The sequence below is a fragment of the Eurytemora carolleeae genome, unplaced genomic scaffold, assembly GCF_000591075.1.
Source record: "Eurytemora carolleeae unplaced genomic scaffold, Eaff_2.0 scaffold1, whole genome shotgun sequence".
NCBI classification, from domain to species: domain Eukaryota; kingdom Metazoa; phylum Arthropoda; class Copepoda; order Calanoida; family Temoridae; genus Eurytemora; species Eurytemora carolleeae.
Window position 1 is genome coordinate 903846 of NW_019396081.1, and position 123024 is coordinate 1026869.

The window sequence follows — 123024 nt, forward strand, 5'->3', positions numbered from 1 at the left end:
TGATAGTTTTCATGAAATCTAAACTTTCAGCAGTTTCATGATAGTTTTCATGAAATCTAAACTTTCAGCAGTTTCATGATAGTTTTCATGAAATCTAAACTTTCATCAGTTTCATGATAGTTTTCATGAAATCTAAACTTTCATCAGTTTCATGATAGTTTTCATGAAATCTAAACTTTCATCAGTTTCATGATAGTTTTCATGAAATCTAAAAATAAACTTTATGCAAGACGTTGTTATTGAAACTAAAGTCACTTTTATCGCTTAAAGCTAAGAAGCTTCTAAAAAAACATTTAACATCTGTATCCTCAGAAAAATGTTCAAAGATTAAAATTAATGCAGGGAAACGATAATAAAATAGATTAGCTAAAAATGAAAATTTAGACGGTAGAAAATCTTGTTTTGAGTTTATCAATCTACTGTAACCATCACACTGAAATAAGACCCCCCTGGTCCATCAAGGCGTGTTATCTAGGAATCCTTACTGATTTTTTGTTAAAGAAAGGAGTGGCTTGTATAATGTAAATGATAAAACGATTAATAAAATCTATAGATTACAAAAAGTATAAAGTGTAGTACTATATTGTACATATTGTACTCGGATGAGGAAAGATGGAAAGAGTAGAGAATTAATAGAGGGTTGTTGAAAAGAGGAGGTATAAGAAAAAAGAGAAAAAAACTAAAGAAAGAAAAGTAAAAGAATGGGAAAAATGGTAGAAGGGAAGGAGAACGGAAGAAAGAAGAAACATATGTAAAAGAAATTTTGATAGGATAGGAAGAAAAAGTAGAGGAAGGTAACGGTAAAATAGAAGAGGAAGGTAAACGGTAAAATAGAAGAGGAAGGTAAACGGTAAAATAATGCTGTAATTGGAAACTGTATTGAAGATGAAATGTGAAGACAGGAAGAAAATGAGTGAAAGGTTAAAAATAATATTTAAATAATGTTTACAGATATATGTTTATTTACAATAGACAATTTGAAAACCTGATAGTTTGAGTTTTTATTGATGTAGCTTGACTTGTGATTAAGTATGTGAGTGTATGATGACGAGTGCTAAGAAAAACAAATAAATGATAAGGCAAAAAATCTTATCAACACAAACCCGAGTGTTTTCATTAAATATTGGGTTTAGAGGTCTCTGGCAAAATGGACAACCCTCCCTCCCCCCCCCACACACACATCCTTTCAACTCCATTAAACTGTGAAGAATATTTTACTTAATTTTAACATAATCTGAGTTTCCCATGATAATTTAACTCATGCAAATAAAGTAAAATTAAAACTCTACCCAATAAAAAACACGTTATCTTTTTATTAGTAATTTTACCGTGCTACGGTTTGAATACTTTCACACGCTAAGTTTTTCCCTTTATCTTGAATTTAGTTTGATTGTGCGTGTCCTTCTAAAATGACAAAAAAATATTCTTAAAACGCAGTATGCGATTTTTTTTAATTCGCAAAAGCTCTGAAGCTATGTTAGCTGAGAGGCGGGGCACGTCGAGCCCTCCTTTTCTAGTATTCAATAAAACTGTACTTACGGTCCAATACCTCCATACTACTATTCATCAATTCAAATATTCAAAAAGTCAGACTTCAATAAAAGAGAGGTTTTAATGGGTTGGTAGAGAGAGGGGGGGGAGTGGAATTCGGCGAAAAAATTACATCCATATCTTTCCACAAAGGAATAATTTAAAATGTTTGAATTTAAATCAAATATTAAATACAAACCAACTCAGACAGCTGCAGATAGATAGATGGCAACATATGAAACACTTTAACTAATCTTAATTTTGATCTATTTCAAATATCCAATTTTCTTAGTTTTTATGAAAAAAAATAATAATACCTCGAAAGGGACAAAAGTGAAAGTAAAACGTCGAAACCTTCCAGTGCCCCAGTGCAGTTTTGATATTCCGACAATAAACTCGTTTTCGTGATTATAATTTANTCCCCCTGCACAACACTCTTCCATACCTTATATTTTATACCCCTCCGACCCCTCCACAACCCTACAAATAATCAATTCAGAAAATTGATTTTAGAATACCTCTAATTTTTAAACGCTAATGAAGTATATGGCTTATATCCCCCCCCCCTCTTGTTAAAAATACAAGGAATTTATCAATCAAACATATTGCTTTTCTTAATTTTCAATTCTAAATTAAAACTTGATTTTCAATCATACTATTTCTATTTGATTTAGTTTAAACTAGTTAGTTCTTTCCTTAAGTTTCGTTCACTCCCCTTAACTTGAAAATTTTCAAAAAACAAAGCAGGGTTTTTTTGCTATTCTAAATCTATTTATTATTCCATTAAATGCAAACTTAATTTAATCAAAACAGTTAAGGTTTTTTAGGTTTATTAATAATTCATAATTTAACATGGAGATGCATATTTTTTCAGGGCTATGATTATTATCGACCAGCCCTATTTGTGAGATAAAATATGCAAATATCTTGAAGTTTATTAATATAAAAATGTTGAAGATTTCGGATCCATAAGAAGATAAAGCTGTAGTGTGTTATGAAGACCCCTATTTAAAACCGCCAAGTATATCAGATTTCAGTCCGCCGTTCGACGTATTTATATACTTTTAATCTTAACATGTGAATTTTCGTCTAGACCTAGGACCAAGACCAATGCACACTGACACACAGAGTGATATTAAACCCGTCAAAGACATGATGTTTATGTCTGAAGCTGAAATCTAGGCAACACAGAGTTTTAAAAAGTTTTAAATCAAAACCTCGGACCAAGGGAATCAAGAGATATTTTTTTTCAAGTAGCTAGTTTCGGAATTTTTGACGTCATTAAAGTTTTTTATCCACATTAAATGTATCATATATATATCCATAGACACAGTGTTTCGTCAGTATGGCTCTATTCGTCAGATTTTGATTTTGCAGTTGAAAGGCTTGAACCATGAATCCTTAGATTATGAATCAAACACGCTAACTACTGCCCCATCAAATCATGATGATTTGGTAATGAAATAGGGACCAGATTATATTGCAGTATATATATATATATATATATATATATATATAGATAAATATACCTATATTTGTACGTCTAGAGGCGTAAGACCAGTATTTATCTGAATGTAGAATGAATAAGTTCCAAGATATACTCCACCATGGTTTCCGTTTACCAGTGGATTGAAATTAGCAGGGGGTAGGATTATATTGCATTATACCAATGCGAATACAGCTAAGGAGGTTGAGATAGGGATTGTTTAATGTTGAAATATTAATACGACGACTTAAGACATCTTAAAGGGATTGTAAAGGAAAAATGAAAGGGGGTATAGGATGAAACCTGAGAATGTCAGGAGTTGAACGATCCCTATAAGACATCTATCTGATGTTCCTGTCTCAAGAAATAGATATAAAACTGTGTGATAAACTATTCCACTGTTTATCTACATGTAATGACGTTGACCGGAAGATACAACCACAGGGTTGACCAGGAGATAAACTACAGTCCTGACCAGGATAAAAACCTCAACCGCTGGACCGGGAGATATACACAGGGTTGACCAGGATATTAACCACAGGGTTGACCGGGAAATAACTCCAGGGTTGACCAGGAGATAAACCGCAGGGTTGACCAGGAGATAAACCACAGGGTTGACCGGGAGATAACTCCAGGGTTGACCAGGAGATAAGCCAGAGGATTGACTGGGAGATAACTCCAGGGTTGACAGGGAGATAACCCATAGGGTGAACCGGGAGATAAATTACTGGGTGAACGGGAGATAAACCGCAGGGTTAACTGGGAGATAAACCTCAGGGTGTTGACTGGGAGATAAACCGGAGAGTTGACCGGGAGATAAACCACTGGGTTGACCGCGACATAAACCACAGGATTGACCGGGAGATAAACCGCAGGGTTGACCGGGATATAAACTGCAGGGTTGATCGGGAAATATATAAATTATGGTTTATTTTTGTTACATTTTAGTTAATTTGAGTTTTTGTTCTGTTTGAAATCATAATATTTATTTCAAACTTTATTATTGTCCTCTTGATGAAAATTCGCATTAATGACAAAAACATTTTATGTTCAGCGTATTTTCAAAATCCATGCTCGGACGTGAAGTCAGCTGTTCTGGTAAACATGATATTTATTACACAAAACACAAATATTTACTTTCCGTTTTTTTATTTTTAGATGTAACATATTCAATTGAAACCTATTTTAATCACTTTTACTATTGTCACTTTAAAAAATGAGAAGAAAATGAGTGCATTACACTGTAAATTTGTTCACTTGGATCTCCTTGTTGTACTGTGGAGTTCCACAGCGAACTGAGTTTTTCGGTTCATTTTATTAAATACCGGAGCTTCTAAGGTTCGCCACCAGGTGGCTTCAAATATACCGGTGTTTACATTCAACACTGTCATCTATCGGCAGAACTTACAATTTGGTGTTAAAAATAATAATTTGTTTACGTATAAAACTGATAATACTAATTTTACACAAAACTACTGTAGATGTATGTGATGTGAGTCACCCTGGACTATAACCAGGGCGAGATGTGTTCGGTCTTTTTCAATTTAAACTCAATCCTGTTTTGGTTTAGAACACAACAATTTTCAAACTTACAAGTAGTTTTTTATACTGGTTTATTATAAACGCATTCGCCGACAGTAAAAGGATTTTTTAAAGCAAAAAATTATGGTTAAGGAATGAGTCTTTGCCACAAACTCTACTTTTCTAAATCGTATATCTTTAGATTCCAATGTCGTAGACCTTAGATATTTCAAACAATGAATTCTTTTAGATCAAATGATATAAGTTTTGAAATATCAAAGATGTACGACATTGGGTTCCATTTCCAAAGACATAGGGATTATAAATTCAGAGTTTGTGACAAAGAGTCAATTCCTTTGTGAAATTTTGATTAAAAGTCTCAGCTTACTGAGACAAAAGCCGAAATCGTAATTTGATCCCGTTTTGAGATTTTTAGACTCATAAATAAAAATTAGAAAATAATCGCGTAATAAATAATTTTCAAGAACTTTTAGCGAAATTGAAAAAAGTTCCAAAACTGGATAGTGGATAACCCTGTTTTTACTAAGTTTAATACATGTTTTTTCTGGATGTTTTCATTTGTCACATCTGATACTCTTTTTCAGTTAAATTCTATTTCTGCATTTTCCTCTAGTTTAAAGTTTAAACCAACAAGAAATGATCACTAAATCTTTCTAAAGGAAACTGACTCTATTTATAGATATCTTAGAAACATGACTCTGATTAATACATACTGAATATTCAGATTATAGAATAGAACATTTTTATATTTTTTATTCTAATTCTTTACGTTTAATGCATCTTTAAATTTGGTCTTGATATTTCACAGAGAAAACAGACTAAACGTACCGTAATTAAGATCTATAATCCAATATTTTATAGCACTCATTATTGCCGAAAAGAATTGGTGGTTCTTCTAAAGTTTCTATAACACTGTGTAATTGTACTAATCCAAAAACGAAAAGGGCCTCCCCATGCCCTTTAAATGCAAGTAAAAACTGCAGTTGAAAAGAATATTTAACATAACATTAGTACATTGTTTAATACTTCACTTTAAATTGTAAAATTGACATTGTCCTTCCATTTTCCGATCTTAATCAGATTCCTCTGATATTTTAATTTTGGAAATTCAATAACATCATAATATATATATAAATATCTCATAATATATTTACTGTAACAGGGCATCTTGTTACAAATATATACATTCAATTACATAATAATATATATAAATATCTCATAATATATTTACTGTAACAGGGCATCTTGTTACAAATATATACATTCAATTACATAATAATATATATAAATATCTCAAAATATGTTTACTGTAACAGGGCATCTTGTTACAAATATATACATACATATGTATAACATTCTGCAAAGTATCTACATAGTACACATTTCCAAATATTGATAATGAATATTAGTTGATTTTTAAAGTATATCTGTACAAAAGATAAATGTTGTAAAAATAAATCTTTTTATGAAATGATATGATTTATTATTATATGCTAAATTTTTTTGTGATATGTTTGTGCGATTACATTCTTGTGATATGGTTTTATACATGTATATGTAATTAATAATTTTGTAAAATGTAAAATTGAATTGTTCATATGCTTATGTTTGTACAATTGCATTGTTAGATACTATTTTTTGATATGTATAATATTTCTTACGCAATATGCGTAAATTGCGTGTATATATGGTTATGCTATCATATTTACACAAATTTTGATTTGCTTACCTTGCAGATGTGAGATTTGTGCCTGAAAAGCTGCAAGATCTTCATCAACATAATCCTAAAATGATTATATCATTAAACTCATGCATAAATATTGTAGCAGGAAAATGATGTTTTGATCTTTCCTGCGACTGTAAATAGCATTTTGTTTATCATTATTTTTACCCTTCGTTCGCACTCAACCCCATTTTGCCTCCCCCCCCCCCCCACCGTTTACTGATATTTAACGGGTTTTCTTGTTTATGTTTGGTTTCTATATTTAACCCAAGCCACGCGGAGAAATCCGTTATCTCCGAACCCGGGAACTAGTGAGCTGGCCGGCCAGCTCACAGGGCGTGGGGTAGAATGCGAACTAAGGGTGGAGCGAAATAGAGGGAAAAAAGGCAGTTGTGATTCAGCTCCCTTGAATTAAGGTTCCCTTGAAGAATTCCCCTATTTGACGAAACTGATTGATTCATAATATTTAGTTTGTACTAGTATCGTTCGATTTAAAGTTTGTATTTTGCATCTTTTGTATATAAATATATTGTAAGAAAAACCGACTCGTTGAATATTTGAGAAACTCAGTGCATTGCTTTATTGATTTTTATTCATATACTATAATATATTTCAAAACGTCAAAAAAAAGTTTACTTTGGAAAATTAAAACGGAAATTTAATTATAAATAATCTTGATCATTAAACTTTTTACTCCCCCCACCCCCGGAAGAGCTATATACCTAATTTGACATTTAGTGCAAGTACGTTAATGCATTAAAAACTTTGGTAAAATTTATCTATACGTTAACTTGTTAAAGTTGATTGAGTAAAATTATCTGCGCGTAGCGCCAACATGTTTTTTTTACATTTTTCCTCCTATAATGGTAATCATGGACATGGAGAATGGAGATCAAGTTTCTAAACGGAGATGTTTGTGTCCCCAAGATTCTGGAAGGGGGGGGGGTAATTGCCCCCAAGATTCTAGGGGGGGTCCCCCAGGATTATAGGTGGGGGGGGGGTGAATAACCCCAATAACCCCCCTATATACGCCACTGCTAATTATACCTGTGACTGCTGAGCAATAAGATCTGCTGTAGCAGGAGCAACGGATGATGGTCCACCAGGGGGGCCACCTCCCCCTCCGGGTCCAGGGAAACCTGGAAACCCCCATTCAAACGATCTAGAATACATTATATTTCAATTTTTTCCCCAAATAGCTTTCTTTTCATAAAAAAAATGGCCTAAACCTTGAAGTGTATAGTCTAAAGTATCCAACAGACTTTTTACATCGGATATTTTTTCAATTGAAATTTAGTAAAAGGTTTCTTTTACAATCATCTTTTATTAAACTAAACATATATTATCATATTATTTCTAAAAGAACACACCCCCATTACTTAAACCTTTTTTATGCCTTCAGAACATTCGTTTTACTAATAAAAATGAATTTTATTGATGTGTAAGACGATAAGTCTAATTTTGCTTGTTTAGTTAAAAAATATCTAACCTAGCTGGGCTCCCATACCTTCCCATAGGTGATACAGGCCCTGGAGATGGTCCAAATCCTTCAATATGTTTTATATAAACGAATACTTGTTTTTTTTAGTTAAAGGCTCTTTTAACGATCAGTCAATAAAACATGAGAATATACTTTAAACCTGAAATTGTTTTTGATCAACTTTTTTATTCATCTAAACTTTATTCATGTCATACTTTAAATATAAACAAGATACTTACAACTAATAGAATTCATTGAATCCCAAAACATTATGTATGTAATTATATAAATTCGGTCACTGGTTTCTGAGAATAAGAAAAAGATTTGTAGATTTTGCAGAAAACATTTCTTTTTGAAGATTGGAAATAAATGCCGCTCATTTTTAAGACGACTTTCTATCAACGTTCTACTTCAGTTGGAAAAGAAAGATTAGTTTTATTTTGTTCGTTTTATTCCTTGTTGTGGATTATAAACTGGTCCGTATCCTAGATTCATGTTGTATCCTGGTCCTGAATTGTATCCCGGGGGAGGATTGTATCCAGGAGGAGGATTGTATCCGGGTGAAGGATTGAAACCAGGAGACTGATTGTATCCAGGTCTGGACACAGTGATGGGTGAGTAGGTTCCTCTTGGTCCAGGGGATACCAGATGCTGGAACAAAATATTTGGGAAAAAACTGAGTCTTTGCTGCAAATTAAAATTTTTTAATACCTATATCTTTGCAACCTGATGTTAAAATTCTTTGATAATTCAAACTCAGATTATTTGATCTAACAAAAATTGCAAAGATATTGGGATTAAAATCAGAGTTTGTGGCAAAAACTCAATTTCTTTTTTTCGAGAAAATGAGAAAATAAGGAGTATAAAAAAGAGGGGCAAAATAAAGATCCAGAAAACAGTGGAATTCTCGTCGTTTTTGTCCTTAAAATGTCGCAAAGGATTTTGTAATTTGTAAACTTTTCTAAAGATATTTAAACCAATTTTAAGAGTTATATTAGTTGCACCAATTTATTCTGGTTAAATCATAAGTTGTAGGAATACACGATGCAAAACTATGTTTATTTGAACAAGTTCAAGGATTTTGCACAAATAGTTGTTTACAATATAATTTTCAAAAATAGTTAGGATATTAAACTAAATATACAATTCGATGCAACAGAAACAAGAAAAACAAGAAATCAGGATATCATGACATTTATAGTGATTAACAAGATAATAGAAATAACAATTAACAGATGCATTAGACATACCAATTATTGAGGACAAATTTTGTAATTAAAATATTTTTACTTAAAACAAGAACCCAAGCTGAAAAGAAGAGAAAATAAAAACAACAAAACAACTAAATATTTAGAATTTTGAAAACTTTAGTTTTCAGCATATATATCGATAAGATGCAAAATTACTTATCATCACATATACAAATATTATAAAAGATATTGTAATGAAATCCGTTGTAAAATTGGTGACACACAAAGGATGAGACTTAAATGGCGACCAAAAACTTGTACATGAAAATCTATGGTTGATTTTTATTTGATAATGTAAACAATGAACAAATTGGTAGACAAAAAAACATGTATAAAGCTGCATGGAATTAATGGAAGAAATTTCCATTCAGACACAGAAAGATCACATTTTTATTAAACATATATTTAGTTTACTGCAATTGTATTACTTTTGTTTCTTAAATCATTTTATATACTATTCAAAAACTTATATAAAAAAAAAACAGAAAACAAAATTTAACCTTTAAATCTTTTATTTTTAGAGTTTTAGTTCGTTATTTAAGTTTAAACTTTGGGGCTAACCCTGTATTACGAGAGTCACATATGTCCTATTAATAACTATCTTCTCTGCTATTTCCCTTAAAGTAATGTAATCAACATTTTAAGTGTTTCAACAGTTTAAATTCTAAGAATGCCTAATTATCCGTTAAATAGGCTTGAATAGACTTGAATACCTGAGGTATTGGCCTGAATGTTTGGCTTGAAGGGTTTGTAGAACGGTTTGGTGTTCTACGGTCCTGGGTGTACGGGCCTGGGGACATACGGTTTGGTCCTGAAATTAATATACATACAGTGGTATCAAAAAGTAGTGGAATGATTGTCGTCTTTTTTTCTTTTCTTTTTATTGTAAAATGTTGTTCAGGATTTTATAATTGTAACTAACTTTTAAGAATGAGACCGGAACATTTTTAAACATTAATTGGTAATAACGATAAAAAATTACTAAATCCTCGGAGACATTTGATATGTAAACGGAAGACGACATTAATTGTTCAGTTTTCTGGCTACTAATATATTGAGAAAAAAGCGGATTCATTTTTACATAACCTTTCTAACAAAATATTACGAGCAACATAACATATACAATATCAAATTTGATAATTTTGCGAACTTTATAAGAGCAATAAAATAAAAAAACCATTAAAATGAGATTTACAAAATGAAGTCTACTTTTAGTAACTGATATTGCATTCAAGTAAAAGATAAAGATGGAAAATTGATTTTTGAACCTGCTTTACCAAGTTTATGACAAGGTTGACCGAAAAAGTTCGTCCTGATTTGTTAATAAATAAACTTTTTATCTTAAAAAGAAGGTTTTTTTTCGGTCGAGAAAAGTTTAAAGAAAGACGCCCTGATTTGCGACTTTCGGTCCTTGCTTGGCCCTGATTTAGTCGTCATCAGTAAGTATTTCCATTTACTGTTGTAGCGCCGATATAAGGATTTATCTCTTATTGGATAATAAGCTAGATAGAAATTGATAGATGTTACCGCCATGCAATTTCTATTGGTTCAGAATAGACACCAAACACATGGCTGAACCCTAATTGGATCAGGCGCTAATGGACTCGGCATACTAGAGTGGATCGTGTACCTAAACCGGTTGGGAACAGCATTTGGCCGGACCCGGACATTCTTCTTGTTCTCTCCACCCTCTCTCCATACCTTCAGGCAAATAGGTATCAAAATGAAGATAAGCAATTTGGTCATGTTTAATGAATCAAGAGATTGTGATCAAGTGCTTATTAAAAAATCACTTATTTTAATCTAACCTTAAATTTTAAAAATTTAATATTTGGAGAATTTTAGAAATATTGGTTCGAATATTTAGAAAATTAAGTTTAGAACTAAAATAAACTGATTAAAATTTAACAAAAGAATAATCTCTCTCAAAAAAAATTTTGTTTGGAAATGTTGAGATAAACTGAATAAACTACAATGAATAAGAAGATGTGTCCATGGAATGAATAAATAAACAAAAATAATTAAAAAGATTAAAGTTCATTTTCGAGTTTTCGTCTTTTTTTCTAAGTAAATATCATATAATTGAAAAAAAGGAAAAAGATCCTACCCTACAGGGGATTCTGTTCCTTGTCGATGAAACCCTGGTCTCTGCCCCCCTCCAGCACTGTATTTCCTGGTGGGGGTCGCTGTAAAAATATCAATTTATCAGATTTTGTTCTCACTATATCATTCTCTAAAGTTTTCTTGATACAGGGTTACCCGCAAAGAATCAGAATTTAATGACGACCTGAAACTCTTTTAATAAAACCATTTTAGCGCATTCTTAACTAAACCCCACTTTATTTTCGGTCAGTGTACTGCAGATCACTGTAATTTATATGCACCGAAAGCTTATTTTAGGGTGAGAGTTGCATTTGGTTTCTGTCTGAAATACGGTCTTTTAGTGGATCATATCAGAAAATCGGAAAAAGAAAAAATCATGTTTTTGCAGCGGGGAACCATGAATGAAAAAAAAGCGGAAAAAATCCAGGCAGTCGTCTTTTCAGTCTCATCTTTTTTAGGTAACGCTGTTTATACTTACAAGACATGTTTGTGAAGTTGCTTTCACTTCGCCAGAGAATGTCGTCTTTATTTTAGCAGCATTTTGGAGTGTTTGTTTTCTTAACTAATTTGTTTAGAAAATATATCTGTAAGAATAGGGTCGAAATATAAACAGTTTCAGTAGCGCAACCTAATTATTCACTCAACGATGAGTTAAAAGGTTTCATGAAAAACAAAAAAATAATCTAATGTTTGCGAGTTTATTTGGTATTTTTTCTCTTTTCTTTGAAAGTTTAATGTTTTTAGAATAGAATTTTACATATTACATTAAAAATGTTATCAAAAACATTTCAACTATTACATATCACTGAAAATGCTTTTCACAATAGTTTTGTCAATTTAAAGCGAAAACAGGAAAACATTTTTTTATTCTTTCTTGTTTAAAATTGTAGCATTACTCTCCAGGAATATTTCATAATATCATTTCATTCTCATCTCCCAAATACTGAAAAATAATATATTTTATTTCTAAAAATTCTGTTTCTGAAACTAAATCTTATTTATTCCCCTTTATAACCCCTCCCAGGCTCCCATACGAAGAAAGTATATTTGTCAAAACAAGGTAAAACGTCTTAACCCATTAAGTCCCGCACCTGTTACCCCCCTCCCCCCTTTAAACATATTTACACACGTTATTTACCCTCCCCCCCCTTTATTTTTTGAATCGACACGTATTAAATAACTCCCCCCTCTCACTAACATATTCGTTTCTAACATTACTTCATGTCGTACAAACTCTTCTTTTTCTTCTTAGATTTTAACCCTACTTTTCTAATCTTACTTCCGTTCCCTCCATTGTTATATATATTTTTATACTTCTTTTATTAATCTGTAAGTATTTTATCAGAATTTATGATTGGGTATAATTTTCTTTCATCTAAATACTTTCCAGCTGTTAATTTAACAACATTAAAAAACAATTTCCAAAGAAACTGAGTTTTTGCCACAAACTAAAATTTTCCAATTCCTAAACATTTGCACTCCACCCAGTTGGTGTATATTTTTTGATATTTCAAATCTTATTTGATCTAACAGAATTCAAAGTTTGAATTATCAAAGGTCTACAACATTGGGTTGTAAAGAAATGGGGATTAACAAATTTGAGTTTGTGGCAAAAACTCAGTTCCTTTGACTTATTTTCTAATATTTTTTTTTCAAAGCTAAATATCAGAATATTAAATGATTAAAACTCTTGAAATGATCAAAAAGGTATACGCTAAACAATTATGACAACTATGTTGTTACTTTTTTTAAATGTCATATTTATCGATGATTTAAAAAAAAATTTAGTTTTAAATTGTACTGTCATAAATCCACCTTGTACTGTCATGAATACACCCTGTACGGTCATGAATACACCCTGTATGGTCATGAATACACCCTGTACTGTAATAAATCCACCTTTTACTGTCATGAATACACCCTGTACGGTCATGAATACACCCTGTACGGTAATGAATACACCCTGTATGGTAATGAATACACCCTGTACGGTCATTAATACACCCTATTCCGTCATAAATACACCCTGTACGGTCATGAATACACCCTGCACCGTCATGAATACACCCTGTACGGGCATGAATACACACTGTACGGTCATGAATGCACCATGTACGGTCATTAATACACCCTATTTCGTCATAAATACACCCTGTACGGTCATGAATACACCCTGTACGGTCATGAATACACCCTGTACCGTCATGAATACACCCGATCATGAATACACCCTGTACGGTCATGAATACACCCTGTACCGTCATGAATACACCCTGTACCGTCATGTGTACACCCTATACCGTCATGAATATACACTATAAGGTCATGAATACACCCTGTACGTCATGAAAAATCTAGAATACTTTTTCTGCAGACATATTTTCACTTCTCAACCCTCGACATGTGGACAAGCAATAGAAGACTGCTTTCTCACAAACCTTGATATATATTTTCAGAGATGAACCCCCCATTTCCACCCCTCCATTCAAATCTTTTAAAACTTTTCTTTTTTCACGAATTATCGCTTTTTAGGAAATTATTTTTTTTCATTTTGTTTAAAAAAATCGAAGGTAAAAAATATGTGCAAGAATTCAAAAATAGAGCGTGAAATTTTTTTTTTTTCTTTGACACAAGAGAAAGAACTATCCCTGTTTTCTGCTAGTCCCCCCCGGAAGTCCTATACAGCTGACCCAAAGCTATGCATTCACCTTTCTATCTATCTTGCAACCTAATTCTTAATCTTATCTATCTATATCTATCTATCTATCTTTCTATCAATCTATCGTTAAGCTTTCTTTTTTCATAATAACTATATTATATTTTTAGACACGTATGTCCATACTCCATAGCAGACAATTGTTCAAATCAACAAAATACATATATATGTTGTCGGGAGAACCAATTTTTCAGCAATGTGGTCGTCAAGCTAAAATAAATTGCACGTCAAAATCTTATTTATGCTTTCTTTCATAACTCCATTTAAAAGAACAAAAATGTTTTGTATTTCTAAGATGAAAAAAATAATTTGCTTTAGTCATGCTTAATTGTGGTGCGTTGAATCAAAACTAGTGGAGCTACGCGGCACAAGCTCGTACCAGTCGCAAATATTATTAGTAATAATTTTGGAAATATTAAAAGGATAAATATCATGGGAATATCATAATGAGTAAATATTATGGGAATATTATTTGTAATAATTTTATGGGAATATTATTACGAGTAATATTATGGAAATATTATTAGTAATAATTTTATGGGAATATTATTACGAGTAATATTATGGAAATATTATTTGTAATAATTTTATGGGAATATTATTACGAGTAATATTATGAAAATATTATTAGTAATAATTTTATGGGAATATTATTACGAATAATATGGGAATATTATTAGGAGCAATATTATGGAAATATTACCGGGAAAAATAGCATGGGAATATTATTAAGAACTATTATTATTAATAATATTATGGGAATATTATAGGAAGTAATGTTAAGGATTAATATAAGAAGACACAAACTGGGAATTATCAGGCTCGAGTAATAATATTGGAATGTATAACAGGTATTTATGATTTCCGGTTGACACTCCACCCCCAACCCCCTAACCCCTAACGCACACACCTCAACTCGATGACCCCATTTTTTTATTTTGGGGCAAGAAACATCTATAGAGGCGCCTGTGGCTTGTAAGTTGGGTGGGGGGGATGGGGAGAAGGATAAGGACAAATTTAGAAGCTTTTCTCAAATGTAAGTTAAACACACCCAAACAAGTTTTAATGTACCGTTAGATTTAACATTATTATTATGCAGAAGTGATACATAATAAGATAGGATTGAGAAGGTAGCAAGTATTTACAGCTAGAATGAATGGATGAAGATGACATAAGATAAAAAGACAGAGGACTAGAGATGATAGAGAGGGTTCTAGAATTATTTATCTCCGAGTTAATTTGTTTTCAGAATTTCAATATCAAGAAAACTGTGGACAATTACAACAGAGGGGTTTTTTACCTTCGTGTATTATAATAATTTAAGATTTTGTAGATTTTACTGTAATCGAACATTTTTGTAAACGAATTAACCGAAAAAATTTAGAGGCAGTATTTATTCAAACCGTTCGTTAACCTTCTCCGTAGGGAATGTTGTTGTAATTTGAAGTGATATCTTCCATTTAAAGAGAACATGCACGATTTACAACGGTAACCATATAACCTTTATCGTTTTCTAAATTAAAGAGACTGTAAGCATCATTTTCAGTGACCTTCCATTTAAATAGGGGCATCCCGGTTCACAACGGTACCCTTTAAACCTTTTACTGAGCATCAAGAACTTCGTGGTTATATCTCATTAATTTTGTGTAAAAAGCCGTAGATCTGGACTGTTCGCTAGCGTGCTGTGTGAGCTTTTCGCGGCCTTAAATATAATACAGCTTGCAAACAAAGTGTTCAGCAATTACAACCGCTTCAGTTAATAAATAAGGAAAAGTCTGCCGGCCGCCACCCTTGACCATTTAAAGATGTGAATCAGGTACACCCCTCTTTAAATTGCAGTTTAATTGAAATTACTCTTACAGTATCTTTAAAAAAGTTAGTTTCAAGTAAAACAATTTTTTAACAACCCTTTACCCATTATTGATGCACATCCTCTAAACAGTTAGCAACTGTAAAGTTGAAAAATGGCTGCCAAGAACAGGCTAGATTATTAGATACCATTCTTACAACTCCTTAAATCAACTTTAAATATACTCAATTCTACCATTGTCATTGTCTTGAGCATATATTTCAAATATCTCAAAACAGAACAATAAAAAACCCATGACGTATCCAGTTGTATAGATTTAAATTAATTGTTGAATATATTTTAAACTTGTAGAGAGAGTGTGGTTTAACACAGATCGATAATATACGTTGATGTTTGAAAAGTAAAAACTAGAACTGATTACTCGCGTCAGACTTAATAATTTCCTAACCATTTTATTTCCAACGTCGAATGTCGTTGATTCTGGAGTTCTGTTTGATTAAATGTTTAAATTATATAAAAGACTAGCTGAAGGGCCCGGCATTGTCCGCGAAAAAAAATTGAAAAAAAAATATTGAAAAAAATATTTTGAACAAATAAATTTCGAATTTTTTTAGCCTTTAACACTCACTGGCCACCCATGAGTGTCCACAAAAAAAATCAGTCCAATCGGTCCAGCCGTTGGGCCGGCTATAGATAACATATATATATATATATATATATATATATATATATATATATATATACAAATGTCTTGTTTTATTATGTAGATTAACACACTCATGTTGCAAAGAAATATATGAGATTCAAAAGTTAGAGTTTGAAGCGAATAATCAGTTCCTTCTGTCAAATTTGGTAATTATTTCTGATGTAAACTGATTAATTTAAAGGATTAAAATGGGATATGTATAAATATATTATCTAACCCCTCACGAAAACTGAATACCTGTTTGTTGACAAGAGAGCTTGGTTAAGTTGCATGTTATTAACTGGAGCATATTTTCAAGTTATACTCCCACCCCGAACTAACCAGATAGAGAAGCATTCGGTTTCTTATATTTGAAATCAAACGTGTTTTGGTCTATAATTCAACACTCTTTAAACTTACAGATTTATATATTTTATACTTTTTTATTCAAAATGTATACGCCACCAAAAATTATTTCAGAAAAATAGGCAATAAAATTATGTATAAGGGGTCAATTTGTGATCAAAAGTCACAGCTTTCTGAAATATTGCCAGAACCGTTGAATCCACGTGCTCCGGTAAGTCTGATTCCCAGTGGTACCCTTATTTAACTTTTTTAAATCAAAAATGGATAAAATATCCTAGTTTTCTATCTTGATGTGAGTTCTGATAATTGTATACTTAACATTTTGAAGAGTAACCAAGATTCAATTTCAAAATAATCAAAATTTACTCTGAAAAAAAGGATTTATCATTCATCATAATCCGAAAAAGATATTTAGGGTAGTGTTGTTAATTGTAAATGTAACTCCATAGTAGAAGAGTTACTTTAGAATACGCTTTCAGTCCCTTTCAGATGCAAACAATTTCAGTTTAAAGTACACTTATATTATTTAAAAATAAAAAGAGCTCAATCACTCTTTGACATGTCTTCAAAAATACAACCCTATTGAGCCTCAAAGGTTAATATATGCCGAAAAGAATTGTTCATCTTGCGTCAAAATTTAATTGTCAAATCACTTTCTACATTCAACATTGTGATTGCAAAAATATACGCATAGAGTATAGAGTTTGGTCTAGAAAAATGACTATTTGATGAGTAAATAGATAGATAGATAGAAAGATGGATAGATGGGAACATCTGCACTAGATACTGCAAAAGTGTTAGATCATAAACCCCTCACCCAGCATTAAACAATGCATTTCTTGGGTTGAGTTTTTACTGCAGTTAACGGTGTATCCAACCTAACGGAATCAACGGTATATATAGCGTGTCCTTGTAAGCCATGCCAACCAAAATAAACTGATCCTCTTAGATTAGAGATTCTTGTTCGGTAAAGTCCCTTGAGCTCTACGGGGTCATCATTAGACACTAAAAAAGAATAAAAATTTAGAAAAAGTTAAAATGATTTTTGACAGCCAAGTTACAGTGCACAATGCACATTGCGTATGCTTCTGGACCAGGACAAAGGATAAATGTAGTAAATACCTCTGTGGCTAAAATAATTCTAAACTATGCACGTTAACGAGGGAGGCCTAAACTAGCAAATCTCCCCGCTAACAAGAGAGGGAGGCCTAAACTAGCAAATCTCCCCGCTAACAAGAGAGGGAGGCCTAAACTAGCAAATCTCCCCGCAAACAAGGGAGGGAGGCCTAAACTAGCAAATCTCTCTGCTAACAAGGGAGGGAGGCCTAACCTAGCAAATCTCCCCGCTAACAAGTAAGGGAGACCTTACTAGCAAATCAATCTCCCCGCTAAGAAGGGAGGGGGGAAGGCCTAAACTAGCAAATCTCCCCGCTAACGAGGAAGGAATGCCTTAACTAGCTAATCTCCCCGCTAACGAGGGAGGGAGGTCCAAACTAGAAAATCTCCCCGGTAACAAGGAGACCTAAACTAGCTAATCTTCCCGCTAACGAGGGGGAGGCATAAACTAGCATATCTCCTCGCTAACGAGGGAGGGAGGCCTAAACTAGCAAATCTTCCCGCTAACGAGGGGGGAGGCCTAAACTAGCTAATATTCCCGCTAACAAGGGAGGGAGGCCTAAACTAGCTAATCTTCCCGCTAACGAAGGGGGAGGCCTCAACTAGCTAATCTTCCCGCTAACGAGGGAGGGAGGCCTAAACTAGCAAATATCCCTGCTGTTTAATTAATCATCAATTAGTCCCACTGCGATTTAATGGTCTCACGCTCTCAAGCAAAAATCGTTGAGAATTTTGCCAATAACTTCTTAAAAAACCACATCTAACAACAAGTGCTTTACAGTGCTAAAATGTACATGTAAAGGGCTACAGAAAAGCATAAGTGAGTTAGAGCGGTAAAATTTAAGCTTAGGGCGTTGCGACACTTCAAAGTCAGCCCTGTCTTAAAAATTGATGAGACTGTTTATAAGGAGGCTGAATCTGTGTTGTGGAAAACTTCTTTCGGATTCATTTGAGACATATTAAACTTTTTAAAGAGCTGTAAATCCTGAGTTTGAGCGCAAATTCGACGTTCAAAACTATTTTGGGGGTGGATACGTTTTCAGAATTATTTTTTTAAGTTATTGAATAACGACGACATAAAGTGTAAAAAAGTTCTACAATAAACTACAGACGTCATGTATGTTGAGGAAATAAAATTAATCATATCATCGAAAATAAGTAATCCTGTTCAATTATTAGTTTCTATTTTCTCATTATTCTGGTTTCTCATTATTCACAAAGATTTTTTTGCAGATTTTCTAGAATTATTATTGAAAAGACGACATTTGAAGAATTTCAAGAAATCTACGAATAAATTCTAAGAAAATAAGAAATTTAATATAATAATGAAAACTAAATAATCGATTTTAGCCTTGATTTATTGACAAATTTCTTTTGAAAAATGTGTACCTAACCATCAAATTAGATTACTGTATAATTTTTACTTTATTTTTCGTTGTCGTTATTTAATAATTTAAAAAAACTAATTCTGAAACGTATCCACCCACAAAGTAGGAGTTTTGAACGTCGAATTTGCGCTCAAACTTTAATATGTCTCAAATAAATCCGAAAGAAAGAAGTTTTCCACAACACTGCATACTCATACACTTACATAGCCGGTCACTCCCTTTAACATGTTTTCTTTGATTGTTAATATAAATATTCTAGGAAATCCAAGAATGTTTACAATTATCCAGGATTTACAGAGAAATGGATAGAAAAAGTGCCGGATATATCAGTGCCGGATATATCAGTGCCGGATATATCAGTGTCGGATATATCAGTGTCGGATATATCAGTGGCGGATATATCAGTGGCGGATATATCAGTGGCGGATATATCAGTGCCGGATATATCAGGGCTGGATATATCAGTGCCGGATATATCAGTGCCGGATATATCAGTGTCGGAAATATCAGTGCCGGATATATCAGTGCCGGATATATCAGTGGCGGATATATCAGTGCCGGATATATCAGTGGCGGATATATCAGTGCCGGATATATCAGTGCCGGATATATCAGTGGCGGATATATCAGTGGCGGATATATCAGTGCCGGATATATCAGTGCCGGATATATCAGTGCCGGATATATCAGTGCCGGATATATCAGTGTTCCTTGAAATCTTGTTCAACCTGCCTTGCATACATTCTGCAATCTAATGTCGTTAAAAAAACATGAAATCGAGAAACTTAGTCATTGTGAGAACGAAAAGTAATTTACAAAATTCAAGTTAAAGTTCAGAAAACAAAAATTTTTTGCTGCGCTTACAAGTTACGCATGCCATGCAAAGGGTGCGTTTCACATTCGTTTATTTGAACCTTTTTGTTGTTGCATATTGAAAAAATTAATTCGGTTTAATTTTCATATTTTCAGGTGATTTTTTTACTCCAACTTTAAAACGTAAAATATATGCTGTGAATGTGATTCCCCGGAATAGAGCAACATTTGTGGGCACTAGGACGTTATTTTTAGGGCGCGTACTTCATTTTGCATCCTAACTTGTTTTTATTGAAGGTTGGTCACCTTTTTCCAGATATCACCAGTTAACAATAAGCTTAGGGAGGGTATGACTAGTTCTAAGAATAAAAACACTTAAAAGTTTGAAAGGAACGTTATACCTAATTTCAAGTAACCATCCATTGATAGCGTGGTGTTTTCGATTCACAACATTATCTTTTCAGCAAGTAAAGACACCCGGCTATATGTATGTAAAACGAGTGGATTCCACTTATAGTAAAAAAGGACCTATGGAGCAAATTATGTAAAAAAAGAATATGGCGATACATTAAATAGTTAAATCAAACAGAGGTTCTTTTTCCCCCAGATAAACTGCTAGTCTATAATTATAGGGTTGGGCGTGTTCTTACTTTTTTGAAATCGTTCGCTCCGTTCCGTTTGTTCCGTGAATAAACGATCGGTCCCCGGAACGACGCCCAGGCCTAGTCTATTATTAACTTGTTGTAATTAAACACTCCTCTTTAATTAAAATATTTCCAAAGAAGAACCTTCTAAAAAAAGTTTACAAATGATAATTTATTTTTGAAATGTTTATTTATTTTAATTTTTATGATATTTTTACTAACCTTGAAGATACGCTGTACAATGTGCATTGCCGCATTTAGGGGAAAAGTAAACATACAATGATAACCAGAAAAGTGTAAAATAGAAATTGACGACATTCTAGTGTTTGATGTTCTTACTAAGCAAATGATTTAGTAAGTCATTAAATCCCTCATTAAGTGAAATGGGTCTGTTAACATACATAGCACAATTACTTTGCAGAGGCGCGAAGTGGAGGTTTAGCCAAGGGGGGTGAACTTTTTTCGCGCGTAAGCGCTGCGAAATTTTTTTTGTGCATTCCCCTAATGGTTGATGTGCACCCCCCTAAAAAACCGGTAGTAAGAGAAAAATAAAGTTTAAAATCTATATTATCTGAAGGCATGACTGTTAGTCATCTGACCATAATTACCAATCATACCATGATAAAATCTAGTAGTAAAAGAGCAAAAACCTCTAGGGGGGCCTAGGGAGGTGCATGTCAAGGGGGGGGCACAGGGGTACCGGCCCCCCACTACGCGCCTGGGCCTGTGCTTTATGTTCATTTAATTATTTAAAGTAATTACGTGCCAGGATATCTCTCCTCTCTAAGCTGAAGTATGTTGGGATGAAAATGGAAGACCTATTAACAATCTAAAAAACCTTTATTAGATGTAATGTCGAGTACTGTTGTGTTGTATAGCACTCTTCTCTCACAGTTCACCAAAACAATGCCCTTGAACGGGTACAGAGAGTTTGCCTAAAAATTGTTCTGGGCAAAGATTATGTTGGATATATAAGTGCACTGGAGTCCTGTGAACTGGAGATCCTGGAGTCAAGAAGGGACAAGCTATCCCTCTCTTTGGCAAAGAAATGTATTAAATCTTCTTAACATTGTCATCTCTTCCCTGCTGCAGTTCATCAACATGAACACCAACAACTACGCCACCAGGAGCATGTATTAAACCTTCTTAACATTGTCATCTCTTCCCTGCTGCAGTTCACCAACATGAACACTAATTCTACGCCACCAGGAGCAGTATCATTCCAGGACGGAAAAATATAGAAAATCTGCCATTCCATATATTCAGAGACTGCTGAACTAATAATTTATTTATATTTTTATTATTTTTTAATGATAATTATTTTTTATTTATTTATTTATTTATTTTTAACTTGAGTCTAAAAGTCGACTTACTATTCCAGAATTTTCTGGTTATTTCTGTAATTTTTGGAAGTGACTCTAGAATTGAATTCCTCGCGTATTCCTCCTGAAGTCTTAAACCTCTGCTCCTCTTCTCATATTTAAACACGTGGGTTCATCCGTTTAGGACTGTGTTAAGGGCAAGGAATCTATTCACTGATGCTACATATATAAATCAAAGACTGAATATAGACCACAGCACAATTTTAAATTTTGCACTGTTTAAAGAGGCTAGAAGATGGACCTGTTGGGGGATAGAAGTAGAAATTAAGTAACGATGAATAAATTATCTTTGATCTATTTTCTTTATGTTTTTTTGAAGTAATCCAATCAAAGTCAAAACAGATGATATTATAAAAAAATAAACTGTCTAAATATCTATAAAAACCTCATTTAATTTTATAGATAAAAATAATAAATAAATAAACCTATAGGATGCACTACTTAAAAAAAGTATTTACAGATAATTAATAATGAGAACTTTGAAATAACATTTATTGTTTACTGGGATACACAATTCAGATTTCTTCACATTTACACATACTAAACTCTACCTAAATGTGTTAACACTAAACTCTACCTAAATGTGTACACGTAGGACTAGGTCGCGTGTCTAATCTCGAGACTTGGGTGTACTGGTCTTTCAGGATTTGAAATGAACTAGCATGCATATTGTATAATTAATGTTTATGCAGTAAATGCAGTTAGTAACACTTTAGAACTTCTTGACTAAGGATCGATGATTACCGGTGAATAGCAAAGAATAATTTTGTAAGTGACTAAATGGCATAATTTCCAGCGGAAGGACGAATATATGACGAATATAGGACGAATAGTTTTTCTACCGAACTGTGTTTATCTCTGATCCTGGTTACTCTTTAAAAGTGACTGTTCGTGTTATGCAGCGGAAAAAATGAAAAAAGTTGTCAGAAATTAACAGTTTTCAAGAAAAAAATTTACGATTTTTTCTCAGGTTGATAAACAAAAAGATCAAGATGCATGCTTTTTTTAAGTGGGTCTAACTTTTCATCTAGGAAAAAATGCGTAAATATAAATCCTTATAAATCAATGATTGGACAAAAGTAACATCATCCGTTAGTTAGAAAGAAAGAGAATACGCAAATCTGCGTCACGGTACTTCACAGGAAATCCTTCAGTTGAAAGATAGTCATTGAACAGTGTAGACGCATAAACACTAGGTCAGTTAATATAAGATGGAAAAATAAGACCTCTCAATTTTTTTTCTAATGTCGAATTTTACAGCCATGACCTTTTTTCCAGCCCAAATCGCTTAGCAATATATTAAAATACTTTATTTCTCCTTGGGATGATAAACACTCATTTTGAATAAATCATTCAATCTTTAACATATCAATCGAATATTCTTTATCTTTTTTTCAAATTCTAATTCGATCATAGGGTCAATATTATGGTCAAAAATGTTTTTAAAAATCTTCAAATCTTTCAAACTTCGTGTTACATAGTTTGAATTCTTTTTATAATCTAATAATAATATGCTAATCTTCTAATTTTAATCCTTAATTTAACTTAATGTTTTTTATCGAATTTTAACTAAAAATCAGGTTTTGGTTAAGGATGAGGAGGGGAGGGGGGAAAGTAAACAACTTTGAAAAGTGTGAATCTAATTTAAATCGGCCAAAATCTCATTTTTCATTGTTGTGAAGAGTTAAACTAAGGGTAGATGAGAGAGTCTAGTTTATCTAAACAGAATCAAATGTTAGTCTCAAGAACCAACTGATTAGCTTATTCAAAATTTCGTTATATTTCTTTGTTAAAAGAAAAGGAGTTTTGCTCAAATGTTTGTTTTTCAAAATCAACCATAAAAAATGTAAAATTTCTAGAAAGGAATTTAGTCTTCGCCACTAACTCAAATTTCTAAACCTTATATATATATATCTTTGCGACCATGCACCCTTGATATTTCTTCTTATGCCTATACATCTTTGTCCCCTGATGGTGAAAACCTTGGACATTTAAAGCTTATATTATTTGACATAACAGAAATCATAGTTTGAAATGTCTTAGGGATTAAAAAATCAAAATTTGCGGCAAAGACTCAATTCATATCTCATTATTAAACTAGTTGACTATAAAAATCCAGTTATTTGTAGTTGAAATATATGTAAAACCGTTGTTATTTTTTAATAACTATTTATTAGTCAAAACAAATATTGAACATGATCTAAATTCATATACGACAGGTCTTTACTTTAAAGGGATTGACCGGCTATGTAAGGTAGTTGAACTGAGTATGCAGTGTTGTGGAAAACTTCTTTCTGATTCATTTGAGACATATTGAACATTTTAAAGATCTGTAAATCCTGAGAGCGCAAATTCAAATTCAAAACTCCTACTTTGGGGGTGGATACGTTTTCAGAATTAGTTTTTTTTAATTATTAAATAACGACAACGAAAAATAAAGTAAAAATTATACAGTAATCTAATTAGATGGTTAGGAACATATTTCTCAAAAGAAATTTGCCAATAAATCAATGCTAAAATCGATTATTTCGTTTTCATTATTATATTGAATTTCTTATCTTCTTTGAATTTATTCGCAAATTTCTTGAAATTCTTCAAATGTCGTCTTTGCAATAATAATTCAATAATAATTCTAGAACATCTGAAAAAAATCTTTGTGAAAAATGGGAAACCAGAATAATGAGAAAATTGTAGAACTTTTTTTACATTTTATGTCGTCTTTATTTAATAATTTTAAAAAACTTTCTGAAAACGTATCCACCCCCAAAGTAGGAGTTTTGAACGTCGAATTTGCGCTCAAACTCAGGATTTACAGATCTTTTAAAAGTTTAATATGTCTCAAATGAATCCAAAAGAAGTTTTCCACAACACTGCATACTCTGTTCATCAACCTCACATTACCGGTCACTCCCTTTAAACATATCAAGGACAGAACTAAATATTTGATATATCTAAACAATTTTTGGAAATGAAACGCAAATTTTGCATTTCTCATGTAAGGTGACCTCCATCGGTAAGCTGTTTCATGTGTTAGTCATGCTTTGATTTGTAAGCAGGCAAATACACAATCTAGCTTATTGTAATCCAGTTTTTCAACACTACCAAAAATAAAGATATTTTCAAAATAGATTTCGATTCAACTTAAAATTCAATACCTTTGTTTTTTTTAGATTTAAAGAAGGTTGATCTTAATTTGGAAGACTTGATATTCATAAATTCTTATTTAATAACATTTTGCCATTAAATAGCTTTCAAGGACCAAAAAATATAATCTTTAGTTGGATATTTATACTGGAATGTATCTCGCGTTACATCAAACAATAAAGTAACTAACTAGCCTAGGGCTACAAAAAATATAATTAAGTTTGTGAGGTAAAACTAAAGGCCCAGACACTCTAAAGCTAAGACTGTCTAAAAATTTGATGACTAACTTTCAGAGTTGTCTTTAGCTCTTACAGTGTCAGGGATACAACATCAGAGTTGAACTGTGTCTTTAAGTGTCAGGGATACAACATCAGAGTTGAACTGTGTCTTTATCTCTTACAGTGTCAGGGATACAACATCAGAGTTGAACTGTGTCTTTATCTCTTACAGTGTCAGCGATACAACATCAGAGTTGAACTGTGTCTTTATCTCTTACAGTGTCAGGTATCCAACATCAGAGTTGAACTGTGTCTTTATCTCTTACAGTGTCAGGGATACAACATCAGAGTTGAACTGTGTCTTTAGCTCTTACAGTGTCAGGGATACAACATCTGAGTTGAACCGTGTCTTTATCTCTTACAGTGTCAGGTATCCAACATCTGAATTGAACTGTGTCGAGATGGAAATTAATCGTTTGAGCGCTGAAGACACAAGTTCAACAAATAAAATAAACCTTTTTATATGTTCATTAAATGTTCATATAATTTCGAAGTTGAACATGGAACCAAAAGGTCGTCCTTCCACTTAAAAATATCGAATCCTGGCGTTGGTATTTAAAAACTCAGATTCTAAGCCAATTATTGGTTATGATTTTGTATCTATTTTGACCAATGCATGGCGGTTGCGACATTGTCAGAAGAAAAACTACCATTTGAGCGTGTAATATCTACCTTGGTTATATCGAACTACCGAAAGAATCTCTATTCAACATTTGGTTTGAATTATCATAATTCAACAGAAAACTACTGATATCTAAAAAATGTTTTGAACGTATTTTTCAGGATTTTGAAATACTTTGGGTCCGGGTCTATATTACAAAAATCAATGTTAGGGATTCCTCTGGTGACCTGGCTCTACCAGATTGTGAATAGTTTTTACATCTGTTTGGTTTCAGAAAATATCTGATTTTTAAAAATCTATGATGAATTTTTATTTAGTTAGTTAAATCTTCTAACAAAAACAGCACTATTTCACGCGCTTTACCCGCTATACCCGCTAAATATGTATGCGCAGAATTTATGCGGCATCCCCTGCTTCCTTTACGAAGACGCTGAACTCCAATCTTCGAGTGTGCGAGGTGGGGAAGACTTCACTGCCGTGCTTAATTAAAAGCATGATTAAGGGGGGATGATATTTGTACATCGAGATTGAATCCTAGCCGTAGCGCTCGGCCCAGAAAGTGTCATAACTTAACCTAACCCATGGCCGCAGCGCTCGGCCCCCTAGCCTGTCCTAGCCGCAGCGCTCGGCCCAGAAAGTGTCTTAACCAAACCTAACCCAAAATAAATACTAATTTAATTGAAAATTGTTGAAAAAGTGATCATGTACAAAAGTAAAATCTGCAGTGAAGTCTTCCCCACCTCGCACACTCGAAGGTTGGAGTTCAGCGTCTGCCTTCCTTTACGTAACTCACCCTGCTCCCTCCACAGAACTTACTCTGGTCCCTCTTCAGAACTCACCCTGCTCCCTCTACGAAACTCCCTCTCGTACCTTTACAGAAATCACACTGCTCCCTCTACAGAACTCACCCTTCTCCCTCTACCAAACATACTCTGGTCCCTCTACAGAACTCACCCTGCTCCCTCTACCGAACTTACTCTGGTCCCTCTACAGAACTCACCCTGCTCCCTCTACCAAACTTACTCTGGTCCCTCTACAGAACTCACCCTGCTCCCTCTACCAAACTCCCTCTCGTACCTTTACAGAACTCACCCTGCTCTCTCTGCCGAACTCCCTCTAGTCCCTCCTCTACTGATCTCCCTCTACAGAACTCACCCTGCTCCCTCTACCAAACTTACTCTGGTCCCTCTACAGAACTCATCCTGCTCCCTCTACAGAACTCCCTCTGGTCCCTCTACAGAACTCACCCTGCTCCCGCTACCGAACTCCCTCTAGTTCCTCTACCGAACGCATCCTGTTCCCTCTACCGAACTCCCTCTAGTCCCTCTACAGAAGTCACCCTGCTTCCTCTACCGAACTCTCTCTACAGAAATGACCCTGCTCCCTCTACCGAACTCACCATGCTTCCTCTACCGAACTCCTTCTGGTCCCTCGACAGAAATCACCCTGCTCCCTCTACCGAAATCACCTTGCTCCCTCTACCGAACTCCCTCGACAGAACTCACCCAGCTCCCTCTACCAAACTTACTCTGCTACCTTTATCTAACTACCTGTGCTCCATCTATCGAACTTCCTCTACTCCCTATACCGAACTAATCCTGCTCTCTGTACCGAACTCACCCTGCTACCTTTATCTAACTCCCTCTTCTCTCGAACTCACCTTATCCCTCTACCAAACTCACCCTGCTCCCCCTTCCGAACTCAACCTGCTCCCTTTAACAAGTTTACCCTGCTCCCTCTATCATCCTGCTCCCTGTACCAAACTTACTCTGCTACAGGGTGTCCCACGAAACATGACAGTATGCAGGACGACTTGAATGTCGTCTTGATTTTTGATATAATTTGCTGCGTTTATTTAAAAGTAGATAGAAGACTAAATGTCACAAATAAATTCAAATACCAAAGACGACTTCCAAGTCGTCTTGCTATTGTCATGTTTCGTGGGACACCCTGTACCTTAATCTAACTCCCTCTGTTCCCTCTTCCGACCTTTCCCTCTGCTCCCTTTATCTAAGAAATTTAAAACTGGCAAACATTCTTGATTTTACTTCAAAGTTCACAATTGCTTTCAGGCGAGGTTAAACCATTGATATATATTAAGCGAACTCTGTTGACCAAAGGTAAACAGTAAATATTTTCAAGATAATTGTTTACAAGGTTCTGAAATCGAAAACAAACATTTACAAAATTCCAGATTCAACTTGTGGAAAACAGAATAAACCTATTCCATTATTTTCTTGTTTCTCTCACCTTTATTCCCTTTTCTCTTCCTAGCTATATGTATATGGTTATTTCAATTCCTGAAAACATTTCATAAAAGGTTTAATTCTTTAATTCTAACAAGATTGAGACTAAATTATCAGAACTATAGACTCCCTGATTTAAGAATACTCTTGCAGTAAATGAATTTGCACAGGAAGAATGAATTATTGTACTTGGGTGGGGTGATTGCATAAGTACGATAAAGAATAGAAGTTTGTAGGTGGAAAGGGGGGGGGGAGGAATAAAAACTTATTAAAGAAGGGTATTTAGAAAGAAGAAAAAGGGAGGGGGGAGGGGAAGGAGAACAAAAAATAATGAAAGGAGAGATAGAGAGAAGTAAAGTTAGTGTAGGGTAAACAATTCGTTAGAGATAGGTACAGTGGCCCAAAAAGGGAGAAAGAATAAAACGGATAAAAAGAGTGCTTTAGATTGGTAAAGGGGAGAAGGGGGTGGAAAAATATTAAAGTCAATTAAGGATAGATAGAAGGGGAGACGCAGGATGGATAAAAAAATAAAATAAAGAAAGGAGAGTTTGAAAGAAAAAAGAAGTGTTTGAAGTGTTTAAAGTTAGCTCGTTCACTATTCACCAGCAGGAGTTGGAGATGAGGGTAGTTGGAGTAGGAGACGGTTTCCAGGATTTAGACCTTTTAAAGGTTCTCTTCCAATCATTTAAATCCAATGTTCTTGAAACAAGGTGAAGGAAATCATGAAGTTAATCTAGCAATCAGGGCAACTACAAAGATATAGACGATACATGCATTAACTACAAGGATATAGATAATACATACATTAACTACAAGGATATAGACGATACAGACATTAACTACAATGATATAGACGATACATACATTAACTATAAGGATATAATCGATACATACATTAACTACAAGGATATAGTCGATACATACATTAACTACAAGGATATAGACGATGCATACATTAACTACAAGGATATAGACGATACATACTTTAACTACAAGGATATAGTCAATATATATATTAACTACAATTAATATTTTTTGCAGATTCAAAAAATCCTCTGGCCAAAAATAATAATAGTTTCTTAATGTAAGAATATATATATATATAGAAAATTGACATAATATACAGAAACAATGAATACTTTTTGGACATTCAAAAAAAATCTTCTAGCCAAAAATAATATAAGATTCTTATCTACAGAAAAATAAGAAATACACCCCCGTGCTCAACCTCTGTGTTCGCTTAATAAATTAAAGGATAAGGAACTCGTAAAGGATTACCAAATTGTAAAAACATCTATCGGTAATTCAAAACAAAATGAAATCATAAATATATATGCCATAAATTTGGCCCAAATATTCTATATGCAAAATATATAAATAAAAATTCAAAGCTAATTATATTCATGCAGGAACTGTACTGCAGAGTGGTATAGATGTAAACAAACCATCAACTGTGAAGAGGAGACAGACAGGAGACTAGTAAGGTACAGTACAAAGTAAAGAGTAAGAACATATTACACATATTTAAAAATCAATGTCAGGCTCGTTGCTCTAAAGATATGGGACAAAGTCTGTTCATAACGTAAAACATTTTACATTTTAGGTTTGTATTTCAGTTGTTTTTGCACATTAAGCTACAGATTAAACAAAAAATAAACTCCTTAATACTTACTTTTTCCTGAAGACGTAATTTTAGGTTAACCTCAATTGAGAAATGGGCTTTTCCTCTTTAAATAGAGGGTGACTTAACTTCTAACTAACTTTGTGAGAAGCAAAAAATATACTTGATATTTGCATAATATTCTCAAATAGCAATCTAACTAATCAGACTATCTATAATTATGCATATCTGTTCCAAAAGAACGTGTCCCATCTACCCCCCCTCTCTGTCTCCATCGTCTACCCCCCCCCCTCCTCTTCGTCATTGCAACCCCTCCCTACTTCCGTATTTCTGTATACAAACTGCCACCGATTAACCAGCCGTGACATAATACAACGACCTGGAACAGTCATGAGAATTATGCAATCTGTAGATCAGGTCGACTTGATGTGTCGTTAGGCAGTTCACTACAAAGAACAATAGTTAACTTGTAGCTTTTTATTAGTTTATTTTTGCGCCAAAATCATTCAACTTATTCTTACATTTACTTTTTACTAGCTTGTAAAATCAGCTTTACTTGGTAACTAGACTTTCTTTATTCAAGTAAACACATTCAACTTAGAATTTTTAAACCAAGTTAAACCCATCGGTAAATTATCATGAGTTAAGATCTGAACAGATGTTTCGCAAATGTATAGTTTTTAAGAAGTACTTTAACTTTTATAAAAAAACCTGTAGATAACATTTCAAATATTTACGAAGTTTTCCATTCAAAACTGAGATTTATTAAATACATCAAATGTTTTTTCATTCTTGGTCACGCTAAAGGTTAGCGTGTTGGCAGATCATTTTTAAAAACTTATATTTGTTTCGAAAAAAGGCCTAATATCATAAAGTTTGATCATTAATCATTGATCCTGCAAATAAAGGTTGGGTGGATAGAATTTAGGTATCCATACAGTTGAACCTGTCCTGTAAAGTCAGGTTGGGTGGATAAGATTTAGGTATCAATACAGTTGAACCTGTCCTGTAAATACAGGTTGGGTGGATAAGATTTAGGTATTGATACAGTTGAACCTGTCCTGTAAATACAGGTTGGGTGGATAGAATTTAGGTATCAATACAGTTGAACCTGTCCTGTAAATACAGGTTGGGTGGATAGAATTTAGGTATCAATACAGTCGAACCTGTCCTGTAAAGTCAGGTTGGGTGGATAAGATTTAGGTATCAATACAGTTGAACCTGTCCTGTAAAGTCAGGTTGGGTGGATAAGATTTAGGTATCAATACAGTTGAACCTGTCCTGTAAAGTCAGGTTGGGTGGATAAGATTTAGGTTTCAATACAGTTGAACCTGTCCTGTCAATACAGGTTGGGTGGATAGAATTCAGGTATCAATACAGTTGAACCTGTCCTGTCAATACAGGTTGGGTGGATAGAATTTAGGTATCAATACAGTTGAACCTGTCCTGTCAATACAGGTTGGGTGGATAGAATTTAGGTATCAATACAGTTGAACCTGTCCTGTAAATACAGTTTGGGTGGATAGAATTTAGGTATCAATACAGTTGAACCTGTCCTGTAAAGTAAGGTTGGGTGGATAGAATTTAGGTATCAATAAAGAAGAACCTGTCCTGTAAAGTCAGGTTGGGTGGATAAGATTTAGGTATCAATACAGTAGAACATGTCCTGTCAATATAGGTTGAGTGGATAGAATTTAGGTATTGATACATCGAACCTGTCCTTCAAAGACAGGTTGGGCGGATAAGATTTAGGTATCAATAGATTCAGTCAACTTTAGTGTGAAGTTTATGGGGAAGAATTTATAGCATATGGGCGTTGTTAATTTGAAATATTTTATACCACTGCACTATATGATGCACACAGAATCCCAAAGTTGTGCTGGTTTTTCCAACTTCAATTCCGCCAGTATAACGCTAAAAATTAGCTAAATATCTAGGGAAATTTCAATCCAGAACAACAAAATATATTAAATGTTGGAAAGAATAAGTGGGCCCTTACAAAGCCAAATACAAATGTTTTAAATAAGCCTTCACGGGCATTAGGAGAACCGTAATGAAATGATGATTCCAGTAATATAACTGAAAACGAATTGTACCCAGATTCGACAGAGGTGCACTAAACACTCCTAAAAACGGTCAGTTTAAAACGTATCTATAAGAGAGTTTATATTTAACGTGTGTACGCATATGTATTTCTGATTATAAAAGACGATAAACAGGAATATTCTACTTACAACCTCAGAAGTTAATCGAACTAAATATTTCTGACAAATCTTACAATCTGCAATTCTATTCAAGTATGTGGGATGATTCAATTAAATATCGAATGTTACGAAAATTAGCTGTTTGCCAGGATAGTGCATTAACAGAGATATTGAAATTTAAGCAAAGATAAGGCAAATGTGCTGGCAATATATTGTATGCATATAAGGAGGTACTCATATTATATCAGAAAAACGGGTGTTTTTTAAATAAAAATTTAGAACACATTAACACTAACAGATTTAATGTACCAAGTGTGATAATATTCTAGGTATTGTTTAGTATGAGCCAGGAGAGTCCTCTATAAATCCTTAATCTGGATTTACAATGAGTAAACAGAAAACCTCGGTCCAATCAGACAGAAAAGACAGGAGGTAGTATTTAAAGTTATTAAATATATTTAGTTTAAAAAATTTAGTTTAAGATTTATATACAGTGAAACCCTTAATAACGAATACATCAAAAGAATTCATCAAATGTCGTATTCTTCACTTTCTGATAATGGAATGTTGCAGATATTTGGTTTTTTAATTAAATGATTATATGGAACTCTTTAAAACTGTTCCCGCATATTCATGGCTATTTACTTATTTTCGCAAATACTGAAATTTACGCAATATAGTATAAAACTCATTGAAAAATTATCAAGACGACATTTGATAAATTCTTCCGATGTATTCGTTATTAAGGGTTTCACTGTAGCTAGCTATATAAGCTTAATACTTACCACTAAAAACAAAAGTCAACCAAAAGCCTGTTTTTGACTCGTGTTGAGGAATAAATTTATCTTCATTTCTTTTATTTCAAAGGTTTCAGATGTCTGGAATGTTTTCCAAACGTTTTTTATTAAAACATTCTTTAGATGCAAAAAGTTCCCTTTTTATAAATCCCACTAAAGACTTTATTTTAGTCGTGAGACATAAATATAAAACATAGTCGTCAGACATAAACATAAAACATAGTCGTCAGACATAAACATAATACTGACTAATAGACTAAATGACTAACAGACTGACAGACTAGCAGACTGACAGACTGACAGACTGACAGACTGACAGACTAATTGACTGACAGACTGAAAGACTGACAGGCTGACAGACTGACAGACTGACAGACTGACAGACTAATTGACTGACAGACTAACAGACTGACAGACTAATAGACGAACAGACTGACAGACTTAAAGGGACTGTACACGAAAAATGAAAGGGGGTATAGGAGGAAACCTGAGAATCTCAGGCATTGATCGATACCTATAAGACCTCTATCTGATGTTCCTGTCACGAGAAATTAATATAAAACTGCGTCAAACTTATACAAAAATTCATATATATATATATGCAATTTTGTATAAAAGTAGTATGTTTAAACAGATCATATTCAGCAAACACGCAACCAATCTGAAAATAATTATATCCAACATCAGCCTAAGAATACTGGTCACGTGATTCAGACGGAAATCACGTAACCAGTATACTGCACTGCAATTGGCTGAAGTTCTGGTGACGTAATACGTACTATACGGACTATATGAAATAATATTATCAATTATATCTATTAAAATTGCAAAATAAAAAATTAAAAAATTATAAAAAGACCAAATCTGAGATTCTCAAGCTTCTGTGGGATGTAATTGTTTTTAAATTTTTTTACTGTCCCTTTAAAGACTAAAAATACTGACAGAGATACGGGCTGACAAACCGACAAACTGACAGACTAATGGAACGTCAGACAAAAAAGTTGGTAAATCAGTTGACAGACTTAAAAAGTGACAGACAGGCTATCAGAAAGCGCATGTATTTATAGTTATGAATTTTGTTGTGGTGGCCCAACTTCTATGCTTTGTATTAGACGGACACACAGACTTCTTCCCAAACAGTCCAGGTCTATTTATTTACAATTTTAATGCAGAATTATCAGGTTGAAACCAGCCATTTAAATCATATATTCAAAATTACTATAAAAATGATAGTATTTGAATTGAATTAAACAATGAAAGAAACTTTTTTTGCATGTTTCGATATTGCAAAAACATAACAATTTGTTTACGTGCACACAGGTCATGCATGCATTAAATGTTTCTGAGTAAAATTATTTGCAAGATTTGGCATTTTGCAAATAATTTCATTTTATTGAGTTAAAATCAAAGAGTATGTAAATGTTTTTCAATCATAAAAGAAAGTCACGGAAATTAATGTAAAAAGGGCCGTTCTTATTTTAATCGTTCTTAGAGACTGTATTGATTCAAAAATTTATATTTAAAAAAGATTATTCGTCGTAAGATCACGTTTTTATGAGAAACAAATCAAAATATGCATTGAGAAAAAGTTTAAAAGTTATTAATTGAAAATGAGCATTGAATCATTGAATGGTGTAATAAAACTGATTACTCGCCACAAACTTTAATTTTCTAATCCTTATATAATTTCAATGTGTAAATTTTTTTTTAACATGACTGTTTGAGCTAGCAAAATGCATATACGGTTTGAAACCATAGAGAATAGAATATATAGAGAGGAATTAAAAGAATCTCTCGGTATGAATTTCGTCAGTCCCTTTCAGCCTGAAAGGGAGTTCAAAGTGTACAAATCATGTAAATGTTCACAAATTATATGCAGTAGAGTACATTAATACAGTATGTTCCCTAGACTATAATGAATTAGGTGAATAAAAACATCATTTGATTTATAGTTATAACGGAAAATAATCGTTTGTAAAGTGGAAGGTATAGAGTCTATGTGAAATGATCATTGGTCAATTATGAAACCAGCCTATTTCATAATTTGGTTTTCTTTTAACAATAATTTTAGATTTTCTATAAAATTATATTCCAGGGCCCAACAGGTTATATAGCATAAGTATGTGAAGTACACCAGAGCCCGAAATTTAAAAGAGTATCGTTAAACAAAACTCGGGAGTTTCCTTTTTGGGGTCTTAACATTCATGTAGATTTTGATTTAAGAAATTCGAAAAAAATGGAAAATATAATCAAACTGAAAAAAATTATATTTCATAACAAAAATATTGATATTCACAAAACTGTGTAACCCCATTCGTGAAACCCGGGTTTTAAAACTGGTTTTCTTAACGATACCCTGTCTTAAGTTTTGGGCTCTGCAGTATGGAAACAGTACAACAAAATGGCCGTTTTACACTTTTTTTCTAGTAAATTCCTCTTTATATATTCTATGCTCTATGTTTGAAACATTAAAGATCCACGATTTAGGGTAGAAATATAAACATTAAAGATCCACGATTTAGGCTAGAAATATATTGAAATTAGATTGTGTGGCAAGTGATCAGTTTCTTTATATTCAAGACGTTATCAAGTGCTTCTAGTCTCGCGATTGTATAAATGTTATATCTTTCGTTTTGTGTTTAATTGGCGTTAAATTTCAAGTTCATATAAAAATTCAAAACAAAAGGCGTGACATTTTTATTTAAAACATGTTTACTAATTCTAAAGTTTATAGTAGTTTTTATGTTTTTTCTCAAGCCATTTTCGCCTGGGAAAACTGCCCAAATCTCATAAGACTAATTTCCAAATGGCATTTTCCCAAATGTGAACTTCTCCAAGTGAACCTTCCTAAAAATGTCATTCTATGGCATTATCACCCAAAGCTAAACTTTCTGTGCGTACTGCAGTGATCTCCGTAAATTATGAAAGAAAAGTGGGTTTTAGCGGAGAGTGTTACAATCTTAGTCAGATCACGGAAAGGTCATTTACTTGGGAAATATTTATCATTTGGGAATTTTCCTTTTAGAACTCCTTAAACTATAATTCTAGTTTGTCCATCTGGGCTTCCTAAACCATTCTGTCCGGAACAACCCATGTGTAACAAACTAAATTTACCAACAAGGTATTTATAATTCACTTTATGAACATCTGACAAATGGTCAGAAGCTTCTTTCCGTATTTTTGAAGAAAACGATTTTTGGGAATTTTTTATTTTCATATATTTTAAAAATCACAATATTAACTAGTAGTTCAAACATGTATTAAATGCAGACTATAATTTGTTCCAATATTATTCTTTTCTGTCCACCATCAAACAATGTATAAATGAAAACAGTGTGCGCACAGTGACCCAAAGGTTGCAAGCTCGCATGTGATAATCGTTGAGAACTTTCCCAATAACTTATTAAATACTAAAGCTAAAATCAAGTGCTTTTTAGTTTTCGAATGCACATGTCTATAAGGTTATAAAAATGAATGAGTGAAGTTTTAAAGTTGATAAAAGTTGTTTTGCAAAGGAATTAATTAAGTCTTTGCAACAAACCTAAATTTTCTAATTCTTATGTTTTTGCAACCTGATGGTGTAAACCTTTGCTATTTCAAACTTTGGTTATTTGATCTAACAGAATTTAAAGTTTGACATTTCTAAGGTCTGGTACATTTGGTTGCAAAAATACAGGGATTAGAAAATCTAAGTTTGTGGCAAAAATTCATTTTTTTATAAACAGTCATATTGTATTTAACTCATTATTCATTCCTCACTTTAGTTTCCTAATTTCATTATTTCGGATTCTGTTTTTATCTTTATTTTATAGGGGAAAAGGCAGGAGACGGGAAAGAAAACATACAAAATAAGAAAAATCTAAATTGGGGCGTTTTGTTGAAATTTGTCTTATCTTAAGCTCAGTTTGCTTGCCTAGAAGCAGAAACGATACTATGCAGTTTTGTAAAAGCCGACAGAAGCTGAAAAGCCTATCCGACTATACCTATGCTTATAAAAATTAATCTATATATAAATTTGGCTTGTTTGTCTGTCTGTTTGTTTGTCTGTTTGTTTGTTTGTATCCAATAAACGTCAAAACGGCTGAACCGATCGGGCCCAAATTTTTTGTGGGACATCTAGGGAGCCCAGGGAAGGTTTATGAATCATCAAAATTTCAAATATTTGTCTCTATCAAAATTCGATCGTCATTAAATTTTTTAAAATTTTGAAAATCCGCAAAATTTTTTGTAAAAATCCGCGAATTATTTTTGTTTAGTTTTACGATGTACACAAAGAGAACATGTTTACAATTAATTTAGAAGATGGGCGCGAAGCGCCCTCTAAGGCTAGAAAGAAGGGCGCGAAGCGCCTTGAATTTCTAGTTAAAGTAAAAATCTTTACTTATTAAGAAATCTACAGTTAAGTTTTATCTTTCCCTTTTTTTCATTACATTTTTGGATAATTTATTTATCTATTCATTACAGAGTATCCCACTAAAAATGAAAGTTCAGAAACGACCTTAATATTATTTTTGATCTTGACAGCTATCCTATGTATCAAAAACGACTTAACAGCTTTATGTAGTTTACCTCCTGTTCCGTGTAACTCTTGTCCCGTTATAAAAGATAAAGACAAACTGTCTCAGCTGTCATGTTTATGGGACACAACGTCCATGATAATCATCTATTGCATATCTATTCAATTTATGAATCTATTTATTTCTTCATCTGGAATTTAGTTGTATTAATCTTTTTTTAAATTGCTAATTTAATTTTTTATTCATATGTTGATATATTTATCTATACTATATGTTAGGAATACACCTGATGATTATTATGAAAGACTACGGTATCGACCCCCCTTGATACCCTTGGTAACCAGCCAACAGAACCTGTATACAATCAGGTTCTTCAATTAATAGATAATTCTCACAGGAAGGAGGAATAACTAGTGTTGGGCAACATCCGTTAACTTACGAAAATGTCCGTTAATGAACGAAAAAAACGTTTATGAAAAAAAATTAACAACAAATTGACAGAAACGCCCAGCAAAATTCAATAATCTTTATGGTTTGAGTCGCATGAAAGACATGACCAAAGGAATTGAGTCTTTGCCACAAACTCGGATTTTTAAATCCCAATTTCTTTAAAACCAAATGTCGTAGACCGTAGATATTTCAAACTATGAATTCTGGTGGATCAAACAATGTAAGTTTGAAATATGAAAGGTATGCATCATCTGGTTGTTGAGAATTAGGTATTATAAAATTGGCATTTGTGGCAAAAACTCAATTCCTTTGTTTTGAGAGTCGACTTTTGTTTTTTGTTAGAATTAAACCCAAAACCATATATTATAGTCGAGAATTGAAACTGTACCTTACGAAATCACCAACCTTTTTACTGTAAAAATAGTCAACGAATGTTTGGTGTATTCATTATGAACGTCGCTAAAACGTCGAGACCGATATCTTAATTACGGACGAAAAAAACCGGTTTACTTAACTGAAAATTCAGTTCTATAGTTAAAAATGAACGGCTACATGATAAGCCTGACCGTTTCGTTACTTATTCGAACCATTGACTTACGGATTGAAAAAATGTTCGAACATGCCCTGCCCTAATGACTTCAGCATCCATTTTGATCAGTTTTTTTCTGACAGAAGATTTAGGCAAGGTTCAGCAAAATGCAAAAAAAAAATTTTGAAATACTTTTACGGGATTCTATAATAAAACCAAATAAAGTTTTAATTTCTAAGAATTAGAAACTACTCCTGAAATATTTATTTTTCCAAAGGTAACAGACAAAAAATATACACATAAGAAAAAAAACATGTTTTGGAATACAATAAACAAAAAAATGATCCACCGTACGTTTCAGTCCTATTTTTCTACTCTTCATATTTTTTAAACATCATCGAGTTGCAAATAGAAAAGCATTTGAAAATTAGAGTTCGAGGCAAGTAATCAGTTTATTTTTAAATAAGGAAACAACATCCAGGATCCTCTGCTGGTTATCCATCCTGGAGAAGAAACCATATTTCTCAACCTGGATTCAAAACCAAACCAAACCCATTCATTCTGCATAGATTTCATATAGACTCTACTGAAATAAAGTATTAATTTATGTATTATATTGTGGAAAGGCAAATAGATAATCATCAATAGTTACACAGTGATAACCAGAAAACAATGGAATAGGAAGACGACATTATAGCAATTCTTAAGTGTATTTGATGTTGTTACAAAGTAAATAGTTTACTAGACACTAAAATCACTTATGAAGTCAAAACGGTCTGTTTACACTGCACAATTGCTGTGTCTCATGCTCATTATACTTTTAAAGTTATAAATTGATTCTAAAAGTCGTCTTCCTAATTTAAAGTTTTCTGTTTATCACTGTAGTTCTAGAAGAGCTGTGATAATGGAATAATCAATGCTATTTTTAAATAAACTTTATTTATCATCTTGCTTCTATCTCTGGGAGATAAGAAACTAGCTGATAGGAGATCAGTTTTATGTAAAATAGATACAAACTGTACATTTACTGACAAATACATATATTTCTTATTCTAAATCCATCGTAGTTTTATGATTCATTTATCATTAATTTTCTGTATTTTGTTCATATCTTTTATCTAAATTCATCCCAGTTTTTATTTATTGATTTAATATTATAATTTGGTGATTTCATTCATATTTTTATTGAACTACAAAGCACGAGATAATACAAATAAGAAATCACAATTTACTATGTAGCTTGGACCTGCCTAACCAGAGTTGGTTGTTTTGATTGGTTGGCCCATTATAAGCGAATAAGAATTGTAAGTAAATAGATTATTATTATAAGAATAATCTTTAAAAAATGGACATTTTTATCGCAATATTTCTGGTGGTTTGCAGTACACTGCTCACACTAGCGGTACAGAGTAGAGGAAAAAACGTTGCGAGAAAAAACAAGGATGTGAAAACAAAGTTTTCGAAAAAGGTAAAAAATATTCTATTGAGGGACCATATATATTACAAACAGAAATCTATGAAAAGTATGACTGGGCTTTTTATTTCAAGATAGATTTGTTTTCAAAACCTATAAATTGATGTTAATGTTAGCTTGGGAAATCAGCTGTGCATGAATATTTTAACCAGTTATCAAACCAAGATAAAAAATAAAAACTTTTCTATGGTTCTAGCGAGTTCCCAAATCAAAATCTAAGGCAAATTGATCAAGGGTTTAATGAGTTATGATCAGACACACAACTGAAAAATGAAAATGCGTTAAGCTAAGGTAGTACGTTCCCAAGGTTTCCATACGGACTTTGCGGATAAACAGTTCAAGAAGCTATAGGATAATAAAAGAGATGAATACATATATTATATGAACAGTAGCCTTATAAATATGCTAGCTTGGGAACCCAGCTTTGCCTTCAAAGTTGTCCTTATGGAAGTCTAACTACTCAACTTGAATCTTTTAAACCCAGCTAAAAACATTCTACCGAGTTCCCGATCCAAATTTGAGGGAAAATAGTCAAGAGGTTTATGATTTTATTCGGACTGAAACTAAACAGAGTTGACTGCTTTTTATATTTAGCTAACTATTTTGATAGGCAAGTGGCATTTGATACAGTTTGTACCCGATACGGCAGGGAGACAAAAAACATATTATTTATTTTATTAGCCAACCTAATACAAGGAAGCCAAACTTAACGGAAATACAATTCTTATTTGCGGCAAGCTTTTTCACTTTAAACTTTGATGACGTCACTATATGTGCATTGAAGGCAAAAAACGCTTTAATTACCATGAAGTTTGAAGCGAAACCAACTAGATGGTTAAGAAGATTTTGACACTAAGTAAAGTAGGAAGATCCAGGCAAGGTTGAAGGTTCTGATATTGATCGATGTGCATCCAAAGTATTATTATGCGATGAGGATATTACCGTCACGCTAATCTAATCAGAGATAAACTCATTCGAGATTATAATTAGTATTGTAAAGAAACGAGGGTTGTGAATCGGGCATGACCCTCTTTAAATGGAAGAGCACTTAAAAGTACGGGTTAAGTTCCTTTTAGTTTAGTACTGGCACCGATTTTACTACAGTCGCATTTATCAATACAAAGAAGACGAATTTCGATTTTAATTTTGATTTATATTAAGCTTTTAAACTGCAAGGACACACCTAAACATAGAGGTCAAGAGAAGCTATGGATTAAAAAAAGTTTTATTTTGATTACTTGTAAGCTTGTAATTCCAAAAAAGCTTGTTAACAATCAAAACTTTTAAAAAAAACTTCGTCTTCATTGTATAGATATAATCGCGTACCTCTGTAGGAAATAAGGTGCAGTATAGGGGAAAAATACAAGGGAATATCAGAAAATAATTTTTTAATGTTTTTTTTTTCAGGTTTTAAAGTCTAGTTCTCTTCTTTCCAAACACTCTCAGGAGTTTAATAAAAAAGAAATCTTAAAGATTTCTGGAAACATCTACGTTGCTATTGGTTATGGATTAGCAAACTGTATAATGATCGGTAAGAAATAGAACTCTAAATGTCACACATTTCAGCTGGCAACCTTTAACAGTATTCTCTGTTGTGACCCAGCACTTTTGAGGACAGACCTCTAATTGATATCCATCGATCGTAACTGCTACGCAGGTTTTTAAATGCCCAACCATGACAAGTAGACGTTGTATCTTAGAGAGCGTTTTTTACACCCTGTGCAGTGTAAATGCTGCATAACTATTTATAACACTGTTATTTTGGATCGCAGTGATATACAGTTTTTGGAAAGAAATTTTCTCCTTATCGTGTACAAACACTTCATAGCTTGTCGTGCTAAAATAATAGTGTTACAGGTAATTTTATGAAACAGTGTGTACTTGTCTTATTTCAATGGATAAAATAAGCTTTGGAACAAAGCAAAAGTCAAAATACAAAGATGATTTCAATTTTATTTACATTTCAATGGAAAAAAATATTGTAGAAATATCCTACATTTTTTTGAGAAAATCCAGGAATCAATCAAAACTTTATAGCCCTCGTCCTATAATGTACAGCTAATTTAACATCATTATAGCACGATAATTACTTTATGGTTTGGTGCTATATAGCAAGTTATTATGAAATTCACGATGAAGTGAGTAAGAATGATAAAGTCATAGAGAATAGAATATATAGAGAGGAATTAAAAGAATCTCTCGGTATGAATTTTTTCAGTCCCTTTTAGCCTGAAAGGGAGTTCAAAGTGTACAAATCATGTAAATGTTCACAAATTATTTGCAGTAGATTACATTAATACAGTATGTTCCCTAGACTATCCATTTCAATTTCGAATTTTTTAAACTGTTAAATAAACTTTATAATGAATTAGGTGAATAAAAACATCATTTGATTTATAGTTATAACGGAAAATAATCGTTTGTAAAGTGGAAGGTATAGAGTCTATGTGAAATGATCATTGGTCAATTATGAAACCAGCCTATTTCATAATTTGGTTTTCTTTTAACAATAATTTTAGATTTTCTATAAAATTATATTCCAGGGCCCAACAGGTTATATAGCATAAATATGTGAAGTACACATGCAGTATGGAAACAGTTGAACAAAATGGCCGTTTTACACTTTTTTCTAGTAAATTCCTCTCTATGTATTCTATGGATAAAGTACACAATAGTTTCATAAATGAATATCACATTGTTGTTACCTACTGTCTTTAAGGATATAAAAACTAAGAAAAGTATTCTAAACTAAAGAACTTAAATCACAATGACTCTAAACTTCTACTTCTTATTTCTTCTCTGCAACCTCAAGTAAATGTAAAATTCTTCTAAAAGTCAGAACTTTCGATTTGTGATTCTTGGGATCCTTGATCCTTCCATCCATCTTATGAAGACCTACGGACTAAGTTAATTCTTCTTTGATATCTCGTGATGGTTATACCCTACAAGGATAACTTTAGCTGACGAATCAAATATTTATCTCAAATTTAAAGTGCCTAAATGGATTGGATATCGAGATCATGTGTTCAAGATTAACAATGCTCCACACACAAATTTCGACCTTAGATCAAATAGTCAAGGTTTAAGATATCAAATATTTCGAGTTTGAGACGATTAATCAATAACTTTGAATCTAAAACGATATAAATATATTTGTGTAGAGGGAACAGATGGAGTTATCATAATCGACACCTTAGAGAGTTGCGAAGTTGCTAGGTATGTGCTGTTAAATTTTATACTTTTTTAAATGTCTAATTTTTCAAAGATTTAATAAACTGTTGCCGTTTTCTATATATTGATAGTTAAAAGATTGCTTTCAAAAATGTTCTAAAAATGGAAAACTTTTCTGATGATAATGTTCTGCATTACTTGATTAAAGAAAAAAAACAGACAATTCAGTACATTATTTCTAAACTATTTCAATATTATCATTTCAGAGAGGTAAAAGCTGAATTTGAGAAGATAACTACAAAACCTGTTGGTAAAACAAATTATGTTAGATAGATAAACAAAAAATATTTTTTTCTTGCAAGTATACAACAAGAAGTATACTTTTCTAACAAAAAGATGAAGCTAATATAAAGTAAAATTTAAAAGTCCAGGCAAAGAAATGGGCGTAAGCTGTACTTGGTTTAAAGGGAGTGACTGACGAGGAAGGGTTGTTGAGATGAGAGATCATAGAATAAAAAATTGGAATTTATATAATGATCAATGATATGTTTTTTCCGTTGAACATTGCTGTGGAAGAGCGTAAAACATTTACCAGCTCTTTATCAAACAGATTCACCGAATGAAGTTCGTCCTGTTGAGCGCATTTTTAAAATAGTTTAATGATCCTAACGAAAATAAATTCTGCCGTATATGTCTTAAAAGATAATTGTTGACCTTTAAAAAAGGTCAGAAAATATACAAATAAAGAAATCAGAAAAAAACCCAAATAGTCTATAACATTTATTTAAGAAAAATAATATTGTTTTGAAATATTTGCACAAATGGCGAAGTTAAAATTGGTTGATTGAAATTGAACAAAGGATTATAAATTGACAAACATCAGTAGCAACTTCATATTGGTAGTGTATAACTTCATATTGGTGGTGCAGATCAACTAGAACTGGAACAACAGGTTTCTGCTCTCTCCAGGTTATTAAACTCATTAGAGTTGAGATTATCCTCTGGTGGAGGAGAGTTAGAACCCTTGGAACAGGGTGAGTATCCTCTTGTAGAGGAGAGTTAGAACCCTTGGAACAGGGTGAGTATCCTCTTGTAGAGGAGAATTAGAACCCTTGGAACAGGGTGAGAGATCGCTGTTTTATTAGTTTCGAATATGAGGGAATGCATCTCAATGTTCGCCTGATAATTTTGGAACTCTTGGAACAATGTTGAGCTGAATGTAAGCATCGTCTGTTGGTAGATAGGTATCTGCATCATCACTATGAAGGAGCCAGGATTGCTCCCTGAGACGGAGTTGTTATCATCTCCAGTGTTCTTCGCTGACTGAATACCGGGAGGTGTAGAGAGGCTGGGGAAGCCGGGAAAACGAGGGTGACATGTGGAGTACTGCATGTAGGAAACGGATTTATGGGTTTATAGACAGTACGGCTGCATATATATACAACACAGAATGTCGTCTTCCTTTTATTTCGAATTTGGGTTAACAATAATATCCTATTCTATTAAACTCTCAGCTCAACCACTCCTCCGTTTTGTTCTCTCCCTTTAGGTTAAAATCAATCTGATTGGTTGAGATGTAAATTAAAAAATTTGGTAAAAACTGTCATTTTTTTATATCTTTATATTAAATAGTGTCAAATTTTTTAAACGATATTTTTCCAAGTTTAAAAATTGTCTAAATTTGCGAATTCAAATGATGATTTCTTTTAGTGTGACAATAAATAGGAAATATTCTGAGTTTCCCCTTTTGACGAATTTACACTATTGTAGCTGGTATTATCCTGAAGCATTTTTACTATTGTATTGTTTTCATGCTGACGCATTTTCAATTGTTGTAGTTGGTATTATCTTGACGTAATTTTTCTATTGTAGCAGGTATTATCCTGACGCATTTTCCAATATTGTATTTGGAATTATCTTGACGCATTTTCCACTATAGTAGTTTGAATCATCCTGACGCATTTTCAACTATTGTATTTGGAATTATCCTGACGCATTTTCTACTATTGTATTTGGAAATATCCTGACGCATTTTCCACCATTGTAGTTGGAATTATCCTGACACATTTTCATGCTGACCATGCATCTGGTACAGAGGTGTTTACTGAAGGAGTAGAAGAAGTTCCCATCTACGCACATGATTCATTTCCAAAATATTTTAGTCAGGTAAAGAAAAATAACCTCCAAGGTCAATTAAAAGTACAGACTAATGTTTCATGCACAGTGCACAGTGCACACCTTCTAAATTCTTCCAAAATTTTAGGTAATGGATGTCCGGAGCCAAATAACGTTTAAAAGAGCTGTGAGGCAATTTGGGACAGGTCAGCTTTAATTATTCAAAGAGAGCTTCAACGTCAAGAAAATAAGGTCGTTGTTATGCCGTTATACGTTTTTACACGGTCAATTTTAATTCGAGCCGGACCGACCCCTTGTACCGCCCTTAGTGACGTGCGACCCTGTCTAATGCCGGCTCGGGTTTAACTTTGATGGCACGGTCAGACTTTACAGTACCCGGCCTATCATAGGTCAATTTGACCTTCCCCAGCTTAGTTTAATGTAATTTATCTGTGTATTTTTTCAGGAGATTGACCGATTGTAAATATTAAAACTATATTAAATTGACCATATGATAAAGCAAGTTTTTGTCTAAAGATTATTTAAAACCTTGTTTGCTGTGTCCTTAAAAGCATCGTATTATGATATTGTATATTTAAACATCTTTTATAATATACTCAGCGTGTATATTCGGGCGGTAAGTATAGTTGAAAAAAAATGTGTTTAGAAATACCTGAAGAAGTAAAAGAAAATGCTGGGATAGGAATCAGCTTAAGGTATGCAGGACGTGGTGTCCCAATAAACATGGGAATTGAATGACGATTTTGATGTCGTCTTTGAAAATTATTTATTGATTTAGTATGGTAATAATTACTAGAACTTCTGTGATTCGTCTTCTAGAGTTAGAATGCTTTGATACAACCCCGTAAACAAATACGGGCTTGGTCCTCTTCTGGTAGAATGGCTACAGAATATCAACCAACGTTTTGTAGAAAAACAAAACAATCTTATACTGTTTTTTATAAAATATTCTCTAGCAGATGAAACTTTATTTTTATCATAAACATTAGGTAGTACAACGCTAATTCGTAACAGAGACGATTTCGAATTCTTCTCTTTATTCCCAGGGACATGACAGCTAGGAAACCTTGTTATGTCAAAGTGTGAAACTTAATCAGATATCAATACAACTTGTTTGTCAGTTCTATCTTTAAGTGAAATATTGTTAGATGTTCAAAATCAAAGTTTTGTATGAATAACAAATTGAATACCATTATAACTTGCAGTTTTTTGTATATTTAGTTTAACATTTGACATGTATATTGTATAATGTTTTTCTTTTAAATTCATTTAAGCAAACCTGTAAAAAAGGGGACTCTATTCTCAGCAATACTGTAACTCGTTTTAACTTCATAGTCCAAAATACTTGAAAAAGGATTTTTTCTCCAATGAAACAAATTTTAATGTAACTGTTTGAAAAAAATGTATCCGCAAATTAAAGGATTTTCTAAACTAAAATACAAAGAATGTAAATGTACTATCACGCTATCATCGTACAACCTTTGTTGTAAAAATAATATAAACAATTTTGTATATTTAAAATAATCTCGATACGGAGATAATAACTATGTAGATTAAAAAAAGTTTAAAATTTTTTGTTAAAGTTGAGAATAAAGTACTCATGGTGCATTGGTCATTTTTAGATGGATTTGATAAATGATAAAATTATATCCGGGGTAGCGAGCCCGGTATGCTTTGCTCTAATCGTTGTTGTGTGTATCCATTATATTTTGAATTTAGATTGGACGGATCGACAACAACATCATACATTTTCCCAACAAAAACATTCTCAGACAAACTTATTGTTGAGCTAGGTAATATTTTATTCTAGTTTTTAATATAGCCGTCGTTGCATATATCAATACAATCAAGACGACTTTCGATTTGAATTTGAATTGATATCAAGCTTTTAAACAGAATGCTGTCAATTTAAAAAGCTTATGTTTGATTAAAAAATGTATTTAGAAAAAATCTTGTAAACTGAAATAAAAAATTCGTCGTGATGGTATTGATAAAATCTCCGACAACTGTAGTTAAGTTTGTCTGTGAGACTTTGATATCATCGTTGCTATCGTAATCACACTGTATTTAAAGGGATTGCAGTTCAAGAGATAGAAAAATGTTTTAAGAGATTCGTCGCGAATCGGACATCCCACTTTATAAATGATAAAGTGGGATGTCTGACTCGCAATGTACCCTGAACTAACGAGAGAGAGAAGCATTTGGTTTCTTTTATTTGAAATCAAACGTGTTTTCGTCTATAACTCAGCATTCTTTAGACTTAGAGATTTGTTTATTTTATACTTTTGCATTCAAAATGTATATGCCAACAAAAAAGTATTTAAAATAACAGGCTATAAAATTATGTAAAAGGGGTCAAATTGTGATCGAAAGTCACAGTTTTCTGAAATATTTTCAAAACCGTTAAATCCACGTGAATGGTACCCGTTAAATATTTTTATCCGAACATTTATTATTTTCAATTATAATAAAAGCTATAAAAGCTATAAAAGCTATAAAAGCTATAAAAGTGACTTGTAGATTTATGCAAAAGCAGAAAATTAAGAGAATTTGAATTTGTTCCGGACAGAAAACGAGGATATTTTTCTTATTGTTAATTCGATCAAGGGCTAAGGGTATTGTTGTAAACCAGGCGTGTAAAGCTCTTCAAATATGGGTCATACTTAAAATTACGATTAAAATGTAGTTTCGATTTAAGTAAACAATTCCATTATAGTCGTTTATACCGCTAATTTACATATGGATCTTTGATTGGATTATAAGATTAAATAGACTGATAGATAGATAGATCTTGCCGTCTTTGCAATTCAATTGGTCCTGAGTACTCAACAAGCACGTGAGTGAACCTTAATTGGATCAGACGCTAATGGACGTGTGAAACTAAATTTATATTCTAATTGATTTTGTTATCAGCTGGTATTGAACTGGAGTTGATACACGCTCCTGGGGAAACAAATGATCAGATTATTGGTAAACATTTGTTTTAATACATGTTTAACACATTATTGAAAATTCATGATGTTTTTAATATTTTACATTAATATTTGAAATAACAAAAAAATTAGTTTGGTATAAGACAGAGAAGATTTTATTTCCCGCGGATAATATATACAAAGGTGAGCACTGACCTTATACAGTGAAACCCTTAATATCAAATGTCGTCTTGACAATTTTTCAATGAGTTTTTTACTATATTACGTAAATTTCAGTATTTGCAAAAATAAATAAATGACATGAATATGCAGGAACAGTTTTAAAGATTTCCATATAATCATTTAATTAAAAAACTAAATATCTGCAACATTTCATTATCAGAAAGTGAAGAATACGACATTTGATGAATTCTTTCGATGTATTCGTTATTAAGGGTTTCACTGTATATAAATTAATTCAAAACAAATAAGATAATCCTGATTTTTCTTCTTGCCAAATCCAAACATTGAAGAAAATACTCAAAAAGGAGCAGTTTGTAATGTCGTCTTAGAACATCAGAGCAGTTTGTAATGTCGTCTTAGAACATCAACATTTTTGTTTAAAGATAGGAATATAAAACTTGTTAAACTTAGGCAATTTGATATAACATAATTCATAGTATAGATCAAAACTCTACGATATCAGATTGCAAAGGTATAGGGATTAGAAAATTCGAGTAAGTACTTGTTCTTTTGTCCACCAATTCTTTAAAATTATATTTATAGAACTTTTCACAGATCTTACCAAACACGATTCCCATGAAACGATCAATCAAAAATTCGAAATGAAAATATTGTCAACTTGTTAAATGACATAAAATCAAAAATGTATGCATGGGAAGATTTATTGAAGAACAAAAATTAACATTGATTTTTTTAAAGCGTTTCCGAACCTTTACGCGATACGAGGAACTATGCATAGAGATACACTTCAGGTACCTTTACAAGAACCTTGGTTTATAGAGAAAAATTGTAAAAGCTTAACAAACATTTTATGAATACACACAGTTAAATAGTAAATGATTTTAAAAAATTCCTTATCATTCAAACTTTACTTTTATAGTAAATATATTCAGTTTAAGAAACGGAGGTACCCGAAAAGGATGAAACTGAATTGACATCATAATTTGATTTAGTCTTCTTACTTAAATTCTTAGTTTGCTTTACACTTCATTTTCTTAATTAAATCTTAATAATTTGGGTCGTCATTGTAGTCTCGTTCTGTATGGTTAACTTGGGACAAGATTTAATTAATGCGAGACATGGTTGAACCAAGAAGACAGGGTTGAGCCACTTATCTTTAGCTAAAACTGGCACACAAAAGAATTGGTTGAACTATACGTCGGCACAGTTCATCTGCTTCTCGCTATTTATTAAATCTGGTTCCTTGAACTAGAATTATAAGTTTAATAATATTTTCTAGTGGGTTGAAGCACTGGACTTGATGATCCAACTAGAACCAGACATTTTAGTTCCACAGCATACAAGGTTTATACAGTTTTATTCTGGATATTTTTAACGTGACTATCGGCGTAACTTCAAGTCACCAATCATTTTTATAGTTAATATGTAGGTTCAAAACGATGCGATTTGAAACTCTGTTTCTACAAAGAATACATCGTCGTTTACCTCTCTTGAAATTACGTCGACAGTCCCTTTAATCAAGAAATTTTTAAAAATCCAAAATTGAAATTAATCTAAATCTAGGCCCTTGCATGGACGGTCTGAAGTACTTCAAACCATCACAGCTTATAGAGATGCAATACAGTTCGTTCATGATCAAACAGTTAGGTTAGATTACAGTTTATGATCAAACAGTTAGGTTAGAATATATTTCATGATCAAACAGTTAGGTTAGATTATAGTTCATGACCAGACACAGTTAGGTTAGATTATAGTTCATGACCAGACATAGTTAGGATAGATTATAGTTCATGATCAGACAGTTAGGTTAGATTATAGTTCATGACCAGACACAGTTAGGATAGATTATAGTTCATGATCAGACAGTTAGGTTAGATTATAGTTCATGACCAGACACAGTTAGGTTAGATTTAGTTCATGATCAGACACAGTTAGGTTAGATTATAGTTCATGGCCAGACATAGTTAGGTTATATTATGATTATAGTTTACGATCAGATATAGTTAGGTAAGAATATAGTTATAGTTTATGACAAGACATAAGACAATATGTAAATGTCTACATGATTATGATTATAGTTTACGACCAGATATAGTTAGGTAAGAATATAATTACAGTTTATGACCAGACATAAGACAATATGTAAATGTATGTTTGAATTTTTAGATTTATGAATAAGGGTTTCAACGGAAACGAAATTGCACAGATTGTAAAACTACCACCTCACCTAATCAATCATCCATATCTTATAGGTAAACCCCACCAAGCTCTTTGTATTAGAAACAAACTATATGAGACAACTGATAAAATATATAACAGACGCGTGGGTAGATTAACTTCCTATTAAACATTGTGTGGATTTCAATCTATTTATCAAAATACATCTATTAAAGATCTACGATTTCTACTCTCTCTATTCGTTTAAGAGATCTATGTATCAAAATACATCTATTAAAGATCTACGATTTCTACTCGCTCTATTCGTGTAAGACATCGAACTATAAAAAAGTAAAAAAACGGACGGAAAGGTCAAACCAATTAAATGTGCCAAGGAAAGACTCTAAGGCCGGGGATGACTCAATAGATGGTGAATTTCTGTTTGTGCCTAATCTAAACTGTAAGGAGTAATATCTATCTAATAACACCTATATATGTATATTTTAGAATATTACGGAACCGTAGAATGGTCTGTAAAAGCGGTGTACCATGGGTATATGGGATGGTTTTCAGGTTATAAACAAATATTTTTAAATTAGAATCATTACTGAAAATTAAAAATAAACTTTCAGGGAGGCCAGCTGACCTGCATCCTCTACCCAGGATAGAGGAGGCATCTCTATACCTAGACCTTGCAGGTGGAGTATACAGGTAGATGGGTGTATACAGCTAGGGGGGGGGGGGTCGGGGGGAGGTCCTTGGAAACATTCCTGTATAAACCCCTACACATGTGACACTACACAAGTACGCGTCACATACAGCCAGGTGAACTCTTTGTACATCTCTTAGCGTCTTTTTGTCGTTCTCTATGTTTATATGACTCAATCTCTCCAAATTTCTTTCTGTATACTTTTCTACAACATCTGTATTGATCTACCTTTCTACATCTTGATCTTTATACCTCTCTACATCTATATCGCTTGACCTCTATATCTTTATCTCTTTACCTTTATTTCTATCTATCTACCTTTCTACATCGACTAAATCTTTAATTTTGATCTTTCTACCTCTTTACACCTGTATTTCTTAATCTCTCAACAAATATCGTTTGTCTCAATTTCTCTGTCTTGTTTTGAAGTAAACTTGATTTAACCAGACGTAAAAACTTCATATATTGGTTAGAGTGTTGGAAGCTGGAGAAAAGGCTTTGAAAGATGATAACGCTCAGTGGGCTCTACAACTAGCTGATCTTGTTCTAGATGCTGGACAAGCAGAACCAGAGGTACAAAAACAGTGGACACCAGTAAACTTTAGAATAGGAAGACGATTGTTGGTTCCAAGTTATTATTTTGAACAGATTCATGAACATTTGATACGACTGGGAAAAACCTTGTTCCCTAACCTCGTTTTTTGATTTTGCAAGCAAAAATATTTTTTATCATATCATAAAACCCCATCTACCCCATAACGTGTTTTTCAAAGAAATAAATTAAAATTATTAGTGATTAGTTTTGCAGATTTAAATTCATGCTCTGTCACTATATAAATCATTAATAGCTACAAGCTCTGTTTCATCCAATATTTAAACATGTTTTTTTATCAAGGATATCAAGAGTGCCAAAAAAATTCGGAGTCGTGCACTATTAATACTTTCAACCAGGGAGATATCAGCTCCAGGTAGTTAGATAGATAGATATTATAACTTTTAAAGATGATTTATCTCTACAAAATGTTAATGTAATTCAGGAAAGTTTGGGCTTAAGACAAATTTTTTCTTATTGTTGAGATTTTTGAAAATGTGTATGTATTCAAAAAAAAACCTTTAAACGTTATTTTTAAGGTATGAACTGGTACCTAACTGAAGATATGGTGATGCAGGGACTCGATATTATTCCATCTAAAAAGTAAATTATTTGGATACATTTCATTTTTTTTTCATTTTTTTCAGCTATGCTGCACAATAACAGTTCAAAAATATATCGGATTTTTTTCCTTCTTTCAATTATTTATTGCGGCCCCGGCCCCTGTTAACAAGATAATTGGTACAAACCTTATTTAGATCTAAAGCACAGAGAATTAAACGCGGCAGTGTTCTAAGTTTATTCCAAATGTTGACCTGCATGTTGGATAGTTCAGCTACTGAACAGGTCAACTTAAACACCGGCTTTAACTTCACAGGAGAATATGCTCATATAACACAATATCATCAATAATTTATTGCTTTGAATATCTTTTGCAATAATTTAACCTTTTATGGTAATTTTTCTTGCGTAAATTCTACGCCGAACCTAATTTGTGGTAACTCACATGATCACTTTAAAACTTAAAAATAATTTGTTCTATAAATATAAATTTTGTTTTTAAATTAATCAAAAAAAAACAGAAAGGCCGCTAAATTTTAGTTTTATGATGTAGGAAAAAACAATCCCGGCTTGAAGACAAGATTTCAAAACTAGAATTGTGACTAGAAAAAGAGCGTCCTTCTAGCCTAGTAAATATCTACGCATAACGTAAATATATACATAGATCTTGTAAAGAGCATATATAAATAAATTAGATAGTGGAAAGAGAATATATGTTTGTATTCGACGTGGAATAGCCTTGGTGAAAGAGGGAAGCATTACTGATGGAGAGGAAAATGTTGATATTAAAGTAACAACTACAGAAAACACGTGGAAAGAGATTATGGCCAAGGTTGGAATTAATTATATAAAAATCGTAGGCCAGTGATTTGATAAAGATTTACATCGTAACATTTTAGTGAAGTTCAACTGTGGTCCAAAATTCAAATATTTTTCAAATCTCTATATCTTGGTTTAAACCTTTGATATTTAATCTAGCGTCTCATAGTTTAAAATATCAAATTCTTTAAAATTAAGTTGAAACGGTAACAGGAATAGGAAATTATTACTTATGAGAGAAATCTGAATTACTCTTTTTGATTTTTCTAAATCTTAATTGGTTATGTGTGATAAATCAAAATAAGTATGTTTTGTTTAGGAGAAAAGTGCAGTATCTGCTGCAATGACGGGACTAATTAAGGAAATCCAACTTTTTTAAATCTGAAAAATCTACAACCTTTTTTTTACGCAACCACTATCAAAAAAGACCACAATTACAGTGAGAACCATAAAACTTTTACAAGGAAAATGACTTTTAGACCAACGTTTTGACTTTAACTAGTTGTGCAGTGTAAACATACACATTCACTTAATAAGTGATTTAATGAGGTACTAGTTTAACTGTTTACTTTGTAACACATAATTATGGTTTTAATGGCGTCTTCTAATTCCACAATTTCATAGTTCTCACCATATTGCACTTATTATCATTTTGTCTGTCTCGAATTATTTAGATTAACAAACTTTTTGATCTTGATCTTATTTTCCAATCTTTAGTACACTGCCAATGTATAGAAAGATAAAAGAATTGAGTCTTTGCCACAAACTCAAATTTTCTAATCCCTATATCTATGGAACCTGATGTTGTTGACTTTTGATATTTTAAACTAAGATAATTTGAGGTAACAGAATTCATAGTTTCAAATATCTAAGGTCTACGACATTGTGTTGCAGAGAGATAGGAATTAGAAAATCAGAGTTTGTGTCAAAGACTCAATTCCTTTCTTTATATTCTTCTTTCAAAATCATCAAAGGAGCTGTGTATTTCTCACAAACTCAAATTTTAAAGTCCCTGCATTTCCAATCGAGCTGAAAACCTTAGAATGAGATATCCTTAATCCCGATTATTTAATCTTTGTATCCAATGGACAAACTTTTGATTTTCTTCTTAAACAGTTCTTTTTTGGATATAGTGGAGAAAAATCAAAAACCGATTTTTCTAAATTTGAGAGTTCCTCCCACTTCTGTATATAATCTTAGATGGCGGGCAAGATTTAAAATTTATCGGCTTCATATAAGCGACTCTGATTGTTTGAATTTTATACACTTTTCCGGATACAAGAACATGATTAGATTAGTCTCGATATTAAGAGAAAGAGAGGATCACGCATTAATCTCGATATCCACCATTCTAAAGTTTTCAGCTCTGGTAGTGTAAACCTTTGATATTTAAAACTTAGATTATTTGATCTAAAATAATTCATTCATTCCTTTATGCCACCTTTAGGCAAGTTTTTTGATAAATAGGGGGGAAATTATACAAATCATTGCGTTGTATTTAAAAAAAATCTTTCTTTAGATAATCCGTTATAGATATGACAAATCATAAATCCTTCCTTGCATATTTATAAATGATCCATAAATGCAGGCCGTGAAATAAATGCATAGATTTTTGAAAACTCTTAGAATTCCTTTCTGCAGAAACCCTTTTCCTATTTCTATAAGAATATATAAGAAAAGACTGCTCAAAAGTTAAATGGGGTCAAATTACTACTAATAAAAATACTTTAAATAAAATGGCGTTCTTTTAAAGCAAAAAAGTGTTAAAAAAAAATTTATTAAATAATGAAAAATGAGCTCTAGCAAAAATGACCATAGCGCCATAAATACATAAGTAAAAAACTGTACATTTATATTTTTAGAATTTAAATAAAGTTGGGTTTCCTTCAGGTTGAGCCTGGAATACAACAATTAGGAGTTTTCTTCTCTTACTTCGATATCAATGGTTAAGCCACCATGATTTACTAGCTTGAATACAAGTTTACAGTGCTAACTTTTGTTAAAAATGTTATCTTTAATCAATGGTTTCTTTGTTAACGTAAATATTTTTTTACTGTTTTTAAAATAAAATAAAGGGTGCAGTTTCTAAAAAAAACCACACAAGATGGGAAATCTCAAAGTTAACTAACAAAATCAGATAGAAGATGGCAAAAACCCAATATATGTTAATAACAATTAACATCTTAAGCTTTATTTGTCAAAGGAATTGAGAATTGAGTCTTTGTAACAAATCCCAATATTGGGTTGTTAAGATATAAGGATTTAAAAATCAGAGTTTGTGGCAAAGACTCAATTCCTTTAATACAAAAAAATGAAAATCGCATGGAAAGTTTTTTATTTTGACGATCTGAAGGGTAATAAAAACCAATAACTTCAAAAAGAAAGATTAGTTGTGTGGAAAATTTGAAAATCAATAGTTCAAGGCGCATGAGTATGAAGGCTGTGAGTATATATTTTCAATTAAATTGTGGCATACATTTAACAAAATCTTAAATAAAGAAACAATTTAAGTAATGGACACAAAAAAATACAGGTGAAAAATCTGAGATTGAAATAGTACCCTAGGATGATGGAGCAGCTGTTTTAAGGAGCTGAAATCTCCTGAAATACTGAAAAAGAGATTTTAACTCCTTGCTGAAATACGGTTTTCAAACCACCAAAATGGCAAATGTTTGGCTCTTTAAGAACTTTCAGAGTATTCTTAAGGACATGGCAGCCTTAAGAAAGTATTTAATGATAAGAACATTACTGGCTTGTATTCCATGTCAACTCTGGTTCGTTTTAGATAAAAATGGGAGTCAGCTCGAAATAAGAGACTAATGAGTGATATACAAACATAAAGGTCATATACAAACCTTTAGATTGGTAAATTTTTAATCTTTGAATTTACTGTTTTAGCCCCAATAAATAAAAATTTGCATTTGTGTTTTTTTAGAAACACCCTTTACATTACAAAGAAATATAATTTTTTTAATATCTCATCTGCAAATAAAAAGCTAATGATTGCTGGGATTATGAAACCAAGCTTGATCCCAGCTAGAGTCTATAGACCTGGAAAATAAACTAGGGATGTAAACATTAGTTGTCTAAGCAGAGTAGTAAACTATATGTGTATGCTTGATGTTGAGATATTTCTATTGGATATTGGTGAGATGTCAATAGACCAGAAACTAGGTTCACCTTTATACAACTTTTTCAATATATGTATGTGTACATCTTGTAGAGGATGAAGAGTATATGAAAAGCATACAATTGTTCAAATAAAGTCTAAGTATAAAATTTTGAAATGGACTGCAACAACATGCAATCATTTTAGAGTACCCTCTAAGCTAGGTATGTTATATTGAACTGGGAGTGGAGTATTATAGAATAAAATATCAGGATTCTTTCCATACCTTTAAGACGCTAAATTACGTTTTTATTATTTCTACATAAACTACGAGGACGGATATTTCCGGGGGTCATAATTTCAGTCTAATGCAAAGAATCTATAAACTATTTATAGGTATCAAATAAATTCTGATATTTTTATTTTTATTGTTCAGTATTCGGTAGGAATTAAAGGGAGTATAAAATGTATACCAACCTTTAAGCTTAAGGCATGTATTTCAAACTATTCTTTTTATTTTTCACTTCTGGAGTAAAAAAATCAAAATAAACAACAAATTAATGTAAAATATAAATAAACTGTATATTAGCGTCCACAAGCTACATATTTAGCAGGAGTACATATTCCTAACTCCAGAGTTACTGTTCCTAATAAATAGAAATAATTTAACACACTGTTCACAACACAAGTGACCTTTAATTTAAACAGTTACATGATCTTATTTTTTTGTCAGTTTCCTTCCTTGTTTCGCTGCACACATCCGCAAGTTGTTTTTAAGAATAATCGTAATCAAAAATGATTAACTTTAAGATAGAAAAACGACGATATCTTTTTTTTTGTTCAGAAAAAAGGGTTGCACATGTTTGGAATCTAACTACCAAAACTTCACTCATTTCAAAAGTTCAATTAGTAGTATAAAAGGTGTTCCACGCTTGAATAATCAACAGAAGACAAACTTTAAAAGAATATTTTTGAAGAACTGTTTGATATTCACCTAACCTGTATAATGTGTTGATGTTGATGTTGATGTTGATGTCGTTATAGTACGTGTTGTCATGTAATAAAGAGAAAACCTTGGATGTCGTTCAATCGAAGATTCAAGATCAGCTGAATTGTTTTCACTAAATGCATAAAATTGCTGAAAATGATTTGATTGTTCAAATGAATTTTTCAGTATAAGTATATTTTCTGTTTTATTTAAATCCTGAAGGGTTAGCTCGAAAACAAACCTGTGTATAGCTAGGTGTAATGTATACCTGTACGGTATTGAAGGGTTAGCTCGAAAACAAACCTGTGTATTGCTAGGTGTAATGTATACCTGTACGGTTTTGAAGGGTTAGCTCGAAAACAAACCTGTGTATAGCTAGGTGTAATTTATACCTGTACTGTTTTGAAGGGTTAGCTCGAAAACAAACCTGTGTATTGCTAGGTGTAATGTATACCTGTACGGTTTTGAAGGGTTAGCTGGAAAACAAACCTGTGTATAGCTAGGTGTAATGTATACCTTTACGGGTTTGAAGGGTTAGCTCGAAAAAACCCTGTGTATAGCTAGGTGTAATGTATACCTGTGTATAGCTAGGTGTAATGTATACCTGTGTATAGCTAGGTGTAATGTATACCTGTGTATAGCTAGGTGTAATGTATACCTGTGTATAGCTAGGTGTAATTTATACCTGTGTATAGCTAGGTGTAATGTATACCTGTGTAGTGTGTATAGCTAGGTGTAATGTATACCTGTACGGTTTTGAAGGAAGAATATCTCCGTTATCGGTATCTCTAGGAGAATCTTCAATTGTAGCAGATCTTTTTTTCCGTCCCAGGCATTCAACAATAGGTATTCTTCTCCAACTATACGCTGTTAAACTTCTTACACTGAACAAAATATTAACCTAATCTATTTAATACTAGCTTAAGGGCCACGTGAATTAAAGAAAATTAAATTTTTTTTAAAAATTACAATTTTTGAAAAAAGCATTTTTTTTAAATACAAATTTTATCATTCTTTTTAAATTACATGGTGCAAAATTATATTTTTATGATCTGAAGAAAAGTTTTAATTTGGCCGAATGAATATTTAAAAAAGAAATCTTTTCATTTTTTGATTGTTTATTTCTTTAAACATGTTTTTATGATTCACACCAGTATATTATTTTTTTATTCAATTTTGAAGGAATTTATCACATCTAATATTTCTCGTTGTAGGGTCATTAGGGAACTTTATCGCCCTACAACAGGGCGAACAAGTAACTTTTCACACCTCATCACTACGTTCGGAGTGAAAATACTTTAATTTTGTTCTTAAACAAACTAGAAAAAAATAAAAATCTCGGCAAAAACTTTTTCGCATTTAATAATACCCATTTTAATGACATAAATAGATATTATTATTTATGCGGAAAAAAATAAGATTTTATCAAAAAAAGTGCTGAAAGAAAAGAATGATAGATGCATAAAGAAATTGAGTCTTTGCCACAAACTCAAATTTTCTAATACTGACACCTTTGTAACATGATGGTGTAAATCTTTGATATTTCAAACTCCTTTTACTTGTTCTGACAGAATTTATAGTATGAAATATCTAATGTGTACGACGTTGAGTTGCAGACATATAGGGATTAGAAAATCAGAGTTTGCAACAAATACTCAATTCCCTTGAAGATTGAATGCTGAAATGAAATTTTGTTTACATTTTACTTTAGGTCCGGGAAATCGATGTTTCCATATAATGTTTGTTAATGTAAAACGAGTTCTTAATTCTACTACTTCTTAATATTGAACAGAACTAAAAATATTACTGTAAACTTACATGTGGCATGTCATGTCAGAACTCACAGTTATTAATTCACTTACAACAGTCGGTGGTTGGAGATCTCTAAACAAATTTAGTTAGGGAATATAAAGACATGGGTCTTTCTTCTCGTATTTTAGGTTTCAAATGTTGCTTTTAAATATTTTTTTTATATTTCGACCGGCCTTAAACCTTCCTCGGGGACATGTAAGATGCAGCTAGGCCGGATCGGTTTAGCCGTTTATTGGATACAAACAAACAAACATTATATGTATGTAAAGATTTACAAAATGCATTAATTCAAATATTGTTAAAAAAATCTTACTTATCCTGTAAAGAAATTGTTATCAAACCAAACAGAACCAGATTTTCTATCCACATTTTCAGCATTGTGTTCTTTTCTACAAAACTAAAATGTGTCATATAAGCGGAAGTGTATTGATCTGGTATAGCTATAAGAAGTATTGCCAACATGCTTTCATGAGAATTTTTACACATATCACGTGGCTTACTTGTTCAGCTAATCTAAATACAATTTTGATTTTTCTCCCGTAAAATATCAATTATACTATTGTACTATACAGAGTGTCCCAATAAACATGGGAATTCAGTGACGAATTCGAGATCGTCTTTGTTAAGATCAGCATTGTAATACCTGATTTCAGGAGCCATAATATTATTATGTCTGCTAGAGTTTATTTTATGAAAACGGTAAATGGCTGTGAAGATGTGTTTATAATGCAAGATAAACTGTGAAGACGGCCAAGTTTACACTGTTTTTACACCGTAATGTTCTTGTTTTACTAAGTACAACCGTATGCAGTCAAAACATAAGCAAACAAATTGTAAACATAGCAGACGAAAATCTTACGGTTTTAAGCTTTCTCAGTAGGTATCACTATACTAAATCAAGGAATTATTTATAACGACGATATCGAAATTGTCATTTAATTGCCATGTTTATTGGGACACCCTGTATAACGATATTTCAAAGTTTAAACCGCGTGTCTGGTGCGTGATGTTCAGCTATTCGCTACACTCCTCGGATTTCACAGATTTCACAGATTTAGCAAATAAGCTAAGAAAAAGATATGTATAAAATAGAGAAAAGTGTTTTTTTTCGGTCTAAGGTCGAATACAATAATAGCATTTGCATACAGTAGTAACCATAAAACTTAGGAATAAGAAGACGCTTGTTACACTGAAGTCATTATGCTAAATATGTACACTGTACAATGTACATGAAACACGAAAATTGCACTGAAAACTGAAAGCTGAAAACTTTAGAATGATGGTTATCAAGATTCATGCTTAAACACCTGGTTTTACTAAACCCGAGATTATTTTAAAACGCATCCCGTATCCAAGAAAGAAGTATAAATTCAACCAATCAGCGTATCATGTTAAGATGTACTCTTTAACTTTTGAAAAACCGTTTTTTTTCTGGTGTTAATTGTGTCATATCATTTGAACTAAACATCGATTAAATAAATGTAAGTTTTGGATTAATGTTTGTTAAGACTCGTTTAAAATGATGATAGTCGATCCTAAAATGTGATAAAATATATTTTTTAATAAGTTCATAATAACATGATTAAATTAATATTTGCTTAAATGCTCTAAAAGTCGGCTTGTGAACAGCTGACTTTAATTCAATCGGATATTAGTTCTATCGATATAGTATTGAATCTTTAATTGTTATCAAATGTAACTTTTATACAGTAGGGATATCCAAAAAAGAGGATTAAGAATAAAATCAGATTAAGCGATCAGGATTAAGGATATCTCATTCTAAAGTTTTCAGCTCAGTATAAACTGTCCCATGGCCATAACTTGACAACATCAAAGACACCGTCTTCTTCCCATTAAACAGTTTTATGGGTGCCACTGTACCTTGAAAATTAAGTTTAAAAAAGAAATCTACTATGAAACTGCAGCAAACAAATATTTTAGTCACAGAAAAAAGTCAATTATTATTATAAAGCTTTTTACTCTGCAAATATATATATGTTAGCTATGGCTGGCCAAACAGTTCACCCCGGACTAACCAGAGTGAGCAACATTCGGTTTCTTCTATTTAAAATCAAACGTGTTTTGGTCTATAATTCAACAATCTTTTACTTTACGGATTTGTTTATTCTATACATTTTCATTCAAAATGCATATGCTGGCAAAAAGGTAAAAAAGGAAAAAGGCTTACAGATTATGTTTAATAGGTCAAATTGTCAAATTTCTGGAATATTGACAGAACCGTTAAATCCACGTGAGTTGGAATAAATTGGCTGAATTTTTTTAAGGGATCCCATGAGTACCCCCAGGGTAACAAAGGCTAAAAAATTGAAATGTTTTTGATCGAATTTTTTTTTCAAATAGTTTTCAAAGTTCTACGGAAATATATGATACTATTAAAATACAGATGCAATGAAGACCATCATAGGCTTTCCTATCTTGTAATAACGTACTCACTTGTAATCCTTGCTTCACGAGATCTGTAAGGGAAATGAACCTGTGGTTAGAGAGTCAACTGAAGAGTTTTTAAAGGGAGTGCACGCATTGAATTATCTAACCTACATTTATTTCACAATTAGATTATCAGATTATCAGATCTTTTTTGATTCCGAGGTTTGTTCATGTAAAATATTTAAAACAATGAATCCGAATCAGAGGCGCATACAGGAGGGAGATNATGAATGTTATAATTCCCAGGGGTTTTCCGGCCACAAACAGTGTGTAACGCCCCCCCACCCTGGAAAGAAAATTGTTAAGCCCCCTCCCAGACAAATTTCTGTATACGACCTTGATCCCAATCAACCTCTGTAGAACTTTTTATCTAGCCTGTATTTAAATTGCTTAAAAGACTAGAAAAATATACTATGTAAGATAAAAAACGTAAATAAAGTTATTAACTAAAATTATATAATAAATACTGAATTAAATCTATGACTCTATAGCATCTATAATAATAGAAAGTTTACCCCACTTTCATCATGGTTATGATGATATATGATAAACTATTGATTCAATTTAGTGTCTATGATGATTTATGATAAACTATTGATTTAATTTAGTGCCTATGATATACAGTGAGTTTAAAGTTTAACTAAAGCTTAATAGCATATAAACCGGTTTAAATCAATTTCTGCTGACAGGAACATAGGATAGAAATAAAAATAAAAAGTATACCATTTTCATTTTCAAGAAGGCTCCCTTTAATTATTTACAAGAATCAATATGAAGAATGATGAGTTTGCAGTGCAGAAGAAGGATATTAAAAGTATTTGAGGCCAGATATTCTCGTAAAAACCAATTTCACTTTCATTCTTAGAATTTAGAAAACTTAGATTTGTACTCAGTTATCCTTGTTTACTGGCATCGTACAGTTCGCTTTTACCACATTTTTTTAAAGTAGGTTTATCGGGATTAAAGGGACTATTGATATTTTTTTTCCATGACGGGTTCTCTATAAAAGTTATTTGTGGGTTTCTTTAAACAAAACAATTAGATTCAGTTGTAAGATTTAAACATTTTCTAGGAAGGAAAAACAATATTATCTGGTACTGTGTAAATTATGGACCAGAACAAAGTTCAAAGGGTACCATTGTGAATCGACATACCCCTCTTAAAATAAAGTGTTATTTAAAATTACAACAACAATCCCATTATTTCAGTAATATAATAGAATAAAGGAACTAAAAACCTGATGGTGTATACTTTGACGATATGATCTAGCAAAATTTATAGTTTGAAGTATCAAAGTTTACAACATCAGGATGCAAAGATAAACAATTTATCCCAAAAACACTTGGAATAGAAGACGACTTTCAGACTCAAGTTTAAATAGTTCAATAAATATAAAACACAACAATTGTACTGAATATAAAATTCAGTCGTCTTATCTAGTCTGGACTACCCAGTGTAGAGTCGACCCATGCACGTTTATAAAACAAATGTATCCTGACAAGATCACAGTTGATTTTCTAGCTACAGTAAAACTATTTTCTTCATACCAACATCAAATACGTATCAAACATTGTTTTCCTGTTCTAGAGTTCATTGGAAATTGAAAAATAGAGTTAGAGGCAATCAAGGGTTTGATTAAGATAAAGAGTAAACGGCAATATTAGACCGTCATGAACTTAATGTGTTAATATTATCATCATGATATCTTTTGTAGCTATGTGATGATTAGTCAAAACGGTAAAAATGTCTCTGTTTACTTGACATAAATGGTGAAAGATTTTCTCACCTTTTCAAACTAAATACATATTTAATAAGAAATTTATTTTACAAGGTATGTTTCCCATTCTTTGGGTTTTCTTCCAAGTTTCATGTCCACAGCAGGCAGTTGCTTTAGCCAGGTATATACTTTCAGAACAGTAACTAGCTGCCTCAGCCAGGTATATACTTTCAGAACAGCAGGTAGTTGCTTTAGCCAGGTATATACTTTCAGAAAGTAGGAAGTTGCTTCAATCCAGGTATATACTTTCAGAACAGCAGATAGTTGCTTCAGCCAGGTATATACTTTTAGAACAGTAGGTAGTTGCTTCAACCAGGTATATACTTTCAGTACAGCAGGTAGTTGCTTCAGCCAGTTATATACTTTCAGAACAGCAGGTAGTTGCTTCAACCAGGTATATACTTTTAGAACAGTAGGTAGTTGCTTCAACCAGGTATATACTTTCAGTACAGCAGGTAGTTGCTTCAGCCAGTTATATACTTTCAGAACAGCAGGTAGTTGCTTCAACCAGGTATATACTTTCAGTACAGCAGGTAAGTTGCTGCAGCCAGGTTTAAACTTTCAGAACTGAACTGAAGAATGTAGTTGCTTCAGCCAGGTATATACTTCCAGATTAGCAGGTAGTTGCTTTAGCCAGGTGTATACTTCCAGAACAGCAGGTAGTTGCTTCAACCAGGTATACACTTTTTAAACAGATGGTCATTTCTACAGCCAGTTATACAGATTCAAAATCAGCATTTTTTCTTTCTTTATTTCAACTGAACTATAATGAAATTAGACATTAACGTTTACTTTAATCTAACTGCTTAACACTTTTTTTACCAACGGGGTCCAAATCCAAATGTAGATTTTTAATGATATAAATATTAATTAAAAGTGTTATAATGTCTTCTTTACATAATTTTGCTAATTTTATCCATTGAAGAATAAAAACTGAGATTATACTTTAACTTTGTAATTTCATGAACATAAACTTATTTACAGAAATACAGAATAGTATATTACAAAATAAATAAATATTTATCTTAGTCGAGATTCTAGATTATTCTTCACATCTTCTACTTCAACGGTTGTTATCACAACAACAGATATTACGTTAAAGCAACAAAGCACCTGCTATGTGTAAGTATAGATTATTTTAATATTTTGCCCGTACAAGTGCCAGAGCCCGAAACTTAAGACAGAGTATCGAAATGAAACCCAGTTTCGTGAATGGGGTCAGGCAGTTTTGTAAATACCAATATTTTTGTTAAGAAATATTATTTCATGTGGATTTTTACATTCTCTTTTTGTTTTTTGATTTCTAAAATTAAAATCTACGGGAATGTATGAGACCCCAAAAAGAAAACTCGGGAGTTTTGTTCAACGAAACTCTTTTAAATTTTCGGCTCAGACTGACTATAAGGAAGTCAGGGCAAGTTGTAAATTACAGAGAAAAGAGATTATGTATAGATTATAGACGGCTTAAACGGGACAGTAGACTAAATGAATCATCTCTTTCTTGCTAGATCATTGTGATATGAGTTATACAGGAATTGAGTCTTTGCCACAACATCAAATTTTCTTATTCCTATATCTTATCAACCTGATGGTGTATTCCATTGAAATTTCAAACTTAGATTATTTGAGTGAAGAGAATTCATAGTTGAATTGTAATTGAAATAGTTGCAAAGAAGTAGGTATTGGAAAATCAGAGTTTGTTGCAAAGACTCAATTCCTTTAAAATCTCCTTAAATGGTAAACCTATTGAGCACAAACTTTAAGACTGAAAGGCAACAACTTATGAATTGGATGTTACGCACTCCACTCTAAAAGTTGTATGATTCGTGCCGTTACAACATGAACTGTAAATGCATTCAGTCGTACCGTCCAGTCTGGACTGCCCAGTGTAAAGTTGACCCAGCACGTTTTATGCAACAAATGTAGCCTGGCAAGATCACGGTGCAAAACTTTCCCTAATCGACAGAACTAGTGAAAACTTTTAAATTGCAGGATTTAAGTTTAATTTCTGAGATATACGGGAATTAAACATTAGATAGTTAAAAATAATTTAAAAAATAGCTTTAAAGGACTTAAAATTAATACCCAAGGAGTAGGGGAACCGACGGAGCCTGGTATCAACTAAAAATACTAAAGCTTGACCTCATGATTGATATGATTCATTTCATAATTTTCAGTATTACTGTAATTATTCATATTTTTAGATTCAGAGATTTCAGAGATTATGTATTAACGATATTTATATGTATAACTCGAAATAACTCATGGATACTTAAATCAAAAACAAAACTCTGATGCATCATATCGGACACATTATAATATTTTGGGTCTATCTTTTTCTGGTAAAACTCTCTATGAAACTTGATCACTCTATAAACGCACCAAGCAGTAATGCAATGAATGATTAATGGGGTTTTGTCCGTTGGTATGCTTTTTGACATTCCAGGGGGGGGGGGGGGTAGGGACTGAATCTCCCCGAAGATAATTATTTTAATATTTCCAGGGGGAGGGGTTTAGCCCCCATTGTTGTATACGCCCCTGAATATTTAAGTTTATAATGTCATTTTTAAGGCATCAAAAGTACGGTCCCGCAGGAGGCAGGTTTAGAACTACTTTATGTTCCGGGAGACGGAAAAGATTTTCCGGATTAATAGAAGAAGAAGAAAGTACAAATTTTAAAACTAATTATAACCAGATTCAACCTTCTAGAGTTTCAAGGTGATAAACTTAAACCTAACCCTACAGTCTACAGTCCCTTTAAACTTTACTGTAGGGTCTACAGTCCCTTTAAACTTTACTGTAGGTTCTACAGTCCCTTTAAACTTTACTGTAGAATCTACAGTCCCTTTAAACTTTACTGTTGAGTCTACAGTCCCTTTTAAACTTTACTGTAGGGTCTAAAGTCCCTTTAAAATTTACTGTAGGATCTACAGTCCCTTTAAACTTTACTGTAGGGTCTACAGTCCCTTTAAACTTTACTGTAGGTTTACAATCCCTTTAAACTTTACTGTAGGGTCTACAGTTCCTTTAAACTTTACTTTAGGGTCTACAGTCCCTTTAAACTTTACTGTAGGGTCTACAGTCCCTTTAAACTTTATTGTAGGGTCTAGAGTTCCTTTGAACTTTACTGTAGGGTCTACAGTCCCTTTAAACTTTACTGTAGGGTCTACAGTTCCTTTAAACTTTACTGTAGGATCTACAGTCCCTTTTAAACTTTACTTTAGGATCTACAGTCCCTTTAAACTTTACTGTAAGGTCTACAGTCCCTTTAAACTATTTTTGAATTTGTATTCCTATATATTTTGACAGAAAACTTTATTAAGACATGAAGAATTGGTTGAACCAGGGATGAATGAGTTGAAGTCAGTAGATCGACGAGAAAGAAATGTTTGGTATTACAAAACAATCACGTTCTCAGCTATCCTGACCTCTACAAACACACATACAGTCTACACAAGTAAAAACTATATTTTTTTCACATTTTCCTTAAGTATTTGGAGCAGAATATTTAGTTTTTATAATTTTTATTTTCTTATTTCTATACATCGTTTTCACAAATCATGTTTTATTTAGAAACTATCAGCATTACGCTAGCTGCCTGCACTCCACTCGTATTTAATGAATGTTAGCAAACAACACTATATGTAAATACACTCAAACATTAATTATTATTAGTTGATTTTTACAAGTTAGATATTTATAGGTAAATAGGGTAGGTAAAAACAAGATTAACTATTCTCAAACAATGAATTAGTTCATTTGATCATAAAATTATGCAAAAGACTAAATAATTCGAAAGGATTTTATTTAAATGCGCCCTTAATCTTTTCCAAAGTTTATCAGCATTAACAATAAACGGTTTTAAAATTTTTCCAAAAAATTATCAATTAAATGAAATTGAAGACGACAATAATTCTAAGTTTTCTGAATTCTGTATCTATTTAAATAATCTTGTGCACAAAAATATATGCAAACATATTCGAAATGAATTGGGATTTTAAATAAACATGAGTCGCCAGAAGGCCCGTATGTTTTTTTGACATCTGTAAGATATAATTTAACCAACTAAAAGTCGAAACTTGAAATTCTAGATATTGCTATTTGTAGATAGATGACTTACATGTGGTGTTGATTAAAATCTACTCCACATAAACTAAATATATATCGTGGTCAATCTTGAAGTTTATGTTGGTGACAAGGATTTATTAAACTGATTTCTCGGCGTAACTCTTAGAGAAGTGAATTTTTATAGAGGAGCGATGAAATAAAAGGAGAGAGAAGTAGGAAATTTGTCACAAAAAGTATGTTTATCTATATAACCAGTATATCTTTTTTAATAAAAAATGCTGTTTGCATGTAACGTTCATTTTTTTATTATGAATACGACAAGAGAATCTATGCGTTAAAAGGATAGTTGAAATCAGTTAAAGGTCGTCAATAAAAGGACTTCGTCTATGCAGTCATGTTATTTAAGGAGAACCGAACCGTTTATCTTCCCTTATATCATTTCTAGCTTCGGAACCCAGCTTTGCCTGGCATACTTGACCCTAGGAGATCACGCAGTCGCTAATCATTTTATATCAATCCATCATGATTCTCTCGTAAATGGCGCAAGGATAAGTTCTTACTCTATTGATATATAGTACTCTAAGCTCCAGACACTTCTATTCTTCTTCACATCTACACCAGACAAATAGATCTAATGGTGGTCATATTTCTCACAATCACATATCAGAACACCAGGCAACCAAGTCAGGGGTAGAATGTAAATTTTGTGCCTAAGGTTTATAATAACAATAATCTTTTTATGAAATGAATATTTCCTCACTTACCCCTAGCTCCATTTTTCCCTTCCTAATATGAAACCTTTCTCCTCCTCCTCCCCTTCTTCTTTCTGAGAACCTTTTCCCATTCGGATCCTCTTCCACCGAGGCACCGATCCTATTTTTGGAAACTATTGACTATTTATTGAGTAATAAATGTAAATAATATAATATTTAAATAATATAATATGTAAATAATATAATATGTAAATAATATAATATGTAAATAATATAATATGTAAATAATATAATATGTAAATAATATAATATATAAATAATATAATATTTAAATAATATAATATGTGAATAATATAATATGTAAATAATATAATAGATAAATAATATAATATGTAAATAATATTATATGTAAAACTTTGACTATAGGACCTAGCACAATTCATCGTTTAAAATATCAAAAGGTCTACAGCGTTATGTTTAGAAATTAGAGTTTGAGACAAGTATTCTGTTTCTTTAAGTTTCAATACAATATTGTTTTTCCGTTTTCTGATTTGAAAGATACTTTATGAAGAATAATATTTCAGTTTCAGCTGTTAAAGGTTATTTGAGTTAAAAGATTATTTCGTTTAAGAAAAGCAAAACTTATTCGTTAGAATAAATTCTGACTGAGAAAAAAGTATTAAATATAAAATACAAAAGAATGGCTTTCTAACCTTTACATCTCATAAAGGTCATTTTTTATTCTCCAACCCTCAATTCATTTTTAATAAGCCTCTCCTCTTTACATAAACATTGCATTATACTAATTCATAAAAAAGAAAATATTTCAGGAGTATTGCAGCTATCATAGGAACTGGTTAATTTTTAGAAAACCTGTAATACCGTTTATATTATTGATCTGAGCTGAAAACTTTAGAATGGATAAACTTTAATCCTGACTTCTTGATCCAAATATCCACTGTGGAAACTTTTCATTTTAGTCCTTAATCCACTCTTTTTCTCTCTCCTTGGATATCCGTTAATTTTTTTCTCCAATGAGAATATTTCTGTTCTCTCATTGGTTGCCCGCTTTTCTCTGATTGGCTGCTACAGTTTCTCAGATGATTAAATATTAATTTGAATTTTATCGTTTTTCATACACTTTTAAGATAATCTTGTAAGATTATGTTAATCTGGAGATTAAGAAAAAGAGTGGATTAAGCCTTAATCCCGATATCCACCATTCAAAAGTTCCCAGCTCAGATCATACAGGTTTTAAGGGTACTGTTGTGAATCGGATAAAGACCTCTTTATATGAAGCTGGTCACTTGAAATTTTATCGATTGTCCCTTTAAACTGTTTTCCCCTTTTCATTTTCTCAGTATATTGAGATATGAAGATGTTTAATATATTGAGAGAAGAATGTGAAGAGTGCTTATCCTTCATACTTTTCTAACATATAAATATATTTATATCCATCTTTATATTTACATTATTTAGAAATATATTATCTGGGCTTATATTGGTTTTCAGTATCTAGTATATACTCATACAAGAAAAAGAGGGATCATTTTTCCACAGTGTGTCCCGATAAACATGGGAATTAAGTGACGACTTCTAGATCGTCTTCTAGATCGTACTTTGTAACATCTAATTTCATATGTCATAATAAATCTGCGTCTTCCAGAGTATATTTCTTGTTTTATTAAACTGCAAAATTATTAATGTACAATCAAAACTTCTAAACTCCCATTTTTTGGAACATTATGTTTAGTTTGCTTTTTACTAAAAAAAATAGTAAATTCACTATGTTTAATCTTAAATGATTAGCCCGGCTTACAGGGTTTAAAGGAGGTGCAGAGGTATATAGAACTGCGTATAAAAGTTGTAAACAAAGATTATAAATTCTAAATATTTTTGAATTTATTCTAAAATATGAATTTCATATTTATGAACATTGTAAGAATATTGTATTTGAGTTTGAATATTTAATACCATATCAGAAAGTATCTGTACATAGATATATGCAATATTTTAATATTTGACCCTCCATTTGTGCTCTATTCACAACAATACCCTTTAAACCTTTAACTGATGAAAGATGTCGGACTTATACCTTGTAAATTTTCAGAAACGCTTGTTTAATCTAGATAAATAAATAGATAAATAGATAAATAAATGAAAGATGTCGGACTAATACCTTGTAAATTTTCAGAAACGCTTGTTTAATCTAGATAAATAAATAGATAAATAGATAAATAGATAAATAAATGAAAGATGTCGGACTAATACTTTGTAAATTTTCAGAAACGCTCGTTTAATCTAGATAAATAAATAGATAAATAGATAAATAGATAAATAAATGAAAGATGTCGGACTAATACCTTGTAAATTTTCAGAAACGCTTGTTGAACAATTTGCAGCAAGCTATTAATATTTTAAAAATATTTAAATCAAGATAAATAAATATTTCTATTCGAATTTTGGAGGTTCGAACACTATTTGAGAGATAACGCACATAGTTCGATAAACAGTCTAAGGTTATTGAGGTACACGATTTTAAACGAAACCACAAATATTTTTGCTTTTGTAATCCTGATGTTCATACTTTATTGCAATATCTTCTCAAATAAATGGGATTTGCCTCAATATTATTTGTTTTAATCTCCTCCCACAGCAGCACATAAATTTTACGCATCAGAAATGGCGGAACTAGCAGCATAACAAAATTGTTGAACTTGTATTGGAGTTGAATCCCCCCAATATCAACAATTTATAGAAAATAGAAGATATAGGATTCAAACCTAATATCAATATTTTACAGATTTACCAAACTACGAAGCTTAAAGCCTCTTTGTTCAAAGGATTGTAAATTTTAGATGGGGGGGGGGGGGTTAAATTGGGTCAATGATGAACGGAAAGAAACGCGTGTTAGATAGGAAGAAATACTCAAAGTTGAAAAAATAACAAAAAGAAATGACCTTTATATTATCCATCTTTATTCGATTTATTTTTCAGAAATTAATTAGATATTATTTTTTATGCTTTAATAATCAATAGAAAAAGTTTATATTTGTATTTTGTAATAAATACAAAATTAAAAATATTAAAGTATTAAACTAAGTTATGATTAATCATTACGTCACAGGTAGAAGTTGCTAAATCAGCTGATTTTCTATTTTTACCTGACCCGCTCAGCGCAACCGGCTTTCCCTCCTCTAAACTGGGAAGTTGCAACTTTTACTTTCAGTAATCTTGTTTAAATTAAAAGGCAACTTTAATAACGTAAGTTATTTAGCAGTTCCTTGTCTTGCTATTTGATAATTGATATTTCTTAATACCCTACAATTGAAAATTAATATTAATTACTATAGTTGCATCATTCTTACTAAACTAGCTTTCATTTCCCCCTCTTTCCCCCACTAGTTCGACTACTCAGTTTGACTATTCATTCAGAGCATAGAGAAAAGCAGAATACATGGCTCGACAAACCTCCGGGCCCTCGGAGGCATCAAAGTATCCTCCGACAGAGTTCAGCTTGAAATATGCCAAGGTTCTGGCTCCGAACGGGAAGCTAGTGAGCCCTGAAGAATGTTTTGGTGAAGGTGGATTATATAACAAGGATGTTGAAGAAAAAACAAGGAAGGATGAATTTTAACAACGAATTTCTGTTTTACAATCCCCCCCCTCCCCCACTCCACAGCCAATCAAAATAACTCCCTGACTTCTCTCATGAAAATATTAATCCGATTGGTTCCCATATGTCCTTTCTCAACCCAGTGCATGTCGAGATTTAAAAATAGAAACGTATACTTTTTAAGATATGATAAAATTATTATTTGATGAATTATCCATTGAAATATTAGCATTGTGTTGTTATATTTTGATTTTCCACTCTTTTATGATAAGGTAGAAGAACGTTAATGTTACAATTTTTGTAAAACGTAACATTCTTCGATTTTCATATCTTAGCATGGCAATTCTGAAACAGAAGGTCACTGTGATTCAAGTAACCCTTTCAACCCTTTTTCTGAACAACAATAAAGAATAATTCCATTGGGGTTGACCCTTCTTTGTTGAACTACGTTGACGTAAGGGGTTCAACTGAGTCTACGTAGTTCAACTATTTCTCGCAATTTATTGAATTTCCTCCCAATGGATAATTTAATCCTTTTTTAATGGAATCAAGAATATGGCTAACAATCTCTTTAAACCCCAGTTTTTTAATGGAATCAAGAATATGGCTAACAATCTCTTTAAACCCCAGTTTTTGAATGGAATCAAGAATATGGCTAACAATCTCTTTAAACCCCAGTTTTTGAATGGAATCAAGAATATGGCTAATAATCTCTTTAAACCCCAGTTTTTTAATGGAATCAAGAATATGACTAACAATCTCTTTAAACCCCAGTTTTTTAATGGAATCAAGAATATGGCTAACAATCTCTTTAAACCCCAGTTTTTGAATGGAATTAAGAATATGGCTAACAATCTCTTTAAACCCCAGTTTTTGAATGGAATTAAGAATATGGCTAACAATCTCTTTAAACCCCAGTTGAAGAACTTCTCTGTTCTCTAGGTTAGCGTTCAAGGTTACAATGAAGAAACTAGAGAAGTATAATGTCGCGAGCGACAAGAATAAAGAAAATCTGAAAACAGCCAGGAAAACAACATATTTTCGAAAATTTCAAAAGAATCACAAACTTCTGAACAGTTTAATAAATCACAAACTTCTGAACAGTTTAATAAATCACAAACTTCTGAACAGTTTGATAAATCACAAACTTCTGAACAGTTTAATAAACCACAAACTTCTGAACAGTATGATAAATGTATTTTGAAGATCTATATGTTGTTTGTTATGTTTAGAGTTGATCAGGTGGTAGAATGCTTCCCAAACACGTTGCTTAAGCTTCTACCAAACACTATCTCAAAAACAAAATGGTCAAAAAAATCCAAGGAAAATTTAAACATTAAAAAGTGCAATTTTGAATTACGAAGGAGAGAATCATCGTAATATACTCTGTATACATTGTTAGCAAATAGCAGAAATAATTCCTCCCCCCCCCCCNNNCCCCCCTCCTCCACAATTTGCTTCGTAGAAGGGTTTATTTCAGGATAAAGGTTTAATTATCCAATGAAAAGTTTACTCTCCCTTCCTTGACTTTAATTACAAAGCTGGATAAAACAGGGAAATTGCGCCATATTTCTCCTTATCCAGAGATAAAAGAGTACATCTATTATATCTAGTCTGTGACCGTATCCTATACCTAGATACCTTTTTCATTTTCCTCATCCTTTCTATCAGGTTTTCCATACCTTTTTCATTTTCCTCATCCTTTCTATCAGGTTTTCCATACCTCTTTCATTTTCCTCATCCTTTCTATACCTCTTTTATTTTCCTTACTCTTTCTACCAGGGTTTTCATACCTCTTTTATTTTCCTCAACCCTTCTAGCGGATTTTACATACCTATTTTAATTTCCTCAACCTTTCTAACGGGGTTTTCATATCTATTTCCCTTTTCTTCTTCTTTTGCTATTAAGTTTTCCATACCTCTTTCATTTTCCTCAACCTTTTTACAAAGTTTTCCTAACCTTATCCTTTGTCCTAAAAATTCTTACGATTTCCTTTTTTTTTCTCCGTATTTGTCACTCTTATGAAGAAAACACATTTGAAACTTCAATTTCCGATTTTTAGAAAATATTCTCATCATGTTTGCCACATCGATGGTTAATTTGTCTGAATTTTATCGTACTTTTGATTTAATAAGTTCTTTTATTTTCATACCTGCCTTTTCCTTTAATAAAGTTTTTGAGAAGAAATTTATTTTTGCCTAGATCGACGAAGGTTTAAACTTAAAAAGGGTATCGTTCACAAACCACAACTCTTTTAATGAAGAATTCCTTAGAATTAAGTCGTCTGCACTCTCTTTCAAAAACCAGTATGTTTTCAACAAAGTCTTAATTAGCCTTTTGAAGTTTTATGCAAAGATAAAACTTTTTCAAATTATTCTGAACCGATATAAGTTTAAACCTGTTCTTTTTATCAATTATAACATTTAGGTTCCTACAGGGAATATATTAAAGATACATGTTCTATAAATATACAATACTAGCCTTAGAGGGCGCTTCGCGCCCATCTTCTAAATTAATTGTGAACATGTTCTCTTTGTGTACATCGTAAAACAAAACAAAAATAATTCGCGGATTTTCACAAAAAATTTCGTGGATTTTCAAAATTTTAAAAAATTTAATGACGATCGAATTTTGATTGAGACAAATATTTAAAATTTCAATCATTCATAAACCTTCCCTGGGGTCCCTAGATGTCCCACAAAAAATTTGGGCCCGATCGGTTCAGCCGTTTTGACGTTTATTGGATACAAACAGACAGACAGACAAGCCAAATTTATGTATAGATGAATCGTAAATTTTTGCCATTACATAAAGTAAAAACATAAGGTAAAAAAGGGTGAAAGGAATTGAGTCTTTGAACAAACTCTGATTTTCTAATACCTTTTTTTCCCACCTGATGGTGTAAACCTTTGATATTTCGAACTTAGATTTCTTCATCTAACAGAATTCATAGTTTGAAATATCTAAGGTCTACGGCATTGGATTACAAAGATATAGAGATTAGAAAATCATAGTTTGTGACAAAGACTCAATTCCTTTAAAGGAGCTCTTAGTTTTTCTTCCAAAGAGATACGTATTTGGAAAGTTCAAGAACTGGATAGATTATAAACAATAACAAAGATTATAACCAAGGCCGGACCAACATTTGTTGCGTAATAATGCTGTATTACAAGTTTTAGGGTTTTTGGATAATTAACAGTAAAATTTAAACAAACCCAATACTTCTCTTGCCTTGGTGTTTAATACAATCGCTTATTATGTTTGGTAAATAATATCCCGGACAAAGATAAACTGCGGAAATACTTACCACGGAAAGACAAGAGAAACTCCGGAATGTGCAGACTTCTGAAAAACAAACTACCGAAATCTGTCTTCTCTCAGAGCACAGTCCCCTAATCTATCCTTCTGCTGCTCTCGGCTCCCTAGTATTACCTAGCCGCAGCGCTCCAGGCGGTCGTCTGACTTTTTAAAAAGTTGTAAACTCCAAATTATCCTTTTCTTGTAGCGAAAAGTCAGCTTTTCCTCATTCTATCGCTGTTAAATGATTCAATTCCATTATACGCTTTTCACCCAATAGCCTTAAAAAAAGTTCGAGGCATCATTAAAAAATCCTAATTTATTTTAAAATGTCAAATCTAATTTCTTATTCCGATACATAGACAGTTTTGGATCCTATGTAGCCTCTTAGGCCACATATCAATATATTTGATATCAGAAATAGCTCTAATTAATGTATCGGGAGAAGGAAGGGAAATAATGGGTTTACTAGGGATCCCCGCTGAAATCTTTAAATAACCAGCACTATTTATTGACTGCAGCATGTTTGTGTCAACTTTTCAGACCGGTCCGACTTTAAACCGTCGCCAGGTTTTATCTTACCAAGCCACCATACTTTTTTCAACCGGCTTGGCAAAACGTGTTTAGCTTAATATTTGGGCGAATCTTAGTTCATGCACTAAAATCTATTCACAGTAGCTGTACTTAAATAATTACAATATTTCTCTATGAATAAATTTATCAGGCGGCTGTACATAAATAAGTACAATATATCTCTATGAATAAATATATCAGGTGGCTGTACATAAATAATTACAATATATCTCTATTAATAAATATATCAGGCGGCTGTACATAAATAATTACAATATAACTCTATGAATAAATATATCAGGTGGCTGTACATAAATAATTACAATATATCTCTTTGAATAAATATATCAGGCGGCTGTACATAAATAATTACAATATATCTCTATGAATAAATATATCAGGCGGCTGTACATAAACAATTACAATATATCTCTTTGAATAAAAATATCAGGCGGCTGTACATAAATAATTACAAAATATCTTTATGAATAAATATATCAGGCGGCTGTAGTGCACAAATGGTGGGAGTATACAGGTCGACCTGACCCAGGGGAGGAGGAGGTTGTTAACAGCCTCAAGAGATTAGTCACTTCAGGTTCATTATTTAAATTACAATTTACATTTTTACTTAGATTTCTGTAGAGAAAATGGATAAATCATCAAAAAAAAGAGCATAATGAGAACTTTTTGAATGAGTTGAACTGATTTTTAATGCACCCATTGCCACAATTGTAAAGTAGTTCAACTTCCTGTGCCTAGTTCATCTACTTCTTGCTAATCATTAGCTAATCTTTTTTAAAGTAATTTAAATGTGTGAAGATTTATGATTCATTCTTGGCATAAAAAACTCAATAAATATTTAAATATGAAAAAAATAAACAATCAAATTGTTGAGTATAAAAACGTTAATATAAAGATAATTTATATTATCTCTCAATTTAAGAACTTTTAATCTAATTTATAAACAAAATTCTCAAAAAAGTTTCAGAAAATAAGAAAAAAAATATTTATGCATTTTTCTTCTTAGATATAATGATTAATAAAACCAACCGCGTCCTAAATATAATAACACTAAAAACTGTATAGTTTTGACCCATCCGATGACCATTGGTAAAGCTGTTGCAAACTATACACCTAAAAGAAAGAAGGATTCCCCTAAGTCTGTTCATCTGGTTGGAACAGATACTCCAGAGGTGATTCTAGTTCTTGCATACAATGAGAATCAGAAAACTCTGGAATAAAAAGACGACTTAAAGACTTAAGTTTAGATTCAACATCGTCCAATTAACCTGAGCCACAGCAATTGTGCAGTGTAGACAGACTAATTCTACTTTATAATTTAATTTTAGAGCTACTATTTACCTTGTAACAAGTAACACATAAAATACACAGAAAGTGTTTAAGTGTAGTCTAAATATTCCACCGTTTTCTTACTGTAAAGAGATTTTATAATAGTTAAATCATTGTTTCTGTTCTCTCGACAGTTTTTATAAGTTTTGTATTTAAAAAGAGAAAATGATAACCTGCACAAATGGATATCAGACTAAAAGACAGTATTAAACAATTTAAAAGCATAATATTTTAAACATGTTAAATTAAGATAGGTCCGGAGAAAAATATACTAGAAGAAAATCTTCTATTTTTTAAATCATTTCCAACCATATTTTATACCGTTATAGAGACTTTGGATGTAATTTAATAGGCCTTGTCAGATTCACCAGGGTACCTTTTAAACATTCGTGAGAAAGATATAGCTATTTTCTAACAATTGTGTTCTCATTGTCCTGCAGCGTAGATCTGCTAGTTAGTTAGTAAACCTATCACAATGCAATTTTCAATTCTCAGAGAGAAAAACAAGGATATATCGTGATATATAAATTATACACTTTCTTTAATAATTAATGTATGTCTAACGTCAACATTATATATTTAGGCAACAATGGTGTATGCTGGTTTCTATGTTGAGATCTTGAACTGTAACCCCTTGAACCCGATCAAGTTGACGATGGTGTCCCCTAGCGCCGGGAACAGGCAGCTGGCCAAGGACTGTTCTCCCTCCAGTCCTATGCTTATACATGACAGGTTAGGATAGTTTAAATGGACTGTTCTCCCTCCAGTCCTATGCTTATACATGACAGGTTAGGATAGTTTAAATGGACTATTCAGTCCTATGCTAATACATGACAGGTTAGGATAGTTTAAATGGACTGTTCTCCCTCCAGTCCTATGCTTATACAGGACAGGTTCGGATAGTTTAAAGGGACAGTTCTCCCTCCAGAAGGACAAAAGATTTGTAGGACAAATGATTATAGGAAAAATTATTGTAGGACAATGCAAAGTTTTATTTCATATTGTAAAAAAAAACAATCCAATATTATATTCGTATTTCATTCACATAACAGCAATTCTCCAATAGTTTTATCTCCTAAAAATATTGATATAAAAGCTGAGACCTGTAGTAAAACCTATCAGGCAAATGTGAAAACAGCACACGAAAACGTTATTCTTGCTAAGCTTATTCTATGAAAATACTTTAAATTCTCAACACCGGCAGCCGTAGTACATTTGAATTTCCGAGCCGGGTCAACCTTTCCGCTCCCAGTTTGTACTGTATCGCCCGGACATTGGGTAAATAAAGCAGACACTCAATAGGACTAGCCGGTGCAACAAGGTTGACGCGGTCAGACTTTAGGTTGAATTTACTTTTACTAAAGGGTCAGAGGTGCGTGTCAAATCAAAATTATTGTTAAAATAAAAACATAGTAAATTTTTTTCCTCAATATTTACTCAATTTTAGTACAGAATTTGGTGATGGATTGGTCAATTATATTTATTTGAAACTTTTCCTAGGATTTTATTAGATTTTAGTTCGCATGCACTTATGTTGTCGTCACTTTTATTTTATTCTTTTTTAAACGTTTAAGTCGTACTTTACTTTTGCTCACTTCTATTATCTTTTTTTATATCATTATTCTCCTTTATTTTTGTGTTTTTTTCTTTTATTCTCTGAAAACTGATCTGCAGTGCCAGGCTCCATTGATCTTTATTTGTATATTTTCTATACAAAGGATAAGATGTGTATTGAATGGGATTGTGGAGAAATGACAGAATTTGGAATTTAGAATTTCAGAGGGAACATAAAGTTCAATGTATGTCATTATACGGTATATACACACAAATAAATTTATTGAATTTAACATAATGGAAAAGGTATTTCAAAATAATAAAAATGTTTGAGTTTGATACAGGGTTATCCACAAAGGATGAGGCTATTGTGACGACAATATAAATATATTAAACCTGGAAAGGCGTGCTTTCCGTGATCTATTAGGAATGTAGGACTGCTCAGAAACTGGTTTTATTGTAAATAAAAAGCAATTACAGGGTTACCCACAAAGGATGGTTCTGTGAAAACGACCTAAATAATACGATCCCCAGGTCAAATTAAGTTTAAATTCCGTACAATCGTCACTGAAGTCTCATCCTTTGTGGGTAATACTGTAGTAAACTATAATTCCACAGTTTTTCTCGTATTTTCCAGAAAACTCTTAGTTTACAAATTTTTGTCATTGTTTTGGATTAGACTGATTTGGCGAGGCACACGTACCTAATATATTACAGGAAAATGTAAACATAACCCCCTCACTCTCTTTAGATATTAATAAATCTACTGGCGATTCATTATGTTTTTAAATATTTTAAGCAGATTATGCGATATTGTTATGACAAATCACTACTTTAATGTATCAACTTGCAATACATTATGCATTAAATACTAAAACAAGTTAAGTAAAACGCATATTATGCGATATTGTTATGACAAACCACTACTTTAATGTATCGACTTGCAATACATTATGCTTTAAATACTTAAACAGGTTAAGTAAAACGCATATTATGCGATATTGTTATGGCAAATCACTACTGTAATGTATCAACTTGCAATACATTATGCTTTAAATTCTAAAACAAGTTAAGTAAAAGCAGATTATGCGATATTGTTATGACAAATCACTACTTTAATGTATCAACTTGCAATACATTATGCTTTAAATTCTAAAACAAGTTAAGTAAAACGCATTTTCTGTGATGTTATTATAAAAAATTAGTATTGCCTATTTTTACGATTTAAGCTAATTATATTTGTTAAGATGTAAGTTGACTGCATGGGACGGTCTGTACCATGATTTCTGGGAAAGGTAATTTTTTAAAAATGATTTGACATCATTGTGGAAAATTGATTTAAAATTATGTATTTTTAAATCATTATATTTGTATTATTGCAAAATTTAAAACGTTATAAATTCCAAGATTTAAATTCAAATATGTTTTGTCACAAAATAAATATTTCAGCGGATACAAAGTATCAATATTTTTTTTGTGAAAAAAAAAGATCAATCGTTTTCCTAATAATTCGTGATTGCCTAAATATCCAAACATTCGTTTTTAAAACCAATTCTATTGTAGTTAGATTCAAATTCTATTTTTAAATGGACTGTAGCCGTAATTTCAAGTGAACCTACGTGTAAAGATGGCATTGTACTTTAGGAAAGAAACTGAAAATGAAAATAAACAGTTTAAAGTAACAAAATAATTGATATCTATTTCATACTTGATCAGACAAAGCTTTCAGGGCTACCGCTGAAAATAGGTCATAGCCATCTTTGTATGGAGGTTCAGCTGAAATTACGTTTACAGTCCCTTTAATCTCAAACTAAAAAACTAAAAAAAAATCAAATAAATAATGTTTGTCCTTGTATTTTTTAAATTTATCTTTCATTTCCAATTTAAAATCCATCCAAGTTGCATTAAATAAAATACAGATTTCCATCAAATGGTTATTACGTATTGTATTGCACTCTTTAAAACATACTCCTTGTATAATAAGTCCGAAATAAAATACGAACTCTGTGACATCTTTTTTTGTTCAGATGTATTGCCTCTTTTGAAGAAAAAAATGTAGTGATTTTTAGAAAAATGATATTTATTTGCAAGCAAATAATGTTTTGTCATAAAATTTGATTTTATGACAAAGAGCATTTTCAATTCTATTCAATTCCCCTTTTCCAATTCCTTGTGCACCATATGCTCCAAACATAAATATACAACAAATATAAAGAATATTTCAACGATGTATATTTTCTTTAGATTTTATAAAAGTATTCTCAACAAAGAGAATACCCTAGTGTTGAATAAGTGCACTAGCTTATTGTATGAAGGGAGGTATAGGGTGTTCCATGAAGCATGGCAGTTGAGAGAAGATTTGAAGATCGTCTTGGAACGTGTGGCATAAATTCGTCAACCTTAATAAGTAACATTTTACTAGTACAATGCAATAATCCCAAAATATCCCGGGGTCCTGGTATGTATTTTTAAATGACGAATAAATGCCGCAAATTGTTTTAACGATCAAAAACGATGATCAAGTCTTTTCTCAACTGCAGTATTTATTGAAACACCCTGTATTTGATAGGAACAGGGGTGTCAGATACCGGGTGGACAGGAATTAAATTCTGAATGCATATTGCATTAATGCACATCCAAAGACCAAAAACCGTGGGAAATATTCTAAACATTTAATTTGTATTTCTAGATATTTCCAGACTAGGAATATTTCCTGTATTTCTAGATATGTCCAGACTAGGAAGATGGAACTAATATCCCTTGTATTTCTAGATATGTCCAGACTAGAAAGATGGAACTAATATCCCCTGTATTTCTAGATATGTCCAGACTAGGAAGATGGAACTAATATCCCCTGTATTTCTAGATATGTCCAGACTAGGAAGATGGAACTAATATCCCCTGTATTTCTAGATATGTCCAGACTAGGAAGATCCCCTGTATTTCTAGATATGTCCAGACTAGGAAGATGGAACTAATATCCCCTGTATTTCTAGATATGTCCAGACTAGGAAGATGGAACTAATATTCCCTGTATTTCCAGATATGTCCAGACTAGGAAGATGGAACTAATATTCCCTGTATTTCTAGATATGCCCAGACTAGGAAGATGGAACTAATATACCCTGTATTTCTAGATATGTCCAGACTAGGAAGATGGAACTAATATTCCCTGTATTTCCAGATATGTCCAGACTAGGAAGATGGAACGCCCTGAGATTGTTATGGCAATTCATCCCAGGTAACTACAATGAGACCCATAAATCTGTGGAATAGAATGACGACAACAAATCAATGAAAATAAATAGTTTTACCTGGAGGTTACAAAAACAACTTACGAAGTGAAATGGGTCTGTGTTTACTGTACAATTGCTATGTTTCCTGTTAATTGGTCTATTTCCAATAGCATCTTCAGTTAAAAAGTAGTTTTATCTATTCAACACTTTTATTGTTCCCTCTCAAATTCCTTCCAGAGTCTAAAACTAAAGAACGACAAGTTTTGACTTAAATTTTAAGTTCATGGTCAAATGCCACTTCTGACTTATTTTAACCCTGAACTTTAACCGTGAGGTTAAATATTTAACCCTGTGGTTAAATATTTAACTCGCCGAAATCGACGAGTTAAAATTTAAACACAGGGTTAAAATCTTGAAATCCTGCATTTTCCCTATTTGTCTATTATTCAATCATCATTCAGCTGAGAAAGTGGCATTCAACTTTACGATATATTTAAAAGTGAAAACCTTGTTCAAGAAATTTCACGTTTTAGATTAATTAATTTTTGCATGTAAACCCAAAAAACGGTTGTAACTCGAAATATGTTTTGTTTTCGGTTACGTAAATTTTAGATGGAAAAACGAAGATTTCTCAGTTATTGTTTCGTATAACATTACAATCAAGTCGGCGTCATATTCAATATTGTCAATAATTATTAAATTAAGGTTTTCAAAATATGGTAGAACTTATTTTGGTGATTTTAAATATGCCAAGAGATCATGATTTAATTTATTTGATAACATCAAAATTGTCTTTTGCAACCTTTATTTAAGAGAACCCCCTGTTTTTGGATAGCTTTTAATGATGAAAGACGACCTGTAAATCGTCTCCTAACTACCATGTTTAGTGGGACACCCTGTAGCTCCAGTTAGTAATTGTAATCGTTATTAAATGAAAGGGAAAGAACGAAATAAAAGGATTCAAAAAATCTTTAAATCACGTTGAAAGCTCTTTAAGATAAAGAAAAATGGTGAAATAAATATTAAATGAATCAAGTTGTAAACAAGAAGATAAAAAGGTAGTTTTGCACAAAAACATGGGAATCTTTAGCAGTCACAGCAGTAGGAGGAGTCCGTAAACAAAAACAAAGAAATAAAAACAGACTTGATTGCTATTTTGAAATTTTTAAAATAGATCTTAAATAAATCTAAAAATTTGATTAAGAATAGTTTTTATTTATTTAGAGAGTTGCATGATCGATTCACAACGGTGTCTTGTTCATGTCGGCTTCAGAAACAATAGAAAAACTGTCACAAATAAACATATTTTAATCTAGAAAAATCACAATATCTTCCACATTATTTATCAAACCATTGTTTATCGTTGTGAATCGAGCATGCTTCTCTTAACGTGGAGGGTTCACAACTTCACATTTGTTTTTGTACCCCACCACCCAGTCCTTGTTAAAGATGAAGATGTCCCTGTAGACGGTGTTCACCTGTTTCAACGAGGAGCAGTTTCTACAAGCACAAGATCGTCTTGATTATGTTTTTGCTAAATACGTCTTCAAGGTAATCAATCATAAAGGCTTTTGGTTGGGATAGCACTGAACTTGATATCCACAGCATAAACTTTTACATTGAAGGATTTAATTTTTTTACGGGGGTAACTGGGATTCATGATAACGGTCAAATGATAGATAGATTGCACTGCGCGCACCAGGAGAAAGGGAATTGATTTTTGAAGTAAATGAATGGATATATGTTTAGGGTTTAAACCCATGGGTATCTGGGTACTTGTTACTATCTGTTAATATATGTTTAGGGTTTGAATCCCTGGTTATCTGGGTACTTGTCACTATCTGTAAATATATGTTTAGGGTTTGAACCCCTGGGTATCTGGTAGCTTGTTACTATCTGTAAATATATGTTTAGGGTTTGAATCCCTGGGTATCTGGGTACTTTTTACTATCTGTTAATATATGTTTAGGGTTTGAATCCCTGGGTATCTGGGTACTTGTTACTATCTGTTAATATATGTTTAGGGATTGAATCCCTGGGTATCAGGAAATGTAAAACAAACTCCACATGATCCTAATATGGTTTGGGCTAGTAACCAATACATTATTGTATTCCAGGTAAAAACAAAAATTAAAAACAAAATTTTATTAGAAAAAATTAAAAGATCAGAGTGAAATTTCAAATCACTCTTTTACATGACTTCCAAAAACAATTAACACTTGTAACACTTTCATCCTAGAAAATATAAAAAAATGTCTTTTTTTCAAATCTTTTTATAACTACGGGAAGCCCAAGCAAGAAAAATACTGAGATTTAAAAAATCCAAAAAAAAACATTATCTATTGTTTTACAGCAGTTTTCAGATGAAAATAAAACTTTTTCTTGTTAAAAGACCGATTTGCCTCAAATCTTAATTTGGTAACTCGTTAGACGTTCTAAGCTTGGTTTGAAAACTTGTTTTGATCTCCTGCATGCCAAAGCTTGTTCCGTAAAAAGATAATTTACAGTTTGATCGAGTTTATATTGATGATAAGAATAATCAATAATGAAAGTGTATATTAAGTATTTTAAGAATGCAAATACTGAAAAAGATAATTTTATAAAAATGTAAATAATGATGAAAAATAAAATAAAAAATAAAATAAAAAATAAGATAAAAACGTTCAGATGTATTTTTATTTTGATAATAATGTCAATAATAATGATAAAAACATAGCATCAGATTAGCACCATTTACAGTATATTATGCGTTAGAAGAAAGTATAAAAATGAAATTATTGTTTAATATTGAAAGAAAACCGTGGAATAATTTTAGTTATTCACTGAAAGGCGCAGAACATCTTTATTTTGATAATAATGTCAATAATTATGATAAAAACATAACAGATAGCATTTTTAAATTAATAATAATATCAATGATAGTGATAAAAATGATTGTACAGGGACGAACTGTTGACATGAAAACGTTAACCCTGATCGAAGAACCAACAGAGGAGAACCTCGAGGATGCAGAGGCTGAGTTCGAGAGGCTTCTGGAGGAGAACCAGTAGGAGGAGGGGGGCACAACAGTAGAGGGTGGGGGGTGCAACAGTAGAGGGGGGGGGTGCATCATGTGAAAACTTGTAAACACGATGGCAATGTGCAAAATTTTAGATATTCATTTTGTCTGCTTTTTCTTCTTCCCCCTCAGTTTTATTTCATGCTAAATTTATGTCTCTTTTTCTTGAATTATCATAAAATAGTTTTCTTATTTTTAAACTTCTCCATTTTTCCCCATTTACTCGCATAATCTTTGACTTCTATGCTGAAATATCTTTAATTCTCATCTTATTAAATATAGTTGATTGTTAACCCTATTTGGCCTATTTGGACTAAATTTATATTTAGACTTACTTCCAGTCATTGGATTTCAACATTATATAGCTCTTTAGAAAGCCCATAACAAAAGCAATTGTTGCAAAGAAATTTTGCACAGATTTTTGCACGGACGCCTTGAAAGGGAATGTGTGAAATTTCAGTTTTTCTTGAATACACATTTAGGTTTTTAAAATTTTGCAAATTCTTTTGCACATTCGAATTTGCTGGGTCAAGGGTTTTTCAAAAATGTATCATTTGTTGCAATCTGTGCAATTTTTTTGCACATTTTTCGCTTTATAACTAGATTCGCTATAAATAGAGGGGCGCCAGTCAGTAAACCAGACGTCAGGCTAAATAGGGTTAAATATGGATATTTTTTTGAGACACTAGTTTCTTTCGCACGGTAATTTTCTTATTTAAAAATCAACAATAAAAATGAAATAAAAACAAAAATAAAGATATGCATTTCTGCCATTTTTATTTAAACCTTTTGTATGAATAAAAAAGTGTTTGAAACAGACTTTTACTGTATCATAATGTTTGAATTTATATAATAACGGAATAAAATATCTAACATCAGTTTTTTTACTATAGTAGCTAGTCATGTTGTGAGTCCAGTTTTCTCAATCTAGTGCAGGGGGTCCAGATCTCCGTATTTTAGTTCATTGAATTGTCTTAATATATGTTTTCGTATTTATTCAACTAAACATGTGTCTTAATGTTAAAATATATTTCTAAGTTTCAGTTAAAATAATAATTTATGAAGATTAGATAAGAAACACAAGCAAAATTGTATTTTATATGGTTTTGAATTTAAGATGTATATATTGAAAATAGTTTTCTTTTAAGGTTGAGGAAAGGAACTGCAGATAAAATTCGAATGACATTCTTCACTGATTTAATCGTTAACTTACTCCAGGCAGAATATTTTATAAATAAAAACCATATTCAACAACCTGCCATTTTCCTCTTTTTAAAAAAATGTCAACGCTAAATAATAGTTATGGAATGATTGTTTTAAAGGAATTGAGTTTTTGTCACAAATTCAAATTGTCTAATCCCTATATCTTTACAATCTGATGATGTAAACCTTAGATATTTCAAACCTAGATTATTTGGTCTGACAGAATTGATAGTTTGAAATATCAGAGGTCTGCGACATTGGGTAGCAAAGATAAAGAGGATAGAAAAGTAGAGTTTGTGACAAAAACTCAGTTCCTTTGTATGTCTATTTGGTTTAGACCTGATAAGTTAAATCAATATATATTAGACATGGCTATAAGTTTTACTATCTAGTTTAGACCTGATTACTAGTTAGATCTTGTTATAAACATATTTTATATATATCTCTTAAACTTACCAAGCATGTCTTTAAGCTTGAAAGTTTAAAACTGGATAAAAATGTTGAGATAGAAGAATGTAGGTGTTATCATAAAGAGTCGGATATTGAAGGGATTAGAGGATAATTTTACAAATCCAACCGTACTCCGGGTTAAACAGAAGGATATGACCTATCAGAAAGAATTCCAGAGTAACAGGACGATTAACACAGTGGAAGAAAACTGAAAGTGTTCAAGTTTAGATTTAGGAAACATGGTGCTTTAAGCTTATACAACATATCACATAGTTTCTACACTCGATTAGTTCATAGTTAGGTTAAAGTAGTTCCTTCAAGAATTAGATAATATTAACTTTATGGAGACTCTTTAAGGAATACATTTATAAAGCAAGTCAAATTAGCATGATTTTAAATTGTTATAATTTGTTAAACAAAAAAAAAGTTTTTACGTCTAGTAAATATCAATAGAATGGAGGAAAAGATGGATATTTTTGAGCTTACTGTCCCGTTGGAAACAAATATCAAAAATGCCAATGCTCAAAAGATGAACAAGTATGAACATTTTATCGCAGATATAACAACTAGGGATGTGTCTGTTCACCCTTTTGAAATCGGCTGAAGATATATCTCACTATCAAATAAAGCAAATCCAAAGAAACTCCATAAGTTCTGCAAACCCAGTGTTGGTTTCAAAGCAATGTGGGAAAATCTATTAAGCCTTGCAGTGCTGTCATCATACCACATTTTTAGAAAACGAAAAACGCTAGAATGGGACCAAGAAACTCCATTTCTAAAAATCACCTCTGAAAAACTAAACTATACTCATGCTAAAAGTCTTGTATCGCACCTGTTTCTAAACTTTTATATTGTTTAATGTAATGCTAAGATTGACTGTAAATGTTGTGCACTTTTAACCATGAAGTTTTAAATTTAAGTTTAACAAATACTAAGTTAAAATCATTAATGTGAATGTGTATGGTGATATTATATATATATACCACAGCATGTTAAAATCATTAATATGAATGTGAATAGTGATATTATATATATTTACTACAGCATGTTAAAATCAGTAATATGAATGTGAATAGTGATATCATATATATTTACTACAGCATGTTAAAATCATTAATATGAATGTTAATGGTGACATTATATATGTACTATACAGCATGTAAAATTACTAATATGAATGTAAATGGTGATATTATATATATGTACTGCAGCATGTTAAAATCATTAATATGAATGTAAATGTTGATAAACATATATATATTTTAGTTTTTAACTTCACATTTTTTTTTCAAAAAAAAAATATATATATATATATATATATATATATTGATACTGCTCTGTATTCGTATTCCCTGGAGCATCATTCGATAAATTCTTTATGTGTAATCCATACTTCTTGACTTGGTATATGTACATAATACACAGATATCCTCACAAATAAAAAGTAAAAATAAAAAACTGATTTTAATCAAATTATTTATCCCTTGCAATGAGAGACAGTGTATCAGAACCGGCGCAATGTAGAGTATGTCAATAGTGCACAACTGCTAAACGATCCAGCGCAATGTTGAGTATGTAAATAGTGCTAAACTGTTAAAAAAAGCGGAGCAATTTAGAGTATGTAAATAGTGCTAAACTGTCAAAAGAAGAGGCGCAAGAGTATGTAAATAGTGCTAAACTGTTAATAAGAACTAGCGCAATGTAAAGTATGTAAATAGTTTCTGTTACGCAACGTTTTCGTTACGTTCTGTTTTCGCTTGCCTCTGAATCCCCTGGAGTAAAGTTGTGAGGCTACGGACGGAGGAGAGTATGAGTCTGTACTTCAGCGAGGGGAGGAAGGCCAGCCACAACAATTTCTAGTCCGAGTCACATTCTCCTCATTTCCTCGTTCGAGCCACCTCTAAATCCTCGTCCTTTCAATATTATTTTTAAGAAGTGTCAGTCCTCCAAGATAAAAATATTTTTTAAGAATCGGTCCACGTTAATTAATTAATAAATATTGAATTTTAGTAAATCGAAAAAAATAGTGTCAATTGAATTGAAGTTTTCGAGTTCTGTGTCCTTAAAAATGTTCACCTTTTTACGCGCATTTTTAGATATTAATGGTGTAGATTGCCGCAAATAATTCCGATATAATAAATCTTTGATATTTCGTTTATTTATGATTAAATGTGTTTATATGTACGCTATACTTTTTTAAAAGTTTCTGTTGTAAAGTTTTTCGTTGTTATGAATGAAAGAATTGCGGTCAATCTTTTTAGATTTAACCGTGTATCCCACAACCAGAGCACAGATTTACTTGAGAAAAAGATCTAAAAGAAGTAGATTTGAGTCGAGAGTTTATGAGGTTCGTGAGAAGTTCCAATTAACTTAAGCAGAGCATGACTTGGTGTAATAACTCAAGGAGTATCTTGATATTTTGAGCCTGTTGATAATCTGACTTAGCAGTTTCGAAAATACTGTTCATCAATTCGAAATACTTTTAGTAAAACAAAATGTTCATATTTTTTCTACAACTCCCAAAGCTTTATTATTACTTTTAGGGACGTATAATCTAAGTAAAAACAAAAAAAAGATTTTTCAGAAATTAAAAGAAAACTAGTTCTGTCAGGGTTTTGCCAATTACTTCCAATGAGTTTTACACAAAGAGGTCTTTTAACATACAACACAGGATGTCCCTTGAAACATGACAGTAGAGAGACAATCTGAAGATCGTCTTTGATCTATGAAATAATTGACGGCATTCATTCGTCAACCTAATTTTTCAAGTAAAACCATTCGTGATTATTGTTTTGAGAATCATTCAACCATTCAAGAATCATAAAAGTAGGCTGACAAATGAATGTCGCAATTAATTTTGAAGAACTCTCATGTTTTGTAGGACACTCTGTACAAAAGATAAAATAAATAATAATAAAATAAAAGTTCATACATAATTTATCCCTCTTTCTAAGTTAAAAAAAACTTTTAAACCCGAATCAACACTAAAAATTGCAAACATTTATTTTTTGAATTTGATATTTTGTAACTTTTCCAAATAATTATGTGTGTCCGAAACTTATTCCTTAAATTGTTTTAACAGTACAGTTTTATTTCTGTTCTATACGAGAACAATGGGAAAATTATGACTTAAATTGTTTTAACAGTACAGTTTTATTTCTGTTCTATACGAGAACAATTGGAAAATTATGACTTAAATTGTTTTAACAGTACAGTTTTATTTCTGTTCTATACGAGAACAATTGGAAAATTATGACTTAAATTGTTTTAACAGTACAGATTTATTTCTGTTCTATACGAGAACAATGGGAAAATTATGACTTAAATTGTTTAAACAGTACAGTTTTATTTCTGTTCTATACGAGAACAATGGGACAATTATTTCTTAAATTGTTTTAACAGTACAGTTTTATTTCTGTTCGATACGAGAACAATGGGACAATTATTCCTTAAATTGTTTTAACAGTACAGTTTTATTTCTGTTCGATACGAGAACAATGGGAAAATTATTCCATAAATTGTTTTAACAGTACAGTTTTATTTCTGTTCGATACGAGAACAATGGGACAATTATGACTTAAATTGTTTTAACAGTACAGTTTTATTTCTGTTCTATACGAGAACAATGGGACAATTATTCCATAAATTGTTTTAACAGTACAGTTTTATTTCTGTTCGATACGAGAACAATGGGAAAATTATTCCTTGAATAGCTCATGCTAAGAAGTTCGATTGATGAAGCGCGCAAGTTCCTGGCTAACGGATACTAGTTTTGGTTCCTGGCTAGTTTTAGTTAATAGACCATGCACTTAAGACATTTTTCACAGAACCTATACACATAGACTCGTAAACAATGGGACAGAACTTTGGAATTTGTTTATCTAATTTTTTATCCTTCCTGATCCTTTATGATTTTTTATCTTTCCCGGTCCTTTTTTATCCTTCTTGGTCCTTTTTATCCTTCTTGGTCCTTCCTTCTTGGTCCTTTTTTATCCTTCCTGATCCTTTATGATTTTTTATCCTTTCTCTGTTTTTGCCTTTACGTAACTTGTAACGGTTTTTACCATGTTGTACCCACTTTCCTCCAAATATTTGACTTTACGAGTAGAAAATATAGATGTTACTTTATAACAAATCAATTTTATTGATGACAGCTAACATAAGTTTTCACTTCCAACCCAAAAATGGGAAACTTTTCAGAGTGTCGTAAATAATTCATATGACATATATTAGGGATGCTCAATATTTATGTGCAAAGAATTAGTTTGGGAAATTAAAACAATATAGTGAAAAGTTTTCGCAAGTTGAAATCGTCAATCGGAAACAGGTTTTTCTAAAATTGTATGTTAAATAATTCACTTTTGAGCCTGAAATTCGGCAAAAGCTTATAGTTCTTTAGGCACAAAAATCATAGATAGTCAAAAATTTTAAAAATAGTCAAAAATCGATTATCCTTAATATAAATTTGTAAATGGTTAGAAATAAATTCACCTGACAATAGATTAAATTCTGGGTTCCTTTTTTGAATTTTATGTAATATATATGCAAATATCCAATATTTCCACGACATGTAAAAAATAGTTTTTCTTCATTTTTGTAGAATAATAAAACATGTAAAATAAAATTTATGAAAGATGGGAGTAGATAAAACGTTTGCAGTGTTTCATGCAATACATAAATAAAGAATAGAGATCACATGAATATTTCTGACCTCACAGGTTTAACACAATTGGGAGAAAGTTTTAAAAAAATATCAATTAATAGTTCCAAGAAATACAAAGTTAATATTACAAATAATATGTTTAAAATTAAAAATTTTTTTTTAACAACATGAAATAAATTCTGTTATGGTCAAATGCAAACATAATAGAAAATAGGTTAGGTTTTTTTCGGTAATGATAATTTAGTCAACATTGGCATGGGGGGGCTTTAGAGCTTATTAACAGTATCTATATAGTATATACCTAAATATATTTATTTGGCTTTTCCGGTTTCTTTTTTAAATATATATATGAATAAAAATTAGGCAATGGTAACTTAAAAAATTACGGGTTTTGAGACCACAAATGAAAACAGAGAAAAACTACGAAATCTTAGATTGTTGCAATTAAACAATTCACCGTGTACGTGACGCGAAGCGTTAGAAAATTCTAGAATCTTTGAATAATACAAATACAGATATAAAAATTAATACATGTTTAAAACAATAGGGTCAATATATTTCAAGTTTAACAGGTTTTCATCTTTACAAAACAATATTTTCAATAAATAATATTTACACATCTTTTAACATAAACGTTTAAGAGAGAAGGTTGTCATCAAAACAACATCAACATTGGAATAAAAACGATCCATACCATTGATGATATCTATAATATTTACTTTTTGAATTCAACATTGTTCAGGTTTATTTTATCCCACAACAAGATAGTTTGGCATGGTACGACTTTCAATCGAAACACGAAAAAGATTTTTGGTTTATCACTGGAGGATGAACTTTTATCGCAGTTTAACCAACATTACGGGCCCATGATTGCTACGCTCTGGATGTTTTGTAGACAAAATTGGTCTCGGCAACACTTGGTAAAATAAAATTTTCTTAATTTTCCCTGTAAAGAAGTTGTAAATAATTAAAATTTGCCTATAAAACCATTACCTTGCTGAGTTACTTGAATGTTGAATTCTAAAAGTCCTGTAGATATTGTTCAGAAACTGTTTAAGCTTTTTTAGAGTTTAATCACATAAAACATTGCAGATTCAAGTGTGTAGAAATTTTTAAATTAATCTTGTAAATCTTGGGCAAATTTTGGAACATCAAAAGGCCAAGTAGCATATAAGATTAGTTAAAGGGAAAAGGGCAAACTACTTTTTTACATTTTAATAGTTATTTACATTTATACGAAATTATGTAGACTGGACACACATCGTATAGCATACATTTTCATATTTCAAAACTTAAACTTTTAAAATAAAATAAAAAAAATTTTAAAAAGGTTAACAATATTTTTTGCCAAGGTATGCCCATTGGCTTTGAAGATTTGTAATTAGACAACAAAAATTAGAGCTTAATGTTTTGATTTTAAATTTGATTTAATTTTTTGCTTTTAGTTTAATTGCAGATTATTTTTCACGATGTTAAAATTATTGTGATATGTATGCTAATGTATCTACAATTTTGTTGTAAAATTTTAATCTTTTCTCTAAAACAGTCTGTACAATGTAGCAGAATAAATAGAATCAAGGAGTTCATATACAGGACAGAAGACCAAAAACGTTTTCAAATAAATTGTGTTTAAAAATTTTTAAAGTATAGTTGTAAATTGTAAAAGTCTTATTGAAAAGTCCTTGGATTCCAGATATCATTGCTAGAAACACATTTGCTGGAAAATAAATGCTAAATCCCATCTACATGAACTACGTTCTTAAAACAATATTGGATTTTATATTCCCCCCCCCCCATGAGTTTGTTTTATTATGAATGTTACTGTTTTAATATTTACAATTGTAAATCAATATTTATTACTTTTGTTACTTTTGCTTACTGCATTCCTAGAAATTATTTCCTAGCAATCCTATCTGCAGTTCCTAAAAAATTATTGTAAAAATTAAGAAAAAACACATTAAATAGTATTTGTATTCTATTTTCCATATTATTTATTCTTCACAATGTAAATATTTTTTAAGTTATTATTCCAGCTAAAGTGCATTTGTTTGTATTTATATTTTGTTACATATTTTCACCAGTCTAGAAGGTTAACAACTAGTCTACAGTATAAAACAATTTTAATTTAGGTTTTTTTTTCAAAGTATTAATTATTAATTGAATGATACAGCACATTTTATGGGGGTTTTCATTATTTCATGGCATTCTTAGCAATTAATTTTTATTATAGATGAAATTGAGAAAGGATTTAAAATTGTTCCTGCAGCTAGAATCATAATCATAAAACAATAATTTTAGTGGTATTTTTCATAATTGATTAAATCATTAGTTTACAAAGTTTGATATAATACGCTAGGTTAACTCAGGAAGCACATTTAATGGATTATTAACAACATGTTGTAAAGTAATTTTACCGTTTTAACCTTTTTATATTTTCAAACAATTTTCAGAGAAAGATGATAAAAATATCAATTTTTTCAATAAGTTTGGCGGTATTTCCTTTGAAGCAGGGTAGGTGGTGTAAACTTTAATGTTCGTTTAACCAGCTGAACTATTAGTTAGTGAACTTGAATCATCTGTTAGTGTAGCTGAATCATCTGTTAGTGTAGCTGATTTATCTGTTAGTGTAGTTGAATCATCTGTTAGCGTCGTATGATTATCTGTTAGTGTAACTGAATCATCTGTTTGTTAGTGTAGCTGATTTATCTGTAAGTGTAGCTGAATCATCTTTTAGTGTAGCTGATTTATCGGTTAGTGTAGCTGAATCATCTTTTAGCGTAGATGATTTATATGAGCGTAACTTAATCATCTGTTAGAGTAGCGCTGATTTATTTGTTAGTTTAGCCGAATCATCTGTTCACATGTCTGAATCATCTGTTAGCGTAGCTGATTAAACTGATAGTGTAGAAGATTTCTCTGTTAGTATAGCCGAATCATCTGTTAGCTTAGGTGATTTATCTGTTAGAATAGCTAATTTATCTGTTAGCATAGCTGTACTGTATGACTGTACTGGAATCTATCTGTGAGTATGGAGGGGGGAGGGGGAGGGGAGGACACGAGGGGGCACTAACAGGAACTACGGTATCACACTCCTGAAACAAAGATTTAAGGATCTTTACCCTTGATTCAATTAAATTTAACTCTACTGGGTCCGACTTTAATAAATTTGCGGGGTAGCTCAACCCCCTACCGCCGGTTCAGCTATTAAAATCCTTCCTGAATCTTTAACCTTAATTCGGTGGTTGAAATTTGAACCGGCAGTAGGTAAGTTCAGTGTCGTTACTAAAATTGATTAAATTCTGTCCTTATCTTCTTTACTTTTTGATCTTTCATTTGTCTTTTGCATTTGCTTTAACATTTTTCTTTGATTGTTCTTTGATTGCAATTTGAAGTTTAAAGTTTAATTGAAGTGTGTACTTTGAACTTTTCTATTATCTGCAGTTTTATCTTTTCATATAATCCAGTTCTAAGATTTTATCCAGGGGTAAGGGGATTATAAATACTTTATACTGACCTTCACGTTGACCTTAATTTTGATCGTGACTTTGGCTAAAGAAATTGAGTCTTTGCCACAAATTTAATCTTTGGAAACTGATAATGTAATTCTGTAATATATCAAATTTAGATTATTTAATCTAACAGAATTCATAGTTGGAAATATTTTAGGTCTTCGACATTGGGTTGCAAAGACACAGGAATTAAAAAATCAGAGTTTGTGGCAAAGACTCAATTCCTTTGAACCTAGATCTGAACCTTGACTCCTATAAAAAGTTTACCCTATACTGGTCTGAGTTGAACTGTATTAGGTCCCTTTGCTCCCTTACTGCAGGATATTCCCCTTTATTCAGTTTTCTCCTCCTAGCAAATAAATAGATATTTTTAATAAACTAATATTTGGTAAACATTTTAAATATTTACAAATATTATAAATATTTTACCTGAATACTCTAACCCCAATGTAGATTAGAACTATGAGAAGTATTACAAGTAGAAACAAAAATCCTAAAAAATTAAAAGTTAATTAAATTATTTTATTGCTAAGTTAAGTAAAATAAATTATTATATTGCTAAGTTAAGTAAAATAAATTATTATATTGCTAAGGTAAGTAAAATAAATTATTATATTGCTATTTAAGTAAAATAAATTATTATATTGCTATGTTAAGCTACTAAATTTTACTTTTTAACGTTGCATTTTTTCAATTTGCTTTGTATTGTACTTTATTACATTGCTCCTGTAATCTAAAAATTTCATTGAATTCCATTTTTGAACCATACCTGGGATCCTGACAGGTCATAAACCATAATGGGGTCCTGAAAGGTCATAAACCATACCTGGGGTCCTGACAGGTCATAAACCATACCTGGGGTCCTGACAGGTCATAAACCAGACCTGGGATCCTGACAGGTCATAAACCATACTCGAAATCCTGAAAGGTCATAAACCATACCTGGGATCCTAACAGGTCATAAATCATACCTGGGATCCTGACAGGTCATAAACCAGACCTGAGATCCTGACAGGTCATAAACCATACCTGTAATTCTGAAGGTCATAAACCATATCTGCGATCCTGACCGGTCATAAACCATACCTGGGATTCTAACCAGGTCCTAAACTATAACTGGGATCCTGACCAATCATAAACCGGACCAGGGATCCTAACCGGTCATACACAATACCTGGGATCCTGAACAATCATAAACCAGACCTGGGATCCTTACAGGTCAAAAACCGGACCAGGGATCCTGACCGGTCATAAACCAGACCTGGAATCCTGACAGGTCATAAACCATACCTGTAATTCTGAAGGTCATAAACCATATCTGGGATCCTGACCAATCATAAACCGGACCAGGGATCCTAACCTGTCATAAAGCAGACCTGGGATCCTGACTGGTTATAAACCATACCTGGGATCCTAACCAGTCATAAACAATACCTGGGATCCTGACCAATCATAAACCGGACCTGGGATCCTGACAGGTCATAAACCAGACCTGGGACCCTGACCGGTCATAAACAATAACCTAGGATCCTTACCCGGACATAAATCATACCTGAGATCCTGACCGGTCACAAACCATACCTAAGATCCGGACTGGTCATAAACCATACCTGGAATCCTGACCGGTCATGAACCAGACCTGGAATCCTGATCAGTCATAAACCAGACCTGCGATCATGACCGGTCATAAACTAGACCTTGAATCCTAATCAGTCATAAATCAGACCTGGGATCCTGCCCGGTCATAAACCCTGACCTGGGATCCTGACCGGTAACAAACCTGGGATCGTTTCACGTTGGAATACAATCAGACCAACAACGAGACAAGACAAATAACAAAATTAAACACGAATGACAAATATTTGTTACCTTCTAGAAAAGGAACTTGGGATTTCCAAGTTTTTGGTTCCTCTATACCTCTACCCATCCAACTACAGTTCCTCTCATCTTAACATTTAACAACTTTACAATTCCTTTATGTATTTTAAGTTAGAAATTTACGTTGTTTAACAAACAACACAGGAATAATTGTCACATTGGCTTTTTCTTTTTGTAAAAAATACCATTAATGGTATTGTTGAAAAAATGTGCTCTGTATTAATGTATCATTTTTAAAAGTTATAAAAAAATGTGCTCTGTATTAATGTATCATTTATAAAAGTTATAAAAATAAAATCCTTTCTTATTGAAGACGAAAATCATCCCGACTAAGATTCTATTGCCCTGAGCAGGTTTCTTGTATGAATATAGTTCGTCCTAATGAAGCAATTTGAGGATAATTGTTAAACCGCTCTGGATGTTTGATTCTTAGGATAAGAAGATAATTTGTACAGTCAAGGACGATCTCTGGTCGGGTTTGTTGTATGTCATTCTTGTTATCGAAAAAAAGGCAGTTCAAGTCTTTTTCACTAACTAGAAAATAATCGAATAATTTTATAATTGACTGAAATATTATAAATGAAATCAAATATCATAATTGGATAAATGTTAACAATACGAGATAAGTCGCTCCATGGATCGAAATAAAAGTTAGTTGTAAATATTTCGTTTTTAATTGGCTGAGTTTTCTGCCCTATTAAATTCATCTTATCAAAACTAGATCCTTGAGAGAAGTTCTAAATTGGAAGCTTCAGCTTAAAATTATATTAAAATCAATTTGTCAGTTAAATCTAATATTTTGTTATAAATATCGAATAACCCAAAACCTTTAAAAGATGACGAACATTTTGAGAAAAGAATTTTTTTGTTGAACATTTTACAGTGTTCATTCAGTTTAATATTTTTTATAATATTTTGTGATATTTTGTAATATTAGTATAAGATAACCTTAAACTTGTAAAAGAGATGGAGATTATCTGTGTAAAACTTTTCTCATTTCATGTTTTTGTGATTAAGCTTATAATTAAGTATATTAAACCTTTATATAAAGGCCCTGACCCACATTTTTAACTACTTTTTAAATATATTGTTTTCCCCCCTTTACAGTTTGGAATTTTTAATAGAAATATTTTGCGCGACAGGAATACTTTTTATTTTTCTAAAACTGAATATTTACCTTCCGGACTATTATCCGTAACAGCGCAGTTAATTTGTCCATCACAGAACAGTTCTTTTCTGATACACCGGGGACTGTTCCCGCATTTCCTGCAAACATTTGGAAACATTGCAACATGAAAAAGTACAATATTATATGCTTACAATGTACTTTCTCTAAAATATTATACAAAGTAAACCAGTCAGCTAAGATTAATTTTCCAGAGCGTAAACAGATCTGGGTTTTATCACATAATGTACAATGTACTTTCTCTAAAATATTATACAAAGTAAACCAGTCAGCTAAGATTGATTTTCCAGAGCGTAAACAGATCTGGGTTTTATTACATAATTTTCCAGAGCGTAAACAGATCTGGGTTTTATTACATAATTTTCCAGAGCGTAAACAGATCTGGGTTTTATTACATAATTTTCCAGAGCGTAAACAGATCTGGGTTTTATTACATAATTTTCCAGAGCGTAAACAGATCTGGGTTTTATTACATAATTTTCCAGAGCGTAAACAGATCTGGGTTTTATCACATAATTTCAACAACTCTTAAATGATAAAAAGTGGAAAAACTGATGGGCAAAGAAATCGAACACAACACAAACTATATTTTCTAATCTTTATATTTTTGCAACCTGATGGTGTAAACCTTTGGTATTTAAAACTTGTAATTAGTTGATTCAATAGAATGTAGTTTGAAATAATTAATAATTTGATAAGATAAACCCACTGAAGGGACTGTCGAGGTTATTTCAAGTGTTTAATTCCCGATTCACAAAAGTATCATTTAACCCTTCAACGTATTAATAATGAGGAAACTATCGTCGGTTTTTTTTTTTCCTTCCTTATTTCTTACCGTATAAATCCGCAAGTGTATATTGCAAACAAACCCGCACTTGAAAATAATAAATTTTGAGGAGGAAAAACAGGAATAACTTCATTCTTTTGAATCAGACAATGGTACTTTTATGAATCGGACATGCCCCTTTATTAATGAAGAGTCAGATAATATTACGTTAACAGTCCCTTTAAACGTGAAAAAACATAACTGTACATACATGTACATAGTATGTGAAGTTATTTAAATACATAAATACCCAAGTGCTCTTGCCAAGCTACTCTACACTGGGTAGTCTGACTGTACAGTACGCCGGACTTAATATACAGTGCGTATGTGTTGTACCGGCACGGATCATGCAACTTTGACACAGGGGTTAAACATGTACAATTCTATGTAAGAATGTTACCTGTACTGCAAATCATTTGCACTGCAAGCTTTCTTGAACGGTGTCACCACTAAAAAAAGTATTTATTATTAAAAATTTCACATGCTTGGCGACGTTTCGCAATTTTCCTTTGTCTCTGAATAACATCCAAAATTTAGAAAGATCCCCTTTAGAATTGGCCCCGAATTTAGGACTTTTTAAAAGAGCTCCAGAAAACGAATTATCTTTTTTTGTGGCACTTTTAATAATTATGCTACCTAAGGTTACTGTTTTCGAGGTTACTGTTACTGCGGGAACACTCAATCTGTAACAGGAAAAGTAGATGTAACAAGAATGTTAGTTACGGAATTACATCAGTTATATTTCAGCTGAAACACTCCGGTATGGTGAAGACGACATGAGCTATCTGGTATGGTGAAGACGACATGAGCTATCTGGTATGGTCAAGACGACATGAGCTATCTGGTATGGTGAAGATGACGTGAGCTATCTGGTTTAATGTATCTAGGCTGCTGATATAAAAACTAAAATTATACCTAATCCAAATATCCATTTCTCGGTCTCTCTCTTCAGAATAGATTCTACTCAAACAGAATAATATCATTTTAAACCAACCATAAAGCCAATTTTGGGTTAGATTATTATTTTTTCTTGGAGTATTTAGATAACTTATTAAACATTAAATTACAATAACTTAAATATTAGATGTTAAATATAAAATGTAAAAATAAAGACCCTTGCTTTTAACTTGGAATTTTTTCAATATATATTTTTGGACAAAATAACGTTATTTTTAAAAATAAATTATAATGCTTGTATGTCTGTTTTCCTTTCTCCGAGTTTGAGGGTTGGAGTTGGCTCAGTTCGGTTCTTATCACAGTGGGACAGTGACACTAAATAAATATTAGATATTAAATATGGTCACCACCAATACACACTAAACTTTAAATTCAAATGTTGAACACTGTAATGTACAATAACAATAAAAAAAATCTGGTTCAGCAAAAAAACTTTTTGTAGAATAAAAACAATTTTATTATGATTTATCTCTTCTGACTTTTAAATCCCTGTTTCAGATTTTAGTTGTTAGATTGTCAATCTTTCAAAATGAAAGATTTAAAATATGCAATGTTTACAGAAAACGGCAAATCAGTTATTGCGAATGTAAAAAAACGGCAATGATTAAAATTAGAACGAAAAAATTATATCTATAAATATTGTTTTTATATAATTAATATGAATTTAGAATTTTGAATCATTAAGAATTCAGAAAACCAGATCCATCAAATACTTGATATTGATGGTAAATGTAAATTTTATAATTGTGAGCTGAAAAGTTGAAAAATATCTCAATTACGCCGAATCCTGCCCTATCTGTAAATACTTTAATACACATATTTTAATAGCGATTTGACAAATGTAGAAATCATTTATCAACAATTTATTTTGAGTTGTCTCCTTGGGCCTTTAATTTTACTTTTAGTATTACTTAAATGTTGAATATTTTCAGAATGTGCATATTTCAGTTCACAGTAACGTACTTATTCCTCACAATGAAGCTAAGAATGTTATTATTTTTAGTTGATGTAGCAAATTTCAAAAGCTTTGGCGTCATTTATAATTAGTAAGCCCATCATTCCGCTTGATATTGTAGATGAAAACGTGATTGTAAGATTGTTAGAGCATAATATGTATACTTTTTAATAAATTTTATTAAATTTCAGTCATTATCATTTTCCAGCCAAAAGGAATTTTATAGTACAATTTGTTCGAGGTTTTCGTCTCCAATACCTTTCTCCATCCGTCCACAGTACTTTTTACTGAGATGTGACGTCACGAACAGGATATCTCGGCCAAACTGGACAAAATCCTGAAATATATACAATATATGTTTACGAAAATATGACAGAGATATATACAACTAGCCTTGGAACCCAGCTTTGCTTGGAAATCTGAAGAAAAATTCCAACAATGCTGAAAACGCTCCCGTGTTTCTAACGAGTTACCCAAAAATTGGTCAAGGGGTTCTCGTTTTGCCTTTCATAGTCTGTATGTGTTAGCTCTATAGCTGCCTAAAAGTCGGCCTGGTTCTTGAAAAAAGCCGGAGTTGACTGTGCAATGACCGAACACACAAGCGGGGACCTAAATAACTCTGTTGATAACCCTGTACAGTTTACGTTACGACTTTGCGACTATTCTTGTTTCTATTTTTTATACCAAAGTTCAACAATTTTTCACAAATCAAACAAGACTTTCGGGGCCTACCTTAAAATATGCTAAAATTAACTTTTTTTCTTCGAGTTTTATAATGTTTTTTTTTTCTTTTTTTATTAATGATGAACAGAGTAGATTTTACATAAATGTTAAAATTAAATAATCTAATCTCCCAATACTATAAAAGTAAAAGTTTGATAAATGAATAGTTTTACAATAGTTTTTACAGACCTTGTGACACAACACAAAGAGAATAAATATAAACATTTATATTTATAAAGAAGAGAAATATAAATCCTCTCAGCTTACAGTATTAATCTTTTCTCTTGTAAAATATGTTGCCTAGATTATACTTCTGCAACTTTACTAAATTATAATTTGACCTGAGATCTGAACTTTTAAATGAGGTAGCACTAAACGCAATACCTATACTGGAAACTTTTTAAATTAAAGTGTTGATAAATTCGTAAAAAACAGCCCGTATTTCTGCAATTTGCCATTGGATTTTGTTTACTCAAATGTTACAATACAAAAGTTATGAGCTCCAAAATGATAAAATACTTTTTAAACCAGGAACCCAGAACTTTTCAATAAAAGAAACGGGTAACTTCTTGATGGACGGTTCGAAGCTCGTTTTAAACGAAAAAATGTTCCCTCTCCGCTAAGCACAAACCTTTCAGAAGTTATATTTTAATGTCATTTAATGCTTCAAATTTGGTTTCAGACTTTTCTACTTACATATTCTACCTTTAATCCACTAATGTAAGTGGTGGAGAGGGGAAAAAAACTATTTATTTTGAACAATTAATCTTCATGGCACAGAAGATCATTTATATCCATCCTAAGGTTTATATTAGGCAATAGTTCGGGTGCGGTATAGGTCGAAGGTTTGGGGGGTTATAGGTTGGTGAGAGAGTACATGTCAGGGAGAGGAGAGTTGTAGAAAATTATTCTTTTTTTCTTACCTCATTACACCCTGATAATGTAGATTCGGAGAGATTCATTTCTTCAAAGTAGACAAAAAATCCTTTAAAAAATCAGGGTCATCGTTGTTTCAATATTCTTCATTTTTATTTTCTAAACGTTTTTTTTTGCATTGAAAAAATGTGAAAACAAACAAATATTTCAGACATTCGTCAAAACTTTAAATTGATTTAAAAATGACAAAAATAAGCCATTCGTATCATTCTAAAATCTCGCAATAAATAAACATGAATGCAAATAAAAATATATAGGTTAGATAATAAAAGTGAGACAGAAGAAAAATAAAAGAGCTGAAAATATTTTAAATGTCGAAGCTAAAGCAAGTATTGCTTGTGAACTTTTGGTTCTTTTATTACGTAGAATTTCACGTCCTGAAAACATTTCCCAAAAACTGTTTAATTTGTTTCAAGGAAAGTTATTTCAGAGGTGTACGCATTTTTTGTACTGCAGTGTACTGTCTTTGGACGGAAAAGTAAACACAAGACGGATGTCACAGCCTGACATGGAATCCATTTTCACAAAAATAATCTATGAAATATTCTGGTCATAGGAAACTATGCGAATTATGCGAATTTTCAAAATCATCAAAATTTAATTCTTTTAACCTTCTCGGATACTAAACGAACACTGATGCATCCAAGGAACTATATACAGGAACGCCCAACTCATGGATATACGCATATTATGTACTGTAAACTGTGGGAGGAATGTAAACAAACCCAGTGCCTCCACAGAAGTTGAAGGGAAAGGACTACAGCTCTGATGTGATATTACAGTCCAACAAAAATCAAGTTAATATATCAAGTAAGAGCGAATACATATGATTTTGGCTCTCTGGTCAATATTGAAACTTCAATAGCAATATATTTTTATTCCACCCCTTGCGCCCTTTTCACTCAAAAATGATGCGTTGCCCCTAAATTCTTTGTTTTGATCTCCTTTCAATGCAGTACACAGATTTGACGCATAAGATATGGTGGTTCCTGGTCTATATATTTCTTGGATGCATCTATTCTTATTTACAAATTTTGCGCAGAGAGAACTGGTTTCAATATGTACGCGCACAGTATACGCGACTGCAATTAACTTTCCTGGCATTAGTACCTTGATTTGTTTTAAGAAAACTGTTGGATTTTACTATGTTAATCAAGCAATTGATAGGTTAGAAAATAGTTTCATTTTTGTTGCAAAGATTGATTTGAATTTTAAAGAAAAGTTTAAGTTGACAGATTCCCAAAATTAATGGATATTTAAGTGTCAGATATTATTGATATCTTCTCAGTCTTTTATAGATTAAATCTTCCTTCTTGTCTGCACAAAGGAAAGTGGAGGGGGGGGGGGGTTATATTTTTTGTTGAATTTAACGATGATGTTTATTCCTGTGTTTGCTGATCGAACCACCATCTCCACATGACAGTTAAATGTTTCACCTAGAAAAAAAATTAATCGACTAAATCAAGTCATTTCAAAAAGTTGTTTTAAAATGACTGTAGGCATAACTTCAAGTAATTTTTCAGTTTTTAGTGGCAGTGTCACAATATGGTGCCATTAAAAGCTTTTTTTTGATCAAGAATTAATGAGCTATCCGGGGTTTTCTCTTAGAATCTTAAATTGTCGTGTTCTCTAGATAAATAGTTAAGGTAGAAATATAAATCTTTCACGTTGCTGATATGATACAGGTTTAAAGGGTACCGTTGTGAATCATGAATGCCCATTTTTTTAATGGAGATTTTGCGGGACTTTTTCAGAGAAACTTTTAAAACCCTATTAAGGCTTCGATATTTAATAGATTCGATAATTAATTGTTTCTTGTATTTTTCAACAATAATTTGTAAACATTACCAGTTTGCACTATACATATAAAATTTTTTTTATGAATATTAACATAATGCAATTAATACTGGTGTATGTTTTCCACCATATATTTTATGAAGATCCTATATCTATTTAGTCTGTATTTATGGTGTTTTGTATAACAAAACTAATGATATTATGATGAAAAAGAATATATATATTGTTCAAATAATCCAATTTTATCGTTTAAAGTTTAGTATAGGCTTGAGAACTGCTGAAAGGAAAATGAATAAACTTAGATGAAGAATAAAATATTCATTCTTCATATTCACGCAATACCTGCAAGTTAGTACTTTACTTTCTAAATGTATTTGACCCCGAGAATAGACTATCAAATTTTTTTTCACAATAAATAAAGAGAATGAACTAGAACCTGAGAATAAAAAAAGGATATAAAAGGTCTGTTTATAGGAAGGATTTGTAGACTTGTGTAATACTTTGATAGAATGACATTTTCTGAAGGATATTAAAACAATACTTCATCAAGGACAGAATTTAAGAAATTGGAAAAAAGGTTGCTAAAGAAAGGAATCAGAGGTTTGATTTAAAGTAAAGATACTTCTATAACTGAGACATTTCATATTGAGACATTTGAGAAAGACATTTGAAGGAAAAAACTTTATGCACATGTACAATGTAAATACTGTAACTTTAAAATACAAAATAGTTTTAAAAAATTATTTTGATAGAATGAACACAATCTAAAGATAAAATGTCAAGATACAATGTTTTCTAAGCAATGCAAGATATCTCTTTTTCATTTTGTCAATGAAAAAATTAGAGAACACGTTTAGTTGGGTTCCCCTTTTTAAAACGGTTTTACAGTCCGAGTTCTCCTTTGATATATGAATATATTCAAAGATAAAACAATTTTCAATTTAATTAAAAGATGAATTAAATCCTTGAATGAGAATATAATGAAATTTAAAAACATTTTTAAATGATTAAAACATTTTTCGCATGAAAAAGAATTTTATTTAAACTTAGAATATTCAAATCAAATTAACACCTTGTTACTTTTTATAGTTCTGAAACGAAATCTAGAAATGCATAGAATAATTTATACAGGAACTTAAATAAAATGAATAATTCTAAATCTTGGAACAGTTTTATGTCTACCTGGATCTAAATTTGAGTTCTAACTGTGTGTTATCGGAACAAGATTTAAGTTATTTGTGTCTATATATATATATATATATATGTCTACCTGGAAAAATATAAGAATTCTCTATGTATACCTGGAACTAGAGAAGAGTTGTCTATGTCTACCTGGAACTAGAGAAGAGTTGTCTATGTCAACCTGGAACTAGAGAAGAGTTCTCTATGTCTACCTGGAACTAGAGAAGAGTTTTCTATGTGTACCTGTAACTATAGATAAGCTCACTATGTCTACCTTGATTTAGGGTTGAGTTCTCTATGTCTACCTGGAACTAGAGAAGAGTTCTCTATGTGTACCTGGAACTAGAGAAGAGTTCTCTATGTCTACCTGGAACTAGAGAAGATTTCTCTATGTGTACCTGGAACTAGAGAAGAGTTCTCTATGTCTACCTGGAACTAGAGAAGAGTTCTCTATGTGTACCTGGAACTAGAGAAGAGTTCTCTAATCTACCTGGAACTAGAGAAGAGCTCTCTATGTCTACCTGAAACAAGAGAAAATTTCTCTATGTCTAACTGGAACTAGAGAAGAGTTCTCTATGTGTACCTGGAACTGGAGAAGAGTTCTCTATATCTACCTGGAACTAGAGAAGAGTTCTCTATGTCTACCTGAAACTATAGAAGATTTCTCTATGTCTAACTGGAACTAGAGAAGAGTTCTCTATGTCTTCCTGGAACTAGAGAAGAGTTCTCTATGTCTACCTGGAACTAGAGAAGAGTTCTCTGTGTGTACCTGGAACTAGAGAAGAGTTCTCGATGTCTACCTGGAACTAGAGAAGAGTTCTCTATGTGTACCTGGAACTAGAGAAGAGTTCGCTATGTGTACCTGGAACTAGAGAATATTTCTCTATGTCTACCTGGAACTAGAGAAGAGTTCTCTATGTCTACCTGGAACTAGAGAAGATTTCTCTATGTGTACCTGGAACTAGAGATGAGTTCTCTATGTCTACCTGGAACTAGAGAAGAGTTCTCTATGTCTACCTGGAACTAAAGAAGAGTTAAGGAAGAATGCCGACACGACATCATTTATAACAATTCCGACCTTTCCTCCATCTCCTCTGCATAACTTCTCCAACCTGTAAGAAAAGAATGTTTTTTCATCTTGATCTTTCCAAACCCATTTCTGTTATTCTTCCCCATCAACCTTCAAACTTCTTTTCTCCAACTTTCTCACCATCTCTTCTTGTCCACCTCAATTTCCCTAAATCCGTATTAAAATCCCCCAAACACATAGTTCAACTCTAAAAAAGATATTTTTTTGAAATTATCAAATTAATTTTTACCTGTATGTTTTATAAAGATCATTTTTGTAGCAGTAGAGACAACTTATTTTGCTAATTATCACAGCCAATATAGAGATTATTCTATACATACTGTCAAACCTCTCACATCTTCATTTTAATATCTTTAAAATCAATCATTTTATATTTTTAAACCTCCTTTTTCCCAACATTACCGATATGTTATTTCCTCTCTTTCACTACTGCAGCGGGATGTTAAGTTCTATAATTGTCCCTTGGGATAATGAAGCCAAGCTCTGCCTGTTTTCTAGGCAAAATACGTCGGAAACCTTGGTAAAAATAAAATTTCCTTAACTTCCCTGTAAAGTAGTTGTGAATATTATTATAGTGATGAAAATATCAGGTTTTTACTCTCTTTTTGTTGACATCAGAGGCTGGTTTTATTTCGAGGTTTCTAGTTTTCAAAATGATAATTATTTTATTGCGTAAAATGTAAAATATTCTAACTTTAGTTTGAAAATTCGAAGATTTAGATTGACAATGGTCTGAATTATTTATGCTTAAATCTAAGAATCTAACAAGGCGGAAGATTAGTTTAAGACATTTAATTAAAATATATATTCAATTGCTTAGAGGTGTTTAGTCTAAATTAAATAATCAATGAAAGAGAAAAGTTAGAAAAGTTTATGTTTGCTCGAATCAATACAAAATGTTATAATACCAGTGGTTAACTAATTTGTGGCTGCCTGGTTAATAAGTAAGGTTTATTGTGACGTGGAACGGGGGGAAGTTTTATTCACAAATAGTAATGTAATAACTAAAAAATTTGAATTCATAAAGAAAAGTGTTTTTTTCTCATTAAAATATATTTTTTATCCCTTTAGATTTAGACCCACACCAAGAATCCTAGGACAGTTGAAAACGGTACAAGTAGAATTCGGTACAGTACAAGACGGTACAAGTAGAATTCGGTGCAGTACAGCTCCATTTGCATAACTAGAGGCCGGGCCGGCGCAATTTTATCCAGCCTTAGTCAAGATGATTTTAAAACTGTAAATGTGCTAAATAAGCGGAAAAGTCTAGATAAACCCCAAGTATGCGTCTGATAAATGAGTTCTGCTAATAAAACAACCTGCTGCCTGCAGATAAAACATAAACCAATAAACCAACAATAAACTAATAATCATAAACTTACAAAACAAACTTAGTAATCATGAAAAAGAGCAGAGAACTAAGGTTTAGTGCAGGAAATAAATGTTTAATATAAAAATATAAATGTCTCAAGGTTGAAAAGTTTTTTATTCCTTGAGACCTAAAATAGTTGATTAACCTGATAAAATAAAAGTGTGGCTGCTGGATCGTTTTATGTTGAAAAGTTTAATTATAAACAAGCAAGTTTTTAACTTTTTTGCTACACATAGGAGTTTTGAAATTGTTTGTAGTTAGATGCGAGGCCGGCCGAGGGGTGTGTAAGAGAAGGGATGTGATTATAGTGAGGGGAGGGATTTACACTTAATACACAAGCTAATTTAATTATTTAAGATGGACGCTGTATTATTGGAAAATATGTATATTGTATGTGCAGTAAACAAAACCTCTGTTTTGAATACAGATAAAATATACCAATAAGAAGTTTTGAACATTTTAGTGATTGAAAATATCTGTCTCTTGTTGATCCTTAACTCGTAAAAGTTGTGACTTTACTTTAAGTTTATCGGTTTAGTTGCAAAACACAGGAATATTGAGTTTCTCTTGTCAGCGGATATTACAGTTAACTATTATATATAGACATATATACTCCTTTTTTATCCTTTTTTTACTATCCTACTTTTTAATCTATATAATAAAAAACATTCTGTCAAAACTTATCTTATTTGTTTATTTGTTTGTATCCATTAAACCACGAATTGTAAAAGAAACAATAAAAAGTTCAAAAGTAAAGCTTCCTAAAAATTATGAATGTTTGGTGAGAAAAAAGTTGAAGGTACTTTAATTTTTAACAATTGGGGTTCTGTGTATTTACTTTCCTTCTTTATCGTCATTTATCAGTTCTTGTTTACTTACTTATAATACATGTAAAACACAATTTTTGTAGACTCAGGAACGCAACCAAATTTCAGTAGAATTACCTCAGGTTTAGTGTGACCAAAATACTTAAATGATCTTGAAAAGACGACATATAGTGTCCTATCTGTTATTTTAATCAATTAATGATTGTAATAAATGGATAGATATTTTAAATCCCATTAAATACGCTTACCAAAAACTTGGGTTTACTGTCAAAAGCGCCATGGGTTTTTACAGTGTAGTATCTGATCATTACTAGCTAGATAGGCCTAAGTAGTCTCTAATTCTTCCAATTCTAATTCTATTCTAAAAATGCTTAACGAGACCTTACTTATAAAGAGTTGCATCATTACATGCGTATTATTCAGATAAAGGTATTAAATGGTACTGTTGAGGATCGGACATGTAACTCCTGAATTTCGGGGTCAGGTTAAAATACCGTTGACAGTCCCTTTAAACCACGTTTTAGAAATAAATTAATTAAATTATAAAGATTTTTGCCTTAATGTCATAAATTTTTAAGAAGGAATTTCTAACTTGACGTTAAAACATTTGAAAATATATCAATTGTACATTTTCTTGTTTAATGAACCAGATTATTAGAACTTTATTTCTGCAATATAAAATACTGGTTATATTTCTATTCTATTTGCAGAGAGAACATGAGAGCAGAATAAAGTAAAAATTTAATAAAATTTAATAATTCTAGTTTATGTTTACATTTTTACTGGAAGCTTGAAACCTTGCTTATAGTAGCAAAATAGAATCATAAGCGATGAAATCAGGGATTACAATCATGCACTGTAAGTTTAGTAGATGAACTGGTTTATAAAAATCTCTAGGATGTATAACGAGACTGGATGAAGAACTGTTTGTCCTCTCTACTCTGGGTTGTAGACTCCGCACAACTGAGAAGCAACAACCAGACCTCTCAAACCAGATATAGGAGCCGCCTAGTCTTATACTTTTCTATTATACAAACATGGTTCTACGGAGATACAGGAGCCGCCTAGTCTTATACTTTTCCAATATACAAACATGGTTCTACGGAGATACAGGAGCCGCCTAGTCTTATATTTTTCTATTATACAAACATGGTTCTACGGAGATACAGGAGCCGCCTAGTCTTATACTTTTCTAATATACAAACATGGTTCTACGGAGATACAGGAGCCATCTAGTCTCATTCTTTTCTAATATACAAACACGATTCTACAGAGATACAGGATCCACCTAGTCTCATACTTTTCTATTATACAAACATGATTCTACGGAGATACAGGAGCAACCTAGTCTTATACTTTTCTAATATACAAACATTATTCTACGGAGATACAGGAGCCGCCTAGTCTTATACTTTTCTTATATACAAACACGATTCTAAGGAGATACAGGAACCAGCTAGTCTTCTTTTATAATATACAAACGTGATTCTACGGAGATACAAGAGCCACCTAGTCTTATACTTTTCTAATATACTAACACGATTCTACGGAGATTCAGGAGCCACCTAGTCTTATACTTTTCTAATATACAAACACTATTATACAGAGATACAGGAGCTGCTTAGTCTTATACTTTTCTTATATACAAACATGATTATACGGAGATACAGGAGCCAACTAGTCTTATACTTTTCTAATATACAAACACGATTCTACGGAGATACAGGAGCCGCCTAGTCTTCTTTTATAATATACAAACGTGATTCTACGGAGATACAAGGAGCCGCCTAGTCTCATACTTTTCTAATATACAAACACGATTCTACGGAGATACAGGAGCCGCCTAGTCTCATACTTTTCTAATATACAAACACAATATCTCAAAAATCTAATAGATCTTTAGCTTTAGCTTTAACAGTATAAAAAAATTTAAAGGGACGGTAGAGGTAATTTCTAATGGCTCTCTAGTTACAGGGATATCAGATTCACAATGGTACCATTTGAACCTTTTTTGGAGCAACAATTAGGAAGCTGTCCTGGGTTTTCTCACACAAATCTGTAGACTGTAGGTCACTCTATTAAAGAGTTGATAAAAAAATCTAATTTAAGATATATTTAATCAGACGAAGGTTAAGTGTGAATCGTATATGTTAATTGAAGGGTTACTGGAATTTACGTCTATATGTTTTCCTTAAAGCAATTGTGAATTATTAAAATCTAATCATTACAAATACCAACACTGGATTTTCCGACTCAATTCTAACTTTGGAGACAAACTTCTGTTATAAAAGTTGCTCTAAGTTATTCTTTTCCGGATTAGACCAGTGGAATTATCAATCCCCNCCCCACCCCCATACCCAATTCGAGCTTTGGTTACAACAATTTTTACAATATTTTTCAGGACTTCCAGATCTAATTCAGTATATTCTTTTTGCGTACTTTTTGCTGAAGTGTAGATAGAACCTCTGAAAGGAATAAATAGTTAGCTCGTCTCACAGTCATTTTGATTCTTGATATACGATACATCTCTTTAGTTTAGTATTTTACCAATATTTAATGGATTATTATAACTCGGCATCTATTCTCGGTTTCAAGCCTACTCTCAGATCATTTTACATAACAAAACATATCATAAAATCTGCCCGAGTCCCACTTCTCACGAAAATGCGTCTTTTTATCTTTCAGCACCTAGTAAAGGCTGAAACATTGCAATTGCTGCTGTCATTGTATTCAAATTTCTATGATACCCGAAGTTTCTTTAATTGAGAAAAATATGTTTGGACAAAAAAGTTCATATTGTAACCACGCAAGCTTTTGAAATCAAAGTTTATGTATCTAAGATGAAACTACCTGAACCAGGGAGTAAGGAATAGAAGGGAGATATAACTGACGCGGTTCGCCCTACCATATGATCATGCTTTGCAGACGGGTACTCCATTTGTATATGAAATATTCAGAATAGGTTATTGTATACGCAGTAAATGTACATCAGACAAATAATTCTTATTCAAATGAAGTACCCGTCTGCAAAGCATGCATGATCATATGGTAGGGCGAACCGCGTCGGTTATATCTCCCTTCTATTCCTTGCTCCCTGACCTGAACCCTGTTCAATCTAACAAAAATTCTGTATTTGAAATAAGAAAATACAAAGCTTTATTTCTCTTGTAAAGTATACATATGTAGATCCTTTTATTTCCACTTTAAAGATTATTCTTACACTAGAAAATGTATTATATATCTATACATATATATATACACATATCTTACCTAGCTACATTTCTTAATTGCTTATTTTCATATCTTACCTAGCCAAGTTCCTTCACTGAATCTCTTTATACCTTACCTAGCTAGGTTCCTTTACTGGTTCTTTTCATATCTTACCTAAATAGGTTCCTTCATTAGGTCTCTTTATACATTAATAGCTAGGTTCCTTCTCTGGTTCTCTTTATACCTTACCTAGCTGCTAGGTTCCTTCTCTGGTTCTCTTTATACCTTACCTAGCTTGGTTCCTTCGGTGGTTTTCTTTAAACCTTACCTAGCTGCTAGGTTCCTTCTCTGGTTCTCTTTATACCTTACCTAGCTTGGTTCCTTCAGAGGTTCTCTTTATACCTTACCTAGCTTGGTTCCTTCAGAGGTTCTCTTTATACCTTACCTAGCTTGGTTCCTTCAGAGGTTCTCTTTAACCCTTACCTAGACAGGTTCCTTCATTAGATCTCTTTATACATTAATAGAAAGGTTCCTTCTCTGGTTCTCTTTATACATTAATAGCAAGGTTCCTTCTCTGGTTCTCTTTATACCTTACCTAGCTGCTAGGTTCCTTCACAAAGGTAAAACCCATGCAAACCTATTAAATTTAGTTGCAAAGTCCAAACCCAACCGGTTGTTTTCATGAGATTGACACAAAACCATGCTGTGTTCACGTTCAAGGATAATTAAGTAAAGATTATTATTGAAGTCTGAAGAACAAAACTAATTTATAAAAATAAATCATCGCAAATTTTGGAAATCATATTTCTCTCATAACTGTTAATGATTATTAATAATTAAAAATGTCGAATAATATTTTTCAATCTTTACTTGTCAGTTTCACGCTTACTCGGTAACATAAAGGGTTCAGTTAGAGATTAACTACTTACTCAGTTGAGATAATTTTCACAAGAGCAAACATGGTTTTTGCATTTCATACAATTTCATACCATTTCATACCATTTCCTACCATTTCATACCATTTCATATCATTTCATACCATTTCATAGCATTTCATAGCATTTCATAGCATTTCATACCATTTCATATCATTTCATACCATTTCATACCATTTCATACCATTTCATAGCATTTCATAGCATTTCATAGCATTTCATACCATTTTATACCATTTTATACCATTTCATACCATTTAATACCATTTCATACCATTTAATAGCATTTTATACCATTTCATACCATTTAATACCATCTCATACCATTTCATACCATTTTATACCATTTCATACCATTTTATACCATTTCATAGCATTTCATAGCATTTCATAGCATTTCATAACATTTCATACCATTTCATACCATGTCATACCATTTCATACCATTTCATATCATTTCATATCATTTCATACCATTTTATACCATTTTATACCATTTAACCATTTTATACCATTTTATACCATTTCATACCATTTTATAGCATTTCATACCATTTTATACCATTTCATAGCATTTCATAGCATTTCATAGCATTTCATAGCATTTCATGTCATTTCATAGCATTTCATACCATTTTATCTAATTTTATACCATTTCATACAATTTCATACCATTTCATACCATTTTATCTAATTTTATACCATTTCATACAAATTCATACCATTTTATCTAATTTTATACCATTTCATACAATTTCATACCATTTTATCTAATTTTATACCATTTCATACAATTTCATCTGTTATCTGGTTCTCAGCCTTGTACAAACTAATTTCACTGAAGACAAAAAGTAAGGATAAATAATTTATCCTTTAGTTCATAAACAATTTGTTAAACTGTCTCATCAGTTTTTGCCGTTCAATTTCATTTTTTTGCTGTTGACAGAAAGTATTTCAAGGTTTACAAATAAACGTCCTTGAATTGAGGAGACGACGGATGAAATAATGTTGATATAATTCTTGTTTATATGATTAAACCTATATACGTAGTAGATAGTAATAATTATAAATGACACATACAAAATAATGATAGAAACATTCAGCTCTAAGGTTTCTGTGTTTACCAAAATATCCCTAAGGTTATTTGGTTTCCTTTTTTCTTCCATTTCCTCGTTCATTATTTAATTAATTAAATAACTAATTAATTGGAAAACATCATGTAGACAAACACAGACATCAAACATGTTTAACAAAATTCTTTTAAAGTACAATCAGCTCTATAGAAATATATCATTTTCCATTCCCTGCACCTGTAAACTTATTTATTTCTTGGAACCTCATACAAAACTAGATTTAAGTCAGCAACCAATTAAAGCCTTTATGATAGAAAGATTTTTAGGTCGCCTTTTTTAAAGTCTCATCCTAGGAATATATATACTGGTTTCATGTATCCAGTTATCTCTAGGAATATATATATTTAAGGGTTGCATGTATTCAGTTATCTCTAGGAATATATATATTTAAGGGTTGCATGTATTCAGTTATCTTTAGGAATATATATATTTAAGGGTTGCATGTATTCAGTTATCTCTAGGAATATATATATAAGGGTTGCATGTATTCAGTTATCTATAGGAATATATATATAAGGGTTGCATGTATTCAGTTATCTCTAGGAATATATATATAAGGGTTGCATGCATTCAGTTATCTCTAGGAATATATATATAAGGGTTGCATGCATTCAGTTATCTCTAGGAATATATATATAAGGGTTACATGTATTCAGTTATCTATAGAAATATATAAGGGTTGCATGTATTCAGTTATCTCTACGAATATATATAAAGGTTGCATGTATTCAGTTATCTCTAGGAATATATATATAAGGGTTGCATGTATTCAGTTATCTCTAGTAAAGAATTATTTTTCTCTGCTCTCCAAGAAATGTGTTTTCAGTATTAGTAATGGCAGACATTAGGGAAATCTTTACTAAAATAAATCACATGGTTCAAACAACATAACAGCTGCATATTTTAAACAAAGTTTAAAAAGAATTTTCACGATAGTAGTTTAAAATATAAATGCATTTCATGATCATTTAGTTGTCACTCTCACAAAGTGAATGCATGCCGTGGTTTTCTAAAAAATATCGTAAATATTACCCTGAAATGACAACCGTATAGGTTTTTATACTCCAGCAGACCAAGTTTACGATTTACAGATTGGCAGACCCGGTTTAGAATATACAGTTTTAGTATTAGGTTATATAGTTTAGCAGACCATCTTTAGGTTACAAAGTGTAACAGATCAATTTTAGGATTTATATAGTGTAGCAGACCCAGTTTATGATATTTTTAGGAAAGTAGACCCAGTTTAGGATATATGAAGGGAAGCAAACCCAGTTTAGGATATATAGAGAAGCAGATCCAGTATAGAATAAAGTGAAGCAAACGCAGTTTAGGATATTAATGGTGAAGCAGACCCAGTTTAGGGATATATATAGTGTAGCAGACCCTGTTTAGAATATAAATAGTGAAGCAGACCCAGTTTAGGGTATATATAGTGAAACAGACCCAGTTTAGGATATATATAGTAAAGCAGACCCAGTTTAGAATATTTATAGTGAAACAGACCTGCAGTTTAGGATATATATAGTAAAGCAGACCCAGTTTAGAATATTTATAGTACAGTAGACCCAGTTTTGGATATATAAAGTGTACAAGACCCAGTTTAGGATATATATAATGTAGCAGACCCAGTTTAGGATATATATATAGTGAAGCAGACCCAGTTTAGGATATATATAGTTTAGTAGACCCAGTTTTGGATATATAAAGTGTACAAGATCCAGTTTAGGATATATATAATGTAGCAGACCCAGTTTAGGATATATATTGTGTAGTAGACCCAGTTTAGGATATATATTGTGTAGCAGACCCAGTTTAGGATATAAATATAAAATAAAGCAGACCCAGTTTAGGATATAAATATAAAATAAAGCAGACCCAGCTTAGGATATTTTTTGTGAAGCAGACCCAGTTTAGGATATACATAGTGTAGCAGACCCTGTTCAGGATATATATATTGTTAAGCAGACCCAGTTTAGGGTATATGTAGTGAAGCAGACCCAGTTTAGTTTATTATACATTATTACCCTGGGTATACAGTATAGAGAATAGATACTAAAGCTTGAAGCCTCCTTCCTCTACTACTTACAGAGAATATATTTCAAAACTAATTTAGAAACTAAATTTTCTATTTTAAATTCTTCTCGTGGATCCACCAAATGTTGTATGAAGGAAATAAATTCAATTAACTTTTTCTTCACCTTAATCATACATGATAAAATGGTAAATGAAGACAACTTCTCATAAATTTACAGTGCTCCCCAAAATAAAATGGTAAGCATTGGCGACTTCTCAAAATATACAGTATAGTTCTTCATTTTGATCAACGAGGTTATGGTATATAGTAATCATGTACGCTAATACTTTACTTATTGTACAGGCCATGTACTGCACTTCCAAATGTCAATCTGTATGTTACAGTACTTAGGGAGATTTCTGAAAATATTTTCTTTGTCACGTATTTTCAATTGGTCCTCTGTTAATAAGAGTGGAATGTCAGATTAAGAACGGTACCCACGTCATTAATTTTTAAAATTATAGGACAATTACAGGGTGATCCAAATAAATCGAATATTTTTATAAAGCCTTAACACTAAAATGCAAGCAAAATACTGAACTGGAAGGAAGGGTGGGGACAGAAAGTGATACGGGTAAAAAATCCCCCTCCCTCGCCTCTGGACTGCATATTTGATTTTTGTACTATATCAATAATAATAATAATATCTTTGTATCATACATCAGTAAACTTTCTTAATCGTACATAATATTCACGACCAGGCAAGGTTATAATGCAAGGAAAGTTATTTTAGATTGTAAGCATCTTTTATACTGCAGTGCACTGTCTCTGGGCAGTAATGTAAACACAAGACGGATGTCGAAGCCTGACATGGGATCCATCTTTCACAAAAAAAATGAATACGAATTATCAAAATTATCAAGATTTAATGCTTTTAACCTCCTCGGATACTAAACGAACACTGATGCATCTATCCTTGTTTACAAATTCTGCCCAGAGAGAACTGGTTTCAATATGTACGCAGATCATACGTAACTGCAATTAACTTTCCTTGCATTATAACCTGTCGGCCAGGTAGCTAAGTTCCAGCCTCCCTGATTTTTATGGCTTAACCTTTGTCCCAGAATTTATTTCAGAGGTGAAAAGCTGTCATTGGCGGATTCTCGGAGTAAAGGCGTTATCTTCAATGTTTGGAGATCTTATTCCTAGGTTCAGCCGATATTAAAAATTTCTATTTCTAATTTTCATCACGTCATTTGTTGAAAAAGAAGACGCAAAAATGCAGCACCAACAAGGATGGAACAACCCGGTGATGACGCACATGTTAGATACACATTGAGGACGCACATGGAGATCACACTTTTGATGAAGTACTTTGAGAACATGACACACTATTGAGGACGCACTTTGAGAACATGACACACTTTGGAGGACGTACTTTGAGAACATAACACACTATTGAGGACGCACATAAGTGTGACAAACATTCATAAGTTAAAGCTTTATATGATATTTGAATAATACTTAATTGTTCGTATTTTGTCTGTGTGTCGCCGGGGTCAACACACAGTATGGAAATGTTCCCTTTTAACATAGGATAGAATCCTATCTAAGCATGGTTGTGTGAACTAATCTAATATAATGGGGGGTATAAACTGTTCTCGGAGTATATGTTTCCATGTACTCTGTGAACTTAAAAATGGACACTCTTTTTTTGAGGATTTTACAAAATACTCCTATAACCCGGAAGCTCTAAACAGGGGCTTCACTCTATCCCTGTAGTAAATTTGAATTCGAACAGGACCTACCCAGTTTGTACCGGCCTGTCAGATAACAGCGTGTACTGACCCGATCCTATGGTACAGTACGTCTCCCTAACCAGACTAACATACGACAGGGGTCAATTTTCTTGGCATAGTCCCGTGAGAGCGCTAACTATCACAACTCCCATGGCGCATTCAGACTTTTTACAGCACCCGGCCTAATCCTAGGCCTATTTGACCGACCCCACTGGCTTAGTCCACCGTGGCTTTAAAGCTTAATAGTTAAATACATAGAATTATTAAAAATATTCGCATTATTTCTACTTCTAGATGTATAGTTTGGGGTCTAAAGGCAGGCTGTATCTCTATTGTATTATTTCTACTCCTAGATCTAGATTGGGGTCTAGTAGGGTAGGCTGTATCTCTATTGTATTATTTCTACTCTTAGATCTAGATTGGGGTCTAGTAGGGTAGGCTGTATCTCTATTTGTTTATATTTCTACTCCTAGATCTAGATTGGGGTCTAGTAGGTTAGGATGTATCTCTATTTGTATATATTTCTACTCCTAGATCTAGATTGGGGTCTAGCAGGGTAAGATGTTTCTCTTTTCTATATATTACTACTCCTAGATCTAGATTGGGGTCAAGTAGGGTAGGATATATCTCTATTTGTATATATTTCTACTCCTAGATCTAGATTGGGGTCTAGTATGGCTGTATACACGAATAGAATATTCAAAGCACGCTCATCTTGAATAGTAACTTCATCTAAATATGTATACACTACACTACACTACCCTACAATCAAATCTAACATTTTTATCAAGCTTATGTAAACTATGGCATTGTTATGTTTAAATCCCGATTGGCCCCCTATCCGCAGCGCTCGGCCACAATTGCAGCCTTACCTAACCTTTGGGAAGTTGCTGCTTGGGAAATCGTACATTTGGGAAGTCACCCATGGAAAAATGTCTTTGGAAAAATACCCTATACATATAGTATATGTGTTATGTATTTATAATATATTTCATAACGAGCTCTTTAAGAAAGTATAACATGCTCTTAATGTTTTATATGTAAATTAAACCTGTTTTATTGAGTTGGGTTGGATAGGATATAAAACTTGTCTTTTATTAAGAAGAGAAGAATAAAACTATAATTTGGATAAATTTAAACAATTTTAGATCATAGAACTTTGTATCGTCGTTTGAAAATCCCAGGATTTTAAAGATGCGCAAAAAAAACGAACTGATATTTCAAATATAGAATATAAAGAATATTTTCATCTCATGTAAAGGGAAAAATTCATTCTTTTAATAAGAAATTCAAACAATTATTCAATATGCAGGATTTGTACCATTTTTTTTAAAAACATTTTGGGCGAAATAAAACTGATTCCCTTTCCCACCCTTCTCCTCAGAAAAGTCCCCCCTTCTCAGGAATGCCAACCCCTCCTCAAGAAAGCCTTCCCCCCTCCTCAGGAATGGCACCCCCCTCCTCAAGACCTCAGGATAGTTTTATCTTTTCTCGATAAATGAATTAATATGTTTCCTTTGTAAAATTTAGATTATCGAAATATATTTCGGAATTTCTAAAATATTTTAAATTAAAATATTTGTGCCATATTCCGAGCTTGGAGCAATCTATTCTTTGATATATATTTTTACATATTTTGCAAATATATAAATTTATGTTTAATGAAATGGCATTGAAAAAATAGTTTAATTTTTCTTTCGGATTTACATTTGTGAAAAATTTGAGCTCATGTTTCCCTCCAAATTTGAGAAAATATTAGTTTTGAAATCTGCAAATGTTAATTTCTCAAAGAAATTATAAATTGAACTGTGCTGTTGGAGCTATCGACAATCCTATCAAAGTACTTTTTTTAGTTTTAAACCTAATACAATATTTTTTTTGGCAAGAATTAAACAACTTTATGTTTTTATCTTTAGATTTAAGTAGGGATAAGATTAAGTTCACATCAGGTACCTTTAAACCCATGACTTTTTTCCTTCTGGATAATTTTTCTCTCAATGTTTCTTTTTGTGTTTTTTCTGTCATCTGTATCAATTCTATCCTTTCTTCCTTTCTTCTATTACTCTATTAGTCTAGTATAGTGCCTAAATGTTTATGCTCTCACCTCAATTCCTTTATGCAACATTACTAATACGGCTTTGTGACCTCGTAGCTTCTCTACTTTATGCAACATTACTAGTACGGCTTTGTGACCTCGTAGCTTCTCTACTTTATGCAACATTACTAGTACGGCTTTGTGACCTCGTAGCTTCTCTACTTTATGCAACATTACTAGTACGGCTTTGTGACCTCGTAGCTTCTCTNCGTCCCAAACTGTCCCTGTCCCTGGTTTCCCTTTTTTATTATTTTATAACCCTGAATGGGGTGACTAGGGTCAGAAGACGGTCTTTACTCAATTTTTCATTTTGTCGCAATGCAGGAAACCACTGTGAATGGAGATTCTACAAATGGCATTTATTCAGTATTTATCAAACTCAACCTTCAAAATATTTGACTCTGCTCTACTATACAATGTCCTTTGAAACACGAAATATTAAACTGAAACTTCGTTTTAATTTGATTTACCAGAAAATGAAAAGTTTAAAATTTCTCTTTAATGTTTGTTAAAGATAATCTAAAGAGAACGATGAAATGAAACCTGGCAACGAAAAATTTACTTCTAGCATTAAATTTAAGGATTTAAACCCTTTTTGATTTCAAAAACCAGCGCTCGTAAATAAAAATTGCTCTGCAAGAAAAGGGGATAGAACAACTGTAGAGAATTGTTTCCAGATAGTGATTTCAACGATGGAAACTTTGAAGCTGAAGCGGATTATGACGGTATCCTTGAAACCTTTGTTTGAGCAAAACTGATGAAATAACCTAGTTTTTCTTTCTAAAACTGTCAATTTCAAATTGTGGTTTCCATGTAAAAGTGACTTGCAGACTTTATGCAGCAGAGACAAAGGGCGTATTTTACAGAATTCCGCTGTACTTATATGTACTTATATGTACTTATATGAAAGAAGTAGCTTACAACAGATATTCGCTTATAGGAGACAATGCGTTTAAAAAACATGGAGGTATCTTTTCAACACCTTTAAAACTTAGTTAGGAATAGTTAAAGTATTTTTACCAGAAATATTTCATAAAAAGATTAAATTCAAACCAGACATAATAATTTTCTGTTAGTAAAAAATGTACAAATTGCATAACCTACGGATAAAAGTTTATTTTATAAAATATATCTAGTCTGGAAGGATCTATAGTTTATTTTATAACATATATCTAGTCTGGAAGGATCTATAGTTTAATTTATCAAATATATCTAGTCTGGAAGGATCTATAGTTTATTTTATAAAATATATCTAGTCTGGAAGGATCAATAGTTTAATTTATAAAATATATCTATTCTGGAAGGATCTATAGTTTAATTTATAAAATATGTCTAGTCTGGAAGGATCTATAGTTTGTTTTATAAAAAATATCTAATCTGGAAGGATCTATAGTTTAATTTATAAAATATATCTAGTCTGGAAGGATCTATATTTTATTTTATAAAACATATCTAGTCTGGAAGGATCTATAGTTTATTTTATAAAATATATCTAGTCTGGAAGGATCTATAGTTTATTTTATAAAATATATCTAGTCTGGAAGGATCTATAGTTTATTTTATAAAATATATCTAGTCTGGAAGGATCTATAGTTTAATTTTGGATAGTGTAGAGATATGTTTATTTAACATTTTTAAATCTTCTAGAAAATGTAAACTTGCAAACGTTAAGAATAAAAGTTGAAAATATTTATAAACTAAGGAAACATTAATCTCGTAGATTAATAATTAGATTAATTAAGATATTTTTATAAGTAGATAATTTGTCTTTTTTTGACAAGCAAGTAAATGGATTTTTATACTTATCAATTTTTAACATACATGGTAAACACGTTTATGAAAAATAAAGTGTAGAAGGGAAACGCCTTAAAATCAGTTTTTGTTATAAAGTTAATAAAAAAGAACAAATTAGAAAGAAAGAAAGAAAGAAAGAAAGGGAAGAGAGAATATTCTATATATATTTCATCATTCGCCACAAACCCTAATTTTTTTATCCCTTTATATTTTCACTATGATGGTGTAAACCTTTTTATTTCAAAGTTTGACTTTTCGTTCTAAATTTCAAAAGCCTACGACATCAGGTTGAAAAGATAAAGGAATTAAAAAATAAGAGTTTGTTGTGAGTGTTCATTTTCTTTGCAAGGGCAATTTTTTATATTTTTTTTCTTTTTTCAAAGTTCTGAACTATCCCTTTAACACCAACTTAACGCAGAAAAAGAGATATTTTCTCGGGGTTTAATGCAACATTTTCTCCTGGAAAATTGACCATTTGATACTTAATCCCATATGAAATGAAAGTTGTTCGAATATATTTTATTTATATATTGCTCCACAAAACCAGCTCAGAGAGAAAATAAAAGAAAATAGGAATTCCGTTGGTTTCTTTAAATAAATTCTACAGTTGAACATTATATTTGTATTTATGTTTAAGTGAATGATAATTCGTTCTAATATCTAGGATTTACATATATATGTCTTGTAGCAGGCTATCTGTATGCAATGGGAGTTGTTTCCCCCGCAACCAGACAAATTTTATTCTTATCTTATTCCTTTATTCTTTAACATCGTGGTTTAGTATCCGTGAAAATGTATTATTTTATCATAACTCCGACGCGACCTTTTTGGTTTAAAGTTAAATTTTAGAAATTGTTATTTTAAATTGTAATTAACACAAAATGAGAGATATGTATGTATTTATACAGATGAGAGATCTATGGGACAGATTTTAATCAACCTGAATAAACTAGTCTGGTTCCAAGCAAATGTGATTTCAATTATTGGAATTAACTTAAAATTCAATTTCACTGTTTGATATAAAAAATTGAGTTTATTCAACTAAGTTTTAGTAAAAAAGGATGATTTGTCATTTAAAATTATGTAAATTACGTAGCATGAACTTTTTACCTTTATTTAAAAAACGAAAAAAAAACTTAACGAAAAACTTTTCCAAAATGCTAAATATATTCCAATTTTTGTGATTGTTTAAATGAATAAATTAGATAAACACACATTTGTATTCTTATAAAACGATTTTCTAGAAAAGAAAGTAAAAGTTCTATTCTTGTCAGAAAAAATATTTATAAAAATATGTTATAATTTTTTATTTATTCTTGTTTTTCTTGATTTTGTAAACTTTTCAATAAGAAAAAAATTTCTGTGTTCTCATAGTTTCGTTTTCGGCAATATCTATGAAGTATATTGAGTGAGGTTTACAGAGTTCTCCCCCTAGGTCTAAAACCCCCTTGATAAATGTGATACCATTAGTCCTGTAAAGGTCTCCATCTAATCTTTCCAGATAGTTCAAGACCTTAGATTTACATTCTTTCAAGGATTTATCTTAAATAACTAAATTTAAATAGGGGTGAAATGGATAATGGATATGACTAGCATTTTTATAAAGATAAGGGTACAATTATAGTTTAAGCTTTACTGACATTTTGTTTAAACAATTATAAAAAAAATAGTTTATGGTAATTACTACTTCTGCGGCTACCCCTCCCCCCCCCCC

General features: G+C 31.9%; 9 protein-coding genes and 1 long non-coding RNA gene across 11 annotated transcripts in view; 6 read left to right on the forward strand and 4 right to left on the reverse strand.

Moving 5' to 3' along the window:
* Positions 1-4467, reverse strand: part of LOC111717190 (splicing regulatory glutamine/lysine-rich protein 1) — a 15685-nt gene extending 11218 nt beyond the window's left edge. The window contains exon 1 of the mRNA XM_023492705.1: positions 4257-4467. The gene's annotated coding sequence lies outside the window, so the exon portion shown is untranslated. The remainder of the gene's footprint in view (positions 1-4256) is intronic.
* Positions 1-11694, reverse strand: part of LOC111716682 (nesprin-1) — a 90015-nt gene extending 78321 nt beyond the window's left edge. Inside the window, exons 1-8 of the mRNA XM_023492166.1 lie at positions 11593-11694; positions 11119-11197; positions 10642-10712; positions 9725-9822; positions 8217-8412; positions 7771-7828; positions 7329-7443; positions 6288-6342 (exon numbers count right to left, since the gene is read on the reverse strand). Coding sequence (XP_023347934.1) covers positions 6288-6342; positions 7329-7443; positions 7771-7828; positions 8217-8412; positions 9725-9822; positions 10642-10712; positions 11119-11197; positions 11593-11599 — 679 coding nt within the window. The 5' untranslated portion in view covers positions 11600-11694. The remainder of the gene's footprint in view (positions 1-6287; positions 6343-7328; positions 7444-7770; positions 7829-8216; positions 8413-9724; positions 9823-10641; positions 10713-11118; positions 11198-11592) is intronic.
* Positions 11695-19496: 7802 nt separating this feature from the next.
* On the forward strand, positions 19497-19910 carry LOC111716693 (intermediate filament protein ifc-1-like). The gene has a single exon (XM_023492173.1). It carries the CDS (start codon positions 19497-19499, stop codon positions 19908-19910), a length of 414 nt encoding a protein of 137 aa, XP_023347941.1.
* A 19814-nt stretch (positions 19911-39724) lies between these two features.
* LOC111716758 (putative alkyl/aryl-sulfatase YjcS) lies at positions 39725-55277 on the forward strand. Of its 2 annotated transcripts, XM_023492246.1 has the most exons (23): positions 39726-39910; positions 41324-41447; positions 43078-43132; positions 43354-43397; positions 45135-45253; positions 45351-45408; positions 45870-45918; positions 46943-47016; positions 48137-48193; positions 48289-48339; positions 49078-49130; positions 49619-49683; positions 49903-49986; positions 50506-50591; positions 51004-51069; positions 51129-51207; positions 51679-51778; positions 52101-52173; positions 52337-52400; positions 52556-52674; positions 53054-53190; positions 53497-53538; positions 55068-55277. In XM_023492246.1, the coding sequence occupies exons 1-23, from the start codon at positions 39788-39790 to the stop codon at positions 55125-55127; spliced, it is 1782 nt and encodes a 593-aa protein (XP_023348014.1). In that variant the 5' UTR covers positions 39726-39787; the 3' UTR covers positions 55128-55277. The 2 variants fall into 2 exon arrangements, with proteins under 2 accessions (XP_023348024.1, XP_023348014.1); XM_023492256.1 differs by lacking the exon at positions 48289-48339 and having other exon boundaries at positions 39725-39910.
* Positions 55278-56158: 881 nt separating this feature from the next.
* LOC111716976 (uncharacterized) lies at positions 56159-59565 on the reverse strand. Its single transcript, XM_023492494.1, has 5 exons — positions 59400-59565; positions 59093-59158; positions 58021-58158; positions 57286-57407; positions 56159-56933 (listed from the first exon to the last, which is right to left on the reverse strand). The coding sequence occupies exons 1-5, from the start codon at positions 59546-59548 to the stop codon at positions 56872-56874; spliced, it is 537 nt and encodes a 178-aa protein (XP_023348262.1). The 5' UTR covers positions 59549-59565; the 3' UTR covers positions 56159-56871.
* A 2884-nt stretch (positions 59566-62449) lies between these two features.
* LOC111717130 (uncharacterized) lies at positions 62450-66977 on the forward strand. Its single transcript, XM_023492641.1, has 6 exons — positions 62450-62479; positions 63366-63432; positions 64341-64433; positions 65883-66029; positions 66635-66768; positions 66885-66977. Exons 2-6 carry the CDS (start codon positions 63368-63370, stop codon positions 66938-66940), a joined length of 495 nt encoding a protein of 164 aa, XP_023348409.1. The 5' UTR covers positions 62450-62479; positions 63366-63367; the 3' UTR covers positions 66941-66977.
* A 4503-nt stretch (positions 66978-71480) lies between these two features.
* LOC111716909 (uncharacterized) lies at positions 71481-73094 on the forward strand. Its single transcript, XM_023492421.1, has 3 exons — positions 71481-71713; positions 72651-72734; positions 72941-73094. Exons 1-3 carry the CDS (start codon positions 71550-71552, stop codon positions 73086-73088), a joined length of 396 nt encoding a protein of 131 aa, XP_023348189.1. The 5' UTR covers positions 71481-71549; the 3' UTR covers positions 73089-73094.
* A 234-nt stretch (positions 73095-73328) lies between these two features.
* LOC111716603 (putative protein MSS51 homolog, mitochondrial) lies at positions 73329-81744 on the forward strand. The gene is made up of 6 exons (XM_023492079.1): positions 73329-73379; positions 76080-76173; positions 76665-76771; positions 77512-77660; positions 79730-79777; positions 81667-81744. Exons 3-6 carry the CDS (start codon positions 76679-76681, stop codon positions 81725-81727), a joined length of 351 nt encoding a protein of 116 aa, XP_023347847.1. The 5' UTR covers positions 73329-73379; positions 76080-76173; positions 76665-76678; the 3' UTR covers positions 81728-81744.
* A 1417-nt stretch (positions 81745-83161) lies between these two features.
* Positions 83162-85654, forward strand: LOC111716572 (uncharacterized). The gene is made up of 3 exons (XR_002768535.1): positions 83162-83269; positions 83743-83835; positions 84661-85654. It is a non-coding gene; the product is annotated as an uncharacterized LOC111716572 (long non-coding RNA).
* Positions 85655-93692: 8038 nt separating this feature from the next.
* On the reverse strand, positions 93693-106500 carry LOC111716887 (uncharacterized). Its single transcript, XM_023492404.1, has 14 exons — positions 106361-106500; positions 106059-106153; positions 103448-103498; positions 102050-102111; positions 100662-100740; positions 99700-99763; positions 99407-99451; positions 99128-99174; positions 98892-98940; positions 97657-97745; positions 96471-96548; positions 95031-95094; positions 94869-94950; positions 93693-94184 (listed from the first exon to the last, which is right to left on the reverse strand). Exons 1-14 carry the CDS (start codon positions 106447-106449, stop codon positions 94068-94070), a joined length of 1011 nt encoding a protein of 336 aa, XP_023348172.1. The 5' UTR covers positions 106450-106500; the 3' UTR covers positions 93693-94067.
* Positions 106501-123024: the final 16524 nt, after the last annotated feature.

Coding starts and splice junctions, on each gene's coding strand:
- LOC111716976 (XM_023492494.1), bottom strand. CDS start 59,548: ATGTTGGCAATACTTCTTATAGCTATACCAGATCAATACACTTCCGCT. Junction 59,159..59,399: donor ACAATTTCTTTACAGGATAA/GTAAGATTTTTT, acceptor AAATTTGTTTAG/AGATCTCCAACCACCGACTG. Junction 57,408..58,020: donor CTTCCTTCAAAACCGTACAG/GTATACATTACA, acceptor TTATGCATTTAG/TGAAAACAATTCAGCTGATC.
- LOC111716603 (XM_023492079.1), top strand. CDS start 76,679: ATGACCATTGGTAAAGCTGTTGCAAACTATACACCTAAAAGAAAGAAG. Junction 76,772..77,511: donor TTGGAACAGATACTCCAGAG/GTGATTCTAGTT, acceptor TTATATATTTAG/GCAACAATGGTGTATGCTGG. Junction 79,778..81,666: donor TACCATGATTTCTGGGAAAG/GTAATTTTTTAA, acceptor CTGTATTTCCAG/ATATGTCCAGACTAGGAAGA.
- LOC111716909 (XM_023492421.1), top strand. CDS start 71,550: ATGGCTCGACAAACCTCCGGGCCCTCGGAGGCATCAAAGTATCCTCCG. Junction 71,714..72,650: donor GATGTTGAAGAAAAAACAAG/GAAGGATGAATT, acceptor TCTGTTCTCTAG/GTTAGCGTTCAAGGTTACAA. Junction 72,735..72,940: donor GAAAATCTGAAAACAGCCAG/GAAAACAACATA, acceptor TGTTATGTTTAG/AGTTGATCAGGTGGTAGAAT.
- LOC111716758 (XM_023492246.1), top strand. CDS start 39,788: ATGGACATTTTTATCGCAATATTTCTGGTGGTTTGCAGTACACTGCTC. Junction 43,133..43,353: donor GAGAGTTGCGAAGTTGCTAG/GTATGTGCTGTT, acceptor TTATCATTTCAG/AGAGGTAAAAGCTGAATTTG. Junction 52,675..53,053: donor CACCGGCTTTAACTTCACAG/GAGAATATGCTC, acceptor TAAATAAATTAG/ATAGTGGAAAGAGAATATAT.
- LOC111716693 (XM_023492173.1), top strand. CDS start 19,497: ATGGATAGAAAAAGTGCCGGATATATCAGTGCCGGATATATCAGTGCC.
- LOC111716887 (XM_023492404.1), bottom strand. CDS start 106,449: ATGTATAGAATAATCTCTATATTGGCTGTGATAATTAGCAAAATAAGT. Junction 97,746..98,891: donor GCAAATGATTTGCAGTACAG/GTAACATTCTTA, acceptor AAATGTTTGCAG/GAAATGCGGGAACAGTCCCC. Junction 94,951..95,030: donor ATTGGGGTTAGAGTATTCAG/GTAAAATATTTA, acceptor TTTATTTGCTAG/GAGGAGAAAACTGAATAAAG.
- LOC111717130 (XM_023492641.1), top strand. CDS start 63,368: ATGTTTCCCATTCTTTGGGTTTTCTTCCAAGTTTCATGTCCACAGCAG. Junction 64,434..65,882: donor CAACAAAGCACCTGCTATGT/GTAAGTATAGAT, acceptor GTCATTTTTAAG/GCATCAAAAGTACGGTCCCG. Junction 66,030..66,634: donor CAACCTTCTAGAGTTTCAAG/GTGATAAACTTA, acceptor AACTTTATTAAG/ACATGAAGAATTGGTTGAAC.